At 35.2% G+C, this 127,479-nt stretch overlaps 9 protein-coding genes across 16 annotated transcripts; 6 read left to right on the forward strand and 3 right to left on the reverse strand.

The window, feature by feature from the left end:
* The first annotated feature begins 10,690 nt into the window (after positions 1-10,690).
* LOC120626011 (blood vessel epicardial substance-like) lies at positions 10,691-26,660 on the forward strand. Its single transcript, XM_039893291.1, has 7 exons — positions 10,691-11,020; positions 13,434-13,636; positions 14,249-14,443; positions 16,138-16,246; positions 18,686-18,797; positions 24,998-25,120; positions 26,434-26,660. The coding sequence occupies exons 1-7, from the start codon at positions 10,691-10,693 to the stop codon at positions 26,658-26,660; spliced, it is 1,299 nt and encodes a 432-aa protein (XP_039749225.1).
* Positions 26,661-26,835: 175 nt separating this feature from the next.
* LOC120625656 (lipoamide acyltransferase component of branched-chain alpha-keto acid dehydrogenase complex, mitochondrial) lies at positions 26,836-39,259 on the forward strand. 2 transcript variants are annotated; one of them, XM_039892759.1, is made up of 10 exons: positions 26,836-27,847; positions 34,682-34,737; positions 35,896-36,059; positions 36,361-36,548; positions 36,714-36,838; positions 36,912-37,151; positions 37,545-37,811; positions 38,594-38,722; positions 38,819-38,890; positions 39,023-39,259. In XM_039892759.1, exons 1-10 carry the CDS (start codon positions 27,814-27,816, stop codon positions 39,185-39,187), a joined length of 1,440 nt encoding a protein of 479 aa, XP_039748693.1. In that variant the 5' UTR covers positions 26,836-27,813; the 3' UTR covers positions 39,188-39,259. The 2 variants fall into 2 exon arrangements, with proteins under 2 accessions (XP_039748693.1, XP_039748694.1); XM_039892760.1 differs by lacking the exon at positions 26,836-27,847 and adding an exon at positions 33,570-33,759 and having other exon boundaries at positions 34,639-34,737.
* A 399-nt stretch (positions 39,260-39,658) lies between these two features.
* LOC120626013 (beta-1,3-glucan-binding protein-like) lies at positions 39,659-50,598 on the forward strand. Its single transcript, XM_039893292.1, has 9 exons — positions 39,659-39,758; positions 43,902-44,004; positions 45,360-45,552; positions 46,069-46,223; positions 46,935-47,098; positions 48,434-48,685; positions 49,531-49,679; positions 50,088-50,189; positions 50,482-50,598. The coding sequence occupies exons 1-9, from the start codon at positions 39,659-39,661 to the stop codon at positions 50,596-50,598; spliced, it is 1,335 nt and encodes a 444-aa protein (XP_039749226.1).
* A 1,704-nt stretch (positions 50,599-52,302) lies between these two features.
* On the forward strand, positions 52,303-60,805 carry LOC120625545 (beta-1,3-glucan-binding protein-like). Of its 5 annotated transcripts, none has more exons than XM_039892597.1 (8): positions 52,303-52,340; positions 53,585-53,828; positions 54,720-54,874; positions 55,206-55,369; positions 56,604-56,855; positions 57,306-57,454; positions 58,959-59,060; positions 60,477-60,805. In XM_039892597.1, the coding sequence occupies exons 2-8, from the start codon at positions 53,589-53,591 to the stop codon at positions 60,591-60,593; spliced, it is 1,179 nt and encodes a 392-aa protein (XP_039748531.1). In that variant the 5' UTR covers positions 52,303-52,340; positions 53,585-53,588; the 3' UTR covers positions 60,594-60,805. The 5 variants fall into 5 exon arrangements, with proteins under 5 accessions (XP_039748531.1, XP_039748529.1, XP_039748530.1 ...); XM_039892595.1 differs by having other exon boundaries at positions 52,310-52,366; XM_039892596.1 differs by lacking the exon at positions 52,303-52,340 and adding an exon at positions 53,487-53,504.
* A 406-nt stretch (positions 60,806-61,211) lies between these two features.
* On the reverse strand, positions 61,212-68,305 carry LOC120625547 (rab-like protein 3). Its single transcript, XM_039892599.1, has 6 exons — positions 68,221-68,305; positions 67,057-67,266; positions 66,081-66,223; positions 63,701-63,837; positions 63,061-63,115; positions 61,212-61,465 (listed from the first exon to the last, which is right to left on the reverse strand). Exons 1-6 carry the CDS (start codon positions 68,264-68,266, stop codon positions 61,322-61,324), a joined length of 735 nt encoding a protein of 244 aa, XP_039748533.1. The 5' UTR covers positions 68,267-68,305; the 3' UTR covers positions 61,212-61,321.
* LOC120625544 (general transcription factor IIE subunit 1) lies at positions 68,110-84,671 on the forward strand. The gene is made up of 9 exons (XM_039892592.1): positions 68,110-68,272; positions 75,981-76,109; positions 76,951-77,067; positions 77,806-77,984; positions 78,545-78,771; positions 80,394-80,592; positions 82,072-82,204; positions 83,518-83,625; positions 84,440-84,671. Exons 2-9 carry the CDS (start codon positions 75,986-75,988, stop codon positions 84,613-84,615), a joined length of 1,263 nt encoding a protein of 420 aa, XP_039748526.1. The 5' UTR covers positions 68,110-68,272; positions 75,981-75,985; the 3' UTR covers positions 84,616-84,671.
* Positions 69,812-72,867, forward strand: LOC120625543 (tyrosine-protein kinase transmembrane receptor Ror2). Its single transcript, XM_039892591.1, has one exon. It carries the CDS (start codon positions 69,979-69,981, stop codon positions 71,893-71,895), a length of 1,917 nt encoding a protein of 638 aa, XP_039748525.1. The 5' UTR covers positions 69,812-69,978; the 3' UTR covers positions 71,896-72,867.
* A 1,179-nt stretch (positions 84,672-85,850) lies between the features above and the next one.
* LOC120625724 (putative ATPase N2B) lies at positions 85,851-94,323 on the reverse strand. Of its 3 annotated transcripts, none has more exons than XM_039892893.1 (8): positions 94,247-94,323; positions 93,556-93,711; positions 92,987-93,181; positions 92,412-92,653; positions 91,435-91,609; positions 90,834-90,983; positions 90,064-90,180; positions 85,851-88,603 (listed from the first exon to the last, which is right to left on the reverse strand). In XM_039892893.1, the coding sequence occupies exons 1-8, from the start codon at positions 94,280-94,282 to the stop codon at positions 88,478-88,480; spliced, it is 1,197 nt and encodes a 398-aa protein (XP_039748827.1). In that variant the 5' UTR covers positions 94,283-94,323; the 3' UTR covers positions 85,851-88,477. The 3 variants fall into 3 exon arrangements, with proteins under 3 accessions (XP_039748827.1, XP_039748828.1, XP_039748826.1); XM_039892894.1 differs by lacking the exon at positions 94,247-94,323 and adding an exon at positions 93,783-93,881; XM_039892892.1 differs by lacking the exon at positions 94,247-94,323 and having other exon boundaries at positions 93,556-94,098.
* A 17,253-nt stretch (positions 94,324-111,576) lies between these two features.
* On the reverse strand, positions 111,577-117,570 carry LOC120626014. Its single transcript, XM_039893293.1, has 3 exons — positions 117,466-117,570; positions 116,933-117,410; positions 111,577-111,771 (listed from the first exon to the last, which is right to left on the reverse strand). The coding sequence occupies exons 1-3, from the start codon at positions 117,568-117,570 to the stop codon at positions 111,710-111,712; spliced, it is 645 nt and encodes a 214-aa protein (XP_039749227.1). The 3' UTR covers positions 111,577-111,709.
* Positions 117,571-127,479: the final 9,909 nt, after the last annotated feature.

Raw genomic sequence — 127,479 nt, forward strand, 5'->3', positions numbered from 1 at the left:
AGGACTATCATTTGCACTTGGCAATGTTAACGTGATAGAAGGATTCCAATAGTGGGCGATTGAAGGACCTAAAGCAGGAACAGATGTATTATTCGCGCATACCTCAGTCGTTTGTTGAAAAATGCTGAAACAATTTTCATCGCTATTTTTATTATCTGTACTTATTGTCATAAAGCTGAACAGTTTATTTGTTTATTTTGAAAGGCCAGTACGATTGAAAAACTCTTTACATTAGTTAGCCAATTGACTGGGGATAGCAGTATAGTGCGGGTTGAACCGCAGAGCAAAGCCAGGTCTAGAAACATACAACAAACTTAGACTTAGCTCAGTGTTCTTTTTTTATAAAAATCTCATTCAGTTGCTTAAAAACATTTAAGATAAACCTTGTTTGAGAAAAAAAATTATATCCAAGCTTTTTATCGTAGAAAAGGGAAACATCAATTTATATGTTCTAAAAACAGCTAAATAACTTCTAGCAATCTAAGGCGGCAAAACGAAGCTTATCGCAGCACCATTATAGAAATAAATAACCTACGGCTATATCGGTCTACGTTGGGGTTTATAATTCGCTTTGCCAATCTTTCACTGTACGTACGTGATACGTACGTTTACGATGAATTGCGGTGCTTAATGTGTCTGTATAAAATATGTCTTCTTTAAAGCCTTTGCTAGGGACAAATAGAAATAAACTAGGGAGGCAATGAATTCGTTATAATCCTGTTTTAAAGTTCCATACCTTAAAACAGGATTATAACAAATTCGTGACTGGTATAAAAATATAAATCTTTTAATTCGCGTGTATAATGTATATGTGTAGTTATTGTCATTAATAGTGCCTACAAATCTTCTTCATGGAAAAAGTTGATGTGTGCTTTATAAATTCATATATACCCTTCTTTTTAAAATGTCTCATAGTGCACGGAATATAAACTTATCAAATTTTTATTTTTCTCTCAGCATCAAGTGTATTTGCGTGTGTATGTGTACCCATCGGCGGCATCACATTTTCTTTTACTCGAACAGTCAACAACAACACACAACTCCATCATTATGGGTTTCAAATGAAAGATTTTGACTAGTAGAAAAATGTACAATATTTTGAAAGTCCTCCCAGACATACAATATAATGATTATTCTACTTTTTTTTTTTTAATTTATATTTATTATTTTTAAGAGACTTTTAAGTTATATTTCAAATCGACATAAGTCTGTAATGAGGTATGGCTGAAACAGTTTTCAGAGCTCTATCGACGTCGTAATATATCACATCTCTATCTCCACATTGGGGAATGTAATTTCCAGGCTTTTATTTTAGGTTCACTTTGAGTCTGCGTGCGATAAATTTTCCTGCTAAGTATTGTTGCATGTTCTAGATATATATAAAATTTAGGATTAATAATAGGATAGAACAATCCTACTAATATTATAAATATGAATGTAAGTTTGTTTGTTACGCTTTCACGCACTACGCAGACTACTTAACCGATCCTCATGAAACTTTGTACACATATTCTTGGAAGTGTTAAAAGTAATATAGAATACTTTTTATCCCGACATTAGGCTTGGTTTTGGATACATTTGGATAAAAGTGTTTGACGATTTTACACCCTAACTCCGACAAATTATAACCGATTTAAATAATTATACCCCTCATTTAAGGCTTAGCGATACTGAATACTTAAATTTAAAAAAAAAAAAACAAAATCAAACGCAGATGAAGTCGCGGGCAACAGCTAGTAGGATTAGACATCATTCAAAATATAGGTTTTTTATAGTAAAAAGCAGATAGTTACATAGTAAATTAATAGTAAGAAGCAGAAGTAACATAGCAAATCAATGGCAGCAATATTTATCGAATCACCAATATATTCACACACTTTAACATACATTTAAGCGGTTATAGCCCAGTGGGTAGGACTTCGACTTCACTTTCGGGGGGCTGAGGGCCAATCCCACCTCTAACTTTTCTAAGTTATATGTGTTTTAGCAATTAATATATAACTTGCTTTAACGATGAAGGAAAACATTGTGATTAAACTTCTCCATACTGTTCTCAAAGGTGTATGGAGTCTACCAACTCCGCACTGTGCCAGTGTGGTGGACTAAGTCCTTAACCCCTTCTCATTGTGGGAGGAGACCTGTACCCAGGGCCGGGAATGGGTTGAAATGATGATGATGTTTATATAGATTTATCGCCTAACTAACAATTTTAAATAAAAACCGAATATGTTTTTTTTTTCGAAACTTAAAATAATCGAAAATGTAATGATACCTGAACGGTTAACTTCAATTTTATATTCATTAATGAATAATAAAATGAATTTTGATCGTTATTCGGGAAGCGTCGTATTGGCATATAAGTTATATGTACCTACATAAATGTCAAAAAGACTGTGGTGGGTATGTTTATATGACCCGAATTCTTGGATCAACACCGTTCGAAAGACATCCAAACACAACAAAGTAATGAATACAGGTGAACCTATTTGAAAATTTATTAAATTGAGTGATGACGAACTATGCAAACATATATATACATATACACATTCTGGTAAAAATATATAAAAACATCATCATCATGATCACCTCATTACAAGCCCTATACGAGGCACGGGATTACAGAATGAGATTGCCTTGGCTAGCCAAATGCGGATTGGTAAACTTCATACACCTATGAGAACAATAAGGAGTCATCGAGTCAGGAGAATATCGTTTTCCTTCACCGTTGAAGCAAGTGATATCAATGTAAATTGTTAAATTTAAAACGCACATAATTCCGAAAAGAAAGAGGTAAGAAAAGGAGACCGAAGCTCTAACCACTAGGATAATTCTGCTTTCTATATTATATCTATACATCTTCATTAAAATGTTTACCAGAATATACTATACATACATATGATATATTGTAGGTATAAACATGTTGTAATCGATATATTCGTAAAACGATTCTAATGTTTCCATTGCTGATGTCCGAATTAAACTAACAAAGCACGTTTGAATGTATCTAATAAGGGATGTAATGAAAAGGAATAGGAATTTATTTAGCTCTTATCAAATAGGATAGTCACTCTTTATTCAATTGTATGATACAGGCATCAACTCGACCCTTACTGTTAGTTTAATTATTGACAGAACGTGTCACGTCTCTAACGTCTATCGCCCTACATCAGGTAATAGGGTTGTACCAAGCGTTCACTAAACATCGTTTGCGATAAAATGCCGTGCTTAAATTTATTACAAGATTCTGTAAATACAATCTGATTACAGGAAGAACAGAATCTATAGATGAGCAAATAAGTTTTCCAATTCAAGCATTCAATCTCTGGGCAGTGTAAATGTCTCAGTTAGACGAGTAGCTTCTTGATTTTTTATTCTTCGATTTTCGGTTTTATTGGTCTCTATTGAGGTGTAAAACTACTTAATTTTAGCTCCACATCCTTAAATATTCTAGGTCAACAGTGGGTCGAGTATTTTTATTACAAATATATAATGTTTAATAAATCTGATTTATATGAAAAATTACTAAAACATAACTTATGCCAAATTATAAAATAATTTAGTAAACATTAAAAGAAATAGTATCATACGATGATGTCACGCTGTTCAATAATTCTGAAGATTTTTCTAAAAACTCTTAGTAATTGTACGCATAAATATATGTTGTTAAATTTCGTTTTGTGATAACGTTAACTAATTTCAGTTGTAAAAATTCAATTTTATGACGCAGGCAACAAACGACACTGTAAGTGTCATTATCGACATAACGTGTCACGACTCTACTCTCTATCGCCCTACATCAGCGGTAGTAATTGTAAGGTTTATACTAATCGTACACTAGACGTTCGTTTCCGATAAACTACCGGAGTTTTTTATTGAACGTTTCTGTATATATAACCTGTTTATATGAATTACACAAACTATCAAATGACAACAAAGGGTAACGACACATGCTAATTATTAGTACGAAAGTATGCTACTATTGAGAAATTGCCACTACTGTAATACATGGTATGTGTGTACAGTACGATTTTTTGCAGGAAATGGAGGACGTAAGTCTTGAATTTGGCCTCAAGACGAAAGCCGCAGTAAGACGAAAGTTATGATCGTCGACCGCATGAACAACAACTTGCCAGAAGTTTCCAAAATAGCAAACTGTGAAATCGTCCATACGTCTATTTAGGAGTCTCCTGTTGTTTGGAGACCAACAATGGAGACTCCTAAAAAAGATTGCATAGACGAAATTAAGTGACGCATGGCGATAAATGGTGAAAAAAAAATAATAAACTCATGGTCCGCTATGGATGTTGCAGAAAATATGGAGGAAACGTAATATAACCAAAGCCACGAAAATCCGGCTAGTTAGAGCGCTTGTGTTCCCCATATTTCTCTATGCTTCGGAAACGTGAACCCTGCGGGAGAGTGAGAAGAAGAAGATAGACGTTCTTGAGATGTGGTGCTGGAGAAGAATGTTAAGAATACCTTGGAATGCATTCCGGACCAACAAGTCCATCCTTGAAGAACTAGGCATAACGTTGCGTGATGCCGAGTTCCTCCATCTCAGTATCCGCCATAGTACAGGCTCGTATTCTCACTTTCTTTAGTCACGTAATAATAAGAGACAACGACTCCATTGAACGTCTGGCTGTCCAAGGATGAATAGAGGGCACCAGATCCCGCGGAAGATCACCCATGAGAGGGGCTGACCAAATAAAGGCTGCAGTGTCTGTCCCCTTACATGAGTGTGCTAGAAAGGCAGCTGCCAGAGAGGAGGGGCGACGAATAGTCAAGCGTGCCACAACACTTAAGTGACAACCACGACCGCTCTGACAAGAGCTGAACAGTGTACGAAACGCTGCTAATTATGTTGTATACAAATCTCTAAATTAAACATAATTGGCAGGTATTAAAAGTAAAAGTAGTAGTAGTACTAAAAGTAGTGCTCTAATTAATTTTCTCAACGAAAACGAAAGCACTTAAACCAAAATTGTCAATTTAGTTTACTTTGACATTTTAGGTTTTTTTTTACTAGATAGGCTTGCGCTTCACGACTATCATGGCTGATGGAAAGTAGAGATGCAGTCTTAGTTGGGGCGCGTTTGCCTTAAAAATGCCCATACACTCTTACCTTGAAAGCATTTAGGTTGTACGTCGCAGGAAACACCGATGCCGGAAGAGCGTTCCAAATCTTAGCGGTACCTGTCAGAAAAGTGGATGAAAAACGTCTTGAACGTGCTGACTGAATGTGAACCACATAAAAATGCCAACGTTCACGGCATCTCGCTGTTCTGTGGTAAAATGGTGCCGGAGGAACAAGATTATGGAGTTCCTGAGCACACTCGCCAAAGTATATCCTGTAAATAAAAGATTAACATGCATTATTCGGTGCAGTTAGCTGTGTAGTTTCGACTGAGTAAGCGAGTCGTCGCTGGTGATTCTTCTAGAGAGACGATATACAAAGTAATCCAGTGTACGTCTGACAGAATCGGCACCATTGCTTGTTTATTTAAGTATGCAAAACTCGAGTATTAAATGATTTTTGAGCACGCAACCTAGTGAACTGGTTGGATTTTACGATTCTGAACAATTTTTATCTAATAAGCATGCTTAATTTAACAAAATGCTTGAACGCAAAATCGTAGTTTGTATTCCCTATTTGGAAAGGTGCTTCAAACATACTGCTAATTGCATTAAACTTTACCCGTTTAGTCCGTTTTTATATTTAGTGTAGTAATTATTGTTGTGAATGTAGTTTAGAAAACCTAAATATGTAAAAATATAGCTTAAGTAGGCGCGTAGGTAATATATTGCAGAATGTTACTAATACTATGCGGTATCTATAGAAGAAGTATAGAGAAGACCAAATAATAAATTCGTAGGGTATTTTCAACTTAGTAAAGATACAATTTTTACTATACAAAAAAATAAAATACGCGAACGAACTGGCAGTAAATTAACGTCAAGACTCACGTTCGTGGTGTCAATAAGAATCTTCTGAGCGACTCTATATATTCATTTGAAACCTCAGCCGAACGAACGGTACGAACATAACAATTTTTAAATCTGCAAATTTGAGTGAGAATATTATGAAAAACTGGCTATACTAAATAACCTATAAAAATTATTAAACGTTTATTTATTTTGTTAAGTTATTCAACCGCCTCAAAAACAATAATTCTTAATATTGAGGAGTAAAACAGCTGCTTTGTCAGCTATCGTGTTCCAATAAGTGTTTAACTAGAATAACCCAGTGCAGTGCCAAATCGTCATTTTCACGACTTGGCCTTTCTGCGGTGGAAATAGAATCCCTGCCGAGTTACTTCATCCGATAAACATATGTACAAGGGTGCAGAAAGTTTAGCCAAGTTGGCTATCTATCTATATAATAAGCGTTAACGCTTCAGAAAACAAACAATATGTCCATATGTCGAGTGCCCAAGGAACTTAAACCACGTGATATAACGATAACGTTATATAATCCCGAGGTATTTCCTACTACCGAGGTAACTTCTATACTTATATTTTAAATGCAAAAGTGCGTTTGTTTGTTTCTTTGTCCTTACTTTATTTTGGCATAGATTTAGATGGAGGAGAAAAAACCGTAATGAAGGCGGACGAGAAACGCGAGCAACAGCTAGATCCTAAAGATTAGCGTTAGACCACTTCCTATAATTATAAAAATAGTTTTTACCTATCAACTTTTCCACAATGATTACTTGAGAATAACCGTGGCAACGACAAAGGACTAAAAGAAAATTCGAGTTCGCCTCAAAAATTATTTTTGCATTGTGCTTTCATGAATGATTCATTCTTCCTTTTATCGTTTGTTACAGACCACCAGTAGTTAGTATTATTAAAGCCTTTTGGTCCGACTGTAAAACCGTTTCGGCTACTTAAAATAGTGTTCAAACTTTTAATTTAAACCCCATTGTACTCGTAAATGTCGCTTGAACTGTTGCACTGAAATTGTGGAAAGTACTCAAGGAATATCAGGAAAATTATCTATTTGAAACAGATGTTGCGATAAAGTCGTTTTATGGAAATTACGTATTCCGCGTCTTCGTCCCAATATGATTCGTTTTTTTTTTAATATCGCTGGAAACATTTGTCTATATCTCTAGCCTGTTGTAAAATACGTTATCACCCTGCGGGGCTTATACTAAGGTGACTTCGATTAACAAACCTTTTCTGAAATTATTAAAAATTTTATTCATTTTTGACAAACTTTTTAAAACTGGCTCAGTGTTCCCTTTTGTGGATTTGCCCAGAGCTAGTTATCACCCAGCCGGATAAGCTACATTCGTTATGTGATTTAGCATTTCGGTATAATTCCAATTATTGGAACAGGGTTATGCCGTTATTTTTGTTGTTCATTAGCTTTGACTTTTCGACGCATTGAGTTTATGTGAAGTAGCATTCTGATTACTTTTTTAGTAACACAAGTGGTATCTTTAACTGCACATATAAATTTCTCTAATTTCAAAAACAATGGACCTTCTGAATTTGTTTAACTCCTATTGTATTTTAGTAAAACTCTTCTTAACTCACCCTAAAAATCTTAGTGCTATAATTGTCTCTTAGGTAAGAGTTAATTAAACTTAATGATTTGAAAATTTTAAGCACGTCTTCCTTAGTAGTTTTTATACGTTTTATATTTATTAATGATTATAGTAAAGAGCTATTTAATGTTTTTTTTTTCTTATTTAATTTTTGCTTGTTAGTTGAACCCTGATCATTTTCTGGTAAAATAATGACATTATTCTCATGCGTACTGTTTGCTTCCCGGCAAAAGCTAATAAATAAATAAATACTAATATTTCCTCCAAGTGAAAAATAAACACTAGTTAAAATGTCATTTTCAATTTATTATGAACTCGATAGCATTCAGAGTACATCACTATAAATAAAATATATTCGAATAAATTTACAAGTTAAATGTTGCATACTGAAACCGAACTCGGTCATTTAATAATCTTAAGGCTGGATTTTTACAATTAAAACTGTGTAAAAGCCTGAATACGAATGTTTAAATGGATTCAACATTATCAATGATCAGTCCGGGAAAGACAGAGAGACAAAATATTAATTATGTTATCGCTCAATTACACAGACAGACTGACACATATAATATTTTTTTTATATGAAAAGGTTCAAAGGTTTAAATTGTATTAAATACCCGTTATTTTATTGTTAGTGGGAACGAAAAACTTAAATTCTTGTACACTCATGAATATTGTATTAATCTTTACGTAGTTAAAGACTTGTAGGTATGCCAACAAAACGCGATTTACTTCCTCAATGTCAACTTGAAACGGAAATTAGAAAAAGTGATACTGTCGCTGTCTGGAGTAAGTAAGTTAGAAACTTAAGATGAGTAAGACATGACTGCAGCCAACGAATCCAGTAATAATATTGGATAAAAACTTTTATTTACTTTTTATCAATGGTTATCAGGAGTCCATAAATGTTTAAAGTTTTGCGGCATCCAACTGTAGAGTGAAACCCAAAATGAGATTTATTTTTCTTAAAACCTTATTTTCAACCGTTTTGCAAAAAATATATAAGTATGTTTTGTAGTTAATTAATAACATTTGTTTGACGATATTTGGTTGATTTGCGTGTTTGTGTATTCATTGTCGATAGGAAATACTAGCTAAGTCCCGTCAGAAAATAGGCCCGCAGGCTGCCTCAATGCGGGTGGTTTGTACCCGATTATATTTTTACCGGCGACACAAACTAAAAGCCAGGCAGTTAAGCTACACACCTTTCTAAACTTAAATATGTCATTGATGTCATAGAAAGCTTAATAGGCATCTATGCATATACAAGTTAGCATTTTCATTTCTTTCGTTTCGATGACCTTTTCAGTGGTTTTAAAGCTAAACGTCATCGCATCTGGTGTCACGAATTTCCTGTGTACTTAAAAACGAAAATGCATATGAAAATTGTGTGGTATTCGTGACTTTTATCGTCTCACATGAGTGGTTACTGGTTATTATACAGTCCACTTAAATATGCGTTCGCTTGGATAGCGACAGATTATATTAAAGGCTTTAGTTGAAACCAATTTAACATTTGAGTAACTTTAGATATTTCGGAAATGCTAAACGCTTTAAAATAACTATTATTCAGTTATTTTTAAGCGTTTAGCAAAACTACCGTTTTGGTTCATTTTTAGCGCGTCATAAAAGTAACTTACCACGTTTTGAAGTAAGAACCATATCTCATAGTCCAGTCAGAGTCAGTAGTACAATTTTTGGCGTCCTCCATGTAACACAAAACATGGTACGGTGTAGTTTTTGGATAAATCTGACCACCCAGCCCACAGGTTGGTCACTAAGAGATCTAAAATCACTTTTGCAATAACTTTAAAGTACTTAACAGCTCTAGAAGTTATTTTATAGAATTTAATAGCACAGATTTTCCACCAGTTAGGTAGCCGCTTAGATAGCATAGCGCAATTAAATTGTTTTAAAAAGTACTTAGGAGGGCTCGCAATGATACTTAGTGAACTGTGTTATTTCATACAAGTTTAGATATATTTATTTATAACTTTACTGCACTATACTATACTTGAGTATCATCTTTCTATTGCAAGTCCCTGGTAAAATTTGTTGGTTAGCCTAAAGACTGGGTAAATAGCGATATATTTATTACCCAATCTGTGGACTGTGGCTTATTGTCTGTAGTTTGTAAACATAATAGAAGTAAAAAAATTAAACTAATTCACCGCGGGTAACACTTAATTCAGGATAAGGATAAAATAATGCAACTGAACTTTGTATGAAAGAACCTGTTTCCAGAGAAGAGTGCTATACCTAAGTGTAACAATAAATAGCGATAAGTTAAAGTGTTCTTTATTCATATACGCCCATTACAGACACTCATGAAGCATTCATACATATATCTTTACATAATTGTGAAATTATGGTGATAATTACCTTCGTTAACTTAGGCCTAAAATTACGAGGGTTCTAAAGGCATCCTGGTCTAAGAATAGCCCATTACAAACTAAGCTGGCTTATTTTTGAGCCTTTCTTTAAAAGCTTTCTTATCGTTAAAGTAATCTTTAAAATCCTACTATAATAGTAGGGTTTTTCTATAAGCTTACGTTGTAAATAAACCTTGAACTTATTGAGAGACACCTCAAAGATTTCATAATATACAATTTCCCTCGAATGAATTACCAATGTAAAGTAAATTTTTGCGCGTCTCATCTGATTGAGGCCGCAAATTAAGACCAGCTTGGACCTACCTTAGCGACTGGTTTCCCTTGAACTGGAGGACCCTGAATTCGCACAGTGAAGCGGACCCTGTGGGTAGGACTCCGACTTCACTTTCGGGGGGCTGAGTTCGAATCCCAGCACGCAACTCTTACTTTTCCAAGTTATGTGCGTTAGCAAGCAATTAAAATATCACTAGCTTCAACGGTAAAGGACAACTTCGTGCAGAAGCCTGCATGCCTGAGAGTTCTCCATAATATGCTCGAAGTTGTGTGTCCACCAATCCACACTGAGCCAGGCGGACGTGGCGTACTACGGCCTTAACCCGTTCTTATTTTGGGAGGAGACTTTGCCCTCAGTGGACCCGTAATGGGTTGATATGATGATGATGATAAATTGCCAATGTTTGTTGCAGCTAGGGTGGAGTCGCAGGTGGCACGTGAAGGGGGCGCTAGGGGCCGGGAGTGGTAATGGAGTTGGTAATACTGAAAGCGCGAGCCCAACTGAATCGTCTGGTGTCGGAGCGGCGCGCGAGCGCGGGCAAGGAGCGCGAGGCGCGCGCGGGCGGCGGCGGTGGCGCGCGGGCGGCGGGGCGCGAGCGCGGCATGGCGCCCGCCCGCCCCGCGCCGGCGACCGCCGCGCCCTGGCTCAACGCCACCCTAGCGTACAACCTGTCCCTCTCCCGCATCAACTCCACCCTGGACACGGACTACGAGCTGCTCAACGGCAACTCCAGCGACGACCACGACAACCATTGGTTCTGCGCCAAGTGGACTAGCGCCCAGCAAGATCTCTTTCAGGTACCGATATCTCTATTACCACTAGCTGTTACCCGCCATTTCGTCCGCGTTTATTTTGAGTTTTTAAAAATCCCGCAGGAATTTTCCATTGTTAAGATGTATCTAATGCAAATACTGAGCGGATAAGCGGTCAAATGAAAGAATAATTAAAAAAAAATCTTGAGAGGAGCTTTTACTGGTTAAATGTTATCATAAGTCCATCTCCAGAATGCTAGCTACATGTGAACCTTTCATCAAGGACAGACACACATGCAACCAGGCATTTATGAGTTGGATTAAGACGTATAAGCAACTACCGTCCATTTAACTATACCTACAAGGAAACCGTTGCTTTACGAAATTAAATCTAACACAAATGCCTCCTTAGCCTCCTTCTCGGGGAAGAAACGTGTTATAACGGTAAAAGAAAACATCGTGAGAAAACCTGTATTCCTTCGAATTCTCCATAATGTCCTTAGCAGTGATTGAAGTCTAGCATTCATATTTGTCCAGCGTTGTGCTATGGCCTCAACCGTTCCCTTCTTGTGAGAGGAAACTCGTGCCCTGTATTGAGATGTTACTGGTATGATGATGATGATTCTTAGGTATTGTCCGCTGTTTAGGGTTTATAAAACCCCCACAGGAACTTTCTTACCTTAGTGTAAATAGGGTTTAGTTAGTTTGTTATTAAAGCTAATTTACGACGTTTACATTGTTTACATGAAGTGAGATAACAAAATGACCTAACATTTAAAATAACCTCTGTAAACATTAATTCCAACGCGACATTTAAGAATGTTTTAATAAAACATAACCTAAACTAATTACTACACATGACATACCCGCGTGGAATAATGCCAAGCACCCTGGTCGCATTTCCGTGCTGAACAATCAGACTAAGCCTCTGTGTAAAAAATGAGCCAGCCCTCTGTCACCAGGCGAGGCAATTAACCGCGCTTTAATATCTCGAACAAGTTTTTGGCACTAAGACTCCAAAAATTAACATTCATGACGTCAAAATGCAAAAATATGCCAGCTCTCAGTAGAGTTGTATAATATTATAGGTAGGTATACAGAAAATCGTCATTTTAATGAGTAAGTTACTTAGATATGCAATCTAGTCCTATACAAAATGTAGCAGAAAGTGTTCGCTTTTTAACATTTACGGAGGGTGTTGTAAATCATCATCATATCAACCCATCACCAGCCGACTACAGAGCATGGGTCTCCTACAGTGAGAAGGGTTAGGGCTTAGTCCACCACGCTGGCCAAGTAGGATTGGTGTTGAAACTATGAAATAAAAATAATAATATATATGTAAGTACATCCCTACTTAAAATAACATATTCCGTAACTTTGATTGCTTTTTTTGATATTAAGCATGGGCGCATTGACTTTTTCATTAGCAAACTAACGAAAATAGGCTCCCAAATTTTTCTCGAAACTTATTCTTCACGAATACGACTGACAGCACATTAAATATCAATGTGTTTCGGTTCACTAAAATAAACCGCGAAAACCGTTCATTTGCCGGACAAAAAAATAATGTGTTCACTAACTTAAAAATGCAAAGGTTTTGGGAACTGTTGAGCCTGATAAGAAATAACAGACACTATCGAATAAAATATGACAATGGATAATAAGGTAAAACTGTTAGGTATTGGATTATTCTGTAAGGAAATTTCAATAACTTTGGAGAGAAAGGATGGATTATGCAAAGGGGGCTAAGACACCATTAAGTATCAATAATACTCAATGTACTTAAAATAATTTTTTATCATTTCAAATAACATATAGTTCGGTTTGCATATAAAAGTAACCTAAAAAAAATGACGTGTGTGAATTTTTATTTTTAACATTATCGAGAACCATAATTTTTTTAATGCATTGGATTCTATTTACACTTGGTACAGTTAATTCTTAAAATGCATTGATATCAGGAAGAGGTTTAAATACAAATGTTTTTTTTATTATAAATGCTGTATTACTCCATCATCGGCATACCCCATTTGGGATTAGACTTGTACTATATACTAATACACCGTTTTTAAATAAATAATACCAGAAAGCTCTTGCATTATTTATTTACTTAGCCTGTAGTTGTTTACATTAAAAGTAACAACTTTTGTTGTACGACTTTTAACTCGATAGTTAGTGAAAATTTTATATTCAATATTTTACATAGATAGTCTACGTGCTACTACTATATAATGTAAAATCGGCAACAGAGTGGGAAGGTCATTGTCGAATCACTTTACAGAAATAACGTGATTTATTAGTTTTTCTGTGTGTTATAAATTAATACTGAATTTCGAAAAGTCGTAGAACAAAAGTTGTTCAAAACAACAAGGCTGAGTGTTTCTGGAATTTGTTATTTAACCCTGTATGAATAGGCGCATAATGATAAGATGTATATAATTTTGTTGGTTCTTAGGCTGCAAACCTTTGCTTCGCAATTGCATTTCTGGCACCCAAGAGTTTTAAGCAGAGCATATTGGTGCTGCGAGCGCTGGTTGCTGCAGGTGCAGTGCTCATGGGTATGTGGGCAGGCGCCGAGGTCTGCGCGCCAGACGTCCTAGCTTGGAGTCTCGGACTCGTCCTAGTCAACTCTATCCACACTGTTTTCCTAATAATAAGGTAAAAGAACTTACCATTATCCTCACCAACTTTTTCAAATAGATAAAATGTATGATATCTAACATTAGTTTTATCTTACATATTTTTATAGTATCTCAGAGTCAGTCCTCTAGTTTACATTAGGGGCTATGCCTAAATTACGTCTTACTATGCGGAAGGGGGTCAACGAAGTGTAATATCATGTCATAAGCGTCATGACGTCATAGTATGTAAAATCTTATCTACAACTCTTAAATTATTTGACTTGTTATGTTTGAAGTTTTTTTTAATCGCTGATTTTGAAAAAAAAATTAAGTTTAAATATAAATATATATCTTTGAAGTTCTTTGTTAATTAATGAGATTTAAAAACCTCGATTTGCAAAATATTTGGCTTCACATGAACAAGAAGGTGGATATAATTTGTGTGACGTAATTTATGGATGCCCAATATAGCATTTTGTATAGATACTCTAGACTAGATGATACGTCCCATTTAGATTTTATTATATTGCTTTAGATAATCTTACACATTTAGTCATGCAAATAGGACAATTAAGGGTTGTGTAGATGTCAAGATGTAGTTTCTAAGCAGCTTTAGTTTCGTGATCTGTTTTAAACTACATTTCCTCAGGTTTCTTCCACCGGCGTTGTCATTAGAGCTGACAGATTTGTACCTGAAACTGTTCAAGCCTCTGAAAGTGAATAAGAAGCACTTTCAGGAGTTAACGCGAGAAGCGAGGGTCATCAAACTTGAGCCGGGCGAGGCATACGCGGTTGAAGAAGTGACGCCGGCGGACGAAAGATTATCAATAATATTAAAGGGAAAGTATGTATTAACTTTCGCTTAGTCAATACCTTCTCCATAAGTTACATTTTACAGAAGCAACAGGTTTTAAAATGGGCGCTGGCCCAAAAGTGTATTAAAAATCTTATCTAATACTGTGATTGTCCGATGTTAATACTGGATATTGCAGCGGTGTATGTCGAATTACCTAGCAGATAAAAATGGCCTGATGCTGATCAAATCCACAGGTCAAATAGGTTTAGAAGGCCAAAGCTACAATCACAGCATTCGTGTTTTATTTAATTACTAGCCAAAAAGTCGTAGTACAATTTGAAAATATTGAATTGAAAATAAATTGTTTTTAATAAACGAAATGCATCCTCCAACATCCAAATTATATCGCCCATTCACAGTAAGTACTAAACACATTTTTTTTATTTAATTACATATAAGTATTATTACTAGAATGACGTACAACATAGTGTAAACAATTTTTCACTGCAATCTAATAGAACGAATAGATGATTAGATTAGAAAACAATTTGATTTTAGATACTAGGTTTGCATAGAGGATTTCACTTAATTGGTTTGGCCTACATAATATGCTATCCTTTTAGGTAAGGTTCAATATATTTAATGTACTTAGATCGGACCACAACCATCAATTTTCCAACCTCGCCCCTAGGGGATACAAGAACGAAGTGTAGTAGGTACGTCATTTCGGATTACACGTCGGTATTTGGATATACATGTATGAATATGTTGGTTACATATCTTGTAAATATTAGAGATACTTTAAGTTTTTGACGTTTCAAAAGTGCTAGGCCTACTTGAAATAAATGAATTTTGAATTTGAATTGCGTGGAACCAGTTCTGATTGAAAGTTATGAAAACATATAAGTTACTTGTAAAGAGAGGCTACAATTTATACAAATTGGTTCAATATAGTAGGTAAAGGTAAGAGTCAGATATGAGTATTAAATGTAACATGAAATACCAGTAACATACATGTAAAATAATAATGAAACTATGTGTAAGAACAAAAAACTTAAAATTGTTACCAATTTTGTTGTCAAACTGTGTTCAGTCAATTTCTGTTGTCTAAAACATTTCGAAGGCATAAAGAACAATTATGCAACCTTCGCAAAGATGTAGCGAGTAGCGGCATTTTGCTGCACGTTACTTATAATAGGCAAAGCAAGCAATTTTCTTCACCCACGCAAGTCGGCTCGCGGTCAGAATCCATTTTGCTATAAGTTCGTTCGACGCTGTCTGGAATTTTGATGCCGTCGCTTGAGCTTGTGTGCCAACCATTTGTTTTACGGGTTCAATCCAATATTGTGTGTACATGCCAAAGAAATGTTACATCACTTGCAGTTATGAATATGCAATTTATTAGCTGACTATTTCGCGTGACATAAAGCTATATATATATGAATGTATTAATTTAAAAGCTAACAAATTCGATAGGTATCTTACAACCCTACTTTCTACATATAAAATTTCTGTGATTTTCTTTGTGCTTTAATGAGTCATAAAGTATAACATACGGTTCAATAAACCTAGAAAACAAAACGTGCCTTGCATTCGCAATGTCGGGACTTGGAATTTCTTGGAATACCCGAAGTTTAAGACGTAATAGTTCTGGGATGGTAGAGTCATAAAGTGTGATATACTCGTATACGTTAAAGTATTTCGCATGCATCCTCTAATAGAAATATTTTCTCTTCCGATAGGATGCGAGTGAGTTGTGATGAAACGCTCCTTCATTATATACAACCTTATCAGTTCGTTGATTCACCAGAGTGGGAAGCGAATCGTGAACAGTCGGACGACGTCTTCCAGGTAACATATATATATTTATTTTTTCTAAGCCCTTTTTTTACTTGCCTTTCAATTTTTTTCATCTTTATTTAGGGCTTCTCTTAAGAGCTGAGGTCTAAACTGTACTGCAAAAAATGCTTGTATCTTTAACCAACTAGGTACCAACCAACCAACTATGTTTTTTCATCACATAAATCGCGTTAGCATAAAAGCACTTTACTATAAAACCACTAACAAAAGCACTTAACTAATTACAAAAACACCACCAGTAGGCTTTAGGTGAACAAAAATAGCAAAATGGAAAATGATGAAAAAACCTTTGCAGTGCAAGTGATTTTTTTTCAGTTCTTAGTAACTGTCTTAACCGACACAGCAAACATGCTGAATAATTTTGGGATCACACCGTACCTATAATTGTACTGTAAGCCAAAGTTTTTTTCAATTTTAGTGTATACCCAGATGAAAGTTATTTATTTATTTCTTTCTTTCTTAATGTGTCCGACTCGCCTATGGCCACGGCAAGATGACAAAGACGAACCAAATACCAGACTGCACCTTTTCAATCGTCTTTTTTTATACACTAGCAAATACAGTTCACCTATATATATATATATATATATATTTACAGCCTCAGACGCTTCCGTCATCTGCCCTAATTAAAAAGGTTGACCCCGATTTTAGGAATAAGTTGAGAAAGAACAAACCTACTAAAATATTTATTTTAATAATATAATAATAATATGATGATACTCGTACATACAAGCATCGCCATGTCACGCGATTTTCTAATAAAATTATCCTTTTTCACTCCTTGTCATACTTTATCACCATTACGTGAACCCCAAAGAGCATATTATCTGACAGCGTAATGCTAAAAGGATATTAAAGTACCAGGAGTATTATACATTATGTTAAATTCATATTTATTATCAAGCGACGACCTCTCTGTACCACTGTAGTAGGTAAAAATACACAGACTTCATCTGCCCTTTTTAAACAGCATATTCCAACATATGGCATAGATAAAATGTAAAGAGAAATTACTGAAATACGATCAAGGCTTCGCTATGTCACGCAATATCCTAATAATATTAACCTTTTTCTTTTCTTGTCCTACTTTATCACCATAACGTGAAGCCCAAAGTGCATATTATCCTACAATGTAATGCAAGGGATATTAAAGTATCATAAGTATTAGAATACAATCATATTTAGTTTCAAGCGACGGGCTCCCTATGGACATGTGGTGTGCACTAATGTTCGGACCGGGTCAATGTAATTTCTAAATAGCTTTCCCCTTTCAAATCACGGTTTAACATCCAACACCATTCATGTCCCTTTTTTTCAATTTATTTTCTTATACATTTTAATCGGTACATCGGTTGACGTGATGATACTGATGACTGTGATAATTACATTTGTTGTCTTAAAACCAGAGTTACAAGGGTTTCGGGTCGAATCACTAAACAGACAATTTGAGCAGAAACCGTCTCCTATGTTAGATCTTGTATAAAAAATGTTACCCAGCCGATGCGACCCCAGTGTATTTCCTTTAATATAAAAGTCAATAAAAAAGCAATATGCGTTACACCCGGGTAATGACAAACCTCATTGAGATTCCGCACACGATTAACTGAAATAATTCCGGAGCAGGGCATGAATAATGCATGATGTTGGTGACGGGTGATTTATCAAAGGAAATAATTGGGATCACATCGAATTAGCTAAAGATTTTCTGTTGCGCACTAAAGAAATCTACCTATTCAAAATTATATATCTTTAGATTTATTGATTATTTAACACGTAACTAATTTAAACTGCATCCTGCTCAATTCCCAATGTACTGATATGTTGGGCGTAGTCCTTTGTGGATGGTATAAAATAAATTAGTTGTACTAGCTAACTAGTCAGCTACAGTACAATCGATCATTTGCTAGCTAATAATGATATGTAAAAAAAATCATATCCATATGTGTACCCATAAAATATTCTGAAGTACGCAATTATGCTCCTTCTTAACGGGTTGACAGATTAAAAGGATTATTCTTATCTGTTCCCCTGCCCCCGACGAGGGAACAGATCAAAATATTTTTTCCGGTCTATTCTCCCGCTGTACCGTTCCGCTGACTAATGTATAGAGGGACAGATAGGAATAAGAAGTGATTTTATTTAACTTCGGGTCTCTTAGATAGTTCTTAGCTACAGTTAAAGCTGGTAGGTGTTACAATATTGTTACAGGAGGGCGGGAAGGGAATATAACCTTTAATCAATAGAAGAATAGAAAAGTATGACAATACAAACACAAAATTTGACAAATTGTGGCAAGAATCATAGACAAGTTGGGTTATATGACTTATTAGATTAGGCGCTACTTACCTAGGCATTGCCTTGTTCGTCATTAGTGAAAACAGGCATAAGGCCACTGCGCTCGTATATATAAAAGTAAGTGATTGGTTTCAGGTGACTGTGGTCGCGGAGGAGGTAAGCACGTGTGTCTGCTGGCCGCGCAGGCGTTTAGAGCGCGTACTGCGTCACCGCCCTGCACTCAAGGTCGTGCTCGACTGCCTCATAGGTCAGTCCCCTCATCTTGGCCTCAGCCTCAGATCTATAAAGCTCACTTAAGCCTTAGCTCTAAACTTCATTTTGTAGTTTAGTAGCAGTAAAGATTTTTGTGAAAGTGCTCGCTCGGGGATTGGGAAGTAAATATGCTTATTTCTGCTGTCAAGCAGTTTTGCTGTGCTCCGGTCTGAAGAGCGTGGTAGCCGTTGTAATTACAGGCTTCATGAGGCTTGACAACTACGCTACCAATCGATGGACAAAACGCGGCACGTTGTAGGACGTGTTTTTTGGGCCATTTACTTGGTCCGTCAATTATTACTATGAAAAAAAAATAGTTAAGGCCGTAATTTCATGAATATCCGATATAAGTTTTAAATCTTCAGTAGTAGTTGTGCCAGCATGTCGGAGGTACAACTACCATAAATATTTCTGTCGCAAAGCAGCATTGTTACAATGCTGTGTTCCAATCAGAAGGGCGTGGTTATCGGTGTAATTACAGGTGTCATGAGGCTTAACAACTACACTGTAGGTCGAGTTACCTAAACCCTTCCTTATTGTATGTTTTTTTTATAAAAATAAGTATCAGTATTCCTCATTTGATGACTGTTTTTTAATGAGCACCCAGAAATACTCACTTTCCCGGGATTTATACGTTCTTTCTAGGTGCCAAAAAAAAAAATATTATTAACATACTCGTATAGTTACATTCTGTTGCGTCTTAAAGTTCCCTAATATCGGTTATTTACAGCATTGGGTGATTGTAAAACTTTCTTCGAGTCCAGATTTCATGAAATAGACGTCTAAAAAAACCTAGAATACCTTTTAAGAGTGTAATAAATACTAAAGCTCAACTCTCGTCGGTCAGTCCCCTCTCCTTAGTCTGAGACCTATAAAGCGCGCTTAGTCTCAGCTCAGACTTTACTTTAGATTATAAAGCTATCTAGTAGTACTGAGGGCAAGTATAGCGCGCTTAAGTTTAACATTGAACATTAAAACAGGTTGGGCAACCAGATAATCAGCACGGTCTACTAACATTTTTATTTTGAACTAGCTAATTCACGCGGTTCCACCTGCACTAACTAAGATCATAACAAATAATCGCAAAACTAATTCGGTATTGTTATACTTTGAAAGCGCTCTGAATTTCAACGTAATTCCACGTCCCACAAGGCCCTTAAAATTAAACATTAAATATAAGTCTATTGTTATATCATATTTTATGATATAAATCGATCGCGACTCAGACCAGTCGAATCTTTAATTATTTTTATCATAAGGGAAATACAAATAACTCGTGTGAGCATGGGGTGTGTTCCCAATTTAAACATAATTCTTTTCATATCGATTGTGAGGAAAAATAATGACATGAGAAAAAAAATCAAAATATTTCTAAAGAAAATTTCAGTTTTTTTCATTGCGTTACTTCATACCATATTTGTTATTTTTTGAACTGTCCCCTGTCTTGTCCTGATTCTGGTTTCAGGACAGGCAAATATTGTTATACAACAGTCATATAACAATATTTGTTATTAGGTACTTAACTTCTTCTTCTTCTTTTCCTTCTTTGGCTTTTAGGTGTGCCAAATCAGCACTTAATATAAAAAAAAATATATATAATTACATCACTATACTTTTTATTGTTGATAGTCAATTCGTTTATGGGTTCTAATAAAAATAGCCCATAGCCTAAATGACTGCGGACTATGGCATTGTATAGAAGTTTTTGAGTAAATGGGGGGAACCCCACCACACCCCTGATAAAGCCCGGAAGATATTGATATTCTTTTCGCATTTTCGGAGAATGTATTCTATGTCAGCAATCCTATTTAATCTACTGTCCAAAACATACAAAGAAATATTAATAATTTAAAATTTGTAAGCAAATGGAATCTGTTGATCTTCATAGACAATAATGGGCTGCGGTATTTGCCATTTTGTTGTGAACATGTTTGCCTTTCACTTAGCTATTGACAACGAAAGCCCATGATCTGATAGCCATTGGCCTAGATCATACAAAGCAGAGTTTAAAGAAACAGAAGTTTCATCCATGAAGTTGGAACTAGAATAAATTGCAATATTGCCAGCTTACTGTAAAATGCTACAGAATCTGTTGACGGAAAATTCAAGGTCATAAGTGTAAATGTTATAAAGAAGGGGGACTAAGGACAGAGCCTTGAGGAAGGCATTTCCAGGTACTTATCTTAATCTAATGGGTAGTGTTTTTTTATTATTTATTAAATATTGATTAAAATATACGAAGCTATACTCAAGAGAAAATATTTTATAGTTTCACTGCGTTGTATTGTATTCGAAATGGGAATATGATGTTGTTTTTTTGTCTGCAATTTCCCAATAATTATGAACTAAGAAGAACTGTAAAATATTTTTTAGTCATTTAACCAGGCTAAATTTTAATGTAAATTATTTTGATTTAATATTAAAACTTTAAATGCGTTTATTATAATATTTAATAAAGCATAAACTAAACCGTTTATTTTGTCTATGTGCCTACAACATTGTGTACGTAGATTGTCTTTTCAAAAAATACATACGGCTTAATAAGCTGTTTGGCAATGATCTTTGCGTGTCCTAAAAAGTCAAAATGAAAAAACAACAACAACAAGATATTGTAAACGATTTTGACTCCCTTGAATGGCGGTTTTGACTCGTCATTTTAAATATTTTACCACGTGCGGTAATGAGGTGTTTTCCACCCGCAGTTTAGATAAAGAACCCCAGTTTTCCGAACATTAGATAATTAGATATGAAAAAGAGTGTTACTAAAAAGTCATAAGGCTAGATTGTGATTTTAATAAAATATCACGTAGAAGAATTGGGGTACTTTATGGAAAGCAAAAACCTTTGTAATTCCATTCGAGGTTTTATACCACAATCTATAATTTATTTTAGTTTAGTACATCAATAAGTTGGACTGATAGATACGTATCGCTGGGAGTAATGGAATAATAAGTACTGGTTGAAGGAATGGACACTAAATATTGAATAAGTCTATACAGGGTGGGGTGATGTGAGTGTCTGTAAAGTACCGTATTTTATGATGTTCTACCCAATTACGTCGCCCCCATTCGGGAGATTAAATAAATGGGATGTCACTTATCGATTGTAGTATTTTAACTGGGTCTTTATTAATTTACAGTTTATTTTTTTTTTATTACTGGAGTAGCTATAATTTATTAGATTCCTCTTCACTAGAGCAGACATGAAATAATTTAGACATTTTAAATTCTCAACTTGACCAGAGCTGGGTTTTAAGTCTGGGACATGCCGCTAATAACACAAATGCAGTCACCGCTGATTGAGAGTTGTACAGGACCTCTCGACGTCGGCGGCACGGCACGTCTTTGCTACTATAGTGGTAACGAGCCATGGCCAAATACTCCCACCAGACCAGACGAAAATTCCGAAATTATAAAATTGATCAAAACCTCCCACTTATAAGACCACAGCGCTAACCACTAGGCCAGGGAGGTCGTTAAAAGAAACATACCTGTAGGTATAATCTTAACGTTCCTGCTAATGAATTTCAGTCGCTCTCTATTTTCGATATTGATTTCTCCAAAAATAAATTTTTTTAGTGAACTTACTATGAACTTATGGGCATTAGTCATTTACCTTTCAACGGTACCCTCAATATATTTTATCGTCTCTTTTTGGAAAAGGCCCAAGTCTAAAGTTTTGCTATTGCGTAACTACTTTAGCTTCAAAAGATCTCGCACAACCCATTAAACAGACAATCGCTCTCAGATAAATGTTCAGAGTCTTAGCTATGGTGAAATTTATTGACATGGTTATATGAACGGTATTAGTTTAATTTTCTATCTATTTATAAACCGTATTGCCTAAGTTTAAAAAATGCAAAATAAATGTTGCGCATAAGAAATTTCCTAAAGAGAGTGTGAACTACACTTTTACTAAAAAATATGAATAGCTACTTACAGCTCTTTTGACCAAATGTCAAGTGAAACTGATAATGAAGACCACGGATGGCGATACACAATAATAAGAATTACGAAGAAGAAATCAATTTGTGCTCTTCAGAATAAAGGAGCTGATGGTGATGTGACGGGAGAACTCCTCAAGTATTAACGCCCCTGCTTCAGGAAAAGCAATAGTTTGTAGAAAGTTATGAGCAGTTGACATTCGATTATTTTAACTTAGCTATGATTGCAAACCTATCCATTAAAAAGCGTGAATAAAAATTTTACAAAAAAAAAACTACAAAAAAAAAGCACGAAATAAATATATTCCACAACATTCTTAAGTCGTTGCCAAGTAAAATGTAGAATAATTAGAAAATCCAAAAGCGCACGCCTCATAATCTCATTCATTTCAATAAAATTGATATTATTTGTAAATAATAATTGAACTACATCCAATTATACCGTGAAAAGTAATAAGCTTCTATTCCTCAAAATACTGAAAATATTAAAAAAAAAACTCGATAAGTGAAGTATTTCGCTCGTTATCGTGATCACAAGATACGGGATCCTCACATACAGACACACGGATTTCCAAGACAGAACTTTTTTAAACAATTTTTTAACTAGTTTAAATAATAAAAAGAGATTTAAAAGAGAGTAAAGATGAGTGTTATAAATAGTGTTTTTTCTCAACATTTGTCTATTTATATTCACTTATAAAAGCAATAAAGAATAAAAAAGTGACATTTTAAGTTGGAGAATCACTCGGCGTGCGTAAACTGACAGTAATACCCACCTCAACGCTTCGCTTATAAGGCGTGCAAAATTACTGGTACTTTCCTTGCTAATATATAAAAATAAATATGAAGTATATGATCTATCTCGTAACTTTCTACATTTTACTTGGCACCGACTTCTTGGTTTTTAGGTTCTTGGTTCTTCTTCTTGGTTTTAGTTGTAATAAAAAGTAGGTTATTTTTGTCAATTTTTTTATTATTGCCTGGCGATACTTTAAATCGATTAAATTAAAGACCCTTTGAATGTAAAGACGAAATAAAGTTATCGAGTATACACCGTATACAATATTACTTCTACAAATAACATTTCGAGTGAGAACATATTACGTAATATATAGTAAGAATAAATTGAAAGCTTTTGTTCCTTAGGCGGCTGAATACGTAGCAATTTCCTGACACAATTAACGTTCACTTTCCTTTGGTGCTTGAATTAAATAAAGATTTATGTAGAAAGTTTCAACTGAATGACTCGGCTAATCGTAATATATTGGTCGACCGTGTCAACAAGTAGGTTTGTATCCTAAAATTAATGTCAGACAAATACCGCCGCAATCAAAATACTACTTCCTAGGGGGGTCAAGCTGACTTAGGGAATTTAACGAAGAACTCGTCTACCCAGCAGCATGGTGATTGTGGTGAAACCCTTAAGTCGTGAGAGACCTCTAGTCCAGCAGTGGTCTATTATAAGCGATTGATCACAACTAAAATAAGAACGATTGGGAACATTAACTAATCATCAGTGGTTCAAGTATTAACATTCAATCCAGACGGAAAATGCAGATTCAGAGTGAACAAACACACAATAATACTTTCTCGATAATACGTAAATAGTAAATACTATTTACTTACCTTATATAAAAATATTGATCTTCAATCCATCCAAAAATTATCTACAGATCCACGTTTATGTCTTATAAAACGCAATCAAAGCAACCATATCTTAATACCCCCATAGCAACATATAGGTAAAATGGCGAGGAACAGCTAGTAAAATAATGAAATATATATATACCTATAACTGTGTGGTTTTCGTGTGTTAAGAAATTGCTAGGCTTAATATTTTTTGTATTATTGTAGGTACACCAAAGGTTAAAATTGAACACCATCGCTCGCGCTTTGGCAAGAATACTAGATGTATATACAGTTTTACGACAGTAAATATCTTTAGCTGACATATTATTGTGGTTTTAATGACCAAATTCGGGCATGTTGTTCAATCTTAAAAACACAGGTTAACTTTATTCCCTCACTCTCATAATCCGATGGGACGATAGATCCGACACATCCGGAAAGAGACCAGGTGCAGAACCGACAGCTGAACGTGTTCTCCGTGGCACGGGTTAGATCACCGCCAATTTCCAAACTCCGGGCTGGCACTAAGAATTTCTTGATAGAAAAACCTAATCCTAAAATTGTCCCGATGCGGGGGCCCTCTAGAATTAATATTTACAATCTACATATATTTTATATTTCAGGTAAAGATATAACGCATAAGCTGTATTCAGTGAGTGAAGGGCTTAGTGCGGGCGTGGCTGGTGAAAGCGAAGGCCAACCGGCCCATCTCACGCGCTCTGCCAGTGTGGACGCTGTGCACGAAGGTGCGCGTGGACGCCTTCGAAGCGTAGCGTGGCGTGCTAAGTCCACTTCTCAGAAAGGTACTAAAATCCCGTATTTTATTCATCTTAACCAAGAACCTTAGGTACTATTATATCATAAATCCGCGAGTGTTTTCATTTGTTTGTTTCCTTCACGCCCTAACTGAGAAACTGAACAACTTAGTTTTTGGCAAAGACGAAGAGTAACAAAGGCTACTTTTTATCCTGAAAAACCAACGGTTCCCATTGGATTTGTAAAAAACGTAATAAACGCGTACAACAGCTTGTAGATTATAATTGTGAGCAAACGCGATAAGAAATCCGAGAGTGTAAATATCAATGCATGCGCGTTACATACGACGTTCTTCATCACATTTGCGAGGAAAAGACAGGAACTATAAATTAATAATCATGCAAAGTGGTATTTTTTTGCTTTTTGCGCGCTTAGGTAAACCGATATACAGCCAGCAGCAGTAGGAAGTTCGCTCCATACAGCTTATACTAAAAATATAATAAAGGGAATATTTTCGTATTTAAAACATGTTTAAAACAACTAGTTATGGATTGGGGATAATTTTTACAAAATAAAACGTTCATTTATAGGTAATGTCACATAATTGAGAAGCTAAATATATTGGTTCATTTGAGGAAACTCCTAGTATTTTTAAAACCATGAAACCTCTTTGTGGATTAAAAAAAAAACTGTATTACCCGGCTTAATTTAAAATGGTACATCTTCATACATATAACTTGCAGTGAGGTCCATTTAAATTTAACAGGATCATCATAAATGCATTCTTTATTACTTTCACAGTTTTCTTTTTTTTTGGACCCATTTCTGAAGTCCACGCAACGAAGTCACTGGCAGAAACTTGCATTAACTAGATGAAAACTATCTTGGACTATAAGCTTTGTGATGAAAATTATAAAACTGAACACTGCACCGTTAGCAGTTCGCATCCTTGAAACCTCGTTCCAGGTCGAAGGACCAATAAAACTGTGGAATGATGTCGTCGCCCTTTGCAAATGAATAATAAAATTGGTCAATTGTTTGTATTTTCTTAGATAGGTGATACTAAAAATTAATATTATGATATTAATTCCGCAAAACGATAAAGCAATTTCGTCAATTTCTCTATAGTTATTTATTGATAGAAGAAAAAAATTTTTCAACTCAAGTTTTTAATTAATGTGGGATACCCCATGAAGGATGAGCCTCTATGGATGAGGAAGCCTGACCTACATCATGAGGGGCTGAGGACGATGATATGATAAATAATATTAAAAGCTTAAAGGTTTATCCGTTTTGCTTACAGGTAGTTCGTATTGGCAGCCCATGGTGGCTCGCCAGTTCCTCAGGCAGTCACCGTTCGGGCGAAGCGTGATACCGCCCGCGCCACCGCGGCTGCTGACGCAAACGTCGTCCGCGAGCTTACAGCCGCCGGTGCGGCGCCGAAGTCCACCGCGACGCACCGCTTCTTTCCGCCGCAGCCGCGAGGTGAAGTTCGCGGAGGTGCCCACTGCAGCGGAGCCGGCAGTGTGACGCGGGCCGCGGCTCCAGCCCGAGCTGGTGCCGCTGGTCGCGCCCACCTGCGTCTCCCCCACCGCACCGCACTCCCCTTGACCGGACGACGAGCGAACGATGACGCACCGCACAACTGACTTTTAGTAAACGCATAGTTTTAATTACAAAGCAACGGTTTTGATTTCAACCCCATTTTGTGCAGGATCCGCAAAAAAAAAACGACAGTTCGCATAATCTTAGTTAGTCGGACTAACGACTAACTAACGTTGGGTCATTGAGATATTCATATAAATATAATCTCAGACTACCATGGAATTATTAAAAACCATAAGTCGCACACATTTCTGTGTTGGTGTGGTGTGCGGAGGTTACTTCTGTCCGGCCAACTAAGATCGAGCGTGCTATATACACAGACAGTTTAGTTATCATGTTATGTTACTCGATGTTTCCTAGTGGATATTTGATTCTAGATGTCTTTGTTTTTTAAGACAGAGTTCTGGATTCTGGTCATTTAAATTATAATTGATTTTACTTTTCTTTTTAAGGCTGATTTTCCAATTGTAAGAGTTGTACGAGTTGGTTTGAAATACATCAAAGTATTCCATTCAGAGAAGAATTAATTTTATGAATTTCGCATAAACAACATACAATTTTTACCATTCGATTAAAGAACTGGCTCTTAGCGGTATAACTTTTTGCGGATCCCTGACTAGTCCGAAATCAAGATATCGAACACTATCAAAGTTAATTTTGCAAATATTAAGTTTGAAGTGCTATATTTTTTAGGAAAAAAATCGAGCTTCCCATGTTAGTGTATGCGTTCAGTGAATAGTTTCGTTCGCTCGAAATAAATCAAGTGAAACACAATGTGCTCACAGTGAAAAAGTGACAAAACGTGACTAGTGATACATATATCTATAGCGAAACAACCAGACTGTGAAATGACAGTGATAAATTAATAAAATGTAATTACTGTGTGAGAATTAGACTAATCTAGTTAGAATTAAATGTATTTTCATTACATTTTACTTTGCATAAATACCGCTCAATGCTCTAATTTTGTTACACTGTTTAAAGATTATCGCTATAGAAAATGACTGATATACAGTAATCAGTAGTAGACCAATTAAACGCAGAAATAATAGAAGCCTGTTTAAAATTCGAGTGAAAAATGGAAGAGCTTTCTACTTCTAAATATAGACGAGGTAAGAGGTTATTAATTAATTTCATTACAAAACAATAATTCTGATTTAATTTATTGAGTACAAAGTATAGATTTTTTTTTAAAGTTGTCCAGGTAACGAGAATTTTTTTTTCATGACATGTTCAATACCAACATCACAAAACACTTTTTTTGCCCATCAAAATTAGTTTACAAAAACACAAAAAACTGTTAAATTTTAAATAGAACTTTGATTTTATACTAAAATATGTAAATATATATACCATTAAACCTGCAATGCTTTTTCTGTGTGAAAACTTGACGTACTACTTACAACGAAAAACGTCTAATATTAAAATCTTTTCAATTCTATGTATCTACCTAATGGTAGTAAATAATAAAATCAGACTGAGCTGTTTTTATAAGTAGGTATCTTAGTAACAAAAAAACAGTCATTAAAATAGTACTTAAATGTTGATAATGGGCATGTACCTAATAATATTTTTCTGGATGTTATATTAGATAGCCCGTTTCATAAAGATCATCGTTTTGAAGATTTTATCCATAAACGAAATAGGTCTTTATGAAATATAATTTAAAAGTGTATAGTTAAGTATCCTGAAATTTAAGAAACATACCTAAAATATAACTAAGTTACCCAGATAATACGGGTTTCAAAGATATAATGAGAGAAGCATACTGTTTACAAATTTTAACCTATTATCAGAAATGCACATTATAAGAATTAATATTTCACATTCATGTACCTAACATTTAACGGCAGCTTTTAATGTTCACTTTAAACATTGTCAGAAGTGTGAATCAGATGGTTAACTTTTAGTTATTTTCATCTAACTCCTAAAATGTCGTATTATCTTCAAATTTAAACAAAAATGTACCGATTTCCTATAACTTAGTATAACTAACGTTTTTCTTAAAATGTATTAAGTTATTAGATATTATAACTTAAATATGAATTATAAGTTAATAAACAAAATTTATTTTCAGTAACATAGCTAAATAACATATTTAAGACATTCTGCTCGGTGTTGTGCATAAAAACAAAATATAAGTATAAAATACCTACACCACACAGATTGATCGAGTAGTCGCGGATTACAGCAAATTAAGATTGCCGTGCATTTATTTTTTAATTTAAAAAAAATCGGAGAATGTCATTGAGGATATACGTTGATGATTTCATTGAATTAATGAAACATTCTCCGACATTCTTCTCCATAAAGAGCATGCAAGAATAGATATATTAACAAGAGTAAACTGTCTGATCCCGCCAAAACGACGTAGCATTTTCACGTTCACGTTCTTTTTCTTCTTATTAGACGTCATTACACATCACCATAGTTATATAGTTACTATTATCACGTCGGTGTTTAGTTGTTGTTGTCGCTTCGTGACTTACGGTATCGAGACTAGATGGACAATTAGTGTTCATAATATTATTGTACGCAATTTGTCGAACAACGCTTTGACTTTCAATACGTAATGCTCGCAAAGTGTAATAAGGACATAACGTAGATCGCGATCACGAAATTCTCAGTTACAATTCAGAGCATGTACATACGTTGATGGTGTTTAACATTGCACGAGGCAAAGGAGGGCGATCCACGCGCCATGTATTTCTAATTCATGCCACTTAACAATTCACCAGTTAGTGATTTTATGGATTTCATATATATATTACCATTTTATGAATCATATACATTTTACTATTTTATGAATGACGTTAACAGTGGTGGAAAGTAATATATATTATATGATGTAATTAAAGGGGATTAAATATTCCCATTATAAATCGTTTTTTTTGTTCAAACAACGTCGCTTCAAATATATCATTTCTTCAAAAATATCATTTCATAAAAGATTTTCTCAAAACTGAATTCAAATGTTAAATAAAGTTTCTTCTGTACTTGTTTTTAATTTGTTTAAAATCTGTGTGTGCAATAAAGACTTCAAACAAACAAACAAACAAATGCTTATTGCAAATGAACTTAATGTTAAAGTAACTAGTGGAAAAGTTACTAAATTAAACAAAACATCGTTTCTGAAATTTGCGATTTAAAAAAATATCAGCAGATACCTAGATTGCTCTTTGGGGACCGCAGGGGACCACTGATAAATTTTCAGTTAATAATTTACTAAATAGCGTGAACGTTGAACCAATAGCTGTTAGGCAATTTATATTTTGTTAAATGATCATGTATCTGTTATCTTATTATTATGACACATGAATTAATCTTTATATTATAAGGCAACATTTGGCAAAAAACTTCATCACACTGGATGAACGTTTTTGCCAATTGTCGACTTGATTGCTTCATCGTGCCGTGGTTCGCCATCCCTGCACTGCAAAATCTCCCGCTGTAGAGTAACAATCCAAAATGGAACCAAATAAATAAATGCTTTTTGTGGAATCCTGAGCTAAATTAGAACAGATCCTATGAAGAAAGTCATTAAATGTACCGATTGAATTCTGTCCTTATTCCACAGCGTATTTGAGTAATTCATAACATCGTTCTGTCTTCACTTGACAAGTTAGAATTGTTTTATAATGTAGCACAACAGTAAGATTAAAGGACATCAAATTGGGCAAATTATTTCCATAGGGTATAATAATAAACAAATATTTATTATCTGTACAACATATAATAAACATTTGTTGAATACTTAGTAAAGTACCCATCTCTCCATTCAAAGATGATATACAACGGAAGTTTAATACAATGGTTGTCAATAAAATTAGCTCATAACTTGAAAGAAATATGAATCATTTTTCGTTACACCAACCCACATTAGTCATATTAATGGGAAACATTTAATAATCAGTTATAAATTTAACTGATTTCATAGGAAAAGAGAGAGAAGTACAGAATTGTGATACTCTTTAACGTTAATTACGCATTTATAAACTCTTTGTAAACGATGTTATTGGCTTCTAAATTATATAAGGCTGGAGTCTCACTGTTCTCGATGTTATGACTTTTTGTATTACCTACTACAAAATTGGTGGGCCTTGCTTTTATGATATGAAAACTACATTGGAAAAGGCTAGTGAAATTTTGATAACTAAAACACCTAGATTTGAAATTAAAATTGATAAGATAAAAAATGTGACGTGTTTACTTCTGTTCTATATGTCATATTTACCTAAGATATAATAATTGATTTAAATTGTGGTCGTAGTAGTAAATATTATGTCATAATAATTATAAAGTTGTATCATATTATTATCATTTTCTGCACGGTTAATGGCGACTTCCACTTTGGGTTATAAATTTATATGCAGAATGACTCGTATGGCAGATGCACTAACCGTTAAAGATAGAAGGATTTGTTCTCAGAAACTCATCTAGAATTTTTCTAAGATTTTATACTTAAGAAAAAATGCTTTCATGGTTTAATTATTTGTGTTTATGTTTTTAATACATTTTTAGTTTATTTAATATCTAGTTGCCAATTTTTTTATTACACTCGTAACTTGCAGGTTCGATGGCATCATTAAAAATCGGAGAAAATCGGTATATATAAATGTAAAATAATATGACTCAATATTTAGAAAACATTTTCGTATATTTTGTAGATTTTCAAAACGTTCTATACGTTATGAAAATCACCCACATGTTCACAAGTTCATTTTCTAAATAACCTAAAAACATGGAATAATGGAATAAGCTGGCTTGCAGCAGCAGGTTGTCATTTCTTATTAAAAATTCAAGTTAAATGTGTTTTTTAATTTTTACCTTAAAGGCAAATATTTCTATATTTAACGGTTAAAATAGACAATAGCTGGTAAAACCCATGTGCAAGAAATCTAAATAATATAAATTGCAACAACTTCGTTTAAGTGTTTCAAGCTTGCAGAGCGAAATGGTTTTATATTAATTTCGAACTATATATAAATTACTTATTACTATATAATTTAAAAACGTCTTCCACTAGAATTGATTATTGTAACATCATCTGTCTTCTATATTCCAAGTGTGTTGTGATTATTCAGTTTTTGACTGTACTTCCCATGTATTTTATATAATTTATACCAACTAAGAACAATCCATAACAATTTATTATAAGAGTCGTTATTATTTTAAATTGACGAATATTTAAATATTTATTTAACTTAAGCAAGGATCTGAAGCAAATAAGCTATAGAGAAAATAGCAAACGTACCATTGCAAATGGTGAAGAATAATTTTCATCGTCATTGTTTACCAAAAAGCTAAATCTAAAAAGATTTGTAATGAAAATCTTCTAAAAATTTTAAAATTACTGAAAAAGTATTTTACATCGGAAACAAGCTGTTTTTATTTCTTTATTGTAATTCACTCGATAACAGCAGATATTCTTTGCCATAATCTTGGCATGCTTAAAACTTATAAAAATATGTTTTAAGACATCCGTTAATATGAAAATCAGCCCAAAGCACATAACGCTTTATTTGAAATCTCTTCTTCTGTTCCTCAGTTAAACACTAAAACTGTAAATTTTGTATATTATTGATTATACCTAGTTAGATATGTGTTATAGGCAGTTGCGATGTGATATTAATATCCGTATATTCATAGACTTCTGCGTAGCGAAGTAAAAGCTGGTGTTTAGGGTGCGTTATTTTTTCGTACGATTACTAACTTTGTTTTATTAAGTTAATAAGTGCTAGAACAACTTATATAATCCGGCCAATGAAAGAACGCTTTTCTGACAGCTTTTCATACTGCGCTGTTACAGTCCCTGTAACAGCGCAGTATGAATTTAACAAACATTTTGTGCAATATCATAAAAGAAAACGTAAGTTGATAGTAAATTTTTAATAATATAATAATTGGTTAGCGTTCACTTCAAAGCTCATTCAATTACGACTTGTCAGGAATGCATTCTTTAAATGGCCGAACTTAAGTTTACAACATTATTTAGTGTCCGCCATACTGTTTCATCGTTTGTAAACCAGTCAACACAATAACTCGCACTACCTTTATCAAAACTATTTCAACTCTAATACCAACAATTATTTCCCTAATTAAGTAAAAAGGACCATGAGGCGCCTATCCCACTGGCGTTATGCAAGCGATGGCATGGAAACACTGTTAGCTACTTTAAAGAAGAAGTCGCAAAAGAAAAAGAAATAATCATTGTCAATTTTGGGAAAATCCTTGATGGTCCAATCGATTACAAAAAAGAAAGTGAATATTTCGCCCTGTACTCTAATAAACTTATATCATATTTCCTTTCTATGTCCAAAAGCAAAGTTCGACTATATAGATGGAAAATTTATAACAACATGCTGCATTTATCATATTCAAGTGGATTAAGATCTAGTCTAGATGACATTAAGTCTTCCGCTCTAATGAAGTCAGAAACTTTTAATGCTAAAAAGACTTCAACACCGCAAGAGGATGCTCCGGTTTGCGAAAATTCGGAGAGAAACGTACATTGTCGAGGATCTGTTTGGTGTGGAGCATAAAGATTGGGGAAATTATAAATTACACCATACAGATTATCCTACTTTTTGCGGAGTATAGCAAATTAAACTCAATCTTCACAACGTATCATGGAACACTGCAAAGTAACGCCTGCTTCTATCCAATATTTCATATCACAATAAAAAATAAAAAATATTTCACAGAATTGGTGTAAAAACAAGAAAACTATGAATATTTACACAATAATGACAGGTTCTGAATTAAAAAAATAATGGTAATGTCTTATTCAATAGGACAGCTGTTTGTATTGGTAGGTAGTTTTATGTTTAAGTACGATGCAGGAATCAAAAATGAGGTAATCTCAAAATGCTTTTGAGTTGAAACAGTTGTGATTTAGGGGTGCGATGTTGTTGTGTACTAAATCAAAAATACATATTCGGCATTGTGTACCTCAATATAAAACCTACAAATGAACAGTGTGAATTATTATAACATAAATTGGCGGAGCGCCTCTGTGATACACGTTAGCTATTTAGAATAGAAGTCGTCGGTTAAAATAATGTGTAATCGCAAACTGATGTTGTTCCGATTATGGTTTGCCTCCGCCGTCTTGTCGTGCATGAAATTACCGTTATCAATTATATATTATTGTATTTATTCACTTTATTAACATGTTTATTATGTCTTTAATAAAACAATTGCTTATATCGTTATATTATTTAATAATCCTTAATCGCGACCTTCCAACCTTTGAAGACATTCTTCTTCGTTCGTTATATGATAGGTACTTACTCGAATTTCTTATTTCAGTTATTTACCTAAAGTAGCAATATCATTTAATTATTTCACGTAATTAAAGCCAGGGGAATTTTTTAATAAGGAAAAGTTTTTTGAAATGTGAAATACAAATGGTATTTTGTTTATTGCGCATTGCATATAAAACTTACTTAAAAATAATTAAAAAACACAAAAGTGTTGAGTTTTTCGTTATTTTTAAGTGAGTTGCATTATATTTGCACTACAAATAGGCCTCAGTCTCTTAAAAAGCAACCGTACATATTTTTTTGGACTAATCTAAAACCAATTTAGCAAAATCGACAAGACGGTAAAGATTTAGTTATTTAACTTAATTGGCACGTATATCATAAGTAAGACTTATCAAAGAGTCTTTTAATCCATCACTTCTGATCCTTGACCCTTTTGTATATCAAAAAGATGACGTTTGAGCTCACGAAACATTTGCCTTTCAACATATCATATTGTGATGTATAATTTTATTTAAAAATGCTAATCAATGCTACGGTTCACTGATAATGTGGCCTCATAACATTCAGTTGTGTGCGTACGACGAGGACTGTTATTGACTTTGTAGAAATGTTTTATAATTTAACTGTTACTTTAGACATATAAGGTTATGTGGTGAATTAACATGATGGCATTTGCAGCGAGAAAGTGGTTGGGTAATTTGAGGAATATAAATAAATACAACAAGCTTTGTTACGTAAGTAACCCAAACCGTAAGTAATTTTGAATCATTTGCAACCGGCTAATTTAGTTTTTTAGTTGCACGTGTTTCAATGTTAAATTAGGGCTCTTTTAATATCAAAATCACGTGTAACAGAATCAACTGAGTTCAATAAATAGAAGTTGGGTATAATACTATTGGTATTTCATTTAAGAGTTAGGTAACTTCATATATGTATTTACCTCGACATAACTTATGCAATAGTACCTATCGATTTAAATATTCCAAATCGGTGACGATCACTGTTCTGTCTAGGTTTTGTACTTTTCTAGCATTCAATTGTAATACAAGTAGATATTTTAAGGTAGGTACCTATTAGTTAACGTGTGAAAGGCAAGAAGAATAATTGTTTACATATCTAAATACATGTATGATAAAACGCCACTGGAGCTAATCTTATCAAGAATTCTTACAAGCGCGAGTTAAAATAGAAATTAAATTACCGTGTAATTAATATTATCAAGCTCTTTTTAGGACGTTAAAACATAAAAACGTTGTTAAGCTATAAAAAAATAGCGTAACTACATAATATAACTTTGAATATATAGGAACAAGATTTAGTGTAAATGTTTAGTAATAAGTACATCAATTTAAGATCAAAGTGTAATGATGCCCACTTTGAGCTGATAACATTATTATATACGTAGTTAGTGATTAAGTAAACATATGAGAAGAAACCATAGGTAGTTAGTTGTTTTAGCCATTATCACTCTGGCCATAATGTTTGGTAAATTATAGAAGTCAAGTACTTTTCAAAACAAAGCTAAGCTAAATGTAACTTATTGTTACCTAGTGTAACGATGTGACGGAAATCAAAGAGTAAAACAAATAAAAATACCCCCTTTTAAAAACCCCAATAAAAATAAACATTGGCCTCATGTTATCTTAAACACCTACCTACGCTCATACAGTTGTTAGGTAGGTAGGTATCAAATAATCCAAAACCGATTCTGTTGATTATATTGATTGATATTGAAACCAAGAAATATTTATAGTGAAATTGCTTACGTCAATACATTTCTAATTAGTAAAATTAGAACAAATTTGCGCCTATTTTTCAAAGAAAATTTATTATAACTATTGAGCTACATGCGTTCGTACATTTTTATTTGAAACTACTTTAACTATTTTCAGACAAATTTCACTTACAATTCATGGATTTATGCAAATAATGTTCCTAGGATAAAAAATCAGTACAATACTCGGTGGTTACACACTACAAGCTCTTGTAACAAAATAGTAGCATTCAAGCTTTCGGATATCGGTGAAGGTATACGAGAAGTTATTGTTAAAGAATGGTAAGTGGTATATATACTAATATTTCTTTGTATATATATTATACATACATTGTATGTAATAAATAATTCTGTTCTTTTTTTTAACTATACGTAATTGGACATTATGATGTAATAGAAGCTAAAGCTAGCCAAGTCGTTCTATAAACACTCAATTGAAGAGAAGATGTAACTTCGCAATTTAAGGGAACCGTGTTTGTTAAAAAGCTTTTATTTTAGCAAAAGTCCTTAGTCAAAAGGAATCATTAATATAAAAACAAAAAATATTTACATTAAGAACGTAATATGATTACTACTGTTACAGGTTCGTTAAAGTAGGTGACAAGGTTGAACAATTTGATAACATATGTGAAGTCCAAAGTGATAAAGCAGCAGTGACAATTTCTAGCCGTTATGATGGAGTTATTACAAAACTTCACCACGAAGTAGATCAGACTGCGTTTGTTGGGCAACCACTTGTTGATATAGAAGTTGACGTTTCAGGAGATGCAGGTAAATAAAATATTAAAATACTTGGGAGATAAACGACATGCTTCATCATAATAAATTGTTCGTTTTTCATGTAGAAAAAGATAATGTTTATCAACTTAGAATTAAAAAAACATTAGAAAATTAAATAATTTTCGATCGGAATTTTTATTTTTACATTATCTGCAGATACACCACCGCCGGATTCTACTACGAATGCTTCCAAAGATATACCAAAGACAGAAGATAAAAGCCCACCACGTACAAAAGTATTAACAACGCCAGCTGTGAGAAGAATTGCAGCACAATTTCAGGTAAATCTTTTAAAATGATTGATATTAAGTAATAAAGAAATCTAGAAATATTTCATCGTATTTATTTTTTCAGGTAGACCTCAGTAGTGTAAATGCTACCGGTAGAAATGGCAGAGTACTTAAGGAAGATGTTTTATCTCACCTCAATATAACTTCAGACAAATCTAATGATGTGTTAGATAAAGTATTATCTGTAGAAGCAATTTCAATTCCTACAACAACCACCGCAACAGCAGAATTTGTTTTAGAAGACAAAATAGTTCCAGTTACTGGGTTTATGAAAGCAATGGTTAAGTCCATGACTGAAGCAATGGTATGAGCATTTAGAAATTAAATATGAATTGTAAACTTTTTTTCTTACTTGTCTTATAATGTAAACGACCTTTTCATTACTTTTAAGTGTAAGGTATATTTTAAAAATAGAATAAAATCAAGTGTTTTAAAGTAATTAAAACAATTAAATTCCAAAGAGGTTTTCTTTACGAATGTTTGTTTTTATATTTTTAAAACATCACTAAAAAGAAATGAAAAGATTTTTTAAATAATAAGAGAAGTAAGAAAAAAGATTCGTTGTTACTAGTTTCATTTTAACGGAAAATAATGAAGTAAAGCTGAATTTTTTATCACTAGTTCCACATTATTGTTTTAGATTAAGTATTCATAAATTTATCTGTATAAAACTAAATATTCTAAAACATTGTTCTAGAAAATACCTCACTTTGTATTTAGTGATGAATATGATGTAACAAAACTGGTAAAATCAAGGGAGGGGCTAAAAGAACTAGCTCAAAAAAGAGGAGTGAAACTCACTTACATGCCTATAATAATTAAAGCTGCTTCTCAAAGTCTCCTAACCTACCCAGTGCTAAACAGCAGCCTCGACAGCTCTAATGAAAACCTTATTTATAAAGCCAGTCATAATATTGGTGTAGCCATGGACACGCCAAATGGTTTAGTAGTACCAGTAATCAGGGTGAGTAAAATAATGTTCTTGCCACACGCAAAGTATACGATAATTATTGTGATTATTAATAACAAGAAACCTGCTCCGTTTTCACTGCAAGTCTTTTCACCCTTCGGGTTGATATATAGCAAATGACACTCACAAATACCCACCCAGAGAGACATCACAATGTCCCAATTAGTTTCCCTAAGCTATATTTTTAACACACTAGCTTCTGACGGCGACTTCGTCTGCGTGGACTTCTGAATTTGGTCTAAGGCTTCGCTCGCTAACAAACTAATTTAATCCTAGCACGGGAACTATTTCAGAGATCGGTATAGAAAGTACATTTCCTTTTCCATAGCATAGGTGACATAGCAATTTTCAAAGCTGTCTGCCTGCGCCTTAGCTCGTAAACAATTTTCAATTTTCCCTCGGGAACTAATTAAGAAATCGGGATAAAAGGTAGTCTATATTATTCTCCATGTCAAAGGCTACATAATTGTAATTTTTGCTACATGCAAGCCAAATTTCATCCAAATCCGTTCTGCCGTTTTTGCGTGATTGAGTAACAAACATCCACACTTTCACATTTATAATATTAGTAGAATAATTTATAACACATAATTAAACAAAATAAATAAAATTAAATATATTATAAATAAAATTAATAATAAATTGCGAACTACAAAAAATAAATGTAATTTTCTTACGAGCTAAAGCGATTGGGTGTGATATAAATATTATTAGTAATAATTATATTAGTAAGTATAGATAGTAACTTAAAAAATACGAAAATAATTTTATTTCAGAACGTGCAAAGAAAAAGTATATTTGAAATAGCAATTGAACTGAATTCTCTGCAAGAAAAAGGATTGAAAGGTCAACTTGGACTATCCGACTTAACGGGTGGAACGTTTACAATATCTAATATTGGCATTGTAAGTATTGTTTCATTTATGTCAATAACCCGTGATTTTGTTAATTTATTTAAGTGCTAGTAAGTGGAGTGACAAAATTTATGTTTAATATTTCAGATAGGAGGTACTTACACAAAGCCAATTATACTGCCTCCACAAGTGTCCATAGGAGCTTTAGGAAAAATACAGGTTAATGTTACTATATTGAATTTGAAATGTGCTTTTAATTTTTTTGTTACGTACGTTAATAAGCTAATCCGAGTACGATCTGAGTATGATAGGACTTAAGTTAAATAATATTTGGCATAATTTATTTTGCAGGTTTTGCCAAGGTTCGACTCAGAAGGCAATGTGGTAAAAGCTCATATCTTATCAGTGAGCTGGTCAGCGGACCATAGGGTCATCGACGGCGTCACTATGGCCCGATTCTCAAACCAGCTAAAAGAATACCTTGAAGACCCACAGAAGCTAATTTTAGATCTGTAAAAGTCATGTTTGCATTTTTATTAGAATATTAATTTATACAAATGTTTTTATTAAAATTAACTGATCTTTTAAACAGAATTTATATATTTATTTATGCAAGAGTATAAAAATTAATTCTTAAAAATGTTATCGTCGCAAAACTTCGAAACGGGTGACTTTGAAATAAGCTATTGTCCACTCAGGTATGCAATGCGGGGTGTATTCGCGATGAAAACGCGCAAATATCTCTGTAAATAGCAGGGCATCAATATTATTTATTGGTGTCCATTTCAATGCTAGAAATGCCATATCCACGTCGCAGAATTTTTTATCTGAAACATTCAACATTTGATCAATACAATTGAAATTTCCAAATTACTGCTACTTAAAATAAAACAAGCTAATCAATAATTGGACGTAACATTAGTAACGAAAAATTGAGCTAAAGTGACGTAGGTCCTTTTAGAAATCATTTCAATAATTTCAGCAAATATGAGCGTCAATTCTCAAGTCATAATTTATGTATTCATTATTCTCACCGTAGTAGTAAATTCAAATTCAACAATTCTTTATTCATGTAGGCCTAGTACAGGTACTTAGAAAGCGTACATATGTACCTACATAATAATTGTGAGGTGATGGTGCTAACTTTAATGGAAAACAAACTGTTTCGTTGGTCTTGTGGTTAATATATTCAACTACGGGTCACAAGGTCCATAGTTAGATTTCCGGTTTGGGCCAAGAATAACTATAACTGGTTTTTTTTATTAAAAATCATTCCAGTCCAGAGTTCGGAATGTACCAAGGAGAGTACTCCAAATGTGTGGTAATAATCATTGAAGACAACTCGCAACCGCTTTCGACCATCAAGTTTTATGCTCTTAAACCCTCTATGATAGGCCTGTGCCCAACAGTGGGACGTTAGATAAGCTGATGATGAATATAAAAATGAATGAAGAAAAACCTTGGGGTCCAAATGGAATGCATACAATTGATTGCCACGTTCTCGCTTAACTGAATCTAATTAAAAATTGAAGATAATTACGATTATGCCTTTATGGAAAGCAACTATAAAGTAACAAAAAAAAACCAAGAATGATATCGATATTATAAATAAACTCTGGGGCCGCCATTGCACTATTATCGTAATAAGCTTATTACGTTTATTAGATAATTATAAATCAAACAAATTTACATCATTTTATTGTAGTATCTTTTTATATTTTAAAGATATAATTACATTGACAAGTTGACTTATATCTTATCTACGAATCACTACTGCAATTGATTTAAAGTTACCCTGCACAGTCTTTCGCCCCAAACATACATGCTTAGGTATAAACAAATTTTACTTGACTGCGTGAACAATAATTAAAAATACAAAAGCCACACTAATTACAAAAAATAACGAAAATGACTAAAGTTATTACCTATATATAATATTAGAGAAAGCCCCCTTTGCTCTATCAAAAAAAACTATTGAAACACTATTAAAGCAATCGATGAAACATTTGCTTTACACACATATTTTTATACATATTTTGCTCACAGAATATCTGTCAGTTTGATTTCGATATCCTGTTTGACCGTATTGGATAGAAGCGGGCGTTACTCGAAAATCCATGATATATTATGAAAATTAAGCTTAATTTGATATACTCCACGTAAAGCAGGATTAATTTTCATAATACTGTTTGACGTAGACACTTTGCCCCAGCTTTTCCATTTTTAATGCTATTATTTACTTTTACACAAATACCTACTAAAAATAATGAGCACTAAGTTAAATTTATTCTGTAAACACATACCAGCTATCCTTATAAAATAAACTTTTCGTGGTGATGAGATTTGTATGTCATCTCGGTTAAGGGCTAGTAACACTCTTTGTTTATCACTCCAATTTCGATCTATTTCACGGAGTAGACTTTGTCGAGCTGCCTTCGTAAGTAGCCCGTTTAATTCATGTAACTGACCACCACTTATTACTTCAGTCACCCGAGATATTGCCTGAAATATTTTAATCCTAGTATATTATAATCCTATAATCCTATAGCTGATTAACCTCTTGTTTCATCATCATCTTCAGTCTATTAATGTCCCACTGCTGGGCTCTAGCCTGTTATAAGTTTAGACCAAGGATAGGCACACCATGTTGTTCCAATGCGATAAAGAAATCCCCAACACAATGTTTTGACTGACCCGAGAATCTAACTCGGGTCCTCGTATTCCGTATCTAGCTGAACAAACGCGACAAGGCAGTAAATACATCATCACTATCATCATCATGTCAACTAATTGACGTCCACTGCTGGACATAGGTCTTTTATAGGGAGTTCCACAATCCACGGTCCTGGGCCGCTTGCCTCCGAGCGTCTAGCCTGATGTCATTCGTCCACCTCGTTGGGGGGCGACCTACGCTGCGTTTATAGGTGCGGGGTTGCCATTCCAGCACCTTAAGACCCCCAACGTCCATCGGTTCTCCGAGCTATGTGCCCTGCCCATTGCCACTTCAGCTTCGCGACTCGCTGAGCTATGTCGGTAACTCTAGTTCTGCTACGGATCTCCTCATTTTTGATTTGATCACGTAGAGATACTCCTAGCATAGCTCTCTCTATCGCCGCTCACTACCTTCTTATGAGGCAGTGAATAAAAGGATTTTAAAAAAAGAACTTTCTTACTCTATTTAAAAATTAAATTGTTGTATTTAAGGATTTTTTTAATTTTTACCTGCTTAGTACCCAATTTGAATTCCTTTTCTTCAAATGTAGGATCCCAGACATGCCTGAGTACACTGAAATCAATCTTGATCATCAACCAAGTTAATGGATTTTGTACTAATATAAGCTTTGGGATCCGTCTCTTTCGTTTCTTAGGCGACTCATTGTCACGACGGCGGAACATTAAAGTTCTTGAAAAAGTGTTCAGTAAATCTACGTGACGCTGGGAACTGTGTGTTTTGGCGTCATCGTTTAAGCATCTTCTAGGTTTAAGTGCACGAAAATTTGACGAAAACTCTTGTTGGATTGATGCTATACTTCGTTTACAAACAATTTGGCATGTTAAAGTATTTGGAGTTCTTGATTGGCTGTAAATAGTATGACATTTTGCCTTGCCGATGAAATTAGCCCGTCGCGTTGCAAATGGCCAGCACGCCTTGACAATGTTTTTTGTAGTGCCGATCATCTGTAATTTAAAATGTATATTAATCATGGGCAATGATCGGTTACTCAGGCGAAACTACAAAGCTTACAGCTCTTGTTGCCTGTTTACCGTTATTATAAAAAATACTTTGGAGAGTTTGCTGAGGAACTTCAGAAATTTGTTCCACCAGCGTCATCCTACCACAGAAGAGTGAGACGCGGTAAACTGTGGCATGCTTACGTGGTTAACATTCAGTCAACATGTACGAAGCGCTTTTCTTCCTAGTTTCTGTTGTGCAGCTGAGGTTTGAAACGATTTTCAAATTCCAGATAGAAGCCGGTGCTACTTTGCGGAACTCCATGATATATTATGAAAATTAAGCTTAATTTGTATAACCTGAATGCCTTCAAGGCAAGAGTGAATAGGCATTTTGTAGAAAAACGCGCCCATACTTCCTAATCATTGCTTTCCATCAGACTGAATAGTCGTCAAGCTTTTACAAAAAAAACCAGCAGGTACAAGAGGAGGTAAATAGCAGTATAATAATAATAACCTCTTTTCTCTGTTTTTTCATTTTACGCCTTTGGTCGTCTGGAAGAAATCGCGATATAGCGATAAGGCCATAAAATTGTACTCTCTTGCTCTGTAACTACTTTTTTCTTTGGTGTACAGTAACAGCTGCATAGCAGGCAAGTACCTTTTTTACTACCTACCTAGCTTGTAAAAAGCCTGCTTTATTGTTAGTTCATGTGATGAATATTATGATGAAATTGTTAAAAGCCTAAGAAGGTTATTTATTACACATGCTACGATTGAGTCGTCTTAATTTAGTCAATACTGTATTCAGTAAAGTTTAATTGCATTCAGTAAGCTAGCATCCTAAATTCAGAAGCAAAGATTTCTGACTGACTAAAAAATTCAGTAACGACTAAATTGAGTCGACTTAATTCAGCCAAGTGTAATAAGAACTTAAGCCATCTTCTTTGACACCACTATTACGAGTTAACTATTATAATTTACTGGAGCGTAACAGGTATGTTACTATAAATAAGTCATAAAATGATGGGACATGATACTACTCGTATGAATCTGGAGATATCTTTTAAAAAAACTTACCATATCGCCATTGCAACGTCTTTGTTTATTTGACGATAAAGATTTTCCCTACAGATGCATATTACTTGCATAATTTCTCATTTTTGTTTGTTAAAAAAACATTCTTAAACTCTAACAATTTGGCATATAAAAATGACATGAGCGGAAAGTTTAGTTTACATTCGGAAAAAATATAGTACTTTTTATTTCAGCCAACCACAACCTCTTTAGACAAAATTGTTACAATTTTGCAGTCGTTTGCCTATTGGTTATCATGTCCGACTAAGGATATCTTGGTCATGGATTCGATACCCAGGCCAGCACACAAATGGTGGGATATCGGGTTTTACCGTCAAGAAATCCCGTTGACATTGGCGTTGATCCAATGCCGTGCTTCTGTTGGAGCGCTACTCTAGAGGGATAAAACTCTGTATCTTCTTTTTCCTAAATAAAAGCCTGTACCAAACTGGCCCTCTTTTTACTGTTTTACTTTTAAAAGCCTGTGTCAAGACTTTTTATCCGCATAGCGTGCGTCGGGTACCACATGACGCATACAATAAAAACCCTCCAAAATTTGTGGAAGGCAAACTGGGGGGTCGCAGGTGAGGTGAATATTTAGAGACGATTGTGAGACGAGTGGACATAATTCTAAATCTGATTCTCCAAAGGAAGATGAATCGGTGCCCAGCAGTCTACACTAATATCCTGCTAAAGACCTCTTTGTATTTCTTGAACACTAGCCTGTGTCAAGACTATTGAACTGCATGGAGTAAGATTGGTAGCACATGATGCATGGACGGGACAGAAACCCTTAAATATCGGTGGGGTTGAAACTAGAGGGTAGCAATTGCCGAGGAACGGCACCGAAACATGAATATTTCGGGAGTTTGGAGTTTCTTATCGCCTTCGAAAAAGAAATTTCCTTTTTCAAAACAATTAGGCGAACACAAGTCTGTAAAGCTTTTATTATGATCACATAGGTATACATAGGACACTTATTTTGGAGTGGCACTGGCGCTTTTACAGATATATATTTGGCACTGGTATATTATAAATAAACAAGCACGGGCAGCAGCGTCTCTTGTGATGTTACTACCACCTACTGTAATCGCCAACTCGTCAGTCCAACGTGGTGATTATGGGCAAACCCTTCCATTGGTATTTATATTAGCAGTGGTCGTAAGCTATTAATTGATTGACTGGTGGTGGACATCTATCTCTGACGGGAACTGCCTTTATGTATTAACATGTATACATTTAAATGAATAATAATAATTTAAATAATAAATATGAATTGGATTCTTTACGGTATTGATATTACCTCTACCTACCGAACGCGATACCAATCTTCGATCGTTGCAGATACCCTACATCATCATAAAAATCAAACAAAACAAACGTTAATTACAAATTTATCTACAATTTAGGAAGTATAAATAAGCGGACATTCTAGAGGTTTTCGCATTGCGTGATAATACTGGTAAGTTTAATAATTGTCACATTAAAAATTTAAACAAAATAATAATTATGAGTATCTGGGATAATTTTTTGACGATTAATGAAAATCAAAGGATCAGTTATATAGAACATACAACAATAGTAAGCACTGGTAGTTGAACCTATCAGCATGCTATTGTAGAACTGCACATTGCTGCATGCATCTACTGTGTGCATAATATGCATGATAGCGTTGATGTAACAGTCTAGCATGCTTTAGCATACCTCCAATTGGGGTTCAATTCCTTCCTGAATGCTTTGTTGTAAGACACGCATGATGGAGGACAGAACTCTTTCAATAGAAAAAGCAAATTGTTTGAAAACAGTGCAATAGTTTATGCAAAATTTTGTTCTGAATAACACATGGAAGTCAGAAAAACGGAACCCTTATAGAATAACGTAGTTGTCAGCTGAGAGACGGAGAGTAGTGAGTAGTGTAATATTTCTAAGGTCATTTCAGAGTAATGTGGTCGTTAGTAGTGGGTGTGGCGGCGCTGGCCTCCGTGGCAACAGCCTGCAGGCAAACTGTGACCACAGTAAGCGGGACCCATGCCCCGGCCCGCGTTTGTGGTGGAGACCTAATATTCTCCGATGAATTCAATACGTTTGACCTAGAGAAGTGGCAACATGAGCTCACATTAGCTGGTGGCGGTGTAAGTTAACACAATTGTTTATTTACTTTAAGTTTTGTGATATGAATATCCGTGATAGCCGTGTCGACAAGCCGTAATAGCGTTGTTAGTACTTTAGCTTCACTTTCAAGTTTCGTGGGGAACTGTGTTTAATCATGCCGCACCTCTAACTTAGCGGAGTTATGTGCGTTTTATAAAATTATAATATGATTTAAAGAAAGCTGCTTTGCTAAATTCTTCACAATGTTCTGTGCGAAGTCGATTCGCACTTGGCCAGCGTAATGGGTAAACCCTTCTCATTCTTAAAGAAGATAATTATGTAGACTAAGTATGATAAAAAATGATAGTTTAAGGATAATTAGTTCATTGGTCTAGTGGTAAGCACGTTTGTCAATGGATTACGTGGTCCTGAGATCGAATATCTCGTTTTAAAATAAAAAAAATTTAATTTTCTCGTTTTAATTGTTAATAGATGTTTGGTCGGGTTTTTCTCCTCGGGGTAAAGTAGCTGTACTTTAAACTTCAATATTTTTACAGAACTGGGAATTCCAATACTACGATAACAATCGCACCAACTCCTTCACGGAAAACGGAGTTCTGTTCCTTAGGCCTTCGTTGACCTCTGATCAGTTCGGATCAGTGTTCCTGAGAAGTGGCCGCCTCAATATCGAGGGTGGCCAACCCGCTGATAGGTTAGAGTTGCTTCTATCTCTTATTTAATTTACGTGATATGTATTATCTCATTTATTTATATTTCCGCAGGCAAATTTTTATCAAAGTAAAAAAAAAAAAATTGTCAACTTGGCACCATTTAGATAATGGCTAAACGCTTAATAGTTAACGATGCCGATTCTGTTATACACACATCGAAAAAAATAGTGTTATACACATATAGCTACAGGTAACTTTGTGAACTCTAATTTTTGTCAAACATGGCAATATTGTCTAAAAAAAAGTTAAGTTGTTTCGTTCATTTCCAATAGCTATAGTGGTGCCAATTGTGTTGTACACAGATATCTTAATAAAACTGTGAAGAGTTAAACATACGGATATCGTTTTCTACGGGGAACTTTGTAAAAGGCTATCCCTACATTTATACCTGTGAATTTGATTTAGCTTAGAGATTTATGTATTAACAGAATTGGCACAATTAGGCGTAATACGCAGCGCACGCTATGGGGTCTATGTTCCGGTAATAGTTCAATCATAGTTTGAAAGTTTTACCTTCATGGTTAAATCTGCTTACAAACTCTTAGAAAGTTTGATAATCAACGTCAATGTCCATGTTTCAGCTCCGTAGTCATGTCTAGTAGACATCCTACGGAGAGATCTAAAACTTAAGCATTTCTTATATTAGTATATAAATACATTAAACATATTATTGTATCTTATAACAATTACAGGTGTACCAACCCTCAGTGGTACGGATGTGAGCGTCAGGGTACACCCAGTAACATTATCAACCCCATCAAAAGTGCCCGTATTCGTACCGTCGAGTCCTTCAGCTTCCGGTATGGTCGCGTCGAAATACGCGCTAAGATGCCAGCCGGGGATTGGCTATGGCCAGGTACCAATTATTGCTTTTATTTTAACCGTAAAAGAACAGTCGGTCGCCAGAAAAAAGACAGTCGACTTGTTGCCTTAGGCCGTGAAAAGTCACTACTCTACCGACAAAGTGGTGCTACCAAGTGAATTAGCGTTCCGTTACAATGTTGTGTAAAACGATTAGGGGACGGGTTTAATACAACTGCCCTACCATCTCAGACTGCATCTTCACTTACCTTAATGTGAGATTGCAGTCAAAAGTTAACTTGTAGTGGAATTTGAGAAAAATGTCTGGCCACTTTGAAACATATGAAACCCTGCCCGTCGAAGTTGTACCTACCAACGTATTATATGATCTAGTCTTGAACTAGTAAAACGTAAGAAGAGCTGATCCGACGGCCGACCTATACCCCAACAATGTATCGAGATATGCTTGTATTGCATAGCGATAAATGCAAAACTTGTATAAGAATGTGTCTCTATGCAGGTAGTTTATTTAAAATAAATATACTACGACAATACACATCGCCATCTAGTCCCAAAGTAAGCGTAGCTTGTTTTATAGGTACTATATGGGTATATAAATACTCATAACATATAGATAAACACCCAGACAATGAAAAACATTCATGTTCATCACACAAACATTGTCCAGTTGTGGGAATCGAACCCACGGCCTTGTCGCTGCCCAGTGCGCCAATCAGCGATCGAATATATATATATATACAGTCAAACCTGGATAAGCGAGAGTTCAAGGGAGCACAATCTCATTCTCGCTTATAGAGGTTTCTCACTAACCCGAGTTTCTCGCTAATGCAGGTACATGGGTAGCGTTTCTCTCTTATAGAGGTACGCAGCAATAACAAGACATATATTCATGCACTTTGTAATTTTATTTTATTTAGAACTTATTTACATTTAAAAAAATCCGTGAATTTCGTTTGGGTTTCTGTTTTTGTATTTTGAATGTTTTTCTCTAACTCATAAAATTTGTCGAATATTGCTTGCTCGACTGTCGCTTATAGAGGTATAGATAAGTAGCAGTCTCACTTACGGAGGTCCGTGAGGGAAAAACGACTCTCTCTTACAAAGGTTTCTGTTTCTCGCTAATAGAGGTTTTGGGAGCTTAAAATGACGGGCCCTGGCTATTATTCTCACTTATAGAGTTTTCTCACTTATCCAGTTCTCACTTACCCAGGTTTGACTGTATATATATATAAATATATACAGACTGTATTATTTATATAATATATATATAATATATATAAATAGGATATATGTAGGTAGGTAGGTATATATTATTAAGATATATGTAGGTAGCGATTTATTACACTTGTAATATTATAACATTTTACAGCTATCTGGTTTATGCCGGCTTTCAATACCTACGGATCCTGGCCAGCTTCGGGTGAGATTGATCTCGTAGAATCCCGCGGTAACCGTCAAATGTTTAGCAACGGTGCCCACATCGGTACGCAGGAAGCTGGCTCAACTCTGCATTTTGGTCCCTTCCCCGGTGAAAACGCCTGGGATAGAGCACATTGGATCCGAAGAAACACCAACGGGTGGGACCGTAACTTCCACAACTATCAGCTCGAATGGACACCAGGTAATTTTATATCGCAGAGATGCAAAAAAAGGTTTCATCATCCGCCGCAACCTCATAATTTCTAATAGTGTTTTTACCTACACTTGGAGGAATTATCAATTTTTTATTTAAAATGCATATATAATATTTTTTCATATAAAATTATAAAAAGCAATGTGTCATTTACAGTAAAAAGGAGATTCAAACTGCAATGTCTCCTACTAGATGGCGCTATAGTTCCTATAAGACGGATGTAAAAGCGATTGCCAGGAAGTCGCAGGTTCAAATCCTGTCAGTTCCGTAAATTTTATATGCATTTTAAATTTATAAAAACTACTATTTTCTATTATGAATTTTGGCATATAATATAAAATCGGCCCATTACCGATCCACCTCAGAGCACGGGTCTTCTCGCAGAATAAGGTAGTCCACCACGCTGGCGGATTGTGCTGAAGTGCGGATTGGTAGACGTGATACACCTTTGAGAACGATATGGGGACCTCTCAATGCAGGTTTGCTGTCTCTCGATCGCAGCTGTGGTTATCGGTTCCTACTTTCTATTGCAGCTAGTTTAGTCACCCAAGAAAGCTTCCTCGCAATGTTAAATCATCTAATATTACATCTATTCTACTATTATAATAACTAAGAAACTGTTTAATAAATTCAATGCCAGAATAATGTTTATATAGCTTCATGCAATATTAGCTGAGCTCCGTGATGATTATATATTAACCGATAACCTACCTCAATAGAGAGGCTATCAATAGCGAAGAGATTACAACTAAAAGCATCAGCTTTTTATCAGTAATCGTAGATAGAGTGTACAAAATAATATTTTTGAAAAAAGAAATAATATTATTCCACAGACTTTTTAAGATTCAGCATCGATAACGTAGAGCTAGGAAGAATTACTCCACCTAATAATGGTGGGCTCTGGCAATTTGGAGGCTTCAGCAGGTCTAACTACCTGAACCCCTGGCGTTTTGGAAGTAAAATGGCTCCATTTGATGAAAAGGTAAATGAATATATTATTAAATACCTATTTCCCAGTAAATATATTTTTAAGCGGCATATTTACTGGCTTATAAATAAAAACTACATGTTTTTCAGAGTTTTTATCGATTTTAAAACACGATAAGAAATACTGGAAGACTAAATTAATCTCTAACGATTGGCGTAGTGGGCAGTGGGTTCGGTTCCCACAACTGGAAAATGTTTTTGTAATGAACATGAATGTTTTTCAGTGTCTGGGTTTTATCTGTATATTATAAGCATTTATATACATTAGTTATCTGGGTACTAAACCATAACACAAGCTACACTTACATTGCGGCTACGTGGCGATGTAGGTAGTGTCGTATTATGTTTATTATTATTATTAAATCCTATAAGAACAGCAACTCCATCTTATTTTATTTTTCAGTTCTTCCTTATAATGAACGTGGCTGTCGGTGGCACTAACGGATTCTTCCCTGATGGAGTTCAAAATCCTCATCCCAAACCCTGGAGAAATACCTCGCCAACGGTATGTTCTTATTATAGTCAGCAGTGCGATTTAAAATACTATTATTTTTTTACAAACTTGGCACTTTGAGATAAGTCAGAAGCCTCGATTTTCATGAATTTTCTTTAATCATATCTTGAAAATTATGCATTTTAATTATATTATTAATGCATTTATATGCATGCATTATAGCCATAATTATCTTATCTAATCGATACGCCACAATGTGATGACTAGTTTTCGAAATGACGCACCCAAAAATCTGGCTCCTGAGGACTAACCTATTAGTATTATTATATATGACTGTTTTCAGGCCGCCGCCGATTTCTTGAATGCACAAGGAAACTGGCTGCCAACCTGGAACCTCAACGTTAACAACGGAAGAGACGCCTCTTTACAAGTGGATTATGTCCGCATTTGGGCTTTGTAAATTGTCATGCTAAGATTTTTTTTTTAAACTTTATTGAACTTTATTCGCTGTTAATAAAAATAACTAAAGTTTTATAGTGTTTGTATCTTACCATCATCATCCATATAAAGCTTATGATAGAAATATTAGAAATATTTCGTACAACTACTCTTGAATATGATAGATGAGTTAAAAAAATTACAGGTATTTTTAGCATAAGTTTTTTTATGTTTTGACAACTTATAACTATCATAAAGAAACAGTATTTTGTTGATGCAGGCATTGGTCACAGAGCTAAAGCTACTTGGCTGCTCCGAGGCAGAATTGTGTGTTCAGGTAACTGAGGGCCTGATTTATTTAATTATACATTTGAAAATTGCGTGCTCCGGTGTGACTTCTTCCCCGCATAACGGACAAAAGACGCTTGCTGCTGTACCTTTAGAATTAAACACGCCATGACCTCTTAAAACTTGTGTTATGTATCTGGTTATATTGTCTGTTGTATTGCAAATTATCTGAGCGCAGCTATGAAATACCTATGCCTCATAGCTTATAACAACGTATAACGTAACGTATAGGTATAAGGTATAAGTTCTTGTAATCAAGGTCCACTTAAATACATTTTGTTGGTTATAGTGGCATGCTGATAAGAAAGCCCGGAAACAGTCGTTCATCAGGTAGTACTAGCCCGATCCCCTAGAGAATCCCCGTGAATACATGCCCTTATTGGCTATAAGAGTAATAAAATCGTTCATTGCTGAATGATAAAATGTTAAATAACATGTTGCAAATTTTACAAATACATTTACATAATTTACTTGCAATTCTGCCGTAGCCTAGGAACTGATAACAAAGTATTTGCTAAAACTGAGTTTCAGCCTTATTCTGCATCTACAAAAGAAGCTCTACCTACGTCTTACTCGTTATTCCTGTCTTTCCGTTTTCGGTTTCTGAAACACCTAGGCTCAACCTACTTATACGTATCTAATAGGATAAGTCCGAATCTCAGTTTGACCACAACCTCAAAAAATATAGTTAGGTATTTATCATAAGATATTTATTGTATTAATTCAACGTTGTTCCTCTTTTTAATCGCAGCATTTTCGTACATATAATTACTCATGGAATTTATATTAAAATATCTTGCTTCGTGTAACTACTACGTGCTACCGATAAGTTGTATTTCCTTAACACATTATGTAGTAAGCGGTTTATACAGTGGCGTAGCTAGAAGAAAATGACGGAGGAGAACCGAAATGCCTGACAATTGGGTGTACCCTATGCACGAACGGACCGATAGTAACATATCAAAAGATATGGACATACACTTGCAATCCTTCACATGCGATGTCGGGCGTCGTTCTGGCCTCTTTAACGTGTTATCTTATACTACATACTTAGGGTAATGGATGTTAATGCAGATTAAATATTAGAGAACAAAAAATGCATTTATTCAGTATAGTTGAATAGTAATATAAATTTTCTTATAAAAAACGAAAATCATTTCAATTAACCAAAACGTGATATCTCCGCTAGTTACGCCACTGGGCTTACACACTTCGTTACACAAGTGATTCTGTTATTATTAAGTACCTGAGTGCAATTTATCGCACTACCTCTGAGTGAGTAGGTATGAATATAATTTTACGATGTTAGTGTGCTAGAAGATAGTTACATATTAAATCAATGACAAAAAGCAAATTTAGTACCTAGATAGAAGCTTTTTCAGTGAGAGACAAACTGATAGGCGTGCTGCACACCTGGTAATTATTGTCGTGCATATAACTGGGTAAGCGACGTTAATTCATGTCGGCAACTCTTGAAACTTACGAATTTGACCTAATTTTTTTCCTTCCGTTTCTCGGAAAGCACAATAAAAACCATAATCCTATATAGGATAGGTAGGTATATCAATTATCTCAAAAACTTGATAAAAATTTCGACGGCCGACTGGCGCAGTGGGCAGCGACCCTACTTTCTGAGTCCAAGGCTGTGGGTTCGATTCCCACAACTGGAACATGTTAGTGTGATGAGCATAAGTGTTTTTCAGTGTCTGGGTGTTTATATGTATTTTCTAAGTATTTATGTATATATAATTCATAAAAATATTCATCAGTCATCTTAGTCCCAAAACACAAGCAACGCTTACTTTGGGGCTAGGTGGCGATGTGTTTATTGTCGTAGTATATTTATTATTTATTCATTGTTACTTGTGTTGAAATTCGTATTCTAGGAATTATTAAATTCACTTTCGTTTTTCATACAGTTAGTTACTAGTTAGGTACAGGTATAATATATATATAAAAATGAAAATCAATAAATGATAATATAATTTATTGATTTTCATTTTTTCTTAACATTGCTTACAAAAACAAAAACACTATAAAAATATTTAAGAAAAAAAAATCCACCCTCCGCTTGCGGGGCTTTTGAATGCCCAAGCAACCGGCGGTCAGGACTCCAGACTGAGGAACCTCCTCACAATACGCGCCGTTTCGAGGACTACTGCCTTCTGTATCCGACCCTTGATCCAACAACCAAGCGAAAGCTTCTTAAGATGTTGGTTGAAGCTTTTCGCGAGAAGACCACTGACTAAAACGACGCTCGGAACAATAACTGTCGACTCAACATTCCACATGGCGGTAATCTCGTGAGCAAGGTCCAAGTATTTGGATACTTTTTCCTTTTCATCTGAAAAAGAAAGTAGGGTATATTATTATTATATATATATATATATATATATATATATATACATATATATATATATATATATGTATATAAATATATATATATATATATATATATATATATATGTATATATATATAGTAATATATCAAGTCAAGTCTTCAAGTCTGCGAACATTGTTATAATGACCTTCAATTCGATTTACCTCTCACAATAGGAGTCGCAGTCGTAACGATTGACCGTATGTTGTATCTATATTTTCCATATGCAGTTCAGTAGTGTTTTTGTGGTGCCAAATAATTAAACTATGTTTAATTTTAGAGTTATGTGGTCATCCATGTTGATAGGAGTGCTACTGCTGACTTATGTGACCGTAGAATGTGTTGACGGGATATGCACACAAAATCCCCTTAAGGTGAACGCAGAATGTCAGCCAAGTGTTACAACAGTGAGCGGAACACACGCTCCAAAAGCTATTTGTTCCGGAGCTATGATATTTGATGATGAATTTGACGAGTTCGACTTTGAGACATGGCAACATGAGGTCACTCTGGGTGGCGGTGGTGTAAGTTTATTTTGCAATCGTGTGTTATTCATAAGTTTAGTCTTGACCAAATATCTTATAGTAGGACGATACACGGAGAATTCCAATGTTGATAAACACTGCCGATTGGCACAGTGGGCAGAGACCCTACTTTCTGAGTCCAAGGCCGTGGGTTCGATTTCCACTAATGGAAAATGTTTGTGTGATGAACATGACTGTTCTTCTGTGTCTGGGTGTTTAAATGTATATTATTAGTATTTATGAATATCATTCATTAAAAACTTTGGGGCTAGGTGGCGATGTGTGTATTGTCGTAGTATATTTATTATTATTATTTATTATTATTAATGCCTCGCTGGGATAAAAGTAGTAAATTCAATTACGGATTACAAAGTTCTGAGTTCAGTTTCTGTATTTTTGTCTAGAAATTCGATACCAGCTCGGAATTAGCCCATGCCCATGCATTGCCCACCTCCGAGCGTCATAGAGTCATTTAAAAACAAACTGTATTAAATTGTTACACAATACGAATATTGCAGCAGCGCAGAGGTTCTTAGTTCTATTCTATCAGAGCTGGCGTTTGCCTAGCACTCTTATAGCCGTTTTTCACTAAACCGAAGCATCGCCTTTGCCTAATGCGATTTAGGCGATGTCTATAGAAAAAAAAATGTTTCAAGAACTCTTAGGTGGTAACTATTGGTGAACGGTTGATGTATGCCTAGAAATTTACTTAGACTAGGCGTTTCTAATTTAGACATTGCCTTATTCGCCGTTAGTGAAAACTGAGACTATTGCTGAATATGAATAAGACAGAATAAAAGAATAGAATAACAGACAGAATCAAAATACAAGTAATTAAAGCTAGCGAAACTGCGGGCACAGTTAGTTATATAAAAACTGATACTTCCACAGAATTGGGAGTTCCAATACTACAACAACAACCGCACAAACTCGTTTACAGACGATGGAATCTTATTTATACGACCCTCACTTACGTCTGAACAGTTTGGCGAGACGTTCCTAACGAGGGGTTACCTCGATATAAATGGCGGAGCACCAGCTGATAGGTAAGGTGTATTCGTTTTTTTTTGTACTCTAAAACAAAAGAGACGCATTGAGCATAATCGCAAAAAGTGGTTTTTGACCGGGTTGATTGGCCGCTCGTATTCGACCTTGTAATAAGTCACATGGCACTGGCCGAGGAATGGGCTACGCAGAGCTCGTGAGCGTACATTATTTTTTAATTTCTGATGCAAGACCAAGCGACTAATTATTAGAGCGATGTGACTCCGAAGGTCGGCTACTAGATAATGATTTAGCACTAAGTCCGCCTCTTGTAAACTTTTTTTTTTGGTTTACACAATTAAGTAAATAAATAAATTAATCTTCATTTCCCAGATGCACAAATTCCCAATGGTACGGTTGCGAGCGTACAGGCACGCCGACGAACATTCTGAACCCAATTAAAAGCGCACGCATTCGCACCGTTAATTCCTTCAGTTTCCGCTATGGCCGTGTCGAAGTCCGCGCCAAGTTGCCAGCGGGGGATTGGCTATGGCCAGGTTTTAATCAATTTCACATTGCGGCTGAAAAAACTTAAATGACGCAGTAGTGCAGTGGTGGTTTTAAGTTGGAGGTCCTGGGTTCGATTCCCGGAAGGGGCAATTTGGGAATTCATTATTTCCAAATTTTCTCTAGTCTGGTCTGCAGTGGCGTGCATAGAGGGTATGCACAGGGTACGCAGATATTGAATATCTTCAATAAGAGCTATAAATACTTAAGGATAGGCTTTTTATAACACTTACAACGCCTATCCTTAAGTTTTTTATAACTCTTACTGGAGATTTTCGTCATTTTATATCCTCTGCATACCCGTGCATACCCTCTATGCACGCCACTGCTGGTCTGGTGTGAGGCTTCGGACGTTGCTTGTTTCTACCCTACCGCCAAAGACATGCCGCTAAGCGATTTAGCGTTCCGGTACGACGTCGCGTAGAAACCGATTAAGGGTTTAGGTCATATATTATAACTGCCATACCTCTTAACAGGTTAGCCCGCTACCATCTTTGACTGCATCATAACTTACCACCAGGTGAGATGGCAGTCAAGAGCTAACTTGTAATGTACCTAATAAAAAATATATATACCTACACTTTATATCAAAAGTGCTGATAGCTTATTGTTGTAGCGCTGGAAATTTAGTATTATTTGCGATAGTGTACAATTAAGAAATAATATACCCCGATTTGACTAATCTCCTTTTCGGAACTGTTTTAAAAAATTATTGTTTTCTGACAAGAAAGGTACAAAAGACTATCTAATTATTGAGACTTACCCACTGTATACTTATTTATGTTGTGGTCTACTCATGCTGTCTTTTCATGCTAGCATTTATAAATCTTCACTGATTTACGTGTATATAAAATCGACGTAAAATAAATATTGTATTTGTGTGATTTTTTAGTTATTTTAGTCGCAATGTAATAAAACTTAAAAAAAAGTTGGTTTTTATTATATTTTACAAGAATTTCTCAGGAAATGCCAATCCAATTTAAGGAAATGCCAATCAATATTTAGTATCCGCCAATCAGCGGGAAGCTACCCTCGCAGCTAACTTCCGCGACGACTCATAGTTTGAATCGAACTATATCAGGCTTATTTTTGCTTCTGATTATTGAATTAAATTTGGGTGGACCCGTGAAGCTCAGCTTAGTATTTAGCTATTAAGGTTTTTTAGTGGAACACCAATATTATTATAATGACGTATCTACGTAACTAAGTAGTTTTATTTAACAGCAATCTGGCTTATGCCCGCTTTCAACGCCTACGGAACATGGCCGTCTTCAGGTGAGATTGACATCATGGAGTCTCGGGGCAATCGAATCCTGCTTCAGAATGGCCTAAACATTGGTACTCAGGAGGCGGCGTCCACCCTGCACTATGGACCATATCAACAGTTGAATGGTTGGAATCGAACGCACTGGGTTGGCAAAAACGAAACTGGTTACGACAGGGATTTCCACCTCTATCAACTAGAATGGACTCAAGGTGCTATGTGATTTTAATTTGGAATATGAAAAAAAAATATAAGTTTTATATTTAAAATAGTAAAGTTTTTAATCTTAATTATAATTTAAAATGACCAATAACGGAAACTTCATACTTTAACCCGTAGTAGGTACTTAAGCGTCAGTTTTTCAATGGTCTCAATTTCAATTACATATTTATCATATTATTACCTACCTACCAAACCTAGTTCCGTTAGAAATAAGTTATATAGTTTCTTTATTATGATCACAGAAAAAAAAATCTAATTTAACTAACACTAGATGTAAAAAAAAAATTATGACCATGAGCCATTATATACTATGATATCTTAACTACGCCGGAATCAAACGACTAGCATGGTCATAACGCTTTTTTCTTTCATAAAATGTCTATTCCGGAAACCCTATATGTGTCTACTATTGTAATAACTACCATTACATTTACTTACAGATTATATAAAATTTTGCATCGATGACGTAGAACTGGGTAAAGTAGATCCTGGAAAGGGTGGCTTTTGGAATTATGGAGGTTTCGACAGCAATCGTAACATACTAAACCCCTGGCGCTATGGAAGCAAAATGGCTCCTTTTGATCAGAAGGTAAAATAAAAATTGTGAAATCTCTTAAATTAAAATGATTCTTCAGCGTTCACTGCTTTTAGATGACTATGATAACGTTTGAATATTAAATTCTACTAGATGGATGGACTCCTTGGTCTAATGGTTACCATGTTTAACTACGGATCACGAGATCCTGGGTTCGAATCCTGAGTTGGGCCAGTAAAATTCTGTTAAAGAATTTTCAGTACCAGCCCGGAGTTTGGAAATTGCGGTGTCAACGCCCGTACGGAGAGCACGTTGAGCTGTCGGGCCCTGTTATTATCTCTAACTTGTGTAGTCGTTAAAGCCCACCAAATCGCATTGGAGCAGCTTGGTGAAGCTTTGCTCTAAAACCGTCTGTCCTACTAGAGAAGCCAACAGTTGAACTACAGGCTACATTAGATGATGATGAATAGATTTATTACATTTGGAAAATCAATAACATCGTGACTGACTAATTAGGTATATTATTATAAATAAATAATTTGATCTTAAATAGATAATCGTCAAAATATTTAGATTGTGCGCATCGATATGATTAAGTCGAACTTTGTAGGAAACATTCTTTCAGATGAATAAATTATTTCTTTTCAAATGGGGGTTTGTTTTCGAAATAATTTAAGCGGGAAATGATGTTTTTTTAGAATTTAAAACCACAAAATTAGATGTTTAGGTTTCTAATTAGGGAAATAAAAACACGGGTCAACACAAAATTTTACCTAGACCTCAAAGTACTAAGTTTCGATTCTTTAGTTCGTAAAGACGAAAAAAAAATATTGCATGAGAAAGTTTGCTTATGTATTTAGGAGCCAGATTGTACGATATTTGATTAACGATGCAAAAGTAGCATTTGTTAACGTGGTCTTTGGGTTCTCGCTTTTGATCGTTCCTTAGATCCTTGATATTGAAAATTTCACATACTTCTTCTCACCTCGATACCAACGTAGAATAGAAAAATAGAAATGAAAATGTCTATTATATTTAATTTACCATTTAATTAAATTTTGCTCACTTCCAAACATCTTTTAAAATAACTACAAGCAACATGTGGAGCCCATATCTTGTCTTGATTCCGAACAGGATTGTCAAAATATGCTTCGAAGGCTTCACAGACAACGTGAGATGTATTTAGTTCATATATTACGTCTCGAACTTTAATAAAGTATAAATATGATGAGCCAAAATGCATCAGCATCATATTTACACTTTCGCGACGACATTTTCAGTTATTCTGGACTTTGTAGAAGTAAAACACCTGATCGTTGTTTCTCGAGTTTCATCTTATTAAAATTAATAAATCAAATGTATTTTTACTATAACTATTACAAAGGCAAACTTTGAACCAAAAAAGGTATTTTCGTGTCTATAATTAAACAGAAATTCATAAAATAAACTTTAGGACGAAAACAAAAATTTGTAAAGTCTACGTGGACGAACTCGTCCGCATCATCGAGTTATTTGCTAAATCAACAAACTCAACTTAATACTTTTTTATTATTCACAGTTCTACCTAATAATTAATTTGGCTGTCGGTGGAACAAGCGGGTATTTTCCAGACGGAGTTCAGAACCCCACTCCCAAACCCTGGTTGAACTCGTCGCCGAAAGTAAGTTAACTACATACCTATTACCTAACCTAACCTAACTTATATACCTATTCTTGAAAATGACTAAGTATATGTACTATCTAAGGATTGCGACTTTTAAGCCGGGACGCAGTCCTGCGTAAGCATATGATTCAATAAAACCTTAGTATTTTGTAAGAACACCAGACAATATATGGCATGGCATTACATGGGCTGCTCAGTAAATTCAAATTCAAATTCATTTATTTCAAGTAGGCCGACTTTATAAGCACTTTTGAAACGTCAAGTATGTATGTTTGTAGTGACTCTACCAACGGTTCGGAAAGCAGATTCTACCGAGAAGAGCCGGCAAGAAACTCAGTAGTTGCTCTTTTCCAACATCAACATTTACAATCATTTTGCTATCTTGCGGGAGATGAGAGCGAGGCTGGCTGCTTCCAATCTACCTTGTCATTGAGGAATTCATCAAATGTATAGTAACCTCGCTGTACAAGATGCGTTTTTACACATTTTTTAAATGTATGCATTGGTAGGTCAAGAATGTCCTAGTACATTATTGTACATTATTGCATATAAAAGGATAGATATAAATACAATTTAAAAAAAACCGTTATTGGCAACATCGATACGATTATATCCTACGAACCACAAAATGCCCAGAGTGTCTGACAAAAGCGGTTCTTGTAGAAAGCAGATCTAATTTAAGCACTCGCCTGCTATGGAGAACTATGCTGATAGTTTCTTACACAATTAAGTTGTTATCACAGTATTCATAATATAGAACAACATTTGTTCTGCTTCTTTTTGATGGAATCAAATCATTTGGATAAATTTTACAACATGTGAATAGGCATCTTCTAGGCAAGCGCGTCCCATCTTAGGCCACATCTACACTTTCCATCAGGTTTGTCAAGCGCTAGTCTATCATAGTTAAAAAATAAAAATAGTTGGAAAATCCAAAAGTGCACGCCTTATAATCTCATTCATTACAATAAAATTGAGATTATTTGTAAATAATAATTTAAACTACATCTAATTATACCGTGAAAAGTAATAGGCTTCTATTCCTCAAAATACTGAAGCCTATAAAAAATTCAACTCGATAAGTGAAGTATTACGCTCAATATCGTGACACGGACGTCCAAGACAGAACTTTTTACAATTTTTTAATTAGTTTAAATTATAAAAAGAGATTTAAATATCATGAGTGTTTCAAAATTTGTCTCTTTATATTCACTTATAAAAGAAATAAAGAATAAAGTGACATTTTAAGTTGGAGAATCACTCGGTGTGCGTAATACCCACGTTAACGCTTCGCTTATGAGGCGTGCAAAAAAATACAAAAGAAACTTTTCATAAAAAAATACGCGGCGACAACCATCAGCTGTGTTGAACTTTAGCAGTGTTTAATTTTTTCAATATAACTTTCCTATACAGGCTGCTACAGACTTCTGGGATGCCAAGGAAGCATGGCTACCCACATGGGGGCTGGATAAAAACGACGGAAAAAACGCAGCACTTCAAGTGGACTACGTACGCGTTTGGGCTTTATAAATAGTTTATATCCCTCGTGACACAGAGGAACTACAAAAGAATTTGTGCCGAGCATGAGAGAAAGAGTAAATCGAGTTTTAAATAAATTTCCTCGTTTTAGATTTTCATTGAGTAATTTATAAAACTGTCTAATTTTGGGGAAAAGATCATCACCAACTAATATTTACGAAATAAATCTACATGATACCAAAATAAAATGGGCATCTGTCTTATTTTTTTTGTGCTTATTTATTATACCTACAAAACCAACGACATTTTTATTAAAATCTAGGTACTTTGCAAGTGTCTTATGTACCTACTATAAGTTTCAATTAAACGAACATCGCAGAGTTCGTTTCACCGTTGTAACCGTCAATTAGAATTTTTTTTTTGGCCTACCGAACGTTGGCAACTCTGTACCTACGATGAAAATTTGGCAGCTGCCAAGTTTGTTAACACTTACACACTGTAATCGAGGGTGCCTATTTAATTTGAGTTTACTTTTATATGCTACTTTATACAGTAAAGGAGTCCCATGCGGCATTGGCGAAGTAAATTTTACCCAGTTGATACAGCAAAATCCATATTATCGAGAATTGAATTAGAGCGGGATTAATCAATAAATAATAGTGACATAAATTTGTCTTTCAGACTGAATTTTTACATAACTTTTTATTGTTTCTTACGTGTTAAATAAAGGGTATTTGAATAATATACATAAAGATAACATTTTGCAGTAAACAAGTCAACTAGTCCATATGGTAGAATCTCGGGCTCAAGTATTGCGGGCGTTTATTTGTCGAGATCGGAGTGGAATCCAGGACATACGACGGGATGGGGCGTCGCTTGTCCGGGAACGGGCTCACGCGGGAATAGTAGCGGCGCTCTATCACCTGTAAATTGCATATAATCTATATATATAAAAATGTTATATTGGTTTGTGTACGCTTCAAAAACTCAAAAAGCTCTGCACCGATCGAGCATGATATATAATCCGCATCAAGGATTGTTTTTTTTTTTTTTTTTGCATCAGTCACATATCCGCGACCGCGTAACTACAGTTTTTTTCGACGATCGATGTACCAGTGACCGCGCCATCTGCCGAAAGCGAGAAAAACACTCGCTGACATATGTAATGTATTGATGTTTTGTTTCTCATTTCTCAACCATTCCATAAAAATGTGCCACAGCGAAGCGTGGCAGGGTACAACTAGTCTGTAATATATTTTCAATTAAATTAATCAAAATGTCACGTTTTAATGGTCAAGGAAAACAACGTGATGAAACCTGCATGCCTGAAACTTCTCCATAACATTCTAGAGGGCGTGTGAAGTCTACCAAACCGCATTTAGCCAGCATGGTAATGGTACTAAACACTTCTGATGCTGTAGAGGAGACCCTGGCTGGTATTTGATTATGATGTCGAATATTATTTATGCGAATGTATTTCTTATTTACCAATGTTCGGCTCGACAACTGCATCGATGTTAACGAAATTTGACACAGTGATAGTGTATGTTTAGGCATACATTGGGGCAAATAAAAGACTAACTTATGAGTTATGACATTAGTTGCTTTAATAGTGTTGATTGGTAGTGACATTTGCGAACTGTCGGCTCCAAGTGAACCTTACAAAAAGTAAGTCGACGCCTGACGGAAATACACTGCAATGTACACTAAACTAAGAATTGGTGTTTCCAATGTCTTGAGCCGCAGCATCTTAATGCCCTAGGCCGGAGCATTCTGATGCCTTGGGCCGGAACAGATAGCTTGTATCCTGAAGCCGGACAATGCATACTTTTTTATCCCGACTAGCCCTGATACATTTACAGGTTCATAGCAAAAATGATCTTGACAATACTTGGCAAAGAAATCGTGGAGAAAGAAATAGGATAATTTTAATTATTAGAAACTTAATTATTTATATTATTTTATTATTTTATATTATTTTATTTTAATTTAATGAAGTAAGTTATAACTTCTGTTTTATTTATTTATTCGTAATCAACAGCGTTACAATAAAAATATATTTATAAATAGTTTCATTTAAATCTAAGGCCACAAAGATTACATAAACATAACATTTTTAAATGGTACGGTCCCGGATTTAACACAAAAATAAGAAGTATTTTGAATAAATAAATATGTAAGAGAGTTAATAACATAAAACTGTGCAAGAAGTAAAGAAACAAAGAAAACAATTAAGACTAATCGATGAAAAACAATCAAATAAAAATTGATTCGTCGCAGCATGTGAAAATGCATATAGTTGCGTGTGCGTGCGTGCTTGCGTTTGTGCGTGCGTGCGTTTATTTCTGTTAAAGGCGTCAATTTTTGGTACTTTTGTGTTGTTGCTCCATACATAAATAATTGAAAGTGGGCGTTAATGGAGGCGACGCGGTTTATACTACTGCAAACGTTATCGCGGGACCATGTTTACTGTATCAATTCGGTACCTTGAACAAGTTACGTACTGTTTTCTACTCACCTTATCGAAGAATCTCGTCAGCTTCACTGTATTGCTGTTGCCCGGGGCAAGCGATCTAAAGAATAAAACAATAATTAGAGCGTAAAACGTCCGATATATTTTTACACCCGCGATTTATTTTCCACGTACGGAACATTACGCGCATTGCGATAACAAAAATCGAAAACTTATTTTTGAAATACTTCTTTTGGCGCGTTATGGAAAAATTAAGAGAGTAATTTTTACGATGCGCGCACAAATCGTCACAAAAACCTGAAACCCTGAAGTTAGCCATAAAGTTTGAAAGTACACTTCAAAGTCTGCAGGCTCATTCCGGTGATTTAATAGACTGAAACTTGGTTGTCCGATAATAAGTCTATTAGTATTCCAAATTTATTATGTCCATTTATTTAACTATGCAGGAATATTTTTACGAAAGATAAAATTTTTGAAAAGATTTTTATCTTGTTAAGCCAAAGAACTATAAGTATACATACGTTTTTTGTTAATATTGATATTAAAAAAACAAGAAGCTATAGACTTTGAGCTTTAAAACAAGTAGCATAAATTATAATTTTCTCAGATGTAACCGACTATCGATTACGAACGTGAAAAATCTTATACTTATCGTACCTACTGTAGATACTAAAATTTGATTTACCTAGCTTGAAAACAGTTCACAAATATCTCATCAGCTCCACATTGCTCGGCTATGCTACTCGCGAGTCTTCTGTACTGGTTCTTCCTTTGCTTCTCCTCTGCTAAATCGTATTTCGTTCCAATGACAAGAATAGGAATCTACCAAAAGAGAACAATGATTAAACTCAGGCTTTTTTTTTTTTAATTTAAATCGAGGATCCCTTCGGACTTCTAGAAGCCTGATGGCAGGGCATGTCCGACTTGCACGGACTAAAACAACCCCCCCTATCTGCCAGGTCTGCACGGAACACTATTTCATGCCGACCGTCTTTAAGCTTTTTCTCTCATTTCCTTCTCATTATTTTAAATCTTATATTAAACTCAGCCTTTTTTTTTTATTAACGATAGGCCAGCGCTTGACGACAATCATGCCCGTTAGAAAGCAATGAGCAAAGGTCTAGGGCACGCTTGCCTAGAAAAAGCCTATTCACTCTAGCCTTGAAGGTACTCAAATTATACGTGGCCTATTTCAATCCCACTGATGGGTACAGACCTCCCCAGTCCCAGTCTAAATTTCTCTTCGTCTTTAAAGAAAGAGATTTGATGTTATAACCCTACAAGCTGCATTGAAGCCGAATTGTTGGCGCAGTGGGCAGCGGCCCTGCTTTCTGAGTCCAAGGCCGTGGGTTCGATTCCCACAACAGGAAAATGTTTGTGTGATAAAAATAATTGTTTTTCAGTGTCTGGGTGTTTATCTGTAAGTATATTATAAGTATTTATGTGTTATATATAGTTAAAAACTTTGGGGCTAGATGGCGATGTGTGTATTGTCGTATTATATTTACTTATTACTAGCTGATGCCCGCGATTTCGTCTGCGTTTGTTTTTGTGTTTTAAGACACATGGACATTAGGTGTATGTAGTTGTACTGAAATTATTAAGTTGTGTATTCTTATAAAAAATATATACATAAACAATACTGAAAAGAACTGTCTGACAAGTCTGAGCTCCTCCAATCACTTACAAAAAATAGTAATCGTTATAGGACGAATCGAAATCGCATTGTTAGTTGATTTATATGCTAAATGTTAACGAAGAACATTTCTAACATTTTTAATATAGTCCTTGTGTAAAATCGTCAAACTTTTTAATCACCTCTCCCAAAGGAACTCAGCTTAATTTCGGGATAAAAAGTATCCTACATTATTTATATTACCTCTAAGAATATGTTTCCAAAGTTTCATGATAACCGGTTCAGTAGTTTGCGTGAAAGCGCAACAAACAAACTTACATTCACATTTATAATATTAGTAGGGATTTATTTATTTATCATACCGAACTCTTTCGATGTCTCTCTTTGCAGCAGACTCTTTGTAATAAGGTCTTTGCATAATACGTTTTTACTAGTATGGACATGCTACCTAAACCTAACCAATTGGACCTAAATAATCAGGACATTATTTTTAGGACAGGAATTACGCACCGTGTGGCACATCAGAATGCATCTTGACACCACCCCTCTTCCTGGGGGTGCCATTTATGTTACTATAAACATTTAAAAAAAAAATATATAACGGAGAACAGCCAGAAGCATTCTCTATGCCACCATCTACTGCAACCACAAAACCGTCCCGGAGTCTTCTATTTTTTAAGTTTCTTAATTTCCTGTCGTTGCCATTTACTTTTTGTGGTGTGCAAATAAAGTAAATAAATGAATAAATAAATAAAATTAAATAAAGATTGAAAAATAATGCGATTTGAAATATTCTAAAGAAGCCTTTACAAGATTGCAGCAAGCTCGAATTATTTGTCTCTCCGTCCGTTTCTCCAAACAAATGCTTAAGTGTTTAAACACACTATACCGAAAATACGCGACCGAAGCTCAGCGTGACTACGCCTGCAATGTATTTTATTAACTGATGGCACACCAAACCGAATTCACGTCGCGTTATAACGTACAGCCGAACTTCGGTCGGGCGTAAGTTCTACTACTGTAAAATAGTCCATTTTTCGGGTTTCGCACCTCAAAAATAACAACGGAACCTTAAGAAGATCACTTCCTTTTGCGTACTGTGTAGATAACACGGCACGACGCCACGACAACGCTTGAGACACTGAATACCCACCACACAAAGTTACACAACTGAATTTCTGCCGCGTAATTTCGGCTCTTATCGTGTGTCATATCAGCCGAATGCGTTGGAACGTAAAATCAGCCATGGAACGTAAAATCAGCCATGGAACTTCGGTCGCGTATTTTCGGCATAGTGTGTTTAAACACTTAAACTGATTTAGACCGAACATACGCAAGTAAAGTTAAATGGCTAAAAATACTTTACAATGAGAAATCTACGCCACATTTTATCACGAAAAAGATTCAATAACAGAACAAGTCAACTTACTTTAGTGGAGCCTAGGAACTGTTCGGGATCCACATCCACGTGCTGATTTGGGTTCGTACCGTCTTGGTTGAGGATTTCGGACAACCATTTTTGTAAATTGCCTTGACTTTTTCTATTTGTCAAATCGTGTACCAATATTATACCTTAAAAAAGAAAATTATTTTTATTGAAAAAGTTTAAAAAAATTCCAGAACGACTAATTTGAAAAATATTTGACGGCCGATTGGCGCACTGGGCAGCGACCCTGCTTTCTAAGTCCAAGGCAGTGGGTTAGATTCCAACAACTGGAAAATGTTTGTGAGAAGAACATGAATGTTGTTCAGTATCTGGGTGTTTATATGTATATTATAAGTATTTATGTATATTATTCAAAAAAATATTCATCAGTTATCTTAGTACCCATAACACAAGCTACGCTTACTTTGGGACTAGATGGCGGTGTGTGTATTGTCGTAGTATATTTATTATTATTTTTTTTTTTTTTTTAATACTTCCATAGATTGGCCGCCTACCTCTGTATTTAAAGTATTTTATATACATAGGTAGCCCACCAACAAGATGGACTCAATCATATCCTGACTTACTTAACGCGGGTAAAATGGCGTGGTTGCCGGTGTTATCATAGGCATGTGTGGGCCATCTGCTTGGTCTGTCAATTAAAACTATATAAAAATATACATATCAGCCATTTGGTCATAGCGTCAACTGAAAAAGCTCATTTAACATAGATTGAAAACCCATTTCTGTCCAACAGTAAATAAAGAAATCTCTGACGCCAGCAATTCTGATGGTCGATTGAATTTAGTAGTGCTATCCTTGTCCTACTCTTCCTCGTTGATAAGGATAGCACTACTAAATTCAACCTGCCGTCTGAAGATTTTGGATTAGACTGATTGTTATCTTCGGGCGTAAACGTTTAGAGATTTGTATACAACAGAATTGGTTCCAATTCAATAAGATATGAAGTCCAATTTACCATGTGTGGGCTGATAGAACACATTCCTAGTGTTTCGATGGTTGTTGGACCCGCCAACATCCCAGAGCTCGACGAAGAAGGTGTTCTGAGCCTGGGTGCCTTCCTTGTATCTGTGCAACTTCACCTCCACAGAGCAACCCACCGTCCATCCCGGTGAAACTAACGGCTTGTTATGGGCGATTAGGTAAGTCAATGATGTTTTGCCGACGCCTGAAAATAAAATTAATGGATAAGTTTTTAATCTATTATTCAAGTTTAATAAACAAAGATTATTTTCCATAACTGATGAAGTCCGTTCATCAACATACAAGACAGAGCCAAAGAGGAGAATAACACTACCCACGATAGAAAACCACTTAATTATACGCGAAAATCAAAGTTTTTAAATGGAACATGAGGATTCGAAAACTGAAAGAACACGCTTGAAATTAGTGGAAAGCGAAGAATATGCAATGTTATACTCAGAAATAGAACATGGACTGCTTTTGGTTGTTGAAAATAAATCACGCAAGTCACCACTCTTTATAATAAAATTAACAAAAAATTTGCTATATATATATATATACCAAAAAACGTAATTGAACAAAACGTTGATAGCCTGGCTGACGACACTAACGTATGAAGAAACTGAGGCGCTTCTTAAATTTATTTCTATTTATAATATAATGGATATAGAGGCACGATTAATAACATAGCCACACACACTCACGGATAAACACACACACACCAAACAGACACACAAACACCAAACACACACACACACACACACACACACACACACACACAGACACACACTAAATAACCTTAGTGGATCGCTGTCACTTATTAGGTTAAACTTCTCAACTGTATCACAGACGGTCAATCAAATTGACTTCGATAAATATTATTGAGTACTTTTAAATTTTTAATAAGAGTAAAAAAAACTTTTTGATAGTTTACTTAATTAAAACCTGCGACTCTAACATTCTTGCAAAAAATTAAGTTTTCCCGCTCTAACTTAAAACCTGAATGTTGTCCCACCTGCCACTGACAGTGGGACACCAGTGTCATGGCTCCAAACTTTGTTGGCAAATGTTAGTTAAAGTGATAAATCAGTGAATAATTTATTTTTAAATCAGAAGTGAATAAAGTTAGCTATAATAATATTAATGACGCGCAACTTACCAGAATCACCAAGGACGACGACCTTTACTTTCTCAATTGCAGCCATTCACAGGTTATTATTTCAATTGCACTATTTTCTGTTGTCTCAAAATATTTATTTTGACAGATTGACATTTCTTTGCCGGAGCGATAGCCAACATTTAAATCGAAAATAATGTTGCTATTAACAAAAATATTTTGTATAATTAAATATTATACTTCGTATATTTTTGTCTAAATCACTGGTTCGGTTTATTCTCTACATAGTTAGGAAATTACTTCAATATTTTAGGAATTACTAAACTCTTGACTTTTGTTAAAGGTGAACACCTTACCAGGACGAAACTGTTGCAAGGAATAAACTCATTTCTTATTTATTATTTATACGTATAAATAATAATTATTATCAGAAATTATAATCGTATATTAATGAATGAATGAATGAATACACTTTTATTGTACACCACAGAGAAAATTTACAGAGATACAAATACAACAGCACAATAAGGTAGAACGTACAATTTGGCAATTTATATTAGCGGGTTTCTCGTTTAATACTATTCCTAGATCCTGGGCCACGTACAAATGTAACCAACTAATGGCTATAATTTTTGGGTTGATTAATAACTAATAGTTTTTAAAAAACTTTCTAACGATAATCGTAAGGATTATTTTGCATCTCGACAATCTCATTAGTTTTATTTCGGTTTTGGGTCATAGATTACGTTTTATTTGTTAAAATTGTTGCTAAGTACCTTAATTCCGAAGTTAAAGAACAGGGATAAGCGGAAATATAGGCATAGTGCAAATAATTCGTTCTCGCTTCTTTTATCGAGACCTATATTTCAGTATTATTTCATTGAATGCCCGTTTTTACCGCTTTTAATTGAAAGTAGTGGACTTTCAATTAAAATATAATTATGATTATGTAATTACGTATATTTGAATATAGTGATGCTTATTGTTCGGTTTTGATAGGCCAGTTGACATATCACTACGACAAGTTTGATAACAAGGCTAAAATAGATAAAAATATTGCGTTTGCAGCACCGTACACGTGATAGAAGTAGAAACTTTTAAAATACAATCCAACTAAAATTATTGTCACAGTACACAATAACGACTACGCCAGACGCTGTCAAAACAAAACGCATACGAAAATTAGTGTAACAAATATAATGGTGCTTATTTTGATTTACTAAATCACTAAATATAATTGGCACGTCTAAAAGTAGTGCTGTCCTTATTACAAGTTCCTTGCTGAAAGAGACGGCACTTTTTCAGACCTGTTAGTATAGTTTACTTTAGAGATATAGTATAATAGCACAGTGGCACAATTATCGTTCCCCCTAAATATGACAAGAAAATTAAAATTCTCGTCCAAACGTTATTGAATTGCTGCCGCCTCGAATTTTACACTTGTATAGAAGTCTATAGTATACTCAACACCTAACTCTTTTTGGGTAGTATATTGCATATAATATACATTTGTTTAGCAGACTACCTATTTTTTTAAATTTCGTATAATGTAGTCGATTTGTATAATTTTTCGGAGACACCTTTATAATTGAAATATTCTTACTAGCAACATTAAGCCATTCTTTTTTTTTCGAATACGGATAACTTTACGCCTGAAAATTTTGCTAAAATCAATAATAAATAATGCTTCCGCCATTGTGTACTGAATATAATGTTTTCAGCGTTTTGTAAATAGCCTTAAATTTAAATGAAAATGCAATTTTATACTTTATACAACGAAACACTAATTCTATTATAACAATGAACGTGTGTTGTAAATTAATTATAGTGCTTCTTTCAATTAAATCTGTGCATCTTTATTGTGGTCCATACAATGGACAAATTTGTAAGCACTATTCAACTGGATTCGTATGGTACAACCATACAGGAGGCCTTGAAAACGAAAAGATCACAACCGGGCTTTGGAAAGAAATGATATCCACCTTGAAAGAACCTTGCCGAAGCAAAGCAGAAAAACTATTATGTGCATATGCCTTCCCTAAATGCATAGTAAGAGATGGAGAAGGTTATTTTGCATTGCCACTTTGTTATGAAGACTGTATGGCTGTTAAAATGCAGTTTTGTTACAACGACTGGATCGTTATTGAAGAGCAAAAGCGTCGCGGTGTATTCTTTGAGTCTAGAGGGCACTTTCGATTTCCAGAATGTAAAGACCTCCCAAAATTAGCTGGTAAAGGTACTCAAGTAACTTGCAACAGTGCCGGTATTATAGATATGGACTATAGCCAAGTTACTACAACATGTATCCGTGGGAACGGCCGGTACTACCAGGGAAGTATGAATGTCACTGAAACTGGTTTAGCTTGCCAGGCTTGGGAGGCACAGCACCCTCACCAACATACAAGGCCACCATTGGTTTTCCCTGAAGTCCAAAATGCAACTAATCACTGTAGAAATGCTGGGGGTGAGGAACGGAAGCCCTGGTGTTACACAATGGATCCAAATGTTAGGTGGGAAACTTGCGACATACCATCATGTGCCAATTTTACTGAAGAAATGGACAATATTAATGGACCAATGATTATGGAGAATTATTTTACACCTAGTTTTGTCTTGCTGCTCTCGGTTGGAGGCCTTGGATGTATTTTAGGTATAGCGTCAGTAGCGCTTTTGTGTCACTATTTCATTAAAACCCACTATTCTCAGTGTAATGTTTCAAACCGTAGAAACATGCAAAATGTTGATATTGACTTGGACAAGCTGCCAAGTAACCTGGCCTATCATACAACTGGTGCACAACTTAACCCTAAGTTAGAAAAGCTTGAATTCCCTAGAAACAACATTATTTATATCAGGGATTTGGGTCAGGGGGCATTTGGGAGAGTTTTTCAAGCGAAAGCGCCAGGCTTAGTTCCTGAAGAGGAATTTACTTTGGTTGCAGTTAAAATGCTTAAGGATGAAGCTTCACATGATTTACAATTAGACTTTGAAAGGGAAGCTTGCTTATTAGCAGATTTTGATCATCCGAATATTGTCAAATTACTAGGTGTATGTGCTATAGGACGCCCAATGTGCCTCTTATTTGAATATATGGGAAAAGGTGACCTAAATGAGTACTTACGAGCAAGCAGCACTGCAACTAATTTTCCACCTGGTGTTGAAAATAGAGAGGATTTAAGACTCCTTGTGGGCCCCCTTCATCATATGGACCTCCTTCACATTGCCAGGCAGATTGCTTCTGGAATGGTTTACCTCTCGGATAGAAAATTTGTGCATCGTGATTTAGCTACTAGGAACTGTCTTATTAATGATGATATGGTTGTTAAAATTGCTGATTTTGGATTGTCACATAAAATATATTTACAAGATTATTACAAAGGGGATGAGCATGATGCGATTCCTGTGCGATGGATGCCTTTAGAAAGCATATTGTACAATAAATATACATTAGAATCGGATGTATGGGCATATGGAGTGTGCCTCTGGGAAATATTTTCTTTTGCATTACAACCTTACTTTGGTATGACTCATGAAGAAGTAGTAAGATTTTTAAAAGATGGCAATGTTCTTGCTTGCCCTGACAATACACCAAGATGTGTTTATGATTTAATGAAACAATGCTGGAACCATCATCCCAGTGATCGTCCAAATTTTAGAGTTATATACCAAACACTTGATAATATACAAATGATACTGGAGAGAACTCATTCTAATTGATTTAGTTTCTTTTACTAAATTATCGTGATTGGACATGAAAGAAATATTTTATCTATCATTATTATGATTGTATACAAGATAATTTTTCTTGACTTGCCCTTATATGTAAATATAAAAAGTCCTAGGTAGTTATTTCTTTAAATATTCTGTACATGTAAATGTAATCTAAGTATTTATTGTGTGTGTTAATTTAGCAGAAACTGATTCAATTTATTGTGTATCTGTCGACTGTCTTGGTGATTAATTATGTTACAATATGACTTTGAATGCTTAGAACATGACACAAATTCATAGAATTTAGTTTCATAACTATTTTGCACAATAACATTTGATAAGATTTGTTGCTCATAACACCATTCTGGACCATTGTATATTATTTATCAATATTGTTTTAGAATCCTTGCTATTCAGTATTAATCAGTGGTATCAATATAACAAGACTGATTTTGATTACTATTGTTTCCTTGTAGGCTATACTTATGTTTGTTTATTTGTAATTATGTTTACATTCTCTGTTTAAAAGTTTAGGCCTTAGTTAATTGAATAGTTGAATTACCCGTTCTCACTGTACTGTAAATAATCATTTAATTTTTTTTTTCATAAACATTAATGATTAATTATAATTAATGTTTATACAAAAAAAAGGCTATGATTCAATGAGCATTTATCAATTTAGTATTAATTTCTTTACCAAACCCAAAAACCTGTAATAATATTCAGCATTGTCATCCTAAGATCAAAAATGTTACACAGAGGGCCAAGGCCTCCTATAATACGAAAGAGGGAAATTGTGTTATGTACTTAATATGCTATTATAATTTACATTACCTATTATCAGTACTTATACTCATAATTGTTAGCCAAAAAATGTGCCACTGAAATGTAAATTCAATTTAGTTTCATCATTTGAAGCGATCAGCTAAGTGGCAACTAAGTAACCTATAAGTTACCTATTTTTATGACAGCAATTCAGCATACGAGGTAAAAAAAATACAATACCTTTAGGTATAGAATACGTTATTTTTCATAGTTTTTAAACTTGAAGAGTATATTTGTACATTTTACCAAGAATTTGCTTACAGTAGCCATCAATGTGTTAAGCATAGAATAAAATTATTAATTTAATTTTGCAAAAATTGCCATCCAATAGACCAACGATAAAATATTGGGTTAAATATCACTGCCAGGTACGAATTGTGCTCATTTAACTTAATTCGTATTTTTTCTGTAAGTTTTTTTTGATAATTATCATACTATTTTGTATTTTTATGAGACAATTATTATACATTTAATTTATTAAGTTGTGTTACTATTTATCGTTAAGAATAAATGATTCGATTTTTAATAAAATTTGTATAATTTTATAACCGACGATAAAATCTGAGATATTTGGAACTTTATCAAACCTATGAATATTTCACGTTTTCGAACAGGTAGCAGTTGACAGTAATTATTTTACCTTTAATGTTCTAAACGTTTACCATAAAATGGGTAAAATGGAAAAGTTTGTAAGCTAACATTTCGCGAATGTGAAGTGAGATGTGCGCAGGGCGTTTTCACTGTTTTTGGACACAATGCACTGGATGCAATAATCACTGAATGAGGAATCTGTATATTCTTAATTCTGAATATTTTCTGACGAACTAAATGTAAATTCGTCCACGCACCTCATACCATCGAAAACGGAATACCAAGTAGGTTTTCTACTTCTTACCTAAATCCAAAACCATTCGTGTAAGTTCCAGCTGTAACCAACTTCTAACTGAAAGCCAAGTTCTGTCAATATAGGTTCAGTCTTTCCAGGCGTAAATAGTAGCCCATATTATCTTCGAAGTCCATAAGGTAGTGCATTTGTTATATTGATAATGTTTAGTACCTATGTAGGTTAGTAAAATATAGTTTATTATATCTGTTTATATCAGCATCAGAATCAACGCTAGTGCATTAGGAAAAGTCCTGTAAGTTGAAAAAATAAGTCCATAAGTACTTGCGAGATGATTCACGTTACATATGGACTTCGAAGATAATATGGGCTACTATTTACGCCTGGAAAGACTGAACCTATAAGTCAATTCAACTATACGCTTGACCCGATATTTGACATGGACAAAAATAAATAACAGACAGACATTTTCTAGGAATAGGTTTATCCAACTTTAAAACTTAACGCATCCGTATATAGTGTTTATTTAGATTCATCTGGTGTATCCTATCATCCTAAGAGTCATTATAAATCTCCTACTAACTACCTACCTACAAAGTAAAGATGAATTGGTGCAGAAAGATTTATAGCCGATTTCCTGTTGGCCTAGAACGGTGAAATCATTGATGGAAACGCTTAGCTGCACAGAGATGTTAATGACTTCAAAAGTAGGTACATAAGAGTACTTATCAATGGTTGCCGTCTTAAGGATTAGGAGTATTTAATAACTCCTAGATTTTCGTATGTACACATTTGTTATAAAGACTCAAATCAGGATTTAAACCTATTTCCCAAATCTAATCGCTATCCATCGAGATTGGTCAGATTTTTTCAGACTATGTAGTGTGTTTATTACACTGCCTGACCGGGGTGAACGAAGAACTCAGTCTGGAAGCTCTTTGAGCCTTTAGTGTTAACTTCAAACTTGGTACGCCTCGTAAGAGACTAGGAGAAGGTTTTAGGGCGACGTAGCATTATTACTATTAGATTAGACTGAAAGTCTATAGTATTCGTGGATGGGACCATATCTGGACCAATTAAGAAATCATGGAACACGCTGCTGCTGAGGTTGCATGTATTCTATAGACTCTAGTCTTAGATATATGGCATAGGGATGTCGGTCGTTTTCAGTCAGATCTGGTAGGTATACTAGTGCTAGATCGAAGCCATCGAGTTGTGGAATGCGCTTCCTACGAACATACGGCAGTCACTGGCGATATTTTAAAAAGCCGGTAATTATTTGACCAACTGAAGGCGATGTTTAATAAGTAGTATTTATTTACTTTTATCTAAGTATTTATTATATGGTATATATAGTTTATTAATAGGTTTTTTTTAAAATTCATTTGTGTATATTAGTTCATGTTGTTTAGTTATTCGTATGTATTTATTTTATATTTTGTACCACCTGTAGTTAGTTCTCCTCTTTTTTTCCTAATTCTAAGGTTTCCTGGCAGAGATCGCTACTAAGCGATAAGGCCGCCTTTTGTATTCTACTTCTTATTTAATTCTCTTCTATTTTTATGTTTCTTTTTTTCTTGTATATTTCTTCATGTGGTGTACAAATAATGATTATAATAATAATAGATATTTAGTATTGGATTGCCGGTCGTTTTCAGTCAGATCTGGTATTGTGCTCTGAGGCGGTGGAATCATCAATGACATCTGCCCCTGGTAATTAGGTGGAATGAGGAATCCAGGAGGTGACAATTAAGATGTAATACTGAAAAATATTACAACTATTTTGTGAAGCTGTTCATTTAGTTAAGCAGATGGACACAATAAAATATTGTAATCTACTTAAATACATACTTATCGAATAAGAAAATTCAGTTCTTTTAAAATTTTAATATTAAGGCGAACTTTAACTGTATATTTAATATGTGTGTATGTTTACCTATCTATAATTTGCTGAAATATTTATTAATTAGTTAGTTAGGTAGGTATATTTGCGTTATTTATTAGGTAAGCAAAACAACTAATTCTTTGCGCAAAAAATGAGCCAGCCCTTCTGTTACCAGATGAGGCATTCAACCGCGTTCTAATGTCTCTCAAGATTTTTTGCACTTCGACTCCATAGATCCCCTGGGGGCCCAAGATATCGACGGCAAACGGAACAAATATGTAACTCTCGTATATTTCTTTTTTCAGCATACTTACCTTTTGTTAGGTAGGTAGGTTCATATCAACCGATATATATTGTATGTAGACCTATTAAAATTGTAATTTTTTTTCATAGGACCACTTGTGCCTTTATCGAATATTTCAGTAGCATACTTTACTAAAAACTACATTGCCTACCTAGTTTAGGCAGGAGTTTGGTAGTATGTAGGTCTTAGACATTAAAAGTTTGTGTCACTGATTCCTATTTATCCGATTTCAGGTATTATGACCGAAGAACGATTAGTGACTGAAGTTCCCAGCAGTTTGAAACAACTTGCCAGGCTTGTTGTCAGGGGCTTCTACACAATCGAGGATGCCTTGATTGTAGACATGTTGGTCAGAAATCCTTGTAAGTGAACAAACAAACCATACCTACGTATTTTAATAATAAACAAAGCAGCGAAGTGCATGAAATGACCAATCAGAATTTACCATAGAAAGTTATTATTGTGGTATGTTATAATTTAATTTCATGTAAATTATAACGTTATGGCACGAATTCGCTTCAGAGAAAATAGTGCGCATGCCACAAAACACAATCCCTTGTTTAACTGCAGTAAATACTCAGAAGGTAGGTAGGTACATGACACTTTTGCCCACGACTTCGTTAAAAAATAATTTGGTCAAAATTAATAACTATAAATGTATAGGTATATGTCCAGAATAATACCAACATCAGTCTGTGACAAGTTTGTACAACAGTATTGGCATCAGTAATACAACTAATAATGTAGATTATGATCTTTTTTTAAGTTTGTTTTATTCTCTTAACATATCTCCTAATTTACTGGTTTCCAAGTCGTATGAGCGCAAGCATCGGGTACTGTTCAAAGAGTCATACTTAGAATGGTGTCCGATAAATAGCGGGGTGCCATAAGGTGACGTGTTGTCTCCTCGCCTCATTTCAATTTTCATCAGTTCAATTCAATCAGCTCCGGGTTCCAAGGGAAAGGGCAAAGCTTTTCGATATTATAAGATTTGTCTGCGCCGGTTTTATTATACATTATTCAAAAGTTACATTAAAATAGACTCAGTGTTTTCTGAAAGGGTCAGATTTATGGTACCGATAGGTGGATGCTGGTGTGGCTGCATGATCATCATCAATATAGCCTATAACAGTCCATTACTGGACTAAAAGCCTAGCAACGGAGGATTCTTGTGTGAAACTTCTATGTTAATTTATGTTTTAGGCATGAAGGAAGATGATATTTGCGAACTCCTAAAATTTGAACGGAAAATGTTGAGAGCTAGAATAGCTACTTTGAAAAATGATAAATTCATTCAAGTACGGCTCAAAATGGAGACTGGTAAGTAAAGCCTTGAGTCAAAATATACGCGTTCTTTAAACCCTATGTCTCGGAGAGGACGTTAAGAAATCAGTTCTTGTTATTATCTACCCGCATTAAAGTAGCGTAAGTAAGCGGCTATATATAGCGGTGAAAAGACGTTTGCCTAACAGTGAGATGTTAATAATCTGACAAGACCCCTTGAGAACGCCATATACGGCCATATATGCGCCATATATGCGCTCCCGATTTCTCCCATGTAGTAGAGCTATATCCTAGGGCATGTTCCCAAAAGGAGAAAAGTTAATTGGTGAGGGTGTTGATAAAGTAGATCTATATGTAAAGTTATCTGGCGCAATACTACCTAGTTGGGAGCCCTTTACTAGATTTGCATGTTCGCAATCAGATTAGTTTTAGCTTGTCGAAATTCTTTGGTAATAATTACCTAATTCTCCCTTTTTTAAAGCTAAGTTCATCCACACTTTAACACCCACAGTTCCTAGTGGAACTTTTGTAAAATACGGATCAGTAGTTGGTAGATACAGAATATACGACTTCAAAATAAGAAACATTCGATCTATTTTAAGTTTGTTTGATACTCGAGAACGGCTCTAAGCTGCTGAGATCATTTTGACTTGGACAAAGCTTGTTTAACACATAGTAAACAAAGGCATAGAAAGCTCTTTAAATCGCAGCCTCAGTGAGCAAATTTAATACTTACTTAAGGTACTTCATCTGTGACTTCTCGTAAATTTCAAGGTGCTGACGGAAAGGCTCAAAAGGTGAATTACTATTTTATAAACTACAAAACGTTTGTGAACGTGGTCAAGTACAAATTAGATCTCATGCGAAAACGCATGGAGACCGAGGAACGCGACGCCACAAGTCGCGCCAGCTTCAAATGCCCATCTTGTGGAAAAACGTTCACAGATCTCGAGGTAATTACAAATTACCTACATATTTATTCCTAAACATACACAGGATTTTGTGAAGGAAGGTTTTGCCGTCACTGCAAACGGCATGACGCTGTCTATGCCGTAATGCTGGGCTATTTGCCTATAAAAATGAGCCCAATCTACGTTGCACTTACGACGTTGCACTTTCTATAGGGGCGGCAAATCAAAACTAACTTGCCAGCAAAATCACTCCATCATAATAATTTCAGTGGGCGAAATATATATTTCTTTATCAGAATTTGCAAAGTTTTTTTTTACTATACCTGGTCTCTAAGATAGTAAAATGTCTGCGGGTTTGATTAACCAAGAGCATTCTTGTCCTCCCTCCCCTCATGATAATTTCTATCTTACATGTAGTTACCTACAGCGTACCCATAATTAGGGCAATCCCCGTAAAAAAATAACCCTCCAGTAATCTCTGTTTTTAAAAACAGAATGTTTAACAAGACTTAAATCAGGACCGCTTCTTTCTTCTGCAACCTAGGATTTGATTATAATTGTTGTTGGATTCACCGGAGTAAACAATCTTAATTTTATTTCAGGCTGATCAGCTATACGATATGATGACACAGGAATTCAGGTGCACTTTTTGTAGTCAAATAGTGGAAGAGGACCAGTCCGCGCTCCCGAAGAAGGATTCGAGGCTGTTGTTGGCGAAGTTCAACGAACAACTGGAAACTCTTTACATATTACTAAGGGAAGTTGAGGGTATCAAGTTGGCACCCGAGATATTGGAACCCGAACCTGTGGACATCAACACAATCAGAGGGTAAGTTTTGATATACAGGATGGCCGGTCAGTTGACGTCATTAAAAAAATTTAGGTCCGGTATGTTGTGGGGAACCCGAATCACCCCCATGTATGTTCCGCGATTATATATTTGGAGTTATGATTTTTTTTCGATTTTTTGAGGAATTTCGACATGACCATCATTTCTAAAAAAAAGCAAATATTTTTTTTTGAATCTGAATTTTCATGAGTTGTACTTTTATGCATTAAATAAACAGCTTCGTAGCTTTGATGAAAGTTATGAAAATGTTGGTCTAAAGTAATAATTCACGGAACTTAAATCTCATCTTTGTCTGCCTTATTCAGTTATTTGACTGCTACGATTGCTGTCACTAATTTCAGCCGATCCTGCAATAAATTCATGCCCTAATGCCCGTTTTCACTAAACCTAGGAAACGCTTAAATAAGATGCCTAATGATTTGATTGATGCGTAGAGAATAATTCGGCGGTGCGTTGTGTTTAAGGAAGTGGTAAACGGACACTTGACAGATGGAAAAAATACACAATCCGTTATTAAATACTTAAGAAAAATCAATAATATGATGATACAAACACAAAATGGTACCACACCTTGTGGATAAAATTCTAGACTTGTTCGGTTGTATGAGTTGTTTAGTAAAAACGATTGGTGAAAGGTAAATGTGTGAGTAGGAATCTTCTTTGAGTATGCGTTACTTACTTCGGCATTGTTTGTCGTTTGTGAAAACGGGCATAAGTCTCTGTCGGGGATTACCCTGAAACCGTTGCGTGTTGTCTACTTCATTTTTTAATTCTTACGTGAAGCAGTTCTACGGACTAGACTACATTACAAAGGGCCTTAGGCTGCAACCTTGCCTGGTGGTAAATGATGATGCAGTCTTAGATGGTAGTGGGCTCACCTGTTAAGGGTATAGCAGTTATATTTTACCTATATAGAATCTTCTTAACGGAACGCTAAATCGTTAAGCAGCACGACTCTTTCGGTACAGTGGTAACTAGCCACGGCCGAAGCCTAGACCAGAAAAATTACAGATGTTACAAACTGTGCCAGGGTTAATTATTAATTCCCTAAAGCTGGACAGGTGTACGATTTTCAAGGTTCTTTAACTTTTCTTCGTGTTCAGAGAGCACGTTAACTAAGAATTTTAGTTATGTTTTTCAAACTCTTTAAGCCTTAAATCCCTCGCCTATTGTCCTATACCTGTCTCCAACTCTGGGACATTAATAAAGCTGCTGCTTAAGATAAGAATGAAATTTGACCCATCTATAAAACCCGACGGCCGATTGGCGCAGTGGGCAGCGACCCTGCTTTCTGAGCCAAGGCTGTGGGTTCGATTCCCACAACTAGACAATGTTTGTGTGATGAACATGAATGTTTTTCAGTGTCTGGGTGTTTATCTATATATTATAAGTATTTATGTATATTATTCATATAATTATTCATCAGTCATCTTAGTACCCATAACACAAGCAATGCTTACTTTAGGGCTAGGTGGCGATGTGTGTATTGTCGTAGTATATTTATTTGTTATTAATTTATTTATAACTGGAGACTCTAAGGATGGGAGATATCAGAGATCGAAAAAAATAGTTCTTTATTAAACATTCGTTAAACGTCTCAGGTTAACATCAAAGCAGCCATTGAACAGGCCATCTGGCGACCAATGGTCAGGCGAGGCCACACGCAACCAAGGTCTGGCCGTGGAAGAAACCAGAGTGGATGTGACCATCGGCGATGCGGATAACGCGTCTGATTCTGCCACGCAGCGCAAGGAACGGCCAGTATGGATGGTGGAGAGTACCATCGTCACCAACGACCAGGTTTGCCTTACTATATATATATATATCATAATCCAGTAGTTGCAAACAACGCAACAAGATTTGCTGGCTCGCAATCGAGGTTTCGTTTTATATCAAGTAATAAAAACAAAGTGGAACTAATGGAACTCTTTTAACAGTCGCAAATCCTGTACTTCTAAATTGTTTCTTACAAACGTTCAGACAAAGGTCCGAGCTAAAGAATTGACGCAAGTTCGAACTTTAATACTATGCTTATAAGGTCTATTTTTCCTGTGTATTTTGGCTCCTCGATTGCCAGGGACCAAATCTTGATATTGCCATGCAGTTTAAGGAACGACAAGCATTGATGGTGAAATATTATCACCAACGATCCGTTTGCTTACATTTATCCAGTGATGCTAAATTTTGTTTTCCGATTTATCTTTGAACACGTGCTAAAAACTTACCTTCGTGCTTTACTTTAAGTACATTATTAGGGCTTAGCATGCGTGGCACGGGATATTTTTGCCTACCCATTACTTGTATTGTTTCTATAGCGATTGACGAGATAAATGGTCGATATAATTTTCTCGCGGTGCGTATGCTAACCCTACATGTGGATTTATGGCAGTCATTGAATGTTATTCTTCTAGTATTGTGATAATGACTGGACCCTGGAGGTATTTTTGGATCTCCTAAGTCTCATACGAGACTTAAATGTTTTGAAAATGCACTCGTATTTGCATTAAAAATAAACCTCCGACACAGTATAATTTGAATTATTTCTTGAAAACTACTCATAAATTAAATAAGCTAATCATTCAAAATGCTTATCAATTTAATAAATGCGCGGGCGCTGATCGAGTTATAGTTATCAACAGTTTTATTATTTACCCGCTTCCTAATATATTAAGAGATTATTACGATATCACTAGAAACAACATTTTTGAAGCAAAATCAAATGAAAATAAATTTGACGTTGTGCCTTTACTGAGAAGTATTTAAATTCAAAATTCATTTATTTCAAGTAGGCCTAGTGCATAAGCACTTTTGAAACGTCAAGTTAATCTTTTTGTGGTAGTACCACGGCCAGTTGATTCTACCGAGAAGAGCCGGCAAGAAACTCAGCAGATTGATCGTTTTCCACATTTTGGTTTGCTAACTTGTACGAACTACGAAATGTGTTTTGGTACATACATTGCGAGCATGACCACTGTTGTTCCGTTTTATTTTAATATTTAAGTACCTAATCTGTTATTGAAGAGGAATGTGCAGTACCCTGACAAGTCGACAAGGTCTTAGGGTGCGAAGAACCTATAAAATATTTTATATTTTGTTTCAATAAATAAATAATAACATAACTTTACAGTTTAACAACCTTCATAAATTTTCTATTTTGTGAGACTTTGAGAGATAAAAGTGGAGTGATTAGAGCCTTGACACATGGTCTGAAGGATATTTGTCAGACATTTTGATCAGCTACCATGTTTACTACACTCATAATAATTATAACATTGTCAGGGCGACAGCGTGCACTCGACGGACGCTGCTCTGGAGAAGGCGGCCAGCAACGCTGCCAATACCAAGACCACTGGCAAAGAGAAGAACGACGACATTATGTCCGTGCTGTTGGCCCACGAGAAACAAAACACTGGTAACTGAGCTATTATCATCATCATATCAACCGATTATAAACCCACTACAGGGCACGGTTCTCCTCCCACAAAGAGAAGGGTGTAGGCCGTAGTCCACCACGCTGGCCCAATGCGGATTGTTGGACTCCACAAACCTTTGAGAACATAAGGGACAACTCTCAGACATGTAGGTGTCCTTACGATGTTTTGACTTCACCGTTAAAGCAAGTTATATTTGAATGGTTTAACAGCGCATATAACTTAGAAAAGTTAGAGGTGCGTGCTGGGATTCGAAGTCGCAGTTGAAGCCGAAGTCCTAACCACTATTATCGTTTTTTTTTTACTTTAGCTGTTGTTTGTAGGTACTACCTACTTAATGCGTTCCTCACATTTTTCAACTGGTAATTTATAAGAAGTACCTAGTAGTAGAACTTTTTTGACAGAGCACGTCCGAGGAAGTACACGCTTATTTCTGCCGCCGAACTGCATTGCTGTTCCGATCTTAAGGGCTTGGTTGACCGAGTAATTGACCGAGCAAGCACATGAGCTTAACACTTTGCATCATCATCATCATATCAACCGATAGACGTCCACTGCTAGACATAGGTCTTTTGTGGGGAGTTCCAAATTCCACGTTTTGTGCCCGGCGGCTACCTGCGACGCGCCTAATGTCGTCCGTCCTCGTCCGGGGTCGACCAACACTGCGCTTACCAGTGCGGGGCTGCCATTGGAACCCCAACGTCCATCCCTCCTCCGAACTATGTGCCCGGCCCATTGCCACTTCAGCTTCGCGACTGGTTGATCTATGTCGGTAACTCTGGTTCTTTTACGAATCTCCACATTTCTGATTTGATCATGTAGAGATAGCACTTCTGCCTCAGGTTAATGAACACAGAACGGCATTTTTTATGGCATGGCCCTACGAATTGTTGCTAGGTTTGAAGGATGATTTCCCACTTATCAACAAGTGGGATATTTGCTTAGGCTGTTGTTGCTTTAAAAAAAAGCAATAACATGACCTTGGTAATAATATAGTATGGACTATTTAATAGTTCCGTCAATAATGCACAATTTGATGCACGAATCCTTTCCCTATCGTAAGATAGGGAATGTCGCTGAGGATTCGTGGAATGATCCGACTAACTTACCCATCATCGTCAATAAATGCAACTTGATGGGAATTGTGAGAGATGAGCGGAGCTTTTAAGCAACCTTATCATTGAGAATTTCATTAATTTAAAGTAACCTTATAAATTACTTTTAACATAATGTTTAACTATGATAAACATTTCGCTTTGAATAGTTATGTATTTCAGTTTCGTGCAATTTTCAGGTAATACTGCTGTTAACACCCTGAAGGGTGCTGAACCAGATAGCTCGGACTCCAGTGACAATGAATCCAAAGATCCATATAAGCTCAAAGATGAGCTAGCTGCCGTTGGTGAGTCGACCTTGTATTTTGGAAAACTTTCCTTAGTACGGGATGCGTTTTTTGCGATTTTTATATGACTATTCAATCGGAAACTTACTGAAATTTTGCAAAGAGATAACTTGCATCCTATAGAACAAAGTAAACTTATTGACCTGAAAAACACAACCGACCTACCGCAGGATTAAAGGAAAGAAAGAATAACTTATTTTTATATTGCACCACACATGACAAAATCAATGACATGTATGGATGTTATGTATGGCATGTATTCCCTGACCCCAGGGAATACATGCCATACATAACAACAGTATGTACCTATACCTATACTCAGTTATATCAATGCCCGGTTTAACTAACGTCGAATTATGCAATGCCTTACTAAGTCTCGGGAGATTCCAAGACAAACATGTACGTTTTACCAATCAATTTTCACTAGGCAACTCATACAACCTAACTTGTCTATGATTCTTGCTACAGGTTATTTGAGTCGGTATTATATTTTTCGTTACGTTATTAAAAAAAAAAAAAGATTTTTTATTTTTATTTGACGAGTGTGAATTTACGAATTTTGTAAACATTACGCACCGCGAAATCGGTATCGCGTAACTTTTGATGGTTTCTCACGTTGTTAGTCATTATTTAGGCCTAACCATTAAGCATCCGATTTAAGAGTTTCCTAGATTTAGTGAAAACGGCCAGTAGAATTTAGATTGTTACAATTCGGTTGTACTGACACAAATTTGTAATCTAAATTGAGAAGTCTAAATATAGTTCAGTAGTTAGTTAGTAACGAAACGTTATTAATTCATAACGTAATTTGCAGCCGAAATGGAAAGCGAAGATTCCGAAGTCGAAGACAACGCTCCTACAGTGTTGGTGAACGGCAAACCGGTGTCGCTGACTAGTGTAGACGATGACGTCATTGCGCGCATGTCTCCCACCGAGAAGGAAACCTACATACAAGTGTATCAAGAGTACTATAGCCATATGTACGACTAATTGTTGTAGTTATAAGATTTAACAATAAATGTTTCAACATTAAATGAGTAATCATCTTTTTGTTTTAACACCTTACAATCTGCTATACTTCTGTGGCTAGTAAGGACTCGCCACAGAATTAAGAACATATAGAACCCTCATCATCATCATCATCATATCAACTCATTACTGGCCCACTACAAGGCACGGGTCTCCTCCCACAATGAGAAAGGGTTAAGGCCGTAGTCCACCACGCTGGCCCAGTGCGGATTTGTGGACTTAGAACCCTCATTCAGCCATTATTGCATGCAGTGCAGTGTCCACAAACAGCGAAAATGCCCCGCGCACGGCTCACTTCACACCCGCGTGTTGCTAGCTCAAAACACTTTTCCCTTTTTCCCGAAGTTATGGTTACCGTTATGAAAACTGCTAAATGGAGTGAAGTAATGTTCGAGAAACACTACTAAAGTGGCGTGGTTTTTGACTCTTTAATATTTGTCGCATACACGATTTCTGTATGTTCTTAATTCTGCGTCGCTTAATTGTATTTCGGAACTCTATACTGCAAACACAATTAGTGGGGCCTATGTATGATATATATTATACATTTTTTATATTTTTAAAACATATTTTCGTCTAAAATGTTTTCAAAATACAACTTATTTTTTAAAATAAAAAAAATAACAGCTTTTGGCACTATAGGCTTAAAATAAATACCTATAGGGACCGTAGGTACATTATGACTCAATGGTTATCGCTGCACAGGAGTAAGTAAAATTTTCTCGTCAGAAGAAATAAATCTAAATTACCTCTAACGCGCAGTAGAGTTCTCGTAGTTATTTATTAGTTTCGAGATAAAATAAAATACCTATATATGAATAATATGATTTAGGGATTACTGATTTGGTAAGGTTTAATATTTTTATTTGTTTCTTAATATTTAAATTTTTAATTTTAGTATTTGAAACGTATACGCTGCCTAAAATGAAAACCATAAACTTGTTTTTTCGCACTGTTCAATTTTCCAATTTTTAGTTGCCCGAATAGCAACTTACTTAACAAAGTTTATGGTTTTCATTTTAGGCAGCGTATAAGTTTCAAATGAAATCCGGTTGTGTCGCGTGCTTACCTAACTTAGGTATTTTAGAAGATAAAATAAGTTAACCAAGTTTAATCAAAATAATATTTATTTTTATAATAATTTAACAAAATAATTCACTAAACGAAATATAAATACAAAAAATAGAAACTATAATCTATAGCTACACATTAACGTGAAGAAATAATATTCAACATATTAAGGAACAACGCTTCTTAATTTATCGAGAATGTCGTTTAATACTGATCTTAGTGCATTCATTTGTACTATTTTAAAAACAAACATATTTTTTTAAATAAATTAAACGTAACTTCGTCTTGTAATTTAAATATACTAAAGCATCTAAATATTCTACCATTATGCCTATTAATTTGTAAAGCTAGAAAGAAGAAAGGTAAGGTAAAGTATTTATGGTCTGATAGTAAATATTGTGTTTTAATTTCCACGCTGGCAATACCAATTACCGATTTGTTTAAATACAAAGTTGTAATTTCAAGTACCTACTTGAGTAAGGCGATAACGAAAAACGAACAACAATAAATTTTATCTAAAAAACTTAGGCACTTGGTTACTATATAATTAGTCACGTATCTAATATAATAAAGAAGAATTGAAATGCCACTAAAACTTTAAAACAAATAAACAAAGTAAAGTTTATTCGCTCAGCTGAATAAATCAAAAGCAATATTTTATACCTAATCTACCTAAGTAAAACAGTTCGATTACGAGAAATTAAAACGATATAATTTTTCATAATTTAAATAATGTATAAGTTCTTATTACTGACCTAATTTTAATAACACTCGAATGTCCATCTACAAATGAAATGTACATTTTGTCCCCCTTAGAATTGCCAAATTAGTGCCACATACGAGTGTCTCTGGAACTAACATAGAATACTTATAGTAGGTATAGTTGGTTACTTTTTTTTTACTCATTCAAACTTTAGTTGCTTAGACACTCTTATTTCAGCATCAAAATTAGAACGCCAAAATGGCTTCAATCAATTGTAGACAAAAACTATTTAAGAGCAGCCTGTCCTGTGGTAATAATCGAGACCAAACTAGTTAGGTAAAATACAGGGTTAAATAAAAAATACCAGAAAGCTCATGATTAAGCTGCAGAAGTTTACATTAAAACTAACAACTTTTGTTTTTAACTCGCTAATTTGTGAAATTTTTAATATAGATAGGTACTGTATTTGTTACTACTCTGTAATGTTACATCGGCAACAGCTCGCGAAACACGACTTTCGTGCAATCACTGACCCGACTATGTTGCCGATGTATTGTTGCGATTATGCCGAATCACATTTACAGATACAACATGATTTTTTTTTTGTACAAAATATATTAATACTGAATTTTTGAAAAGTCGTAGAACAAAAGTTGTTAGTTTTAATGGTAGGCACCACAATGCCGAGAGCTTTCTAGTATTTATCAAACGAACCGCCAACCGGTATTAATTTAGCGGTTAGCTTCAGTTAAAAATATCGTTCTGTGTTTTACAACTTAATTTATTAAACGTTTTCTAAGGCACCGAAATGATATTGGTTACCTACCTGTATATTCAGTGAATGATTTTTACCGAAATATAAAGGTATGTATGCCACAAGTTTAAAATGGTCATAATAGAAATAGCTGGACCCAATGAGAACGTTCTGCTGTTTCAATTTATTGTTTGTTATTTGGCGTTAATTTACCTTTTCATCTGCAAATCGCAGTGGGGGCGGGAAATAACATAAAGAGCTGAAGTTTGAGTTAGACTGGTTATTCTCTGTTGAGCTGAAGTTTGAGTTGACTGGTTATTCTCTGTAAATAGAGCGAAATTATACTAGAAAAGGTTTTCTCAATTTAACCGGAAACGATACCGAAATCTTAGCAGAAATGATTCCGTTATTGATCCACGAGTTCAACGAAGAATAAGCTTAATTTGCTATAATCCGTGACGACAACAAATCTTCGTATGATATCACAGAGGGTTCAATATACCAGTCACGTATTTCCTCAAATAACTCCCGACAGCTTACCTCTATCCATTAATCTATATAAAATACTTGTATATGTATAAATTACATAAATGTTAAAATAATATTCATCTATACTACATTGTATACGTATGTTCGTAAGACTCGTAGAGAATTTACGAATTCGCTACAGAGTTCAAAATCGTTCGTAGTTTTCTAAATGTTTAAAATTTTTAACTATGCCACAATGTATCTTTACAACATAAATTGACAGTTAATTCTCTAAACACGGGGTGAAAAGACGAATGTCGCTGGCAACTGCGTTGCGCAGTTCACGTTTCATTTATTTTCAGACTACTATCATGATATCGTATATTTAAATTAGGCTCGTACTAAACATTATGATATTAAAACTCATATCAGTGCTCAACTCATAGGTACACATTTTTTTTTATTGTCGAACATCGTAAGCCCCTTTAATCTATCCGATCTTCACTAACTTTAAACAATATTCAAAATAAATGAATTTTACTACACAAGTGGTAAAAAGTTAAAACCTGTGGTTCAATCATTACAAAATTTGGAAGCTACTGAATTAGGTATCATAAAACAACGATACAGATACCGCACAGCGCCGCGCCGCTGGCACTCGATACATTATGCATCCTATATGCAACGAACTATTTATATATTTTTCTTCAAAAATAACTATGTTTACCAATGAACAGATTTACTGAGCCACTGTTACGACGAAAAGAAGCTACCGTGTACTACCTAATGTAACAAATTAATTATAAATAAATTAACTATCAATAGTTTCAATTGAGATGCGTTCCCCATTTCTCCCAATATTCATCTGTCTGCATTTCCATGATACGCGAATGACATCGATCACATGCGAACATTTCCTCTTCACCTGTGAATATAGCTGCTTTTGCGTCTTCCTGAAAATTTTATATGCGTATTATTTATTGTACTAATTTCCGAACGGCAATTTTTTATTACTAGTTCTTACTTGAAAAACGTCGTCAACGATAAAAATGCTTCATCACCATCATCATCAAATCAACCGACTGACGTTCACTGCAGGACATAGGTCTTTTGTAGGGGGTTCCAATCTCCACGATTCTGGGCCGCTTGTATCCAGCGGCTCTCCGCGACTCGTTTGATGTCGTCTGTCCACCTGGTCAGGGGTCGACCAACGCTGCACTTACCGGTGCGGGGTTCCCACTCTAACACCTTAGAACACCAACGTACATCGGTTCTCCAAACTATGTGCCCCGCCTATTGCCACTTCGGCTTCGCGACTCATTGAACTATGTCGGTAACTCTAGTTCTTCTACGGATCTCCTCATTTCTGATTTGATCACGTAGAAATACTCCTAACATGGCTCTTGCCATCGCCCGCTGAGTGACTCTGAGCATTCTAATTAAGCTAGGGGCCTCATAAGAAGGCTCAGGGCAAAAATTCTTGGGTGTAAATTATTGCTCCTAAAAAAAACAACCGTCTAAGTTAGTAATGGGCTTCTTCTTAGACCAGGGCGCGTTTGGAACCCTCGTAGCTTTAGTTTTAAGTTGACGAATTTAGTTATCGCCATCATCTCACTCCTATGTCATATTTTACATGTAATGTACGCAACAAAAGTGCCATTTATGTGCGTATTTCAATAAAGTAATATTTGACTTTGACTTTACATGCATCGCCCCAAAGTAAGCGTAGCTTGTGTTATGGATATTAAGATGACTAATGAATACCTACTTGAATGCATAATACACACATATACTTTTAATATACATATAAACATACATTTGTTTGCATATTAGGGCCTTGAATCAAGGAAATTAAAATATGCGGGATATTTAAAATGTCAAAATAAACGCGGACGAAGTCGCGGGCCACAGCTAAGTTAGGTATATTTTGTTTAACTTATATTTGAGTTTTGATCATTTTCCTACCTAGGTAAAATTGAATTATTTTATCATAATTAAAGTTCCAATTTTATGCAGATTTTATGTTTAGATAATCTTAATTGGGTAATTCCTGATGGGGGTTTTGTTGAAACCGCGGTCATAATGAATAACGTTTAATAATATTAGCTCTGACCACAATTGCGTAATCTGTTTAAGGACCTTATTGGTTTACTATTCATTTGTGAATCCTCCTGTAATGAATGATTGTGTCACGTAGTTATTTATGTCTGTTTCTACACGGCATTGTTTTCATGTATATTATTCGTAAAATATTCATCACTTATCTTAGTAAGACCCATAACACAAGCTACACTTCCTTTGACGAGATGGCGATGTCTGAAATGTAGTATATTTATTATTTAGATTATATATAGCAGATTAAAGAGTAAAGATGTATATAAATTGGGTTTAAAATATCAAAATATCTACTCACAGAGTCTTTTGTTATTTTTAAGTCATCCATCAAAGCTCTGTCAGCATCCCCATATCCGTCTTTCACGTCGTCCAGATAAAATAGATCCTTTGGCTCGGAATCTGCGGCAATGACAACCTGTAAGAGAATCATCGTTATCAGTCTATTTATTTCCCACGGCGGGTATTAGGCTGGCGAGGATCAGAGCTTTGACAGATATAAAAGCGTTAGATAAAAGTCCAAAGAAACATTTGGCGTAGTAAAATTTTTGACCACATTAAGTGAAATTAGCATTAAAAAAAAAATATATTTTCTTATTTTTTTTGTTTACACAAACTAATAAAATTAATACTTTTCGCATCCTGAAACTCACGAGAGTTTGTTTAAACGCTGCACATTGCTCTAATATATAATAAGTTAAAAAAATATACAATATCATAATTTAACCGTTAAAAAAACAATAGATTCAACAGCGGGTAGCACACTAATTAATCCAGTGTAGGCAATTCTGTACCTACTGCGAGCCATCGCGTCGCGCAGTAGATACAAGCGACCGGTTTGACACTGCTCCGAATGCATACGTTATACAGTTGTTCTAATATTACCATGCATAAAGTTATTATGTTAGGTTTATTTCATGGTAATATTTTTTTTAAATGCATTTTACGTTACTCTACGTCACTGAGTTTCTCAACGTCAGAGGTAGTTTGTTTATTAGTTTTGGTAGCTTATATTTGTATAGCTTATTATTCTATAACTTTGGCGGCGTTTAAGGATTGGTAGGTACTTACCCGTACTCTGTTGTCATATAAAGTGTCGATGAGAGTGATGAATCTTCTTATTTGTGATCTATGTTTCACAATAGATAACTGTGGTAATTCCCTTATGAATACAGTGTGGAACGTTTTAGATATTATAAGATAATCGCTAGCACCTAATGGCTGTAAAAAAAATATCATACATTTTTATCTGATTTCAACTTAATGGTAAATAATATAAAATAAATTTGAGTTAAGAATAAAGTAAAAATTCTAACAAATATGTATGTAGGTAATGTAAAATATAGTGTTAATAAGAAAAATTTGATTAAAAAAAAAAGCGTAGGATGCATAGTGTCAATAGTTACAAATATTTCATTTACATATCAGATGAACGATTAACATTTCGATAATATCTTTAAAAGCACCCCACGCTTTTTTTGAAATAAAACATTTTTTTCTTATTGATTTAAACCCGAAGTTTTGTAGTTGCAAGTTTAGAATATCGAAGTGGTTTTTGAAGTCAATTTTTTTTAAGATTTTTGGTACAAAATAAAACATAAAAGATGGGCTTGGATTAATGAATAAGCTGCTCAGAACTTTTGAGCAACATAAAATACATAAAAAAACATACTCTGTCACATAATTCTTCAAATGTTGAATCTAAAATGCGACCGCAAGTTTTGGCAAATTTGACATTCCTTCCTAGAATGTTAATCACTCTTACTCTCACTGTATCATTCTCTTTTGATATGAGGAACTTAAATAAATTGTCTACATCATTATTTTCAGGTGAGAGTTCACTATTTCTGAAATGACAAAATAAATATTACATAATATATTGACATTAAAAATAAATTGACATACAAATTGACATTTTTAACATAAGTTTAGCTAAGTTCATAAATTATATTCAGAAAAATACTAATATTTTTTGTAATGTATATATCTGTAACTGACTTAGTATACATTCTGGATAGCTGTAAGTATACTAAGGATATAAGGAAATAAATAAATATGTATATATTAACTTTTACTGATAAATATTAACTGATAAAGGACAAAGGTCCTTTTTGTGTAGTTATTAAACAATGATTATAAAACAAACTATCAAAGAAAACCTGCTAAAGAGATAAAGGTACATACATATTGCAATGATTGTAACAATCTATTTAAAATGTGTATAAACTGTTAAAGACCACAATAATGCTTTTAAAGATTTGAGTTGGTATTTTTAAAATTTGAATTTTTAAACCATTGGGTTATGAACCCTAACTATGCCTGATCATGACCAATGCTGATATTGAGTTACGATTTTTTATTAGTCTATAAGCGACTTTTAGCGCCATCTGTTAACATTATTGCATATTTCTATGAGGCACAATTTCGTTTGTCATTGTTAATTTTCAAATGCATAATTAAATTTTTTTTAAAAATGTGTTTTGACTATGTTTAAAATAAAAATATATTAAAATGTTGTACGCCTCGTATAACCTAAAGCACTTGTAAATAAAACTGATTCCATAATATTTTAATTACAATTACAGCTTACTATAGAACATAATTATATAAGAGCATATAAGTTGTATCATATTAATTTTAAATACTTACATAAAATATTTTCCATACTTGTTACTAGTGCCTCGTATTCTATAATCAATACCAGAATCAAGTTGAATAACATTGCAATGTGCTTTAAGAACTGGTATAAATGGCAAGAAGTTTGATCGCTGCAAGCCATTCTTATACAAATCATCTGGCTTCCGGTTACTGGTTGCTATAACCACACAACCGTTATCAAACAATTGTGTAAACAATCGCTTAAGAATCATTGCATCCCCAATATCTGTAACCTATAAATACTTTTTCAAATCTACTAAAATAAAATGCTAACAATTCTATTCAGAATTCCCTAGACTAACAGGTATGAAACTAGTGCCTTTCCACAAGGAATATTGTGCAACAACACTACCTAAACTAAATTGACTTATCTAGCAAGTCAATTTAGTTTAGACTAGCGATTTTGTACTTCAGAATCGGCGCCAATAGTAATTTCGGAAATCGGAAATATTAATAATAATTTTTAAGTGTAAATTGCTAATTATTGTTGTAAAATAACACAAGTAAAATTGTGGCATTGCACATATTCTTTTTTTTTCAAATAGACTTTTTAACACTACACTTACTTGAAATTCATCAAAGCATATTAGCCATGATTCCTGAGTTATATCAGCTGCCACAGGAGGGATGGGGTCAAAAGGTTTTGAGCCTTCATCTCTGAATGAACTTGCACCTTTTCCCGATTTGATTTTGAGTTCATGTATTCTTGCATGAATATTTAACATGAAAGAGTTGAAATGCACTCTCAGTTTTTCTTTAATCTAGAAAAAGATAAATAGTGTATTAGTAGATTAGATAAGTGGCAATGAACAAAATATTTAAGATTTTTATTATTGCTCTATAATATAAGGTCTATTCAAGATTTAATATGTTGGTTGTGCCTTTTGCTATCCATGTTCTTAAATGGATAGTGAAAGATTTAATATAGTCAGTTTACACACACATCATGATGGTATTTTAAACTTAGACAAATCTTGCAGATTGTACATACATCTGAGATTTGGCTTATAAAGTGGCAAACTGGATTTCCTTATTCCTTCAAAGTCAAAGCAAATAAATATGATAAGTCATACAAAACATTTGGTACTGTACCTGCTATGTCTGCATGTGAAAGACTAGATAACTATTGACTCACCGGGGCTGTTTCATAGAACAAGTCCATCAACATGGTTTTTCCACCACCAACACTCCCATAAATATAGAGGCCTTTGGGTGCAATGATTTTCTCTGGTTCTTTCCTCCTAAATATGCTGAATAACGATTCACCATACCTAGGTTTGATGATAGGTCGCTGAAATAACGAAACCTCTTGATATAAATCTTGTAAATGTTTAACCACCATTTCTTGGTGGGAATCCTTACTGAGCACACCATCAGCTACTTTCTGCGAGTATAAACTCCAAGGACCCTCATTTGTTAGAGGTTTCTCTTTGGCCTGGGAAGATAAGGACTTAGCACAACGATAACAACACTGCCAAGATCTCTTTGCCAAAAATAACACTTGAACACGAGAATTCCGCGAAAACATTTTTACTAAATTCGATGATTCAATCTAATGAGGAAAACTTTTATATTACATAAGTGGAAACTAAGACTTCTCATGCAGATTTATAAATAACTATGTCTTATGATCATATTCTATTCTAATATAAAAAAGATGTTGCAAGAAAAAGCTTAAAACTAAGTCAAAATATAAAAATCAGCTGTTTTTATAGAAATGTGAAGAGCTACTGTCAGTCAGTGATCAGTGTCAATGTCACTGTCATTCTTAATAATTGTCAGCTGTCAAGCTGGGGCTGCAAGTATTGATTTCAAAATTTACTTACAGGTTTTGCTTCAAGGAAAATCTGCGTGTATATCATACTCAAGCACAGTTGTGACGTTTAATGTCCGAATAAAAATATTTTACGGATTCAAAGACTGCTTTACATGTAAATAGTAGTAGGCTTTTTTCGTTCCGTTGCTGCGGGAATAAAAGTCACACAAATCAAGTCTTGCATTGTACTTATAGTTTTGAAGAGACTGAATGTTACATTCGTTAAATTCACTCAAATCATTTACTTTCATAACAAACCTCATGAAGAGTAATTTTCAACATGTGAATAAAATAAACCACACATGTAATTTGTATTAATAAATTGAATTTATTTTTAGCTTTGGCTAGTTAGCAAATGTATTTTAAAAGTGTTTATCTCCCTAATTATAGTGGGTACATACGTCGATCTTCAAAATTAATACTATTGATAATTATAAATGCGATAGTGTATTTTATTGTCCTTACTTTACGCCCACACTTAAACAAATTGACTTGATTTTTGAGTTAGTTGGAAGGACGGAGAGTAACATAGGCTACTCTTTATCCCAGGAAAACCAACGCGGGTGAAGATCGCGGGCAACAGCTATTGCCTTTATAATGGGTATTATTCACAAACAGGCAATACTCTCAGTTGTAAATTTAAAAAAACACCGCGAGAACTGGATCTGGCAAAGCATGTTGTGGACTCCGTAGACCTCATGAGTCACGTATACATAGTAGTCTACGGCGGGTTCGGCACGTAGTCAGAGCCCACGAATAAGAACTAAAAACTCGGACATTCACTTCGACATACTTAGGTATATACTATACTAGCACGGGCATCGTCAGTCCTTAACTGAACTCAGCGATATCACATATTCTTAATATAATGAATAATAAAAATATAATGAAAACGCTATAGCTTATGTGTCGGAAATAATAGTATTTGTCAGACAAAAGATTAGTTTTTTATAAACAATCGACCAAAGGTACAGGAGTCATTTGTGGGAATTAGTAATACTTATATATTTTTTATAAAACGATTATTAACGTTATTTTGGACCTACCAATGTGTTAACACATTTATTACATAAGCTTGTAAGTAAGATTGTAAATCACTAAAAAGAGCAACTGAATAGTTTATTGCCCGCTTCTTCTCGATAGAATCCGCATTCCCGGTGGTAGAGTCACTACAAACAGACAGATATGACGTTACAAAAGTGCAAAAGTTTATATTAGGCCTACTTGAAATAAAGGAATTTAGAATTTGGAGAAAAAGATTTAAGTACCTAATCTTAAACGATTTTAGCAATTTATACTGGAATATTGTCGCAAAAAGCACTCACACAATCGTCAACAAAATCAATGGCGTCCTAAGACAAACGACCTCACCCACTTGTAACATGTTGTTTTTATGGTTATTGGTTATTGTTTTTGATAAAGTTACCTAATTACAGTTACCAGCAATTTTAATACGCCTACCTAACTAATAAGACAAAAGCACTCTGCCTTTGAGTTGTGTAAAGTTTGGTGACGATCGGAGCACTCCTATTTTTGAACTGTCAAATACAGCTTTTATTTACTATTACTTATAATGATATTCAATTGTTGGGTGTACATGGGTGTAGATAATGATCTTCACCCGCTCGGGAAGTGAATAGAAGAGAATGAATACGGAGAGAAATAAATGATTAAATATATTTTGAGACTTAAATTAAAAATTTAATGATGTAAGTTTATTGTTTAAATAAAATAAAGCAAAATCTAGCCTGGACTGGGTACGCTAGTTATAAATAAAAATCGTCATCATTGTTTAGTAATAACAATAAATAGCCTTACCTACTGACTTACCTTATTTTAAATCGGATTATGCATTGTTAGCCTTGATAATAAAAATAATAACATTAACGTTTCCCTGTAAGTAGATATTACTTCTGATTATGAAATCAGTTAGCGAAGTAGGTGGGTTAGTAGGTAAGTATAGCCTACTACGTCTAGGTCAGTCAATTAATAACTTACAATAATGATTTTTAATCTTCTAGGCGCGAAGAGAAGACAAGAAGTATCCCTAAATGAATGGACTAATTCACATGTGCTTTTGTTTATTGTTATTGATAGAAAGTTACAAATAGAATAAATTTATTACAACACGAACTTGTCAACGCGTTGAAACGTGCGAGGAAAGCGAGAAGCGAGTTAGTGTGAAGAATCCAAAGAAAAATAAACAGTAAAAAAAAATTGGTTGTCTGTAAAGTTGGCTTACTGACGATAGTTGAACGATGGAATGATTGCATTTTTCAAAAGAAAATTTTAATTTTATTTATTATCGTTGCTATAAACAATTGACACCACATTCACTTTTCACTGCACTTCATCCTTGCCGAAAACATGTAAATGTATTATTGTATAGAAGCTGTCCACGCGGACGCATCGCTCACTCAAGTAGGAGAGAGACAGATGTCGAACGCGGAGGCCGACTGTACCTCTTTGTCGCTCGTTCCGCGCTCTCACTTGCACTTCAAGCCTTGAATAGAACGCCTCAGAGCGAGGTAACGCCGCATACGTCATTTTTTTTTCGTGCGTGCAGCCGACTCCATCGAATTATAAGACGTTGTCACGTCAAAAGGTAGTCTATAGTGGTAGGGTGCAAAGACGGCCTTATCACTTACATTTATAGTAAGAAGCTAAGAAACTGGACAATGGATAGTGCAAATAGTCACGAACACGCGCGAGTTCGCAGAGCATGCAAGGAACGCGTCCTACAAACTGCCGCTTTGGGTCCATCAATTTGAGGCGTAAATGTTAAGACCTCATGCGCTCAATTTTACTGGCTACCACCAATCCTTCAGACAGCAAAGCAGCAATGCTTGCAAAGCAGTATGGCTGTAGTAGTACCTACTACCTACTTCCCTGGACGAGCTCTATCATAAAAGGCTTTATTACTTACTACTAATTTTCTTTGTGATATCTGTAGATAAGTTTGCAGTTCACAATTCTTAGCTGGTTTGGAGATTTCAGTCATCTAAATATCTTTCAGTAATTGATCAATTATTTATTTTCAAGTGTCCATTCAAATTAAAATCTCATCCACAATAATTTGGGAGCCTTTTGCTAGTACGGAAACCAAGCATAGAAAGTGTATAAAAAGTGTAAAATATATATATTTTAAGTAAGACCCTAGATATAATCTATACTAATAGGTATTATGAAGAATTAACGTTTGTGAGTTTGTGACGTTGTAAGAGGATCTCCAGAACCGATTTTTTTAATATCACCAATAGAAAGCTACGTTATTGTGGAGTGTCGGATCGGATCAGTCGGATTTAATAAGTCGGAGAAAAAGTCGGTCGTTCAAAATCGTTTCTTACGAACGTTGCCTTAACGATGAGAATGAGGTACGCGTATGATTGAGTTCTATAGAAAAGTTGTTGAGTTTCATAATGCCTACAAAAAAGTCCGCGATAGCATACGTTAACAAACTATTATCAATTATATGAGAGAGAATCAGAGAATACTGAAATGAATACAACTTTATTTAATGATATAAAATCTCATTTATTACATTTTATTTAATTCATTAGAACACGGAATATCTAAATATATAAGGCATCTGAATCTTCTCACTCGCGACGCACCAATATACACTACGGGTTTGCGCTCAACAGCAAATGAAATAGCCGACGCGACGTCTGCCTTTCGGCACGATTCGGCGACCAAAGCGCGACTTATATTTGAACAAACGAACCATACTTATATATCTCGTTGGATAGAAACATATGTTACTACGCGGAAGTCATGAATCAAACTCAAAACTTCTTTATTCAAATCGACCTATTACGGGCTCTTTTGAAGTGTTCACACATTACACGTTAGTATATATTCACCAACTCAACAAGTTACAACAGCGATGAAATCCACAAGAAATAGAAGAATCTGCGTATTATATTCAGAAAAATTCCAGCTTTAGTATGTGATGTGTTTTTTTAGCCTCGTTACTAGGTATAAATTTTGTGCATGCGAAGATACTGTTTTCCCGTTTACCGTAGTATTTGCCGATGTATTAGTCTTTAAGGTGTATTTAAAAATCCTTACAAAATCAGCCATGCAGGTTTCCGCACGATGTTTTTCCTTTATCACTAAAGCAAGTGATATTTAATTGTTTAAAACGAACAAAACTTGCAAAAAAAAGTGAAGCAGAAGTCCTAACCACTAGACTTATTCTTCATATAAGTGTATTCTACATAAATATTATCATGGTCCCCAGTATATATAGAATACATTTTAGCATCAATCTATGATCACAATCCGCGAAACATAAGGCACAAGGTTTGGTTACCCCGCGCAACATAATAATTTCTATTTATTTATAGTAGGCGCTTAAAACCCTTCAGCAAATCATTCGCTCTACGCTCTCCATTTTTTTTTATTCCACTACATGTTAGCCCATGACTCAAGATTACCCCTGTACCTGCTAACCTGTTGGAGGTATGGAAGTTATATTACTATTACTGTAGTAGGACAGAATTCCTATTCCGTTTCTACGCGGTATCGTACCGGAACGCTAAGTCGCTTGGCGGTCCATCTTGTTGGCAGGATGGTAACTAGCCGTGACGAATCCACCCACCAGACCAAACCTCATACAGTTCAGAAATTAATAACTCCCAAATTGCCACCGCCGGCCAAAGACCACACACTTATACACATCGCTCACTGCTACCCCACGGAGGTCGTCAAAATTAAATAACCTAAAAGGTGCTTTATAATATGATAATATGTTTGTTTTAATGTATATATTAGCGCTTGACTGTGGTCACACGTGTTGGTGAGTGATGATGCAGCCTAAGATGTTGCCCACTTGCTTAAAAGATGCCAATTCACTGATTATTTGAATACTCACAATAAAGGCGTTATTATATATAGGTACTCCCAATAAACGTAAGACAGAAGGGCATACCAAATCCTACATTCTATAAAACAACAAACAGCGGACCAAATAGGTTTAACCGTACTGGTTTCCGACATTTCTCCCTAGAAGTAACAGAAATCTCTTTCTAGCTCATTTCCCCTGTTGCCGTTTTCAGTTTTACTCTCCAAATTCTCAATTATATTTCTGAATAATAGAATGATCAAACTTTTGTTTGCTATCTTTGCTTGCCGTGCAGGTCGCATCGCCCGCCCTTTAAGTGAGTCTGACTTCAGGGTCGTAACGTGATATTAAATTACATATTATGTTCCTCCAGAATTGTGCTATTAAGTAGTAAGTATCAAGTTTATAAACAAATAGTATTGGTGGTTCCAAAGGTTCAAAAAGTGTATCGTTCAAACAAACAAAATCATAATCTTCAGTTTTACGGATAGCTTACCTATAGATAGATATAGACAGATTTACCATACCTAGCTTCCTGTAAATAATACCTACCTTTGTTCACAGGCGTCACTTAAAAACGGATCCTGGCTTTCAATTCACATGGCTGTGATATACGTATTTCAACACATAAGCAATTAACAGGTCTTATCATATTGTTGTATCAAAATCGATTCATAAAATAAACTATCGCTTTAATTAGAGCAAGCATTTTATTGAGATTAAAAGAAGATTCAAGATGAAAATGGAGTAAGTATATTAACATGCAACATAGTATTGAAAAAGAACGACTACGTTTTTAGTAAGGTTTTATCCGGTTAAGTAGTGACAATAGTAGTAATGAATAAAACATTATTTTCCATACTTAGGGTAACCATTTCTAATAACCGTGCTCCTCAGTTATTGCAAAATCTGTACTGCACGGATCGATCGCAAGAGGCCTTTTTACCTATTACTAAGGTCATCAATTGTTTGAGAACGGATGTCACTTTTATATAGGTATTTAATGTATACCTACCTTAAATTATGATTTGTAAAACACCCAAAAAATTCAGGCAGGTAGGTACTATCGGCGTTCGGACCGATGGTATCGAACAATGCACAATGGATACCGCTACAACAATGAACTAAGTGTATGTCGCTTATGAATACCAAGTTGAATTAAAGCCGTATCTTGTTTTACCGCTAATAAAAGCCGAAATTAAAATATTTGAATAACAACTGTACCTATTACTTAAGTATATTTCTAGGTACTTGCGCCTGTAAGTAATGAGCAACTCATTATTATACTATTACTAGCTGCTGCCCCCGACTTCGTCCGCGTCTTTAAAAATCCATTCATCAATCAATCAATCAATCAATCCATCAAAAATACTTAATTGCACACAAGAAATAAATAAAAGAGAGCAAAGGTAAAAGTCATTTAAATTTGTCATCATCATATCAACCCATTACCGACCTACTACAATGCACGGGTCTCCTCCCACAGAGAGGGTTTAGGCTGTATTCCACCCAGTGCGGATTGGTGGATTCCACAAGCCTTTGGGAATATTATAGAGAACTCTCAGGCATGCAGGTTTACTCACTATGGTTTCCTTCACAGTTAAAGCAAGTGATATTTTAATTGCTTATAGCGAACAAGAAAAATTATAGGTGCTCGGCCCCTCGAAAGTGTAGAAGAAGTCCTAACCGTACTTCCGTACGCTGTACCGTACTGTACTGGTTTGAAAACCCAATTGGACCATACTACATACTGGAGTATAACTAAACCTGCCAGATCCAATTTGCTTTTCAAATCAACCGGGAAAACATTGAAATATTATAATATATGAATTAAGAACAGACCCAGATGTTTAGTAGGAGTTAGGTGACAAACACATGTACAGAAGATACGAACGAAGTATATATATTACGGTAGTTTTTAGTTTTTTTCTTACCGTTTAAACCTTCGCTAAACTTCTACGATTATTTCATGACCTAAATTATCCAAATTGAGACAAACGAACCGCCATTTCGTTATATATTATATATATAGATTATTACTCCCAATCATCCCTTCGAAGCAAAGCCCACTACATTGAGAAGGGTTAAGGCTGTAGTCCACATTGGCAAACTTCACACGCCTTTTGAGGACGTTATAGAGGACTCTCAGGCATGAAGATTTCCTACACCGTTAAAGCAAGTGATGTTTCAATTGCTCAAAACGCATAGAACTCAGAAAAGTTAGAGCAAGGGAATCGAACTTTGTCCCCCGAACGGAGCCGAGGCCCTAACCACTAGCCTACAGTATTTTTTTACTATTTTTATAAGTTAATGGTGCTTAAATTTGTTTTTCTTGTACACAAAATTATAAAAAATAGCCTTAATTATACCTGTAACAATACGGCCTTCTTTTAATAACTATTACTAGGTTTTCAGGGGATTTAAAAATGAAGGGCAAAAAATTTGCAGCCTTTTACAACCGATTAAAAAACAATGAATAAAATCGGTGGATTCGTAAAAAAACCACATAAACGCCGTGAGTTCCCAATCCCCTTTTTGGGAAGTCAGTAAAGAACAAATATGATTTGATTTTACAACGAAAGTGGTGATTTCCGATTTCGATTCATTCAAATTTAGGTAGTAGGTACTTATTGCTGCAAATTGGCGTAAGCAAATTACCCCACTTTAGTACAATAACAAGAATATCTTGAGAAAGAAGGATGCAGTCAAATTGATATCGACATCCTGAGTGCATTCATGTGGTAAGTGCATAATATATTGCAATCAGAAATCACGCATTATCGTGACATCCTCTTTTTATTTTGTTTTGGCAGGGATGTACCTTAGCGTAAAATAAAATATCAAGACCATCTTTAAGTTTAGTTAAGTTAAGTTTTATGTGATGTATATAAACCTAATCAAAATTGAGGCAGATAGGTACGTACCCTATGTTTTTTTAATAAACAATGGGCAAGGCGCAAGGTGAAAATTTGTTTTGTTCCCACTAATAACCCCTGGTGACCCCATTCGGCACATGTTTTGAGGCTCCTAACTGTAGGTAAGGTATGTTTCCTCTTTGGCACCAACCAACGAAGAATTTAAGTGGGAGTTTTATCCAAGTAGTTTGTAGGTAGGCCTTATCTACTTGCCTACTAACGTTCAATGTACAAACATTCGAAAGTTTTTAGATTCGAAATCATTAATTTCTCTTTTTTTGATTTTGTAAAAACAAAGGTGGAGTTAATAGGTAAATTTGGTTAAAAATATAAATAGAGATTTCAGCAGATTTTCATTAATAAAATAGGTACTCTTGTTTACAAGCGCACGGAAAATCCTTTCTTTGATAAGTTTAAAACAGCCCTAAATGACAGCAGGATAAACAAAAAGAGACATCATCCTGGCGTCTCTGTCCGCTTAATTTATAAACCCACTCCTTTTTTTTCGTCTGACCCCCTGTCATGTCTCTTGGAAATTCGTCGCGACAGTCTTTCAGACGTGCTATTTTCAACAATATATTGCCCATTAAAATCGCTTTAACCATAAACATGCTTGTAAAATGCCTCCGTGTCTGCATGCTTTCTATATTTTAATGTTTATTTCAATGGAAACCCTTTTAGAATCGTCTCTGAGAGTTATTCAAATAAAAAGTAAAAAAGCCAAGTTGTTTTCCAAAACTTATGATTCATTATAAAAATAGGTACCACTTACCTGTCGCCTAGTAAGTACCTACCTACTTACTTTTAGTAGGTATTTTGTTGTTTATTTGAACATTATTTTCAAACTAGCGGACCCGCGCGACTTCGTCCGCGAATGAGTCGACTTCAAAAAATAGTCATATGTTGTTGCGGACTGTTTTATAGAACTTTAAAGAAACAACAATTCCGACGATTTCGATATACTTACTACATACTTCCGTCGTTTGGCGTAACGTTTACCGTTCACGCATCGCACGGATTAGAATATCTTAAAAAGGATATTTGCAGTTGTTGCAACATTTCTCATTAATGATAGTAGAGCGTGATGTTATATAGCTATAATTGTTACTACAAATCGAAAAAAAAAACGAAACAGCATTTTCTGTAATTAGCGCGTTCAACCAAACAAAATTTAAAAGCTTTATAATATTTCAACTAGGTATGCCTATCCAAAAAACCACGTCCATCTAAAACTCCGTTGCACCGATTTGAAAAGACAAATGCGGAAAAAATAGTAATGCTATCCTGTAGAAGCTGTTTGCTTTTCCGGGATAAAAAGAAGCCTATGAGCTATTCCAGACTATATTGTAGGTATCTCTGCCAGATTTCAGCCAACTCGGTTCATTCGTTGTGGCGTTAAAGCGTAACAAATATCCATACATACATCCAACCATACATGCATCTATCCTCACAAACTTTCGCATTTAAAATAATTCGCATTTTAAAATATATGAAATTTACAGAAATCTTCCAGTTACAGTTTTATTATAAGTATAGAAAACTAAAAAAATACGGAAGCAGGTAAGTACCCGAATTATAAATTTAAAGTTTTGATTGATCGCAAAAGAGATTATTGTAAAAATCTTTGTTAAAATATTGTATTCGTTTATTTGTCTTGCTAAAAAAACAGCATGTATAATTCAGACTCCCGAGGTCTCGTACCCTCGGCCCTGTAATAAAACCGACACTATGTACCTATTTTACATTTATCAAGAAAGATTATGAAGAGGGTGGCGTTTTTTTGTAATAATATGATACTACACATACGAGTAGTTTTTTTTTTTACTATTTTGGTAACTATCCCGTCTAAACTAATTTTCTTAGCGTGAACTCATACTTCACTCTACTTTTATCTAACAAGACCCCACTTTTTTAAATATAGATAACAGCCTACCTTCATATTCATTAGGTATAATATAAAGGTAAGTTAATCTTTTCTATTTACCTTAAAAATAAATAGGTACTTACCCTAAATGTAATTACGAGAATGATATGAATCGAGTTTGTTTACAGTCTACAGGGCACCAAGTAGATCCGTTCCACTTCTTAGGAAACTCCTCGTAGGATTAGGTATTTCAGAACAAACAGATGCATTATTGTCGTCAATGTCAAGGTTACCTTCGCCGAACTGACCTACGGAACCTAAATTGCTCTTGAACTCGCTCGCACACTGGCCTCAATTGCGCCCCATCTAATGTCTCGGTTAACAACCTCTGCTGCCAAGGTGCCTGTTGTTGTTTGCAGTCTTTTGTGGCAGTCTTTTCACGAATCAATTGAAAGGATTCCATTTAAATGCACTCAAAAACCTGAGAACAAAAAACTCATTTTGAAGTCCAGCGTTTAACACTTTTTTCTTCCAAGTTCCAACCCATTTCTTGTTCGTACAAAGAAAGGTCACTCACTCCTTTTAAATAATATGAACTTTACAAAACTTAATTAATGGGTAATTATTTAACAACAAATAGGTACACATTAGATAGGTCAGTTATAGAAGAAACAAAAAGGGTGGATTGATTATGTACTAGGTACACTACGTACAATGATTTTTATACGTTTATGATTGATAGATGTAGTATTAGTTGCAGTTAATCTATACCTAGCGGCTAGACAGATACCTAAGTTAATTAAAAACAGTTTCTTCAGTTAGAAATTTCCTTTAGAAATTATGTATTCAACTAGCGCTGGGCAAAGTTGGTAACTGAATGAATGAACTACGTTGGCCTTTTTTCCGTACCTTGAACAGTAATTTAGTGGTACTTTGAGTAATAGTGACCGGTACAGTTTTATTACTACCACTTGATAATAATTGGTAGTAAAGGGTCGAAGTCCCTTTACCTCAGTCTGCCGACTCGAGCCGACGCCGATGCCGACATTCGAGCATCGTGATGTAAACTTTATGTCCCTGACTTCTCCTATAGGCAGACGAACATAAATATTACACTGATGATGATAACAATCAACCAAAAACCCGCTGTAATATAAATCTATAGATAGCTAAAAAAGCTTTATTTATTAAATATGTACATGTATTTCTTTACTTCTAATAAAAGGGGTCTTAAAGGGGGGATATTTTAAACTTATTTTTGGTTGGCACTCTATAATCGATACTGAAGCAAAAACTGTATTTTTTCTTGATTAGTCTGCATGTCTGTATGTTGGCCGCTCTTCACGCCGAAACTACTGAATGAATTCAAATGAAACTTTGAACGAGTTGAGTTCATACAACGAGGTAGGACATAGGATACTTTTTATCCCGAAATTTAGCTCAGTTCCTTTGGGAGAGGGGATTAAAGTTTTACGATTTTACACTAAAACTCCGCCAAATATTACCCGATTTAAATAATTATTTCGTACTGGATAGGTTATATTATTAGTTTGGTTTTGCAATAGTTTCGTGTAGACTTGATGAATGTATAGGGTTGATATGATGGTGATGATGTTAGCTCCAAGAATAAAAACAGATATATTATTTGCCCACACCTCAGTGTTGAAATACTATCTGTACTTATTATCATAGCTCTGACCCACCGCGTTAGACCACATGTTACACCTCAAAAACATTAAGGAATTTGGATTAACCCCTCCTTTTTTTTATAAACTAAATAACATTCTCTAGGTATGGTTTTTATTACAAAGTTCAAGGGTGGTCGAGGCATGCGGGCTCTGCTTTCAGCTGCAACCGAGATTAGCAATAAAAGTTTTATGTTCTATAGATAATTACAAAACCTTTGTGTTCGGCGGAAGCGCTTAGCTTGGGTACCAACTTAAGATTTCCGTAAAATCATCTACCGACTCAATTAATTACGGACTTAAAAAAATACTCGTGCGAAGTGTGACGAATAGAAATAGGAATAGTAAATCTTAGTGTATCATATTCTCAAAGGTATCTCTTCTGTCTGTGTCAAAACTACAGAACCAAATAATGCATGATTTGACGTTCGGTTCGACCCGTCATCGCGTTGTAAGATTATGTACCTATACCTACTTACTCATTGCAGAAATTAAATTGTCGGCACCGGTTAGCAACTGTCAGTAAAGGGTGTAGAATACCGGGGCAAGATAAATGGTGGCATTTCCAAATTCAACTTTAAGTAAGTGGGTACTACTTTTCAGTTTAAATATTACTTAGGAAAAGTAGTCAGACTCAGTAGGTTAATATTAATATTTCAATATCTCTTGTACATGCTATTTTAATTCTTGGTGGTTAAGATTTTAATATCTAAGGTTGACTGGTAGATAATCCTTTAACATCCGGCAGCATTGGGCATGAAAAATAAAATTAGCCTGCTTAAAGAAACTATCTTAAAGACCGCGGTCCGATTTTGAAAAAATCTGGGTCTTATACGGTCGATTGGCATACAACGGTTTATACTTAGAAAGGTCTTTATCATTATAATCCTGACCTTAAACTTATAACATCCTACTGCGTTTTTGATTACTCGCGAAGTTTTCGCCAAATAAGTAGTCCAATCTGAAGTTGCGTCATGGCAGTTTGCGCAGGTACAGACAACACAGACAACTAACATAAATTTTATGTAAATACGGCACTGAAACGCTGCCTCGTATTCTGTTTGAACTTATGAGGCCCTTGCAGAAACAGGTAGGTAGGTAGGTACCTACAGAGTGAAAATGCTAATTACGTCAGCAGTACGAGAAGACTTTGCTCAACTCGTCCTGCGAAGATAAGAGCCGAAGATATTTCGATGACGTCAGCAGCTTCAGCCGTTTTTATTTAGTGGGTCAGCACACAGTAGGCACAGAAAAATCTCTTGTGATAAGATGAGACCACTTTATATATCTATATTATAATTTGAGAATAATATTTATAGAATATTGAATTTCGTTCTGGTAGAAATAAAAGCACAAAATTCTAACAAAAGAAGGTCGATTCCAAACAACTTTTTTTTTATTAACAGACTAACTATTAATGTTCTATGCCTAATAATGACGACCATCACCTTTATTTTTGACATAAAATGCGTTATTATGGTTTATTGCTATGATTAAAGCAACTTTAGGTTCAGTAGGCACCTACCTAAGGAGATACCTGCTTAGCTTCAGAGAGTATATATTGCAAGAAATAAATCTTTCCTCTTAATAATATTTTCTAGTATTGATATGGGCAATAAAACTAAGCGATAGTGTAGCTTTATCAAAGTTTAATATAATTTAATCTTATATGAATTACAAATTTATTTCTTTATACCTACTCTAGAAGTTAGATGACTTAGATGATTTCTTTAGTCAGTTGATATAAAGCCAAAATTACGTATTCTTCTGACTCCTAGTATCATCCCTACCATCCTAGATCCATACCTGACACACAGACTATCATACGAAATAAAAATCCTCACGTGTTTGGAATACTTACGCCATTGTACAAATAATCATTATTTATTTGTATAGTTATATATCAATCGAGCCAATCGGCCTTCTAGGTCATGTGTAAAATTTAATTTAGTGCACGTGGACGAATTTCGCGGTCACTTCGGGGCATCTATGGTGCTAAGGCACATGTCTCACCGCCGACGAGGAAGCGGCTAACTATAGGCGATTTTCTAGCTCGAGAAACGTACAATAAATTCGTACAATCCGTGAAAACAGAAAGGATGCAAATATTAATAGGTAATCATTGACTCGTCACGTTGCCGTCGAAGATTCGCTCGAGTAGTCTGTAAGAGATTCGCAGAGAATATGTAGTCGCATAGTAGAGCAGCTATGCTAGCTTGGCAGGCAGAACTTTTTCCGAGAGATAAACTAGCGTTCATTTCTCTACTCTGCGAAGTAATCGCCGATTGCAGTCGTACACTTGCTTATAGCCCAGCAGCAATCAGGGCTGGGCTTCCCAGGGCGCGACGCCCTGAGCTAGAAGGGTTCCAAACGCACAAAAAATTTAAGTTTTTCTCTAACATATTGTGATTAGACTAGAACTTTAAATAGTGGATAAATGTTTGGCAAAAAGGCTAGGGCGTCGCAAAAATATACCAACTCCCAAGGGCGTTACAGTTAAAATAAGTTTGATAAGCCCTGATCTAGTGTACACTCGCTTCCCGCTGCTCGCCAATTCGTTTCTACTCGCTACTCGTTCATAGTCGGCGGTGAGACAAGTGCCTAAGTCTGCTGAAACGAATCCCTCTTTTATAACAATAGCGTTTAGGGCCAATAAGGCCCTAAACGCCTAGTACATCTGGGACGGGTGATTAAGTTTTGTTACTAACGTTTTGAAATGCCAAAGTGTGAATTTACAATGCATAACCATTCCGACGTTATGCTACGTTTATTAATAAAGCACTTTGCAGGTCGGCGAGCTTCAACAGTTAGGTGGCACGAGAATAAAATGAAATCGCTTTCCTAACTTCAAGATAAAACTGAAAATGTTTTGACAGTCAACCTAATACTAATTTTGGAATACTACTATGGAATTTAAACCATGCACACAGTAAATATATAAGATATTTTTAATGTGCCATGGAACTCAGGTCCGTAGGTCAAACATGCTTCCTTCCATTGTATGTCTGTCTTATAATGAAAGCAAGATTTTCGTGAATATAATAGTTTTAAACTTTAATGTCTTTAAGTTATATGGAAAAACATTGGATTTTCACCATATTTTCAATTAAATTAATGTAGTCAATGCTACAGGGAGATGTTATCTCCCCGAAACTATTTACCGCTGCGTTGGAGGACGTCTTTAAGCTTCTGGAATGGAACGGACTTGGCATCAACATTAACGGCGAGTACATCACTCAACTTCGGTTTGCCGACGATGTAGTCATAATGGCAGAGACTCTGGGAGACCTAAATACGATGCTCGATGGCCTCAGCAGAGCTTCTCAACAGGTTGGCCTACGAATGAACATGAGCAAGACGAAGATTATGTCTAATGCTCATGTTCCGCTTCAACCAGTAATCGTTGAAATTGTTGAACTCGAAATTGTTGACGAATACGTATACCTAGGACACACGATCCAGTTAGGTAGGTCCAATTTCGAGAAGGAGGTGAACCGCCGAATCCAACTCGGATGGGCAGCGTTCGGGAAACTCCGTGCCATCTTTTCGTCAGAAATCCCTCAGTGCCTGAAGACGAAAGTCTTCGAACAGTGCGTGTTGCCAGTGATGACCTATGGCTCTGAAACATGGTCGTTAACTATGGGCCTCATAAGAAGGCTTAGAGTCACTCAGCGGGCGATGGAGAGAGCTATGCTCGGAGTATCTCTACGCGATCGAATCAGAAATGTGGAGATTCGTAGAAGAACCAAAGTTACCGACATAGCTCAACGAGTCGCGAAGCTTAAGTGGCAATGGGCCGGGCACATAGTTCGGAGAAAGGATGGACGTTGGGGTCCCAAGGTGCTGGAATGGCAGCCCCGTACTGGTAAGCGCAGCGTTGGTCGACCCCCAACGAGGTGGACAGACGACATTAAGCGCGTCGCAGGTAGCCGTTGGATCCAAGCGGCTCAGAATCGTGGAACTTGGAACTCCCTACAAAAGACCTATGTCCAGCAGTGGACGTCTATCGGTTGATGTGATGATGATGATGATGATGAGTCAATGCTACGGTTATTAATAAAGCACTTTGCAGGTCGGCGAGCTTCAACAGTTAGGTGGCACGAGAATAAAATGAAATCGCTTTCCTAACTTCAAGATAAAACTGAAAATGTTTTGACAGTCAACCTAATACTAATTTTGGAATACTACTATGGAATTTAAACCATGCACACAGTAAATATATAAGATATTTTTAATGTGCCATGGAACTCAGGTCCGTAGGTCAAACATGCTTCCTTCCATTGTACTGTCTGTCTTATAATGAAAGCAAGATTTTCGTGAATATAATAGTTTTAAACTTTAATGTCTTTAAGTTATATGGAAAAACATTGGATTTTCACCATATTTTCAATTAAATTAATGTAGTAAAATAAAGGGTATTTCATCGAAAAGAGAAATTATACATAATACAAGACAAGTAAGAAAAAATAAGACTATATATAAACTAGACGAACCAGAACGAGATACACACGTCATGGTATCTATCTACATACAAATTCTAGTATAACCGTATAACAGAGGACCGATGTTAGTTACTAAAATGGCCACCCCGCATCGGAAAACGTCTCGTCGCGTCGCGTTGGTAGAACTCCCACTAGATGTAGAGACAACAATAGTCTAAAGGAGCCGCAAGACCCAAGCCCATTGAATATACGGCAGGCAAAATCGCTTGACATATTTAAAAACGATGTAAAATCTTATTTTCTTGCACATTAATATGACTTTAATTCGATTACTTATAGGTATATATGTTCTCTTCAATTTACGGTTGATAAATAAATTTAAATAAAAAAATTATGTATTTTGGAATGTAGGTTTATTATAATTTTACACCAGCTGGTTGTTCTCGCTTATATGTGGTCCAACTTTTAGGGTTGACAGAGATGTAGCAATCTCTGCCAACCTTAAAGCGATGAAACAGCTTTTGTTTTCTACTCCAATATGTAAAATAAAAATAGACCGCGTTTTTTGGAAATCTCTACCTATATTGAGCAGCTGTGGACGTCCAGCGATTGAGACGTGGACGACCTACATACACATGAGTCCAATTAAGAATCGCTCTTTTCAAGTTCCAATGCCAAGAATAGCAAAAACGATATAGTGCTACTTTGTCCGTTTGGCTCAACTCAAAATTTTGAATCATCATAGATAATACTGGTTTATCTTAAATAGAATTTTAAAAAAAACATTATTTGAAATCGAAAACTTATTATATATTCAGTATATACCTACATAGGACTGGTCTCCATACAAAAGTACGAGACGGCTTGATTTCTAGCAATTAAGGTGACTGCGAGCAGCCAAAACAATCGATCGCTCTCAATGGCGGCTGTCTCGATTAAGGTTGCCACCCTGTTTTTAATTAAATAAAGTTTATTTGGTTCACAGTTAAAATAAGTTAGGACCTCATTTTTTCCTACTCTTCTTTCTTGCCCTTAAGCAACTTTATTTGGGATCGGCACAACTTAAAGACAGAAAATTTGTTGTACATTTATTACGTGGAAATAAACAGTATCTACCCACGGCACGTGAACCAAATCGCTGAGAACAGCTGGTAAATAATAACTTCTTTCACCAATTTAATTGCTCTGATAAATTATAAAGCACGTTTGTCCCAATAAAGTACTTGCCTACAATATTAAATTTTTAGGGTTGGCAACCTTACTCACGACACGCACCGCGCACACACTACATAAGATTTTACACATATTATATAGGTACATATAAATGTAAGTCTTGTCTTTTTTTTAAATCAACGATCGATGATGAACGATTTTTTTCACATCATTTATTAAACTTTTAGTTGATTAAGAACTTGCTGCTTATATCATTATAGACCTAACAAAGGACAGGATATAATTTTTTTGACTACAATATTAAATTACAGTCAGTACAATGCTAGTCAATTTTATTGGGAACAACTCAAGAGCAGTGCAGAAGCGACTGCATTTTCCTGAAGGACACAAACAAAATATTAACGCTACAATAATCCTGTATAGAACTATAACCATTCAGTGAAAGTGAAGTAATTGGACTTAAGTTTTCTCTATTCAAATCGCGAATTGTCCAAAATCTCTGTTTTCCATTTATCGCAGATCACTCATTTTAGAGTTCTCGTTCTATTTCAACCAATCTGAAAATGCTTTAAAGTAGCCAATATAAAACCTTGTAAAGTCCTCTTCCAGCCTGTAAAAGGAAAAAAAAACAAATTAAAAATGTATAAGGTTGTCAACGCTAATGTTTATAATATTAAATAAGTATCTTTTATGGGGCAGTCATTTATTAATCAACATTGCTTCAATTTCATTATTTTGGTATAGCTGTGAACCAAAGATACTCGTAGTATATAAATACAGCGCTGCACCGCATCAACTTTTATTTTTATAAAACCTGTTCTTATGCCGCGTTAAAATAAAATTGATGATAAATATCTAGCAAATTAACTTTTAGAAATGCTTCTTGATACACTTAATCTGCGTATAATGCCTACGTCCTTGCTTCATATGATAAGAAAACGTTATAATTATAAAATGACAAGTTAATGTATTTTTTTATCTTGTAATTTGACGATTCACATAGCATATAAGACATCTGAAATCAAAGATGTACAGTTTGTTCATTTATGTATTATCCATTAATGGATTTTATTTTTTAGGGTTCCGTTAACGGTTTGGTAAAACTAACTGTTTAGTGAGACTTTTATCACTTAAAATGAATACAAATGCATTATTTTATTCAGCAACTACTTATACGTTTCCTTTCAAAGGTACGGAATCTTCAGTGGATGAAGAATCTGACTCGCACTTGCTGGTTATATATTTTTATCAATGCGATCGAAAAAATCGCCTCTCTGGAAAGTTATTACGATTAGCTATATGTGACTAGACGTGTAGATAGAGTCCCTTGGAATGTAAATCTTAGGTTCTAATTTAAAAAAAAAAAATTACCACTGTGTTTCGCCAAAAAGAAAACCTTTTGGTCTATACCCACCCACCTACTTTCTTTGACATAATACTATTCTAATTACGTAGCTTTTGCTGTATTCTACATTTGTTGGAATTTATAGGTGCACATTCGGGAAGAAAACAGTACATGAAAGTAAAACTAAAAATAACCAAGAGGAAGAAAAATCTTAACGCTTACGATCAATTCAGTGGGAACATTTATGCTTTAAATATATTACGCAGTATTTCAGACGCTTAAATTACACCAGGAAACCTTGAGTTGTTGGATTAAGGTTTGTTCCAAATGGTGCGTTTTCGAATCAGAAAGATACGAAGTTTTATAAAGCCCCGATCTCTATATGCATGGTAAGGAAATATAAAATAAAAAATACAGTGTCCAGGGTACAGCATTGCGAATGTTCTCTTAAAAAGGTCATCCCTATCTGTGCTGCTCAATTATGCCCCACGTGGAATACGCAATTCTTTCTATATAATAATATCTTTCAATCTTAATTCTTTAGACAGAAGCCATATTTACTCCTAATCGGAACTATTTTATTCCATTAAACGACTACATACTGGTGCACATTCTGCTGATATCAACCACAATTGGTTAGATTTTGTTGTTTTAAAGAAAATAAAAAGAAAGATGATCTCAATAATTGTAGTGTGACAAAACACTGCATTACTTTTTAGACTACTACGTCTATGACTTGTGTCCATTTGAAGTTCATTAAAAAAGATAAAATGGATTCATTGAAACCTAGTTTTTAATACGCAATACTTACTTAGGTACTTACGACAGTTCCAAAGAATACCTAATTAGACATTTCTGCATGCAGTGATCCAATTTTAAGATAACCCAAATGGGTTATCATAAAATTATATAATTATAATTTTACATCATGACAGTGCTCGACAATTTTGAAACAAAAGATAAAAGGTGAGTAAATAATAGATAGGTTACCGCTGAATTTGGGTGAATAGAGCTTTCCAATATCAATATTCTGATTGTTGCCTCATATTTAATAATCATAACTACATCATGCTTCCACTAGATAGTGTGCAGAAACAAATATCTTTAAAAGAAAGATTTGGTTCTTTTCCACACCACCTATGAGGTAAGAACCAAAGGTGCGCTTTTTTTATAGAGGTATCCCCAATAGGCCTACTCCTCTTGAATGCAGAATGTTCTATACTTTCGGCAGGAATTGAGGCTAGTAATGAAATAAAAAATCGGATATGGTCAAAATCGAGGGAACGTACCTATGTAGATTATTAGGTAATGTGTCAGGAATTGTGTCACCCAGTATGGAGGCGGTTCGTTTGCACGTTGATTACGTCGGCTCGGGCTGGCAGACAGAGAGTCGGCATTCGATGCCTACACACTGGTACCTATATCTTTTCCAGCGACCAAGGTCAAACCTTTGGGTACTTCGTTATTTCTCTCTACATTATCTTTACTGCCTTCTATGTTAATCATAGCTTTGTAAGTCTTTCGTCTTTGATAGTCCCATAGCGTGTTATTAACGGTTTTTAATAACTGCTTATCATAACATCCAGAACAGACGTAATCAATAACATGTAAGTTATTTTGCGAACTACAAAAAGCATTGAATGCAATAATTCAGGTCGCACACAATTCAGCTAATTAGTTTTCCCGCCTTCCTCTTAATATAGCAAAGGCTACTTACGCGGTAGTATTATTGGGAACGCGACATGGCACTTACAAAGACAGACAGACTAACTATCCAACATTCCTTTTACATTTCACACATTACAAAATACATATCTACAGGTAAATTAACAAATACTAGTATTTTCCAAGTTTTAATTTAACGTTTAAAAAACGGTTGTCCATAGTTGCTTAAAAGTAATGTACTGAATTAGTAATTTCTATAAAGCACTCCTTTAGTCCAAAAATTTTATCCCAATCAGCAAAAGGTTTTGTGGTGGCAGCCACGCACCTTTCAGCACAATCGATAACATTTTGGATTAAACACTTACATGCATCCACATTCATAAATTTCTCATCCATCCAACTAATATCTGTAGTATTACTTTTACGCGGCTATGAATATGAATATCTAAAAATAGGAATGCATAATCAACTTAACTAAAGTTATCGGTATACACATAAAATTCTTTATGTAAACTTTAATTGTTAACAAAATCATAATGTACTTCTTTATAAAACAATAATAATTATTATTATAAAAGATTCCACAATAGGTATAGTATACAATATGGACAAACAAGTCGGGCTGGAGAGCGATATCTGCACTGAGGCCTGTCATTCGGTACGGATGACCTATCAAAAGAACTCGTGAATACAAACTGCATTATCGACATTGATAAGTATTCTAAAAATAATGAACATTTACTCATGTATCTTCGTCCCGCATTTCATATATATAACTTGTATATATCCATTTATACATATAGGTATCCATTCATCGTGACCAAAATTACAAAGTAATTTTGTAAAACTATAGCATAAGCTATGATGCTAGGAATAGGCCGGAGACAAAAATTAAATACACCGATTATCTCCTGACAAGAGATGTGAAAATCCTCCTGAAATTTTTGTGTCCACCTGCCTAAGCACAACAGCGAATAAAGAAGTGATATTGATTAAGAATACTCTAGTGCATTATTAAGCGTAACTAATATTATTTGAATAAAAATGTCTCCTGCTTATGCTAGCAGTGCTGATGAGTGATGAGAAAGAAGGCTTAATTTATTTATGAGTATTCTTGTCTTCTAAGACTTTGCTTAAAAATAGTACGAGTGAAAATTACTATTTGTATCAGATATATCTACGTACGAAGGAGTCTAAGGCCTACACAATTATAGACTAAATGAGTGGTTTTTCCAATATCTATTCCAATTCTTGTTTAAACTTTCCTCACCAGGGAGAAGTACCAAATGCTCTTAAGGCGAACACATACAGCTCCAAACAGCGTCGTTTCATGATGATGACCATCACTCTGACAAGAGTTTACTAAATGCCATACTTGGTATTTTTCTAATAAGTACTAGTTTGTAATTATCTTTACCTTTTCTATTGTTAGGCATTCAAATTTACATATCTTCCAAATATTTTAAATTAATTTTCGATTTTATTTCCGCAAGGCATTCAGCTGACTATGCCAACATGACAAATGATAATCTTGTGTTCCTTCTGTTTCTTGTTTTTTGGGTTCATAACATTTAACCTTTTTTCAAGTGATTTACATAACATAATTCTTTCGATAATTAACCTTCCTGAAATTGTGCTTTTTAACTACTTAAGCTTTTTTTTTTAATTACGTTAAAATTTAATATAAATTTGGGCCACTGGAAGTTATAGTTCAGATTGAAAGTTTACAGACTTTTAATATAATTGTTAAAGTTAAAGGGGTAGAGGTTATTTTTTCTGACCAAAATTTTACACCGCATTATAGAAAAAATGTCACAAATTTACTCATTAAAATGCTTCGCGATAATTCAGTCATGTACCCAAATGGCGTTTTTACGCCACAGCTATTAGTTGTTAATTATAAATTGTATAACAGCTGTCTAATTAGTGGATCTATTCGCAAGTCGTCAGCGACGTTAAAGCATCGTTATGGTTATCAACAGCGGTCGAAGCCCCTAATGTTTTACTAGACTAGAACACTTATTTACTTACTCTTAGATAACCTTAATACTAGTTTTTTTTACGTTGATTGCATTAATTTGATCTTTACTTCTTCAATATCAAAATTAAACATAAAATCTAGTTAGTAATCGCATGAAGCTATTTTTAGATGAAGAGAATTAGGTACAAGAATCCGTTGAATTATGTTAAATCTGTTCAGTAAACTCTCTCATATCAATATTCTATAGTTGTTCTAGGCGACCGCGATAGAAATCTTAAGTACAGACAATGGCGACCTACCTAAGACATGTCCGATTCGAAACGATCTTTTGCTAATTAAAATTGGCAGTGCGTAAGGCGATCATGGAGTGCCTTACCCACTTATAAGCTGCACACGTGCCTGTCAATGAACCTTGTAGACCATGTTGTGCGAATAAACTATTCGCACGTGTAGTCCAACAACTTCCTGGCGCGAGCCTTTCAGCCGCCATCGCTTGTTGCTACACCGCACCGCCCGGTATTGGTACCTACTGTTCTAAACTTTTAATGATACTTGCCGGTCATCAATTGAAATGCACAATGAAGCACTCAGAGCAGATAGAGCTGTCGCTACGCAAGCAATCTTTATTACCTTCTTAAACCGAGACACTTACTAATTAATACATAGGTATATCTATCTATATATTCTAAGGGGCATCGAACTTGGCTCTATTAGAGTGGTAATGCGAATTGAAATGAACTAAATCATAGAAAGACTGCGATTTTTTTTCATTGTACTAACGGGCAAACACGAGGACATTTTCGGTGCGGGCAAGGAAGTCATCCTGCTCCGTGTGAGTGACGAAGGTGCGCGAGAGTGCCGGCGCGTCGGCCTGCACGCCCGCCAGCGGCGGTCGGCGCTCGAAGCGCTCCATGAGATCTGCCGGCACTCGCGGCAGCTGCCGGCCGGTGGTGTTGGGCGCCTGAGCGAAGCCGAGCTTAGCCAGCAAGCTCTCGCGGATCACCCGCAGGCTGTGCTCGCGCGCGTTCTCGTAGGAGCGGCAGGAGGCACAGACGACGTGCGCCGGCGGGGGTTCCTGCGGGCAGGGTAGGTCGGCGGCGACGGCCGCCAGCCACGCGGCGAGCAGCAGCAGGCTCGCGGGCCTGGCCCGCGGCCCGCGCGACGCGCCCAGCGCACGCGTGGTGCGGCAGAGCGGGGAGGCGGCGCGGGCGGCTAGGCGGACAGCGGGCGAGGTGCAACCGCGGCGGCGCGTGCGACACTGCGCCCCGCGCACGCCGCCGAGCCCGCCCCACGCGCGGCGCGGCGTGACTCACTGCCACCACCACCGCGCGCGCCGCTCGCGTTGCTCGGCACACGCCTCGCCAAGACCTATGCCAGCTAGGCGACACTTGCCGGAAAACTGGAAAATACGCGCCCATCTATTCGCGCAGCGTCGCCGCCCGACTCCCGCCCGCCCTTATCTGTTGCCAAGCGCGATGCACATATAAAGAGCTGAGTGCTGCTATCTGAACTTGAAAGGTTGCAAATTTAAATTCAAAAGTCATTTATTTCAAGTAGGCTAAACTATAAGCACTTTAGAAATGTCAAGTCTGTCTGTTTGTAGTGACTCGGCCACTGGTTCGGAACGCAGATTCTACAGAGAAGAAGCTGGCAAGAAACACAGCAGTTGCTCTTTTTCAACAACACAATTTTTACACTGTGTTTTATTCTGTCCGGCGAGCGATGAAACCAGAGAGGCTTCCAAGCAAGCCTGTCATTAAGAAATTCATCAATTATATTACAACCTCGCTGTATTAAATGTGTAAAAACAATGTGTATGTTTTGACCTTGGTATCAAACCATACACATTGTTTAAACGTATGTATGGTTTGATACCAAGGTCAAAAATTACTTACCCAGGGAAACAAGTTATAAATAATCTATGTAGTTTTCACAGCTAAAAAGGGTAGATATATAGGGTAGGTATTTTATTCTTGATTATATTTCTGATCACAATTCCGTAAAACTTTATGGATAGAAAATAAAAAAAATGTTTATTTTGGACATTTTACAGTTTATTATTAAAATACAATGATCTCTATTATTAATAATGATATAACCAGTGATCAGTGTTGCCAGATTGGAATATCTTATTTTAAAGGGGGATTTTTGGAGAGGCCACCGTTACTTTTAGTTTAATGATTTAACTTTTGAATTGTAAAAGCCTGTTTTTAAAATGTACTTAATTGATTAAATATATAATCGCTTTATTAGTGCCCTCGATCAGTAGGTACGCACACACAAAACCCAGTCTATTATGCTTGTGTTGGAAAATGAGTCTAACACGTAGAGTCTTAATGAGAGAATTTATCTGAAATGTGCGATAATGGATGCATCCATATCAAAAATCCCCGATGGCAGAAGTAGATATCGTTGCTATTCTTTAATGCAAACATTTTTTTAATTCCACAAGTGGATAAGATGCTACGGATGAATGGATGCTTGCCGTTACAATGTATTTTCTTTAAAAATACGAGTCCTCTAAATAACGTGAGTATAGTATCCAAAACTGGGTAACCGAGTCGTAAAAACGTGCGTGGGTTTCCTCTTTTATACGGCAATTGCGATATTCCTACCCAGGAGCGTATAGGTCTTGCGGCCCACTCTGTTCGGCGAAGTGATGACGATGATGCCGATTGCAGGCGCTCGAAACGACGCCCAGGAACGATAGGGTCAAAGATGGCGTCGCCTCTAGGCAACAGCCTACCATTAAAATGCCCCTGAAGATGTGGAAAGATACGATGCCGATTTTTCGCTGTCAGATACTTCGACCCTCGAGTCAAAATCTACAGAAATCATCATCTGGAAACAATGATTGTATCTAATTTTTTTTATTTTTACCGTCAATACTCTAACGCCGTCTAGCCCCAAAGTAAGCGTAGCGTACTAAGATGTTAGATGACTGATGAATATTTTTATGACTAATATACATAAATACTTAAAATATGCATATAAACAGCCAGACACTGAATACATTCAAGTTCGTCACACAAACATTTTCCAGTTGTGGGAATCGAACCAGCTGCCTTGGACTCAGAAAGCAGGGTCGCTGCGCCAATCGGTCGTCAATTGTCAATTGACTCCACCTCGTTTCAAATTGTCATTAAAAACTATGTCTCAAAGCCTAAACCCAAGTAGTAGAGCAAGTCTTTAGTTGTACTTAGTAGACGTTTTTGTGACAGAGCTCGTCCGGTGAATTACTAATAAATACGTGCTTATTTCTGCCGAAAAGCAGCATTGTCGTAATGCTGTGTTCCGGTATTAAAGGCGTGGGTGCCGGTATAATTACAGGCACATGTCCTGCGAAGTGTTCCTGCGTTCATGACGCTGGTTTCCACTCACCTGATCTATGGCCATCTACTTGGTCCGTTAATTATAAAAAACAGGGCATTGCTCACTTAACAAACACCTTTTCATTTTAGGCATAACCGACAGTGCAGGGCATGCATGGAGGCAGATGAAACACCAACTCACGTACTGCTCCAATGTAGAGGAGGAGCAGAACAACGAGCAGCATACTTTGGCTCCCCAGCATCACTCCCTGAAGCACTTGGCGACCTGGGCGGCCTGCTAAGCTTCTGGAGTGAGCTCGACTGACTGGAGTGACCCAGTAGAGATCTGTACCAGTGGTACTACGTACAACGGGAGGTTCCGGCCAACCAAGTTCGGAGACAAGCCCAGAGAGAGAAGAGGATGAAGAAGAGGTCTGTCAATTATTACTAGATCGTGCTACCATTTTACCATAGAACCGCGAGGCACCGTAAGGATCTGCGTCTCTATGTGGTTGATATACCGCGGACGCGTACGAAGCGCTTCGCATCTTCGTTTCTGATCCGCACCGCTAGGATCCCTTTCCAGCTTCCATTTACCCCAGTGCCTACAATATGAGTACCTTCAAATCAAGAGTGAATAGGCATCTTCTAGCTGCATCATCGCTTACCATCGGGTGTGATTGCAGTCAACGCTCATCTATAACACATAAAAAAAATACTATAAAAAACTCGCACTGGCAAAACTAAGCGAAAGGTAAAAAATAGTTGAGACTAAACGTGCATACTGCTACCGATTAATTTAAGAAGTCCAAATATTTATTTCTTCGTGCATGAGCAAACTGCTTCACCTGGCCGTTGGTAAAATAAACTAAATGATGCATAAATAACGTATTTATAGGTAACTAATAAATTCATCTCATTCATCTTTTTTTTGTCTGTTCGTATTGGCCGTGCATAACGCCGAAACTACTGAAAAAATTAAAATGAAATTTGTCATGATTTGAGTTCTTTACGTCTTGTTCACACTTTTATGTTATTAACTCTTTAAAATATTTATTAATTCAAAATACTTAATTATTTTTATGTTAAATCAGAGTCCGTGCTATTTCAAAATGCTATGTTTATGTAATCTGTGGCCTTAGTTTTAAGTGAAACTATTTATAAATATATTTTTATTGTAACGCTGTTGATTACGAATAAATAAATAAATAAATATCACGGGTAAGAGGCAGATATTATATTAACAATTAAAGCAAAGGGATCTTGTTGTGGGAAAAGCGGCAGAAAATGAAAGCATATTTATACTTCAAAAAAGTGCTGTACGATCGATATACATAAACTTAGATCCCATACTTCAAAAAAGAGCTGTACGATCGATATCTAAACTTAGATCACACGAATCGCTTCGTGAAAAGTTTAAACAAATAGGTATACTTACAGTAGCTTCGCAATATATTTATAATAATATATTACCTATTACCTATTGCCCGCGACTTCGTCTGCGTTTGATTTTGTTTTTGGATGTGGCATTAAATTTTGTTGTAGTTCTAAAAAAAAAAAAAAAGTATTCGTAACGCTAAGCCTTAAATGAGGGGTTTGCTGCTGTCCTCTATCTCCAACCACATTCATCAGATCTACACAAAGTTTGGGCAATATTAAACGCATATTATAACCTCATATAGTACAAAAATAATTATTTAAACCGGTTATAATTTGTCGGAGTTATGGTGTAAAATCGTCAAACACTTTCATCCCCTCTCCCAAAGGAACTTAATGTCGGGATAAAAAGTATCCTATATTACTTCTAACACTTTCAAGTATATGTGTACAAAGTTTCATGAGGATCGGTTAAGTAAGTAGTTTTTGCGTGAAAGCGTAACAAACAAACTATAGGGATAGGGCTAGTCTTTGTGAGACAAAACATTAAACTTTGTTAACATAAAGTTGATATTAACAATCGACTTTCCAGACAGAAACGGACATAAATTAGAAAAATTTATTGTACATGTTGATGTTGGAAAAAAAACCAACTACTGAGTTTCTTGCCGGTGATGTTAGAGTCACTAGAAACAGGCATACTTGAAGTTTCAAAATGCTTAAAAAGTAGGCCTACTTGAAATAAATGAATTTCGTTTTTTTTTTTAATTTGTTTACATACCTACGTAGAAGGTGCAAAATTTGTTTGTTTATGTGTAATCGATAAACTTTGAAACAACTGAACTAATTTAAAACGCGCCGAAGTGCTGCTTTATCCACGTTCGCAGAATAAATGATTCATCATACATAAATACTAGGACAAAAATATTGGTTTTTAGCAGATGTAAAAAAAAAAATATTATATATTTCTTGTTATATCTCACCCTAAAGGGCTGGACCGATTTGAATGAATATTTTGGTATGCGTTTGTGTGGCACCCTGGATGGTTTAGATTCACAAATCAGCCCGACAGATGGCGCTGGGGTCCGCTAGTAAATTATATAATAATAAATAATGAAAGTCGAAAATCATTTAAAAATTAAAAGGCGATTTCCAATCGTCGTTTTGATGACCGCAAATACTTGGCGCAGCGCTGAGCGCTGTTGATTAAAGTGGGAGGTCCTTGGGAGGTTCGATCCCTGGCAGGGGAAATTTGGGAATTTATAATTTCTCAATTTTCTCTGGTCTAGTCTGGTGGGAGGATTCTGCCGTGGCTAGTTACCACCTTACCGACCAAGACATGCCGCTAAGCAATCCGCAAACCAATTAGGAGTATGGGTTTAATATAAATGCCATACCCCTAACAGGTTAGCCCGCTACCATCTTAGACTGCATCATAACTTATCAGCAGAAGAGATTTTAGTAAAGGGCTAACTTGTAGTAAAATGAAAAAAAAGTCATAATTAGTCATAAAATATTAAACCATACAAAAAAGTCATTCACAATACTTAATAGCTTAAAATTGCGGGACGTATCTACAGGAGGGGTTTACATCTAACGGTAAGGTATCCGCGTGACCACTAAAGCACTAACACTAACAACTAGTGTAAATTATAACTCACGTGTTTCTATATCTTCTTATATCTCGGATTATGCGATTCAAAGCGATGTAATAAGGTCCAAATTCCGAACAAGTGTTTCGTTAGTTAACCTTAACAGTGTAAGTAACGATATGATTTTGACTTACTTTAACAACAAAAACGTGCCGCTAAGCGTTCCAGTACGATATCGCGTAGTAACCGATTAGAGGTAGGTATGACTGCCCTACTCCCTAACAATTTAGCCCGTTATCTTAGACTGCATCATCACTTACCACCAGGTGATATCGCAGTCTAGGGCTGACTTGTAGCGTAATTAAAAAAACCGTGAAGCTACCAAACATCTTTCCATAGTTTTTTTTTATTTTTTATGTAGGTAGGTATTGATACATTTAGATGCAAAGGTGTCCTTACCTATGTTTAATTTCTCGCCAAACTGGACAGCCAGTTTGTTGGCGAGTTGGCGCTCTTATCCTTAAATTAAACGTTACATTACCACATTACAATTATTTAAACAATATTAAACAAGAAACTGTGAAAAACGTATTAACTCAAAAAAATAAAATACTTACAGTCGGTAAAAAAAACTTTTGTTATTTATTTGCATAGTTTGTACCAGGAAACGCAACTTTGTTTACTGCTAATTGCTATTGTTAATATTATTATTTTTAATTATTTTTATTATTTTTAATTTAATTTGTGCTTCTTTTAATGTTATTTTTTTTTTAATATTTAGTGCACTGTATATGGGCCATTCCTGAAATAAAATTTTATTATTATTATAATGCTTAAAATATTAGAATTACGGGTGATTAAAGCTCTATAGGTATTTTAATTACGCATTACCTCAGTCGAACGTAAAATGTTATAAAAGTTTCACTAAGTATATTGTAATACTAGCGGACCCTCGCGACTTCGTCTGCGTGTGAGTCAATCGAGAAGCTAGAATAGATGTGATGCTAACATCATAATCATCGTGGCTAGCTATGTAGGTACCTACTATTATTTTACGTGGTATACTGAGTTAGTAAATTGTACATTATTTTAGTTGATACATACATACATACATACATCCATACATCCACCCTCACAAACTTTCGCATTTATAATATTAGTAGGATGGTACGCATGCATTTGATCGCTGTCCCATATGCCTTGCGACTTGTTATCTGTATTGAATTATGTCCTTAATCTCCGACAATATTTATTTCAGATCTTCTATAAAATTAGACACTACATGTTTTATAGTAGGTACTTTTTTTACCACTATACTAACTTTTATTTAAATCCGTTCAGTAGTTTTCGCGTGATGCGCGGACAGACAGACAGACAAAAATTTAATAAAAATTTGTTTTGGACTCAGTATCGATTATAAAGAATCCCCCCCCCCCCCCCCCCCCTATCAATTATAATTATTATAAGTATAGATTTGGCTTTGGTGCCGTGACCAAACTGTCTTCTTATCATGGTATAAATAACACTACCTAAACCAACAGGATTCGCTTTAAATATAGATGATTAAGTATATTGTAAACGCGAATGTGTACAGTCTGTTTGCAGCCTAGATGGCTATCCTTTTGACGTATAAACTATTAAACGGATTATAAGGATGTTTGGCATTTACCTCTGGCTTTCTTTCTGGGACAGACATGAAAACTTCTTATTCTCAAGGGAAAAGAGAATTTCTAAACTGTCGCAGTTTGTAATTTGTAAAATGTTTGTACCCATTTTTGATCCCTACAACCTGAAGGGATTTTTTTAAAAACACTTGCAGAACTATTTTATTAAAAGCTGTAAGAATTCCTCAACTTTACACCTTTACTTCAAGACACAGGACTTTCATACAATCCAACCCCTATGTCACTTTTTTAGGGCACATTTCTGAAATAAAAAGAAGCTTTTGCTACTTTCTGTCAAATGTTCTACTTAACAGCCTTCGAAATTGCCGCTAAAATAAATCCAAACAAACACAAACAATAATTTACCTCATTAATTTTCATAAACGTTTAGTAAAAAGCTATAATTTTGATTAATGCGCCGTCAGTCTTAAAAAAAATGCCTGTGTAAAATCTTCACATCATTTGTAACAAAGTCACTCCCACTGTTTTTCCGCTTAGATTTTATTACGCAACGGATTCTAATTCAGTTCTCAGCAATAGTTAGAGTGATTCAAGAGGAAGGAAGGAGAGTAACGCATCGCAACAGTTTTGTGCGCTAACATTTTCAAACGCTGGCTAAACATTACGAGACTCAGAACTGCCCCACATTAGTCTACATTGAATGCGTGCGATGCCGGGGCGGGTCGCTAGTAAGAATTATAAATAACTTAGAAATTGGAAGCGTTTTTTGAAATTGAATAATATAAAATATAATTAACATCTATGTATCAACTATTTATTTAAGTTTTCTCGTTTTGTAACCTACAGAGATAAACCTCAACGAGTCGCGAAGCCTAAGTGGCAATGGGCGGGCACCTAGCTCGGATAACCGATGGACGTTAGGGTTCCAAAGTACTGGAACGGAAACCCCGCAACTTTAAACCCAGCGTTGGTTAACCCCCAACCAGGTGGACAGACGACCTATACGATATTTTCTACCAGGCGTGTGTTCATCCAGTAAAAATAAAAAATATAAATACTAAATAGCAATATTACTAATTAGCTTAACCTAGACAAACTAGAATTCTACTAAATAAACTAATAGTATTGTAATGTAGCAGCTGCTGCCAGCGGCTTTGTACGCGATTTTTTAGGATAAAAAGCAGCCTATGTATTAATCCAGGGTATAATCTGTCTCAATTTCAAAATTCAGTCAAATTGGTTCAGTAGTTTTAGCCTGAAAGAGTAAGAAAGATAAGAGAGATCCATCCATTCATCCATCAAACCATCCACCCATACAAACTTTTGCATTTATAATATTAGTAGGAGTAGCAGGTAGCTAGATAGTTAGTTGTACTTTAAGAATAGGCATGATGACAGTTACAAAGAATCACTAAAATATTGTATTTATCTAATGATACCAGTATTATTCATGTTTTATGAAAAACGTATTGTTATTTATATTCTAAGTGAGGTTGATATTTATTTCAATAAATAAATCTGTAAAATCAAGCGATCCGCCATGACAGGTGAAACGCCGAATTCAAAATTTTTGAACGTCACGCCTAGACGTGACTTCACAATTTTGAATTAGAATATATATTATATATATATACTAATTAAACATAATTTTCTATCAATAGAACTGCGAAAATCTCTAGGTATTATATGAAGTATTTGTGATTTTAAACAAGCAGTTGCTAAGTTTTTTGTGTTCAATAACAAAATCAATAATCTTTAGCTACGGAACAAAGACTTTCCAAATCTCTAATTTGCCTATGACGCGACGTCACGAATACGGCGAGCGTTTTTGCGGAAAATATTTTTTTTTAACATTACGTTTAATTTGTGCAAAAATAAGATTTTCTTTTGAATATGGTATACTTTCGAACATCATAGGACTAGGTTTTTCAAAAGTTAAAGAGATAAATAAATCCCTACATTAGATTAGTAGAACTATTTCTATTCATTTTTATTGTCCTTGCAGTAGGTGTTGACTAGCATTCTTAGGTTTTTAATAATGTTTAATTGTAGAGTAAAATCTATTTAGAAAAGCATCTTTTGAAATGTGAAAGCTAGATTTGTCTTGTCACGAAAAAAGGAAAAAGAATAATTCGGAAAAATGTTAAAAAGATTGTGTTGTAATAATTTTGTTTAAGCAATAAATATCGGAATATCGGACATTTAAAATAGTAAAGTTTATTTTCCATTACCAAGCTATCGTATTTTATTTATTTATTTTTATTAGGACTACCAAAAAAATTACATGTATTATAGTTATGAATAAAGCTAGCCTTAGGTTACTAATGACACATAATTTCACTTATAGGTAGTCACAGCATGCACTGATTAGTATGTACGATAACTCAATTTTATACAAGCATTATTAAAAGATATGTATATTTATAATAATAAAATTTAAACAGAAAGCTTCATAAGTGCCTGTGATAGGCCTACGTGAATAAAGAAATTTTGAATTTGAATTTGAAATAGAAACTTACATTACCAATGTTAATATTTAAGGAACTAGTTGAACAGTAGGTACATCAAATATTTTAAGAAAAAAAAAATTAATCGCTCTAATATTAACTAATTAATATAAATGGTTATCCTGTTTCGTTTTCCTCATATCTTACCCACACTAACAACCAAATACACAATTAACGATTAATGAACGGGAAAACATTTCTCATAATTAAAATAATCATAATTAATTTCGACGGCCGATTGTCGCAGTAGGCAGCGACCCTGTTTTCTGAGTCCAACGCCGTGGGTTCGATTCCCACAACTGGAAAATGTTTGTGTGTATATTATATGTATTTATGTATCCCATTCATAAAAATATTCATCAGTCATCTTAGTACCCATAACACAAGCTACGCTTACGCTTACTTTGGGGCTAGATTGCGATGTGTGTATTGTCGTAGTATATTTATTTATTTATTTAATGTATCAACAAACGTACATATTGTATTTTAAATGTAGTTGGTAAGACTTCCAAAATTTGTTCGTTTGGTGATATATTACGCACTTTTTGTGTGCTTAATACAACGGCTAACGATCGAATACGTACGTACATAACTACATTATAGTCCATCCCCTTAAATGTGGTGCAGTACAGGCTATTATGGAAAATATGTGATATTAAAAAAGAGTAATAAAAAACACATAAATCGCCTTCAAAAAGAAATGGCCTAAAAGTTATAATTTTTTTTTATATATAGGTACACGAAACTATTTTGTTCGCGCCTATTCTTATTGTTGGTTATCTTTGTGTACCTACTTGTATTAATAAAATGAAAAGGCAATTTCATTATTCTTTTAATTACTTTGCTATTTCTACATACCAATGGGTGTAGGTACCAATGGGTATAGGTAAAATAGTCAATGGGTGTTGCCTTAGT

This window comes from Pararge aegeria, chromosome 8 (genome assembly GCF_905163445.1).
Source record: "Pararge aegeria chromosome 8, ilParAegt1.1, whole genome shotgun sequence".
NCBI lineage: Eukaryota > Metazoa > Arthropoda > Insecta > Lepidoptera > Nymphalidae > Pararge > Pararge aegeria.

Bases quoted from the DNA above. Each gene is read 5' to 3' on its own strand.
- LOC120626011 (XM_039893291.1), top strand. From the start codon at position 10,691: ATGGAGTTGGTAATACTGAAAGCGCGAGCCCAACTGAATCGTCTGGTG. The intron at 11,021-13,433 runs GTACCGATATCT...GTTGGTTCTTAG, and splicing joins CCCAGCAAGATCTCTTTCAG to GCTGCAAACCTTTGCTTCGC. The intron at 13,637-14,248 runs GTAAAAGAACTT...ACATTTCCTCAG, and splicing joins ACTGTTTTCCTAATAATAAG to GTTTCTTCCACCGGCGTTGT.
- LOC120625656 (XM_039892759.1), top strand. From the start codon at position 27,814: ATGGAAGAGCTTTCTACTTCTAAATATAGACGAG. The intron at 34,738-35,895 runs GTAAGTAACCCA...AACTATTTTCAG, and splicing joins AATACAACAAGCTTTGTTAC to ACAAATTTCACTTACAATTC. The intron at 36,549-36,713 runs GTAAATAAAATA...CATTATCTGCAG, and splicing joins TGACGTTTCAGGAGATGCAG to ATACACCACCGCCGGATTCT.
- LOC120626013 (XM_039893292.1), top strand. From the start codon at position 39,659: ATGAGCGTCAATTCTCAAGTCATAATTTATGTATTCATTATTCTCACC. The intron at 45,553-46,068 runs GTAAGTTAACAC...ATATTTTTACAG, and splicing joins TCACATTAGCTGGTGGCGGT to AACTGGGAATTCCAATACTA. The intron at 48,686-49,530 runs GTAATTTTATAT...ATTATTCCACAG, and splicing joins TCAGCTCGAATGGACACCAG to ACTTTTTAAGATTCAGCATC.
- LOC120625545 (XM_039892593.1), top strand. From the start codon at position 53,571: ATGTTTAATTTTAGAGTTATGTGGTCATCCATGTTGATAGGAGTGCTA. The intron at 54,875-55,205 runs GTAAGGTGTATT...TTCATTTCCCAG, and splicing joins GGCGGAGCACCAGCTGATAG to ATGCACAAATTCCCAATGGT. The intron at 57,455-58,958 runs GTAAAATAAAAA...TATTATTCACAG, and splicing joins TGGCTCCTTTTGATCAGAAG to TTCTACCTAATAATTAATTT.
- LOC120625547 (XM_039892599.1), bottom strand. From the start codon at position 68,266: ATGGCTGCAATTGAGAAAGTAAAGGTCGTCGTCCTTGGTGATTCTG. The intron at 63,838-66,080 runs GTAAGTTGACTT...CTCTTTTGGTAG, and splicing joins AGTTCCTAGGCTCCACTAAA to ATTCCTATTCTTGTCATTGG. The intron at 61,466-63,060 runs GTGAGTAGAAAA...TGCAATTTACAG, and splicing joins TGACGAGATTCTTCGATAAG to GTGATAGAGCGCCGCTACTA.
- LOC120625543 (XM_039892591.1), top strand. From the start codon at position 69,979: ATGAACGTGTGTTGTAAATTAATTATAGTGCTTCTTTCAATTAAATCT.
- LOC120625544 (XM_039892592.1), top strand. From the start codon at position 75,986: ATGACCGAAGAACGATTAGTGACTGAAGTTCCCAGCAGTTTGAAACAA. The intron at 80,593-82,071 runs GTTTGCCTTACT...TAACATTGTCAG, and splicing joins CCATCGTCACCAACGACCAG to GGCGACAGCGTGCACTCGAC. The intron at 82,205-83,517 runs GTAACTGAGCTA...TGCAATTTTCAG, and splicing joins CCACGAGAAACAAAACACTG to GTAATACTGCTGTTAACACC.
- LOC120625724 (XM_039892892.1), bottom strand. From the start codon at position 93,948: ATGTTTTCGCGGAATTCTCGTGTTCAAGTGTTATTTTTGGCAAAGAGA. The intron at 91,610-92,411 runs GTAAGTATTTAA...TTGTCATTTCAG, and splicing joins AAGTATGGAAAATATTTTAT to AAATAGTGAACTCTCACCTG. The intron at 90,181-90,833 runs GTAAGTACCTAC...ATTCTCTTACAG, and splicing joins TATATGACAACAGAGTACGG to GTTGTCATTGCCGCAGATTC.
- LOC120626014 (XM_039893293.1), bottom strand. From the start codon at position 117,570: ATGGGCGCGTATTTTCCAGTTTTCCGGCAAGTGTCGCCTAGCTGGCAT. The intron at 117,411-117,465 runs GTGAGTCACGCC...CGCGGGGCGCAG, and splicing joins CGCGCGCGGTGGTGGTGGCA to TGTCGCACGCGCCGCCGCGG. The intron at 111,772-116,932 runs GTTAGTACAATG...TTCCTTTTACAG, and splicing joins AAATGTCCTCGTGTTTGCCC to GCTGGAAGAGGACTTTACAA.